The sequence below is a fragment of the Mirounga angustirostris genome, unplaced genomic scaffold (assembly GCF_029215605.1).
Source record: "Mirounga angustirostris isolate CCGP_5_RB_7025 unplaced genomic scaffold, mMirAng1.0.hap1 SCAF_1, whole genome shotgun sequence".
Taxonomy (NCBI): Eukaryota; Metazoa; Chordata; class Mammalia; order Carnivora; family Phocidae; genus Mirounga; species Mirounga angustirostris.
The window spans coordinates 162,184,164-162,294,491 of NW_026991709.1; the positions used below are offsets into that span (position 1 = coordinate 162,184,164).

Below are 110,328 nucleotides of genomic sequence, written 5' to 3' on the forward strand. Positions count from 1 at the left end.
AATATCTGTGCGCAATATGGGGCTTGAACCCATGACCCTGAGATCAAGAGTCATCTGCTCTACTGACCGAGCCAGCCCTAGGGGTAGTAATTTTTCTTTTTATTTATTTTTTATTTTTAGTTTTTTAAAGATTTTATTTATTTATTTGAGAGAGAGAGAATGAGAGACAGAGAGCATGAGAGGGAGGAGGGTCAGAGGGAGAAGCAGACTCCCTGCCAAGCAGGGAGCCCAATGCGGAACTCGATCCCGGGACTTCAGGATCATGACCCGAGCCGAAGGCAGTTGCCTAACCAACTGAGCCACACAGGCACCCCGGGGTAGTAATTGTTAATACGGTTTCTCCTTGATAATCTCTGGGAAGCCTCTGGAAATGCAGAAGCTCTCATCTTGCCTTTCTTTGAGAGAATACCAAGAGGGACCTGATGACTTGGTTTTTCATAGCCGCAATTTGAATGTCAAGATATTTGGGCCCACACTTCTGGCTTACTAGCTCTGCCTCCTACCCCATCTGTACTTAGAGATATCATTCCCACCTTGATCCTACCTAGTGGGTGTTGTGAAAATAAAGAGAGCCTCTGTGAAAGCCTTTTAAATTGTAGTGAGAAGGCCTTAAATTTCTTAAACTGTGGACCAGGCTGCCATGTACTGATGTGCAGGTTGTACATTGCCCAGCCCCATAGTAGGCTACACTGTGAACAATATATCCAAGTGTTGTGCAGTGCATAATAGGTACAAAGAGCAGGTCTGATTATAATAATTACATAATATAATCTTAAAGCCTGCTTTATTTTCATTCATTAAGAACTTGGGAGAGTGGACGGCTGGTAACCGATCTGAGAAGCTGTTGTGAAAACAGATTGGGGAGACAGGTGAGGGTATGGCCAACTAGAAAATGTATGTCTCATCTAAAGGATTCAAATGTATTACTTTTAAACACTATGGGCAAAGCTAAATCTAGCCAGCTTGTGACCTCGAGTCTAGGTAGTAAAGAGTGGCTAACATTGAGTACTTCTTGAATGCCAGGCATAATGCTTGCATGCAGTTCTCACTTCTCCCCTCAGTCTCACACAGGCAGTGTCCTCATTGTCTAGGTAAGGAAACAGCCCTGGGTTCAGTGGCTTGCCCAAAACTGTACTGTTAGGAAATGGTAAATGAACATGTTGGAAAATAGGTCTGTGCAACATAGATAACAAAAGATGAGTGTTTACAATGTGAGTATAAGTTAATGTGAACCTAGAAGAAAACAGCTCAGTAGAGAAGTAGGCAAAGGTTATGAAGAAGTAGTTCATAGAAAAAGAAATGAATGGCCAATAAGCATTCAGAAGAAAATGTTCAGCCTCATGTGTAAATCAGTACGTTAAATGAAAAACAAACAAAAAACCCAGTTGTGGAATAGTATACTGTCTCCTGTTCATGCGAAAATATTCTTGTTTGTGTAAATGTATGTATGTAAGCCTCTAGAAATGAAACTGCACATTGAGCTGTCCCCAGGTAGTCACTGCAGGGTGTGGGGGCTTTCATGCTTGACTCCTGTAAAATACGAATCTCTCGAATGCAAAATGTATTTGTCTACTTTTTAAAGATATCAAAACTTTTTAAAAAAGAAAATGATAGGTCCATTGTGGAGAAATGAAAAGAGTTGATAATGTTTCTAATACCAGATTATAATAGACCATTTTCTGCTTTAGGATTGTCTTAGAAGGAGCTCTAGGGCGCCTGGGTAACTCAGTAGGTTAAGCAGCTCCCTTCAGCTCAGGTCATGATCCCAGGGTTCTGGGATCGAGTCCCACATTGGGCTCCTTGCTCAGCAGGGAGCCTGCTGCTCCCCCTGTTCATGCTCTCTCTCACTCTCTCTCTCTTGCCCTTTCTCTGACAAATCTGAAAGAAAAAAAAAAAGATGACTTACTTCATTTCAGCAGTTACTGAGACTATTAAAAGGTACAGCAGGGGCACCTGGCCGGCTTGGTCGGTAGAGCATGCGACTCCTGATCTCGGGGTTGTGACGAGCCCCACATTGGGCTTAGAGATTACTTTAAAAAAAAAAACTGGTGCCTGAGTGGCTCAGTTGGTTAAACGTCTGCCATCAGCTCAGGTAATGATCTCAGGGTCCTGGGATTGAGCCCCATATCTCATCAGGCTCCCAGCTCAGTAGGGAGTCTCTTTCTTCCTCTCCCCTCTGCCCTTCCCCCCTGCTTTTGTGCACTCACTCTCTCTCTCTCTCTCAAATAAATAAAATATTTTGTCTATTTTTAAAGATTTTTTATTTATTTGATAGAGACACAGAGAGAGAGGGAACACAAGCAGGGGGAGTGGGAGAGGGAGAAGCAGACTTCCCGCTGAGCAGGGAGCCTGATGCGGGGCTCCATCCCAGGACCCTGGGATCATGACCTGAGCCGAAGGCAGACACTTAATGACTGAGCCACCCAGGCACCCCTCAAATAAATAAAATATTTTTAAAAAATAAAACAAAAACCATGCCTTGAAGAGATGGTTGTGAGGATTAAATGAAATAATTGTAAAGTGTCTTGCCCAGCACCTGACCTCAAGTAAGTGCTCCACAAATGGTCTCAATATTATTAATAGACCCAAGAATTCCTTGAGGACAGGGACCTGTCTCTCTGGATCTCTTCAGAATATATCCTGTCTCCCATTCTCACCTGATGAGAGGCTCAGTAACCAGACTTTGGGCGGTCCCTGGCCAGCCTTGGCTCTGGAGTTGGTTTGGGGAATGGAAAAATCAGTTTGTGTCAAGCAAACCCAAACAAAAAAGAAAACACAGCCATAGGGATCAAAAACTTGCAAATGGATGCACATACAGTTGGCTAATGATTTTACTGGTGACTTCTTAACCAGCACAGTGGCAGGGACATTGTCCTGTTCATGACTGTGTCCTTAGTGTCAGGAATGATGCCTGATACTTAACAGGTGCTCATTAAAAAGTGGAATTTAAAAATCACTATTGAATCCCTATTCTGTGCCAGGCACAGTCCTACTTGTATTACTTTCTGTTCCCTGCTCTGAAGAGGAGCTGGTATAATTTCCATGTTGCCGACAAAAACAGAAGCTCAGATAAGCGTTTGGGTTTTTCCCTATGAACAGGTCATTTCATCAAAGGCAAAGTCAGAATTTGAACTCAGCTGAGTTTGCCTCTAAAGCCTATGCTGTTTCTACTATTCCATTTTGCTGGACAATAAATCAAGATTTGTGAATTTCAGACTTTGTGTAACCCTGAGAAGGCAAATCACTTACTTTTTCTGGACCCCAGTGCCTTACTATAAAGTTACCTTAGTTCTTTTCCAGCAATAAAATGATATTCTTAACACTTACTGCCCAGCTCACGATCTCCTTAGGAGCACTGGCCATAACCACTGAAAGGGTTAAATATTGAGACAGGATGAAGTGGAGATTTGCAGCTGAGATCTGGATATGACCATAAGAGGATTGTGCATATGGGAGGAGGGGTGGGAGCCGGAAGCCGGGGAAGGGGTTTAAAGCAAACATAACAGGATGTCTGCATGACGGTGGGCAAATGGGCATTCTGTTCTCTTTCTGTATGAAATATTTCCTGATCTAAAAGAAAAAATTAAATGTATCATGGTGTTCACATGTATAGCACCTTAATGGGAGCATTAAAAGGATGATAATTGGGCCAATTCCCAGTGTGCTCTTCATGAGATCTGCAAGTTGTGTTCAGCTGGTCAGAGTTCTTACAGAGCGCACATCAAGACATCTCTGATACTTCAAAAACCAATGTTCAAAAGAAAAAGTATCACAGTTCTATCCCATTTAATTTTTCATTTACTGTAATGATTAAAGGCTTGTACCTATAATGGGTTATCTGAGAGAAGTAGTTGCAGGCAGCTTAAAATTTTCTCATGTCCTTTAAAAAATGTATTTTTAAAAAGGATTTATTCATTTAAGAGAGAGAGCATGGTGGGGAGGGGGAGGGGGAGAGAGAGTCTTAAGCAGCCTCTGCGCTGAGCATGGGGCTTGACGCGGGGCTTGATCCCATGACCCTGAGATCACAACCTGAGCTGAAACCAAGAGTTGGATGCTTAACCAACTGCACCACCCAAGCACCCCTAAAAAATATATATATATATATATTTTAATAGTTGATATTTTGGGCACCTGGGTGGCTCAGTTGGTTAAGCGACTGCCTTCGGCTCAGGTCATGATCCTGGAGTCCTGGGATCGAGTCCCGCATCGGGCTCCCTGCTCGGCAGGGAGTCTGCTTCTCCCTCTGACCCTCCTCCCTCTCATGCTCTCTGTCTCTCCTTCTCTCTGTCTCAAATAAATAAATAAAATCTTTAAAAAAAAAAATTGATATTTTAAGCACAAAATGTAAGAATTTCAAACATCAAGTAAAGTTTTTGTCCATTTTAAATGCCCTAAAAAATAAATAATATAGTTAAATTTTTCTTCATTTGAAGACCCCTTTATTTGCTTCCCAAAATATTTATACATAAAATTTGAATTTATCAATGAACCTTTTTCTCAGACAATTAAACTAAAGAATATGTGTAATTCGTGCATGTTAAACTTGACCTCACAAGTGTTTTAACTCCCTGAAGTGTCATTCTGCCTGCCCAGGGGGTCCTTGACAACCTCCTTTTGATAGAGACCCTGACTCACACTGCTTTAAGCACTGGACACTTTTTTCCCTCTTACTCATTTTCAGTAGGCATCTTCCAAAACATATGACACATTTCCTGCTGAAATTGATCTAATAGCCAGGATCAGGTTGTTAGCCCAGAGGAGCGCACTTGGATTTTTTTCTTTCCAAAGATCCTATTTACTTGTCAGAGAGCGAGCCAGCACAAGCAGGGGGAGTGGCAGGCAGAGGGAGAAGCAGGCTCCCCACTGAGCAGGGAGCCCGATGCGGGACTCCATCCCAGGACCCTGGGATCATGACCTGAGCCGAAGGCAGACGCTTAACTGTCTGAGCCACCCAAGCGTCCCCACATTTGAATTATTATTAGTGTAACACTCTTGCCCCTGCACTAAAGCAACGCAGACTACCTTTCTTTTTTTTAATAGCAGTAAAATTTACTGAGCTAGAACTCCCACAACCATACAATTCACCCTTTTACAGTGTTCTGTTCAGTGGTTCTTAGTATATTCACAGACTTGCTCATCCAGCATCACTAATTCCAGAACATTTTCATCACCTCCAGAAGGAACCCTGCGCCCCTCAGCTATCACCCTCCTCTTCTCCCATTCTTCCCAGCACCAAGCAACCACTAATCTACTTGCTATCTGTCGCTTTGCCTACTCTGAACATTTCATACAAAGGGAATTCTATAATGTATGGTCCTTTGAGATGCTTCTTTCACTTAAACTGTTTTCAAGTTTCATCCATATGGTAGCATGTTTCAGTACTTTATTCCTTTCACTGCTGAGTAATATTGCATCATATGAATTTACCACATTCCTATTCATCATTGGATATTAGGGTTTTTTCTACTTTTTGGCTATTATGAGTAGTGCTGCTGGGAACATTCATGCCCAAGTTTTTGAATGAACGTGTTTTCATTTCCCTAGGAGTGGAATTGCTGGGTCATATAGTAACTATGTTTAACCTTTTGAGAAACTATCAGCTTGTTTCCAAAGTGGCTGAATCATTTTACATTCCTACCAGCAAGCTCCCCATGCTCCTCAGCACTTGTTATTATCTGACTTCTTAATTATACCTGTCCTATGTGTGTAAAGCAGTTATCTCACTGTGGTTTTGATTTGCATTTCCTTGTTATTCTAATGTGTCTTCTCATTAGCTTTCCTATCTATAGCCTCCCAACCCAGGCTGTGGTCATCACATTTCATTATTGCCCAAGTGCTTGCCTTACTTAAAAGGCTTCCATTTCCCCTCTAAAAACTGCTTTTCATCTTCCATGGGGTGGGATCCCATATATCCTGACTCAGAGTTATGTCCAAAATAAGATTTCATGGCTTCTGAATGTGGCCCCTCCAATAAGTTAGATATGTGTTGGACGTTGTGATTGCTGACATAGCAGCTTTAAGACTCCTTCTGCTTAAAACCAAGATTTTTATTCTTAAAAAGGAAAAAGAAGGAGAAAGGAAGAAAGGGCGAGAAAGGAAGAAAAGAAAGAAGGCAAGAAGGCAGCTCTGCCTCCCACTAGTTGTGTGACCTAGAACTCGGGGTGTCCCAGCTCCTTGGGCCCTGCCTGGTGCCCCTTCACTCCTCGGCACCTTTGCGTGCGCTTTTCCTTCTTCTTGCAATGACCCCACCACCACCACCACCACCACCACCTCACTTGTCTGCCTAGCAAGTTCTTATTCTTTTACTTAACTTTACTAAAGAATTTTTCAAAGGTAGGCAAAAAACGAATAGTAATAATGAACCCAAATCCACAGTTACCAACTTGTAGTCAATCTTGCTTCATCTGCACTTGCCCTCCACTCCCCACTCCCCTCAACCTGGATCCATTTGAGGTAAATACCAGATAGCAGACAGTATTTGTCTGTTTTGATTTTTTTTTTTTTTAATTTCTGGTCAAATGCTCCTTTTTTTTTTAATTAAAATGACATTCACATAATAAAATTAACCAAAATTTTAAAGTGAACAGTGACATTTAGTACACTTGCAATATTGTGGAACAACTGTCTATCTGGTCTTGAAAAGTTTCACCACCCCAAAAAGAAACCCCATAGCCATTCAGCAGTTGCTCCCCCTTCCCCCTCCCCCCTCCCCCTAATCAGCATTTTGGATTCTGTCTCTGTGGATTTACCTATTCTGGATGTTTCATTTAAATGGAATCATCAAAGTGATAATTAAAGGATTGGGGTGGGGGGGGGATGAAATGGAATTGTCCCGTATGTGACATTTTTGTGTTTGGCTACTTTGATTTAGCATAATGTTTAAAAAGTTCATTCATGTTGTGGCATCACTTCATTCCTTTTTATGTCTGAGTAATATTCTGTTGTATGAACAGACCACATTTTGTGGAGCAATTCATCAGTCAGTGGCCACTTGGGTTGTTTCCACCTTTTGGCTGTTCCGAATCAGCTGCTCTAAACGTGTGTACGTGGACTTGTTTGAGTATCTGTTCTCAGTTCTTTGGGGGTGTCACCTGGGAGTGGAATTGCTGGGTCATATGGTAATTCAGCGTGTCATTTCTGAAGGCTTAAGCTGCCACTCCTCTGTGAAGCCTGTCCTGACTTCGCCTCATACACTCAGATGTCCCTGCCTTTTGCTGCTGTCTGGGTTACAGCACCCACCTCCCTGATGGTGTTCATTGGTTTATGTGTGGTTTTACCATATTACATCCCTTCCTCTGGTGACTGAGTCTGCTTTCAGGAAACACTCTCCCCCATTCTCGCTCCCCCTGGTTAAAGTCGAACCAACCCCATATGACCCCTGGCTCAAGGGATGGACAAGTAATCTAGTCAGGCCAGTGAGAGTCAGTCCTGAGGCTCTTGTGGCCTGCGCTGGGAAAGAAGGACTCGACACCTAGGTTTGCTATCTACGAGAGTCCTGTGTGCCCAGAGCTGTCCCAGCCTCAGCCTGCCTAAGCATGAACTCAAGAGGGACGGAGGCAAAGCTAAGACATGGAGACAAGAGATAAGTTCCTCATGAAACCAGCCTGACTCCTGGTTGCAGCCATGCTTAAAGCCATTTCATCTTCTGAAACTCACGATGGCATGAGCCACTAAATTTCCTTTACTGCTAAAATTCTTTGAGTTGGGTTTTGTTACTTACACCCAGGAGACACATGCGATGGTTGACCCCTAAGGAATTGTCTGCCCATACCCTTATGGAACCACACCTTCCCTAGCTTCAGCCATGCTGTCTGCATGAACGTGACCATTATTCTCAGTCTGGGACTGGCAGGCTTGGGACCCAAGAGAGGGTCAGTCCTAGTTTTTGGGTCATAGGAGCAGGTAAGTGTGAAGTTCGTGAGGGAGAGCTGTTGGCAGGGAGACCCCGCGTCAACAAGGAGAGGGGAGACAACACACACCACAGCACCAAGGGCACTGGCCCCAGCTGCTCCCACATTCAGCACACTCTATCCTTGCCATGGATTAACATGTAAGATATGCCAGCATAATTCAAACTAATCCCCCCCTCCTTGGGGCCTGATCGAACCATCTATTCATGTGTCTCCCGTAAACTCCTTAAGACACAAACCACTTCTTACTCACTTCTGTGCCCTTAACACCAGCCCGGCACTCTGACAGGACACCTACATGGACACATAGCTGACTTTGTCCAGTGCTTATCCATTCTAGGAGCTAAGTTATTATGTGAATCATCTTTTCTAATCCTCCCAGTATTCCTATTAGATGCAAGTAGATAGAACTATGTGAAATTTCCAGTACTCAATAACTGTGTTTAGCTCAACAAAACTCAGCAATTTCATGTGGCCCAATCAATAAATATGGTATCTTGCTAAGGAAGCCAGGGAGACTTGGGGTCTTGCCCAAGGTAAGCCAGGTAGAAAATGGTGGCACTGATGGGCAAGGTGAGGCCTTGATTTTTAGATGGCATGACTGAGTGAGAAGAAGAGAAAGCCACAAAACCGAGCCCCAGTCCCTGCCTGTCTGCCCTCTGCTCAGTGGGCAGCTGAGAGCAGAGGGGGCCAAGGGCCCCAAGGTTCAACGAACACACCAGGGTCGAGCAGAGTTGCTTCAGGTTCACCATGGAGCCCATCCCACTACTTTCCACAGGGCTCAGCCCAGACTGGCCACAGCTGGGCGACGGCACCTCTGCCACCCTGGGAACCCAGCATGTGTACCCAGAACAACAGAGCACAGTCGGGGCATGGTTCATCCTGCAAAGACTGATGGTCAGCAGAGAGAACAGGAATGGGGCCTCTGGGAAGAAGTCTCTGTGAAGGCACCCAGTGCGGGCAGAGCAGGCAGCCTGCCTTCTGCCCAAGTTTGATTCCCCGTGACCTCAGGCAGACTGTTCCCCTCTCCTTGCCTCTCTAACTCAGCTGGAAAATGGAGGTAATAATAGGCCAGGCTCATCAGGTTATGAGGGTTTCATGAATTAATCCATCCAAGTCCCTAGAAGACCATCTGACACATAGTACAGGCTCAGTGACTGTGAACTAGTGTTGCTATTATTTGGAAGCCCTGCTCCCATGGGCATCCTTTGCCCCAGCCGTGACAGAATGCTGCCACTTGCTGGCCCCTCCACACCTGTGCACGTGTTACTCTGCTTCTCCATCCCTCTGTCCACTTGGGAAATTTCTATTCTTCCTTCGAAGAGCACCTCTTCTCAGAAGACTTCCGTGACCAGCCCTTTTCCCCCTGCCACGTCCCCCAGACAGACCAGCAAATTGGTCTGCACTTCCTTTTCTGAGTATCCATGCTAGGACCAGCTAGGCTGGGCCTTTGCAACAACTACCCAGTGAGTGTGGTTGTGCATCTGCACATCTGTCAGCCCCCCACCCCAGACTATGAGGGGAACACAGGGAGGGGCTGGGTTCCTCTCCTCAGGAACCCCACCACACCTCAATGGGTAGGTGATGGCTGGGGCCCTGGGAGCCTTCGACACATATCCCATGAGGGCACTTTAGGATGCTCCCAGCTTTGGAAAGGGAGGTATCTAGTATGAAATGGCCAGCGATTGAACCAGAAATCTCCCAGTTACGGCACAAGTACCAGAGGAACTTGAGTCTGGAGGGAGGCTGGGATGCCATGGGTTCCCACACTTCAGACCCAGCTCCCTGGTGCCACCCATCAGAGAGCAGCAAACTAAGTTACAGGTGGGCCCCCCAAAGGAATTGGAAACCCCGTGCGCCTTCCCACACAATTTTAAATTGACATCTACAATATTTTAAAGTTTAATCAGATGTAAAGAATGTACTTTCCAGGATATTTTAAATATTGACATTGTGTTTCATCACTATTGGTAATACTTCCAGTGAATCCAAAGAACGTAGTGATTGGATACCCACCATCACCCACATAAAAAAGTACACGAATAAGCTCTTTATTAATGCAGTTTTACTTCATTGTTTATTTTTTTTTTAAAGTAATTTCTACACTCAATGTAGGGCTCAAACTCACAACCCCAAGATCAAGAGTGGTGTATTCTTCTGACTGAGCCAGCCAGGCTTCCCTTACCTCATTATTTTTGAATATGTTGAGTATTAATGAATATTTTGAAACTTGAATTCAATTCCACAGTCCCCACAAAGTTTCAGCCTAGGGTAATATATTCTTGTGCCTGGTCACATGCTCCTCCTTCTCTGTAGCAAAAACTATGGATGTAAAGTAAAGTTTCAAAAATTTAAAATTTTCTGTGACTATAAGTCACTTGTTTAAAAACTGTTATTCCAGAAAGTTCATTCAAACATTCATTACAAACTATAGAAATGATCCCTGAAAGTATAGTCTTCAAACATTCATTACAAATGTTATTAGATGGAGAGGGTGGGGAAATGGAGGCATGCGCAAGAGAAAAAGGGAGCAAAGGAATAAATCCAAACAAAAGAGAAAACAAAAACAAGGGCGCCTGGGTGGCTCAGTTGGTTGCGCGACTGCCTTCGGCTCAGGTCATGATCCTGGAGTCCCTGGATAGAGTCCCGCATTGGGCTTCCTGCTCGGTGGGGAGTCTGCTTCTCCCTCTGACCCTCCCCCCTCTCATGCTCTCTTTCTCTTCATTCTCTCTCTCTCAAATAAATAAATAAAAATCTTTAAAAACAAAAACAAATGTTATTAGAATACAACTGATCAAAACAATATAAATATATTACAATATTGATGCTTATTAAACAAAATGTTATTTGAATGCATTTTTAATGAGTTGATTAAATTTCCCTAGTTTTGTGTACCAGTGGTTAAATATTCCTTATATCTATGATGAGACAGTGTTCGGCTTCATCTCTTCCTAGTTCTCATTTTTAAAGATATAAGCACTCAGAGGTCTTGTCACATAAATAGGCAACAGAAAAGAAAGGGAGTAGTATTGGAGCAATGTAACTCTAAAATTACTTTAACTTCCTTTTGAGTTTTATGCCAAATCAATAGTAATCCATCATCAGGAGGATTGGGCCCTCCTGCAATCTTGTTGCAGGCAAAACATGGGAACTACTGGACTGGCAAAAGGATTTCTCTCCAAATCTCTGGAACACTTTAGAGCCCTTTTTCTTCTCCAGACCCAGAGCAGGACTTCCAACTGGCCTTTTGTTGGCCTCAGGTTGGGGGCATTTGCCTTTCTTTCCCAAAACAAGAAGCTACTTTTTCAAAGAGTCAATGCCCCATTTGAAGACGTGGTGGGTGAGGATGAGGCACCCCTTGACCAAGGGCCTGGGGAAACGGGTGGGGCCAAGAAGGATGAAAGAAAGTTTCCATCTTAGGATGCAAGTGCATTTTTTGCCCCCACCAGCCTCTTGCCCATAACTTGGCACTGTCAGTGGAGAGGACCTCAGACCTGCCCAGGGTCATTCAGTTAAAAACGGTGATTACTTCAGGCCAGGAAAGCTTAGTGAATAAATTTCAATTAATTAGAATAAAAGTGAACAACTAAATGTCCCGGACTGAATCCTGGGGTGGGGGGCTGGTTGGGGAAGGGGAGCATGCTATAAAAGACCTCCTTGGGACAACTGGCAATATGTGAATAAGGTTTTGCAGGTTAAACAATAGTATTGCATCATGATCAAATCACCTGATCTTGAAAATTCTGCTGTGGTTGTGTACGAATGCCCTTGTTCTTGGTTAAGTACCCACTTAAGGGTTTAGGGTTCAAGGGCGTCACGTCTGCAACTTACTCTCCGGTGTTTGAAAGGGGTCTTGAATACGCAGAGAATAGGTAAGAATGCTAAAACTTGGTGAATCAGGGTTATGAAGGGGGTCCAAGTAATCTCTATACTATTCTCCACTTTTCTGTAACTGAAACGATTTCGAAACAGACGCGGCAAGCCTGGTCTATGTCGCCCCCTGGTGGTTGGCATGGGGAAGCGCACCCTTCGTGTCGGAAACCTTTAAACTCCCCGCCTCGGGCTGTGGGTCCCAACCTCCCAGGGTCCAGCCACCCGTCCTGCAACAGCCTCCCGCCTAGGGCGTCCCCGGCGATGCCGGTTTGATTTCCCTGCTTGCTTAAATCCGTCTGTCTCTGTGAACAGCTGCAGGCATATTTCTGGTGCGAAATAATATGAAGTCACATTAATCTTGGTTTGAAAGAAGTCGGAATTTCAGAGCTTCCAACCCAGATCACATGCTTTCTACAACTTAGGAAACAGGCCCGGAGAGGGCAAGAGATAGAGCGTGACTAGAACCAAAGTCTTCCTGCCTCCTTTTCTCAGCAAGCAGGGGGTCCAAGCCCCTCCGTCCACTCACTAGATTTGACCCTCAAAGCTGGCCACGCCCCTAAAGCCTGGGCTCCCAGGAGGCGCCGTCTGACCTCGCCTCCCGCTCCCGACGCACCTGGGCCCTCTGGTCTCAAACCCACCCGGCACCTTCTCTCGCCTTACGGCCTTTGCATCCGCGACGCTCCGCACCGACTCCCCGAACTACAGGTGCCCTTCCGCACGAGTCTCCCCAGGTGTGCATTCATCCATTTGTCGTTGACCTGTTGCTGCGCACCCCTCTTCCTCCACTGGAATGGGGATTCCTGTGGACAGGACCCTGTCCGTCTGGTTTCCCGGTGTGTCCACCCTCCTGGCCCAGAGCGGGAACTTTGGCGAGGGCAGGAATGTTTGTCCCTGGTTCCTTTTCCTCCCGCCCCGGCCTTGCCCCCAGGTGACCGTCCGCAAGGGAGTGTCCCTTCCCGGAGCGTCTGTGGTTTCTGAGGCGCTCAAGGCCAGGAAGGGGTAAATGGGTGCAGGCGGGGGGCGGGCCGCTACTGGGGGACCCGCCCTCTGGGGGGGGCAGCGTGCCGCAGGAAGCGTGCGCCGCTGTAGCCGCGGAGGGGCGCAGTGGGGTTTGGGACCACTGGCCTGGGTGCCCTCCCAGGCGAGGACGGTCGGCGCGGGCTGGAGGAGTCCTCGCCGCGCCAGCCAGACACCCCTCCCCCAGCCCGCTTCCTGGCCGCGCCCACCGGCCCGACCCCGGCTCGCGCCGAAGGTCCCACCCCGGGGACAATGGCAGGGGCGGAGCTGGAGCGGACGTGCGGACAATGGACCCCCGCCCACCCTGGCCGGTCCGCATCCGGCTTTTCTCGGCCTGGGAGGGCGAGCGGGACGCGGAGGTGGCGCTGCTTCAAGGCCGCCACACACCCGGGCTCGGTCGGGCCGCGAGCCAGAGCCCCCGAGCGCTCCCCAACACACACACCCCGGGGCCCTCCCCCTCCCCCCGACACACACCCCGGGACCCTCCCCCTCCCGCCGACACACACCCCGGGACCCTCCCCCTCCCCCCGACACACACCCCGGGACCCTCCCCCTCCCGCCGACACACACCCCGGGACCCTCCCCCTCCCCCCGACACACACCCCGGGACCCTCCCCCTCCCGCCGACACACACCCCGGGACCCTCCCCCTCCCCCCGACACACACCCCGGGACCCTCCCACGGCGGCCGTCCTGGAGGCCCGGGGTCCACCCCCGACCCAACCCCGCCCCCAGCACTGCCCACCTGGAGACCTGGGGAGGGCAGCGGTGGTTTTCAACACCCCTCCCCTTTTTTAAATTAAGGTAAAATTTACATAGAGGGAAATGGACTGATCTCAAATGTGAAGTTTGATGAATTTTACACGTGTATATATCCTGTAACCAACTCTCAGAACAGGATAGAACATTCTCAGCTTCCCAGAAAATTCCCTGGTGCCCCTTCCCCAGTCCCTGACCCCAAACCCAGCCCCTGGTACTTTTTTTTTTTTTTTTTTTTGGGTCTCTACAGCTTTGCTTTCTCTAAAATGTCCTATAATTGGAATCATACATTGTGGAGACTTGAAACTGACTTTGAGATTCATCCCATGTTTTTGTGTCCATCAATAGGAGGGTTCTTTTTATTCCACTGTACGGCTGTATTTCCATTCGTTTATCTGTTCGCTGGTTGTGGGCCATCTGGATTGCTTCCAGTTTAGGGCAACTATTAATAGAGCTGCTATAAACATTTGTGTACAGGTTTTTGTGTGGATGTGTGTTTTCATACTTCCGATAAACTACTATGTGGGTTTTTAGAGGGCCTGCCCCATTTCACACACAAACACACTTCAGCCGTGTGGGAGAGTCCCCATCGTTCCACATCCTTGTCATCTCTTGTTGTCAGTTGTAAATTTCAGCCCCTCCCGTGGGTGTAATTGTCTCAAGAGTGTTTATCACCTAAACAAATGAGCAAACACCTAGAGCACCCCTCACCTTTAGCAAGTGAAAGAAGTCCTAATGGTTTCCCAGCCTTCCCCTGCCTTCCAAGTAGTGTTTAGGGGCAGGCATGGGTTCTGGGGCCAGGGTCAGCCCATATGCAGATCCTGGTGGACTGATGCCTGTCTCCATCAGTCCCCGAACTTCCTGTGCTTGAGTCCTTCCCAGGCTCCCAGCCCTTGGCGAAGGAGCTGGCCCTGAGCCCCCAGGTCAAAAGTGAGGGGGCTGGGGTTCAACCTGAGTCCTACCTGCTTGGCCATCCAGTCTCCCTTCCAGACAAAGAGCCTGTCTTTGTCCACTCAGGCTGCTATAACAGGATACCAGGGGCTGAGTGGCTTGTAAACAACAGACATTTATTTCTCACAGTTCTGGAGGCTGGGAAATCCAAGAACAAGGCACCAGCAGATTTGGTGTCTGGTGGGAGAGGCTGCTTCCTGGCTCATCCGTGGCTGCCTTCTCAATATGCCTTCACATGGTGGAAGGGACAAGGGAGTTTTCGGGTGCCTGTTTTTATAAGGGTACTAATCCTATTCATGAGTGCTCCACCTCCATGACCTAATCACCTCTCAAAGGCCCCATCTCCTACATCACACTGGGAGTTACGATTTGACATATGAATTTGCAGGGGACACATTCAGTCTACAGTCCAGCCTCTGGAAGAATCACTGATGGACAGATGGGGAGAGAGGCGAGTGAATGCACGTGCTGGGTTTGGAAGCCGAGGGTGTGGGAGGCAGCAGCCGAGGCACCTGGCAGGTAGGTAGGCCTCATGGCTGGACCCCTGAGGACCATCCCCTGAATCCACCCCACATCCGGAGGCCCGGCTCTGCCTCTGAAGCTCCTCATGACCTGAGTTTTGGAAGATGGGGCAGTGTTGCTAGGAGAGGCCTGCTTGCCTTCAACAGATCTTCCTGGCACACCTACTGTGTGCGGGGCACTGTCTGGCCCAGGGCACACAAGTCCTGCTGTGGTGAGAGTCACAGTCTAGCAGGAAGGATGGATGACAACCCCAGGGAGCCCTCCGGCTGGGGAGGGCCTCTTCGAAGGGACTCGAGTGATAAGAAGGGGGCAGCCCCGGGGAGGTCTGGAGGAAAGGCGTCCGGGCAGAGGGAACAGCAAAGGCTAAGGCCTGGAGGTGGGAACATGCTTAGGGCACACAAACACCAGTGAGCAGGCTAGTGTTGCTGGAGCAGAGAGCAAAGGCGAGAGCAGAAGGGGCTGAAATTCGTGAGGTCGAGGGGGTCAGCCGGTGTTTTAGTCCGCTCCAGCTGCCCTAACAAAGTACCACGGCTTTAACCACGGATATTACTCTTCTCACAGTTCTGGAGGCCGGAAGTCCAAATGCCAGGTGTTAGCACGTTTGGTTTCTTCGGCGGCCTCTCTCCTTGGCCTGCAGATGGCCACCTTCTCACTGTGTCCTCACCCGGTCTTTCCTGTGTGTTCCTGTCTGTATCCTAATCTCTTCTTCTAAGGACACTAGTCTTGTTCGATTAGAGCCCAATTACGGTCCTACTCTGAGGTACTGGGGGTTAGGGCTTCAACATATGAATTTGGGGGGGCATAATTGAGCGCATAACACATGGCTTTTGCTCCCAGGGAAGTGGGGGCCTGGGTGAGCCATGTTGAGCCAGAACAGACAAGATCTGATTTGCATGTTAATAGGATCTCTCTGGTGCCAAGGGGGCGGGGTGCGAAGACTAGACTCTAGGGGAGAAGGGGGACACCAGTGAGGAAGCTAGGGCAGTGGTCCAGGCTGGGCGCTGGTGGCCGGGCCTCGGTGGTAGGGCAAGTGGGACGCAGGGGTCAGACACTTGCTGTGTTTCAGAGGTGGAGCCCGCAGGTGTCTTGAAGGATAGATTGGGGGGGGGGGTGGAAGAGGAGTGGAGGGGGACTGGGGTCGGGGCCTTGAGCCCCTGGCGGGGAGCGGGGAGACCCCAGCTCCTTCAGGCATGATTGCTTATCCACTGTGTGCCTACTGTGTGCAGCTCAGCCCCTGCGGGTGAGGAAGGCAAAGCCCGGAGGCAAGAAGCCGGCCACATGGCATGCTGACTTGGCCCTTCTGCTCCTCTGGCCCTTCCTCCTTCCTCCTGGCAACACAGCCTGAGCCCCCACTTGGACAAACATCTTGCGGCCATTTCCGCCTCGCCTGCCCGGAGCCCCAGCCTGGCCTGAACAAACACTCGGGACCTGTGCTTCCGGCTTCAGCTCTGGGAAAAGCCCAACCAGGGGCTGTTGAGGTCAACCCTGGAGAGAAGTGGGAAGGAGGAGGCACCCAGCCCCTGCACGGAGGTCTGTCCGGCCTGCCCTGGGGGCCCCCCCTGCCTCTTCTGGAGCCATCAGAACAGTGCTTGGGTTGCAGGGTCCCCATCTGTCAAACGGGCCTAAGTACACCCACCTCAGAGGGCTCTAGGGGATGGGAAGCACTGAGCCCAGCCCTGGGGAGGGTGGCGCTGCCCACGGGGCCATGAGCGGGTAAGGTTCTAGGGGATCCCCCGGGGCCGTAGGGCAGGGGAGGGGGGCAGATTACACCTTCCCTCCTGTGGCCTCCCCATTCTTGTTCCCATTTTCTGAAATGCCCCATGGTGTGCACCTCTAGGCCTGTTCTGTCCTTTCAGAGCCTCCTGGAGTCCCTGTCTGAGACTGGGAACCAGGCTGGGGTTGGGGCCGGGGTGGACATTCTCGGCAACGTAAAATATATGACAATGGTTGGCTGTGAGAAGTGAGCTCCCCTTCCCCAGGAGCATGAGCAGAGGCAGCAGGATGTGTGGGAGGCGGCCTTGCCACGATTCCTCCTCAACTGCTTCTAGAGCGCCGTGGACTGTGGCGCGAAGTGGACAAGCTAGCAGGTTCTGGGATCAGAAAGACCCAGGTACAAAGGCCAGCTCTGCAGCATGACCAGTGCCTCAGTTTACTGAATGTGGAGGGGGGCTGCTTGGGGGCCTCTCTGGTCTGCGCCCTGAGGGGCACGCGGGGACTCCCCCCTCCGTGGCAAAGGGGGACGGGGTCTCCTTTCTCCACCTAATGGGGTGGGGGTGGCTCCGGGAGGACCCACCACTCAACACCCCCTAGTTGAAAGCTTTCCCAGATAAGGTCTCCCCAGCTGGGGTTTGATTTTGGTTCTGTTTTTGTTTTTCAGGCAGGATCTGGAAGCGGAAACAATGGAACTAATGTGTTGGTTTTCTTTTTTTTTTTCTTCTTTTGGAGCAGTTTCTCCTCATCTGAGAGCTGTGGGATTAGATTCCTACCTCGCCTTCCGGTCTTTGGAGGAGCCACCAGGAGAGGATGGGTGTGGGCGGAGGAGGTCAGAGAGGGGAGGGGAAGGAGGAGGTTTGGCAGGACAAGGAGTAGGGAAAGATGGGATGTGCTTCTTCCTGCCTCTGGATCTTTGCCCACTGTCCCTACCTCAGTGCCTGTCCAGGTTGGTAGCCCCTATGTTTCCTTGAGATCAGACATCCTCCTCCAGGAAGCCCTCCCTGACCTCCCCCACCAGGGCTAAAGTGGTATCAGCACCTTCTTGCCGTCATTAACCTAATTCCCTCTTACACTGTAGGCTGCTCATATTGATTTACAGACCTCTCCTCCACAGGAGACTCTTAGCTCAGCACAGGGCCTAAAGATGGCCCTCGGGGGATACAGGGAAAGGGGGGCCCAGTCCCTACCCTGTGGTCCTCACTGTCTGCTCAGGCATTTTGGTCTGGGAGGGGGAAGGCGGTAGGGGAGAAAGGAGAGGGAGAGTCAGACTCAAATGGGAGGGCCAGGGCCGGGGGCGGGGGTGAGGGGTGCAGGCACAGAGGGGATGTGGATGGGGAGAGTGCAAGGGCTGGACTTTGAGTGTGGAAACTTTGTGCTGTGACTTTGGGCACTGAGATCTCCCCGAGCCTTAGTTTCCTTCTCTGTAAAATGGGGATAACAGCACCACCTGGTGGGACTAACTTGACTGGTACCAGCCTAAGGCAGTGGGGGCGTCCTGCAGGTGCTTTAACCAGCTTGGTGAGGGCAGGAGCTGGGGTTGGTGCCCAGGTGGTGGGGTCTTTGGCGGGAGGATCTGGGGCCTGAAGGTGAAAGCAGAGCCCCAGACAGATAAATCACAGTGGACCACTCAGCTACTGGTGCTAAGAATAACGTGACCACCCCCTCCTGCCTTCTCCCAGCATCCTCCAAGAGAGGGGCAAGGGTCCTGCAAATAGAAGTGAATTATGGGCAGAGGGGGCACTCAAACCTGCTGTAAATCATGCCGGGACGGCAGCATTTACGAGCCTCTTCTCAGGCTCCTCACTTAACCTCTTGTCCTCTCCCTGGTCACGCAGGGGGTAGCACTGGGTGGACACGAGGGGGTCCAGAGGGTTGGGGCTCCAGCTTGGGCTTCCTGTGACTAAGAGCCACTGGTGGCCTTGAGGTCTGGTGAGGAGAGAAGGACTGGAATAGGGGGAGAGGAGGCAGAGAGAGGTAGCTCCTGGAAAAACACCTGCACCTTTCCAGCTGGATCATCGATGGGGGCTTGTCTGTGGACACTAACCCCCAGATGCTGGGCCCCAACGCGGAGTATCCTGCCCCCCCGCCCTTGTGCATGCACATGGCGCTGTGATCAATATCTGTCAGATGGCAGCCCACTCTTATGCATCGCTCACCGCGGGCGTGGCTCTGCCCCGAGTTAACGCTCCATGACATCCAAGAGAAACTGAGGCACAGATAAGGGCGGTTACTTGCCAGGAAGTTGCAGAGTTGGGCTTCCACCAATGCTGCCTCTCAAAGGGGGTCCTGAGGACCCCCCAAGTGAGTGCAGCCCTGGAAGTTGTATGGGAGGGGAGGGTGTGGGGTGCACGACCCCAGAGAGGTGACCATCGGCTCTGCGCCTCTGTGTCCCCACTGCAGGATGGAGCTGAGTCTGTCCCTCTGGGCTGTGGGGAGGTGACAGTTCCTGGGCTGGGCTGGGGCCATCTGAGTGCCTCCCTTCACAGCCCCCCCACCCCATTACCCTTCTCTTTGCAGGTGCAGCTGTGCTTTTGGCCTGTGATTCCCTGTAAAAATCCACTGGAATCCACATCCCCCTGCTTGTGGCTTTTGCCCCACGTTTATATTTAACACAAATAAGATACATTCTTTGAGGAGACTTAGAAAATTCAGACATGAAAGTCTTCAACCCCCACCCCCTCCGCCCCTAGCCAGGCATTGGATCCATCCTGCCTGACTCTGCCTCTCCTTGACCCCATGACCTGGGGGTGCACAGCCTCAGGGGCTGGGCCTCAGGTCGCCCATCAGGAGCTCTACTGCTTGTCCAAACCCATGTCCTGGGGCTGGAGCCCAGGCTATGGAAGCCCTCAGTTCCTTTTCCAGCAGGAGATGCCCAATTCTGCCCACGGGCGCTGACAGGGAAGTGAGAACGCAGAGGCAGGGATGGGGGTGACACGGGTCCACTGAGGAAGTGAAAGTGTCCCTGAATCCTCCCATCTCTGACAAGGCTGCCCACAGAGGGCCAGTGCCAGTGCCCTTGTCTGGAGCGTCCCAGAGTGGTGCCCCCAGCCAAAACCATCCTTGGGGTCCCCAGCTATAACTCAGGGAGGAAGGGGTCCCCTGGCCCCCTGCCCAGGGAGCCCCAGCGCTGGAGGACCTTCCCAGCCTCACACCCCTGACTTTGACGCCGGCCTGGGCAGCCAAACCTTTTTTTTTTTTTTTTTTTTTTAAGATTTTATTTATTTATTTGACAGAGAGAGAGACAGCGAGAGCAGGAACACAAGCAGGGGGAGTGGGAGAGGGAGAAGCAGGCCTCCTGCCAAGCAGGGAGCCCGATGCGGGACTCGACCCCAGGACCCTGGGATCATGACCTGAGCCGAAGGCAGACGCTTAACGACTGAGCCACCCAGGCGCCCCGGGCAGCCAAACCTCTTGAGTGAGGACCAGGAAATTGAGGCCAGGGGAAGGAGCACCCGATTGGCTCCGTTTTTAGGCAGAGATGGAGCCAGGCCTAGAACCCTGGCCTGCTCCAGCTTGGGCCTCAGACAGCTGCCCCAGAATTTCTTGATGGCTGCCTCCAGACCGGTTCTGGTGTCTCAAATTCCTTCTACCCCCTGTAACTCCATGCAAATCTCCGCGGCCACATAGACCTGGGTTCAGATCTCATGCTGATGTGGTCCTGGCAAGCCCCTGCCTCTATAAAATGGGGCCAGTGAGACCTTGTGCTCAGACGGGGAGTAAGTGCAAGAAGTTCACACCCACCCTGGAGGGACCCAGAATGGGTGTCAGTTGGGTTGGAGGGTTGGGACTCGTAGCCACTCCTGCCACACCAGTCCACCCCAGGTGTGATGGGACAAAGGACAGGGGAGCTGCATCAGCAATGACCTCATCCACTTCCGCTGGGGCCCCACAGGGCCCTGTTCTGCTGGGGAGAGGGTCTCCCCTCCTATCCTCTTCCTCTGGGCTCCTTCCTGCTTCCCTAGGTGCGGCCGGCCCTTCCGTCCAGGCGCTCATCAATCGCACCCAAAGTACCCAGTGTCCGGCAGGCCTTCTCAGGCCCTGACTCACTTCCTGTTTCCCGGAGCTGGAAATCAGTCTCCCTCCCCAGGCAGCAGCTCCAAGTCCCCACCAGCGTGTGCCCCCACCCAGGCCTGGGCATCCACCACTCATCATCCACGTCTGGGTTCTGCTGGACGTGAAACCAGCCCAAAGATGCTCCCGTTGGTCATTTAGGGATGTAGCAGCACCCACTTGGAGGGTCTGGCCATGGGGCAGCAGCAGGGGACAGGACAAATGAGGACGTGCCCTTGAGACGTCTGCTAACGTTCAATAATCCTGTCACTCGTGTGCCATGAGCTCTGCGCAGTGTCCAACCACCCTCAAGCTGAGTGGGGAGGCAGGAGGGGAACCAACCTGTGGCGGGACCAGCAGAAGCATGTGTGGGCTTGGAGTGAGGCCGGACGGCCACACAGAGACTGTGGACAAGGAAAGGGGGACGGGACTTTACCGCAAGAGCTTTCGCAGAATTTCAAGTTAGAGGAAAACAACACGAACAGATTTATAATTTGAAAACATCCCTCGGGCTGCTGTGTGGGGAAGTGATTTGGAGAGAGGAAGAGGAAGGAGTGGGAGGAGGCATCCAGGCAGGAGGAGGTGGGGCTTGGATGGATGCAGTAGTCTTGGGGGTGGAGGAGACCTGAACTGATGGTGGGTGATTAGCTGGTGACCTCTGGAGGTGTGTGAGGAAGGGACAGAGCACTCAGCATCTCCTAGGCTCCCCGTTGTGTGCACGGCAGTGGGGGCCTGGGGTTGGGTCCGGCCTGTGCCACTCCCGTGCTCCAGGACTTTGGACGAGTCACTTAACTTTGCCATGCCTCATCTCCCCCTTCTGTAAAATGAGTAGAAGAAAGAATGAAAGTGCCTTCCTCTAAGGTGGTAAATACAGTCATCCCTGTGATGCTCTTGGAACAGTGTCTGCTCCTGGGGGAGCCTCAATAAACATTAGCTGCTTTTATTCCAGAGCTGTTTTTCTACCTCAGGCCTTGTTGGTCTTGACCTTCTGCTGTGTGCCAGGGACTGTGCAAGGGGTGACAAGACCCCCGTGAGTCCAAGAAGCACAGCCTCACCCCACTTTTGCAGATGGGGAAACGGAGGCTCAGAGAGAGAAGGGCTCTGACCACGGTCCCCCAGTTGAAAGTGGTGAAGCAGGATGTGAACTGGGATCCCTCTGGCCCCACAGCCTCCCACGCTGTTCTGCTCAGGGACCCAAGTGGCCCTCCCCTGCCTGTGGCCCTGAGCTGAGGGAATGGAGGTGAGGCTGGAACCATTGCCCTATCAATTTTAACCCAGTCAAGTCTCATCCTCACTGGAAAACCTTCATTTTAGACACACAAACTCTCCCTAGGACCAAGTGGTATTGACCTTCCCTGGCAGATGGGTGAGTGCAGGTGAGGACATCTGCAAGAGGCCAGGGGGTGGGGGGAAGAGAGGGTCAAGGCTGCCGCAAGCTCTATGGAGTGGGCACTGGCCCAGGAACTGATAAAAGAGCATTTGTTCATTTCCTCTCTCATTCATTCACCCATTCATTCATTCATCCTTGTGAGCCTGCTTTTAAGTCTAACATTCTGCCAAGTGATATATGCCCCCAGTAAGATCCCGCTCCTGAGACCCCCCCCCCTCCAGTTGCTGGGGAACCGAGCAACAGGTACTGTCACCGGTGTGGGGGCTCTGATGGCGGAAGCACAGGTCACCGCGGGAGTCCAGAGGAGGAGGTTAACCCAGCCTGGGAGGTCTGGGAAGGCTGCCTGGAAGAAGCCAGAGCCAAGGCTTGGGGACACCCTGGAGATTTAGACAGGGCGACAGAGCAAGGGGGACTCAGGGGCTGCCGGGCCTTTGGGACTCAGATTCTGACTAAGGGTAAGAGACTCTGGGGGATGGGGAGAAGAACAAAGGATGGTGGCTCATGCTGAGACACGCAGCTGTGGTCAGTGGAGGTTGTTCTTGAGTAAGATGAGGAATGGCGTCACCCAAAAGTCCCTAAAGAACCAATTCCAAGTTCCTCAATAGAGGGGACTCTGGCTGGGCTGAGTAATTATTCACAGGCTGGGCTGCCCAAGGTTAAGGGCTGGACCGCCCAAGGCCAGAGGCAGGACCAGCCAAGGCCAGAAGCTGGCCACCCATGGTCAGAAGCTAGACCATCCAAGGTCAGAGGCTGGCCAGCCAAGGTCAGCCTGAACTCTGCAAAGCACAGATTGGGCTATTGAACGTTGGTCATAACAATCATGGAGTTTTATGAGGAAACCCTCCTCTGTCCCTGGGAGCAGCAGGACCAGGACCTGAGAAGGTCGTGATGGCCTCCAAGGCCCTGAATCCCCACTGTGCGCCATAGATCATGGGCCCACAGCAGCTCCCAGGGACATCCCTCCGCATCGGAAATCACACACAAAGGGACAAGTAGACCTTTGCTGTACACTCATCCCCCGCATGTTCCTGAATCCCCATTTGTGTACATACAACCCCAATGTGCACCCCAGGCACGCAGGAGCGCGAGCACACCCCCCACACACACACACCCACACACTCCCACCCCTGCTTATGTACATGTCCCCATCTCCCTACCCACTGGGCATGCACACACAACCCAGGAACCCCCACACAGGGGCGCCTACAGGCTGCTGCCGGCTGTGGGGAAGCTCATTAACAGGGCAGCCCCGTGGGGCCCCTGGTGCCTCTCTCCTGGTGGCAGGGAGCTGGGCCAGCGGGCTCGGTCCCCAGCCTCTCGGGCAGCTGTCTGTGACCCTTCCCCTGCAGACCAGCAGCCTGGGGTGGTACACGCCCAGCTCTGGGAGTGTGCAGACAGGGTAGAGTCTGTGTGCAGGCTGCAGGGCACTGACCGAGCAGTTCCCTGTGACCGAGAGGGGTCCCTCGGACTTACCCCCCAAAATGAGCTGTGGATCACCCACCCACTAGCTCCGGACTCAGAAAGAGGCACCCAGGGTGCGAAAGCCCAAGACCCAGGAACTCCCCGGCTGCAGCCTCCCTCTCCTCACCCCCGACCCACACCAGCTACCCCAGGCCTAGCAAGCCCACCTCCTACCGAGCCCTCAGGCCATCTTTTTGTTCTCTGCCTCTGCCAGCTCCTGTTCAGGCCCCTGGCATCACCTGGCTGGCCATCTGCAGAAGCCCCATCCCTGGCCTCCCTCAGCCCATTCTGATCCTGCCCCTTTCCCTCTGAAAGGCATCCTTAAACCATCTATGGCTTCCCAAACTTGTGTCATGGACAGAGGGCTCTCCTAGGCCTTGCCGGCCCTCCAGCCTCAGGTGGAGCCTCTTCTCCCCAACCCCCCGAACCTCTGCTCCATCCACATGAGCCTGTGGCCTCCACTCCGTTCCTGCAGGCCTCAGGCTGCCGCTCACCTGTAGGTCTCTGCCCTTGTCCCCTTGCCGGGAAAGCTCTCTCTTCACCTCCCTCACTCCTCATCATCCTGCAGATCTCAGCTCTCAAGAGCCTCTGCCTCGGGGAAGCCCTCACTGACCCCCAAGGTGGGCTCATCTGTCTATGAGAAACTCTCCTAGAACCACCTGGTGTCACTTCTTCTTAGGACGGGTGGCCCTTTGCGGTGACATAATTATTTGAGTTATTTGATTAAAGATCGGCTCCCCCATGAGGCTGCGCTGAGGATAGGGACCATGCCTGTGGTTCCCCATAATATTCCCAATTCCTGGTACATAGTAGGTGCTTAGTCAGTGATTGCTGAAGGGAGGGAGAGAGGGAGGGAGAAAGGAAGGAAGGGCTCCGGTCCTGTGTTTTATTCCACCCAGGGCTTTGCCTGGGTGTGCAGGTGGAATGGAGGGGGCAGACCTGCCCTGGGAATCGGGTGTGAGGAGTCACTTTGAGGGCCAGCGGGTCTTCCATGCCGAAGTGGGGAGAGCAGGATGGCCTGGACTTGTGAAGGTGGATGGTCCGTTTGGCCACAGGGACAAAACAGGAGTCAGGAGGCAGCTTTGGCAGAGTCTGTCTGGCAATGCCCAGGGAGGGGGGCCTCCAGCAAAAAACAGGACTATTCTGTCTGCTTGGCAGATGTCCTAGGGTGGTGATACAGCCATCTGTCCATCCCAGCGTAGTGACCATGTGTCTCACGCTGGAAGATCCAGGGCATCACTCAGTCCACTGGGGAAGACAATGCCTTCATACTGTGTGGTAACTGATTTGATAGGAGGGGCTTCTAATATTGCTTCAGGGCTCGTGGAAGTCTACTCAGAAGGGTCATTTAGAGTAGGCCTTGAGGGATGCCTAGGAGTTCATTAGGGAAGACTTTTCAGAAGAGGTGACCTTTGGGCCGGGTCTTGAGGGAAGCATAAAAGTTCACCAAGAAAACAAGACCGGAAACACATCTTCCCTGGACACTGGTTTCTCTTTACAGACTTGTGTAGGCCATGGGGCCAGTAAGACCTGGGCCCTGCTCATCCATACCAGCCTTTCCCATACACCCTGTGTTACTAAGAATAAGGACTCTGGAATCCAGGCTCCATACACCAGCGGTTGACCTCAGGCAAGTCACTGCATGTCCTGGTGCCTCAGTTTCCCCACCACTAAATGGGTATGATAATGGCAGCTTCATTGAAGGGCTGTTGTAAGGTTTCAATAAAGGAATAGAGGCAAGGGCCCAGCTGGAATCCAGCCATGGAAGTGGCAGTTATTGTTATTTTGTTACCTGCCCTGCACTTGCTCAGTAAGAGGAGAGGTGGGGGGCCCTGGGGGAGCGGTGAGGTGTCTGGAGGAGCACAGATTCCAGGGAGCCACTGAGGAAAGACCCAGCTCCCACCCTGAGCAGCGACCAAACATCACTGGCCAACTCTGTTGAGGGGGGCAGATGTATCATCCCGTTTCACAGAAGGGAAAACTGAGGCCCAGAGGAGGGTGTAGTCTGAGAGGGAGCAAAAGGGTCTCGAGATGAGGCCCTGGCTGCAGGTGGGAGGAGGCAGGACAGGGAGAAATCTGACAGAAACCCAAGCCAGCTCTGAGCTCCATCTGGCCCTAGGGCAGGGGAAGGGCAGGACTTTCCAAAAGTCAGAGCTGGGGGGATTGTGGGAGCAACACCTCCTTACCGTCAATGTCTTTAATAATAAATGTCATTGATTTATTTACCAAGGGCCAGGTGCTGGCTACACACTCTCTAGGGATTATCCCATTTGATCCCCACAGCCGGGAGAGGTAAGGGACTCTTCTACCCATTTCACAGGCATGAAAACTGAGACCCGGAGAGGTGAAGGGACTCACCCTGGGTCATATAAATAGGAAGCAGAGAGTTGAGATCTGAACCCAGGTCCCAGGACCACAGGGTAACAACTCCATAGCTTTGCCTGGGGTTCCCCTGCATTCTCACTGGGCCCCACTCTTGGAGAAGAGGGAACAGCCAAACGTGGGTGAAAGTTCCAGCTCTAACTTGAGCAGCTTGGTGGCCCAAAGTAAGTCACTTCCCCTCTCTGAGCCTCAGTCTCCCCCTCTGTACATGGGCTCACAGTCTCTGCAGCATGAAGAGAGGAGATGAAGTTCATGTTGGATACTCAATAATCGTGTGAGTGCTCCATAAACCTGGCTCAGGTGCCACTTCCCCTGGGAAGCCTGCCTTGCTTGCTCCCATGGGCCTGGTTGTCCAAATGTCCTCTACGTATCCCCTCAGCCCTGCTGTCGGAGGGCATAGTCACTGCTGTGTCCCCCAGGCACGCAGTAGGTGCTTACTCAACATCTGCTGGAATGAGCATGGTCACATGGACCTGGGTTCAAATCCAGAGCTATTGCCTTGCTTCTCCAAGCCTGTTTACTCATCCATCAGATGGGATCAACAGCACAGGCCATCGGGGATTTGGCAAGGATTGGCTGGGCAATGTCTAGTGTATGGCAGGTGCCCGGTAGGTGCCCGGCCCACAAGACTCCCCATCCTCCTCAGCTCTGGGCTTTCCCTGCCTCCCTGTGGCTCCTGGCCTCAGGGCCACATTCACGGAGCACCTGCTGTGTGCTCGGGGATCACCTGCCCCCAGCCGACCCCACCCCGGGTGGCCATCCCCTGGAGATGGCTGGAGCCTGAGAATGTGGGTGGGGCCCCCTGGGGCAGCCTGCCCCTCCCTGGCAGCTGCTTGACAGAGGCCTCAGTGTGGAGCTGCCGGGTCCTTTCACAGGCCCAGACCCATGACTGGACGTCTGAGAATGCCGCCCATTATCCGACTCACAGAGCACAAAGGGGCCACGCGGCGGCTTGGCAGGCCAGGCGCCCGGGATGGGTGCATGGGGGCCCCGGGTCCCCACCCCAGCCTGCCGCGGCCGCTCCACAGAGGGCAAGCATGTGCCTGGAGTTGGGAGAGGGCATCTCTCACGCGCAGGAATGAGAACCATTTCCTCCAGCTCCACGGGGAGACAAAGACAGAAAGCAATGGCCAGGGGCTCGTCCTCACAGGCAAGGGCAGGCCACCCCTCCTGAGCCCCTCCCCATCCCATTCCCAGGGTGGCATCCAATGGAGGCAGGGGGCTACATTCCAGAACTCCAAAGGGGGGTAAAACCCCTTAGTTTTCCATGGCATCTGCAGTGGGGAAGCATCCACAGGGCCGCACGAGCAGCACCAACTGTCCATAATTTAAACACATTAGTGTGATGGGTACTGTGTCTCCTGTCAGCGAGACCACTCTGGGGTCACCCTGGTCCCTCCTGGGCCACTGCAGTAGGACGTGGTAGCCATGACAGGAGATCCAGTGTGGAGGGGCAAGGCTGGCTAGAGACGGGGCAGGAGTCACTTTAGGCCACCGATTTGCTGTGTGACCTCAGGCAGGCCTCTAGACCTCTCTGAGCCTTGGCTTCCATGTTAATGAGCAGGGGGAGACCGGTGGAGGGTTAATTAAACAAGGTGATCTCGCGCGTCTGAGCCCTTAATGGCGCCCGCAAGACACAGCTCTGTGGTAGCTGCTATAGGGATGGTATCATTGTCTGGGGCTGGCGGGGCTTTCCTGAGTCGGGTACAGATGATCGGTTCGAGGAGTCTGAGGGAGAGGATCCCATGTTCCAGAGCTGGAAAGGCAACCGATACTTTCTGACATGCTGGACAAAGGACATGCCTATGTTTTTTTATCCTCACAGCAGTCTTGTGAGGTGGATTATATTCACCTTTTCCAGATAAGGAAACTGAGGCTCTAAGAGAGGTGGCACCACCAAGGTCACACAGTGGTTAGGGGCTGAAGTGGGTCTGGGCCTCAGGTCTCTCAGCTCTACGGCAAGGAGCAGAGGGACGGAGTGGCCAAGAGCAGGGTTTGGAGGCCAGTAAGCTGTGTAGCTGTAGGCAAGTGATGGCGGGGTGCCTGGCGGGCTCAGTCGTTAAGCGTCTGCCTTCGGCCCAGGTCATGGTCCCAGGGTCCTGGGATCGAGCCCCACATCGGGCTCCCTGCTCGGCGGGAAGCCTGCTTCCCCCTCTCCCACTCCCCCTGCTTGTGTTCCCTCTCTTGCTGTGTCTCTCTCTCTGTCAAATAAATAAATAAGAATCTTTAAAAAAAAAAAAATAGGCAAGTGATGGCACCTTCCTGACCCTCAGTGTCCCCATCTGTGAAACGGGCATGATAAAACCTACCTCTTCCTTTCAAGAAGAGAGCAGATGGGTAAAGGCCCCTAGAAGCTGCAGTCATAGCTCCTGGCAGTATCTAGGCCCATGCTGGGGGTGCTTGCTATCCCAGAGGCTTCAGCTTCCAGCACCTTCCTGCCACCAGAACACATTCAGGGCAGTCAGCGTGTCAGGAGCATTTCCTGCAGGGAAAGCATTCTCTTAGGCCAGGCCCGAGGGACAGAGAGTCAGGAGGCTCCCCTCCCAGCACAGCCCTGGCCCCACTGTTATTTTTTCCAATTGAAGAAGAAAAACATTTCCTCCTCCTCCTCATGGCTCTGCTGAGGACGGACAGGGCAGGATGGGGAAGCCCCCAGCCGGGTGGTGGTGGGAGCCCAGACCTGCTATCTGTGGGCCAGCCTGGTCAGCAAGCATGGGGTGTCCAGGCAAGGACCTGCCCCACCTGCCCCACCGTGTCCTCATCCAAAAAAGGTACTGGATGAAATCTGTGTTGCCCATCTTTCCGGTGTGTTGCACCACATGGATTACAACCTACTCCGTATTTGTCTTTAATGCACATCATTTTTAAAAACTTCAATACATGCATTTATCAAGCAAGCTTTTACATCCTGATTGTACTTGGAAACCAGTATCACTTGCCAAAACCAGAACATAATTGCAAATTAAAGAAAATACAGAGCTCTAAGTAAATTCTAGAATCCTGATGTCAACAGGACCGAGCTTAAGACCTTTTCTCTATTAAAAATGGACAATGGTGAATGTTAGAGAGGCATTAAAGGCACATTAACCCCAAACGGAGACCTTCTCCTTGATATGATCACAAGTCGTGAACAAAAACTGGAAAGGACCCGAGTCACGGTGTGATTCAGGATTAGCTGGTCGTCGGTCTAGAGTTGGTTAGTCGGGGCTAGTTAATTCTGAGTTAGTTAATGCTGGGTGTCACCTAAGCCACCCTCCCGGGTTCCATCCATCTCCCCTTGGTTTCCTCTAAAATCTCTTCTGGGAGGACATACCTCCCGCATCTTAGCAAGGCCAGGGAAGATGTGGGTTCTTTTGCTTGTTCCTTCCTTCCTTCTGCCAAGAGTTATCAGCCCCTCTTCTCTTCTGCCCAGCCAGAGAGGGGTACAGGGTGGCTGCCCTGTGACCCATGCTGATCTGAAGGAGCTCCCAGCTAATGGGCGAAGGGGAGTAAATCCACTCTCTGGAGACAGATCTGGGCTCAAGTTCTCACCTTACTAATGCCCTCAGTTTCTCCATCTATGAAATGGGCTCGATGACCCCAGCCTTGTCCGCTGGTGGTCAGGGTGGCACGAGATCATGCAGGGCAGTGGTGGGTATAACACTTAGCCCTCAGTGGGCAGTGGCTCCACCAGCTGCCGTAGGAACCAAGGCCGGAAGTGGGGCCCTGTGAGCCATTGCTCAATGCGGGGGGAGAAGCTGCCATTTGCCCGGTGCCTGCCGTCTACCTGGCCCTGTACTTGCTGGTAGTTCTGTTGTTTGCATCTTACAACCTCCCGGGGGCCTGGGTGCTATTATGATTGCTTTTGTTTTACAGACAAGGAAACTGAGGCTCAGAGAGGCCAAGTGCCTTGCCCTAGTCAACACAGCACTTTGAGAGGACACTTGGACCCAGCCTGGGCCCTCTGCAGTCTAACCTCGCCCTGCATATCCCCAGCCCAGGGTGGCTCCTGAGCCCCCAGCGCTCAGCTTTGCAGGTAGTTTGTGTCCAAAGTGCCAGGAATCACGAGCGCCAGCCTGAGCTGTGACAAGCCTGAGCATTTTCCTCAAGGCTCAGTGGGGGGAGCTGCAGGATGCGGCAAGATGAGCCCGGAGACAGGAAGGAAGCTAGGAGGGGCCAGAGAGGGAGAGAGGGGTGGGAGATAGGGAGGGAGACAGGCAGAGAGACACAGAGAGACAGAGAGATATGCACACAAAGAGACAGAGTGGAAAGAGAAGGGGGTGGGAAGAGACTGGGGGAGAGAGAGACAAAGAGAGAGAGTAACCGGGAGGAGCAAGAAGACAAAAACAGAGATGGGGTGGGGAAGGCTAGAGAAAGATAAGAGCGGGAGGGAGGCAGACGGACTGATGGGGAGGGCTCTGGGGGGGGGGCGAGCACCCTGGTACCCCTATGGGGCTCCCCAGTCCCCTGGCACAGGTGGCACAGCAGGAGCCCTCCCCATCCAGAGATTGGGGGGGCATCCTATTGAGCTGTTCCTTGAGTGGCCTGGAGCCGAGGAGGGGACAGGACACCAGAAACAGAGCCTCTGATTTCCTACAGTTGAACACTCCCGGCTGTCAAAGCAGGGCTAGAGGGGGTGACCGAGGGGGCCAGAAAAAAGCAGGCGTGAGGGGCAGCAGGAAGACAAGGGTGCTGGAATGAGGGAAGTGGAGGACAGCTGTAGGCCTGGCCTTTCCCGCCTACCCTTTGGGGCACAGAGAAACCCTCTGTCTTTCCTTCCTGGCCAGGTGGAAACAAAGGAGCTGAGGCCAGACCACCCTGAAAGCAGGGGCCTCGGGGTGTAGTGCGGCCCCTGATGGGAGCCCCCTGATTCTGAGCAGCCAGAGCGGGCGTGGGGCTGGGAGAGATCTGGGTGAGGCTCAGAGCCAACAGACTTTGGCTTTCAAGCCTGGTAGTTCTGCTCCGGGTGAGCTGGGCATGTTGGGCCAGTCCCTTCACTTCTGGGGCCTCGGGTTCCAAATCTGTAAGGTGGGATAATAAGGGCACCAGCCTCAGAAGGCGTCTGTGAGGACTCAGTGAGTCAGTACAAGTAAAGTACTTGGCATAGTGCCTGGCAGGGCACTGTTCGGGCACCACCGTGGCCAGAGGCTGTGGATGCTTCTCACAGTGGCTCTGTGACCTCGGAACCATGGCGGCCTGCCTCTGACCTCAGTGCCTACCTGTTCCAGGTGGAAGAAGAAAGGCCCAAGGAAAGGAGAAGCAGGCCTGACTGCCCGCGCACTTGTGGCTGATCTTCCACTGAGTCTGGGAGGATTTTAGGTCCTTCCAGAGTCCTGAATAAGGGGATGTGCCTGGCGAGATGCGTTGGGTGGGACAGCAGCAGCCCCCTAGGGCCAGGTCTCCACAGAGGCCACAGTGGGCCTCCCGGGGCCACTCCCCTCTCCCCCAGGGCCAAAGCCTCACTCTCGGTGTCACGCTCCCAGCCCAGCCTGCACCATGGCTTGGCACATGCCTGCAATAGTTCCTCTCTCCATGTTTCCCTGATTTATATGTCGGACCCTTGAGCTTTGTCCCTCTGTCCCTGACACTCGTAAAACCTCCTTTATGGGCCTGAGGTTTTGGGGGCAGATCGTGGAGTCTGAGGAGGAGGTGCCCTGTGCCCAACTGGCCCAGCGAAGGCCCGGAAGGTGTTGGGTGAGAGCGAGTGTTAGGGGAGAGCCTCTGAGTGTGAGATGGGGAAAGCTAGCGAGGGCTAGGAAGGCAGAGACAGAGAGAATGGGGGCAGACAGAGATGGAGGAGAGAGGGACGCGGGAGACAGAGGGAGCCATGGAGAGAGGGGGAGCACCAGGGACACAAAAACAGAAGGGAGAGAGGGGAGAAACGGATGGTGTTAACAGAGCCCATAGAGCAAAAGCGAGTCTGAGAGAGGGAAGAAGAGCCAGAGGCTGAGAAAAAGGGGGAGACAACACACACGGAGTTGGGGCGCCATGAAGGGTTAGCCAGAGACACGGACAGGGAGCCACTGAGACAGAGACCCGGGAGAAAGAGAGGAAGGAAAAAGGATACAAGCGCGAGCCAGAAAGGCCAAGCGGCCAAAAGGGAGGAACGAGCGAGAGGAACGAGCGACGGAGGCGGACGCAGCGCCGGGCAAGGGAGCCTCGGGCCTCGGGCCACGGGCGCCGCGCGGCAGATTCCTGGAGGGCGCGGGGCGGCGGGACCCGTCGACAGCCCTGCGACGGCCGGGCGGCGGGAGGGCCGGGCGGGGCCGGCGGGCTGCCAGGGGAGGGGGCCCGGGCCGCTTGGGGAGGTGGGCCCGGGGCGGGAGGGGGGCCCGGGAGGCGGGGCGCGGCCGGGGCGGGGCGCGAGGGCGTGTCCGCAGCGGAGCCGCCCCCGCCCCGCCCCCGTGTTGCGCGGCGCGGCTGAGCCGGGCCGGGGCGCCGGGGCCGGGGGCCGCTGGCTCGGGCAGGAAGCGCCTCGCGGCCCGGGCCCGCCCCCCGCCTCCTGCCGCCTCCGGGCTCCCGGCTCCCGGCCGCGCCGCGCCCCATGCACTCGCCGCGCCGCGCAGCCCGCGCACGCCCGGATGGCTCGTCGCGCCGCGGGCGGCGCACCCCTTAGCGCTCGGGCCGCCGCGGCCAGCCCCCCGCCGCGGCGCCCGCCATTCCGGGCCCCGCCACCGTGCCCGCTGCTGCCGCTGCTGCTGCTCCTGGGGGCGGCGCGGGTCGGCGCCCTGGAGATCCAGCGCCGGTTCCCCTCGCCCACGCCCACCAACAACTTCGCCCTGGACGGCGCAGCGGGGACGGTGTACTTGGCGGCCGTCAACCGCCTCTATCAGCTGTCGGGCGCCAACCTGAGCCTGGAGGCCGAGGCGGCCGTGGGCCCGGTGGCCGACAGCCCGCTGTGTCACGCCCCGCAGCTGCCTCAGGCCTCGTGCGAGCACCCGCGGCGCCTCACCGACAACTACAACAAGATCCTGCAGCTGGACCCCGGCCAGGGCCTGGTGGTCGTGTGCGGGTCCATCTACCAGGGCTTCTGCCAGCTGCGGCGGCGGGGCAACATCTCCGCGGTGGCCGTGCGCTTCCCGCCCGCCGCGCCGCCCGCCGAGCCCGTCACGGTGTTCCCCAGCATGCTCAACGTGGCGGCCAACCACCCGAACGCGTCCACCGTGGGGCTGGTGCTGCCGCCGGCCGCCGGCACGGGGGGCAGCCGCCTGCTCGTGGGCGCCACGTACACCGGCTACGGCAGCGCCTTCTTCCCGCGCAACCGCAGCCTGGAGGACCACCGCTTCGAGAACACGCCCGAGATCGCCATCCGCTCCCTGGATGCGCGCGGCGACCTGGCCAAGCTCTTCACCTTCGACCTCAACCCCTCCGACGACAACATTCTCAAGATCAAGCAGGGCGCCAAGGAGCAGCACAAGCTGGGCTTCGTGCGCGCCTTCCTGCACCCGCCCGACCCGCCGCCGGGCGCCCCGTCCTACGCGTACCTGGCGCTCAACAGCGAGGCGCGCGCGGGCGACAAGGAGAGCCAGGCGCGGAGCCTGCTGGCGCGCATCTGCCTGCCCCGCGGCGCCGGCGGCGACGCCAAGAAGCTCACCGAGTCCTACATCCAGCTGGGCTTGCAGTGCGCGGGCGGCGCGGGCCGCGGCGACCTCTACAGCCGCCTGGTGTCCGTCTTCCCCGCGCGCGAGCTGCTCTTCGCCGTCTTCGAGCGGCCGCAGGGGTCCCCCGCGTCCCGCGCCACTCCGGCCGCGCTGTGCGCCTTCCGCTTCGCCGACGTGCAAGCCGCCATCCGCGCCGCGCGCAACGCCTGTTTCGTGGAGCCCGCACCGGACGTGGTGGCGGTGCTCGACAGCGTGGTGCAGGGCACCGGGCCGGCCTGCGAGCGCAAGCGCAACATCCAGGTACGCCGAGGGAGCCGGACAGCCGCCCGGGGGCAGGAGGGAGAGCGTGCGGCTAACGGGGCGGGCTGTGCGCTGAGCGGGACACAGGTGTGAATGTGGGGGGCCCAGACGCGCGTGTGGAGACCCAGGAACGTACTCTGGGCCACAGGTGCATTTGCCGGGCCCCAGGTGTCCGCCATGGTGGGGGCACGGGTGCGAATACGGTATAGGTGTGCGCCTGCGGGCACTCAGGGGCGTGCTGGGTTCCAGGTGAGCGTAACTAAGTGTGTGGGAGGGGTCAGGGTTGCAGCTGTGCGCTGGAGAGAGCCAAAGGGGCGTCTATAGCCCAGGTGTGCAGGTGGTGGTCCTAGGGGTGTGCTGAGTGCAGAGCAAGCGAGTGCATGTCTGCCCAAAGGTGGGGCCCGGGCTGGCTGTGTGAGCCTATCAGGGCTGCCCTGGGAGTTGGCAGATGTGTGCTTGGGTGTGGCCGGTGTGCAGGGAGGCATGCAGGTGTGCACCAGGGCCCTGCAGATGTGTGTGAGGGGCAGCAAGGAGGGAGTGACAGGGGCGTATGTGCCAGATTTGTGTGTCCCTGAGCTGGTCATGCAGGAGTGTAGGGCAGGTAGAAGTGTCCCAGAGGGACATGGGCAGCAGGGTGGGCCTGGGTGTGCAGTGGGAGGTGTGTGGCAGGGAACACAGATGTTTGGGAACCAGCAGGTACTCTGGGGAGACCACTGGTTGGCAAACAGGTGTGTTCCTGAGGCCAACTTTTACTCACTCATTCTATATATATATATATATATATATATATATATATATATACTGAGCACTTAGCAAGTACCAGTCATGGGGGCTGTGGGCTGGCCGACCACATTTGTGGAATGCCCACTAAGTGCCTCAAATGGCATAACTGGCTTGGTTCTCACAGCCACCCTCTGAGGTAGGCTCTACTCTCATCCCCATTTTACATTTGAAGAAACTGAGGAACAGAGAGGTTAAATAACTCGCTCAAGATCACACAGCTGGAAACCAGCAGAGACAGGGTTTGAATCCAGGCTGCCTGGCCTCATCTGTGTTCTTACCACCACCGATCCTTTGCTGCCTAATGGATACGGAGCTCAGAGAGTGTGTGTGTGTGTGTGTGTGTGTGTGTGTGTGTGTGTGCGCGCGCAAGTGTGTTGGAGAAGTCTCAGGTGGCTGGTGTGGGGAGGTGTGGGAGCCAGGGGAGTAGAGGGAGGTGAACAGGACTGTGTGCAGCCCTGGGGTATGCAGGGGGGGACAGGAGAGGGCCAGGGGCTCAGGAGGGAGTGAGGAGGGGCCAGGTGCGGCAGCAAATTGGCTGGGTGGGAATGGGGCCCAGGCCGCTGGGGCTGGGTTAGACCGAGGTGGGGGATCGCTGTGGTGTGTTGACCTTGCGGGGGACATGACACGGGTGTAGAAGGGAACTTTGTGCAGGTCCCCTCAAGAAAGCTCACTAGAAAGGAGCCACTTCTTCGGGGGGCCGTGAGAGGTGGGACCCTGTGCATTTTCCACACTCTGCATCCTCGTGTGAGGTGGGGGAGTCCATTTCAACACCTAGGAAGCCTCAGTTTCTCCCTCAGCAAGATGCTGAACTCAGCCTTTTCCTGGTGAGCCCTCCTTGGGGCCAGGCCCCCCGTGGCCCTGCCCCGTCCCTTCTCCATGGTCTTCAGGCTGCAGGCAAGAATCTCATGAGATTAATTATTCCCCTGTGGGTGTGCCCAACACTGGGGCTTTGAGAAAACACGGATTCCTTCTCCTGCTTTCGGGCTCCCACGGCTGCCCACCACCAGCTGGCTGGCCGCCCTGAAAATAAAGGTCACGGTGGGTGAGTGGGGCAGACTGCCACCCACAGGGGCTAGCCAGGTCAGGGCTGGCTGCCTAGCCCTGTGATTGGGACATCTACCATTCCCCTCCGCAGAGCCACATCCTCCAAAGGGGTGTGTTTGAGGGTACAAGCTTTGTTTGGGGGTCTCAGGGCCAGAGGAGGTGAGTGGGAAGTCAATCCCTGTTCTACGGAGGGAAGACCCTACTGTGGTGGCCCGGGCTGAGGTCAGGCCAGCCCCTGGGCCTTCCTTCGGCCTTTCCAGGGCCTGTGTGTCCATCCAGGCCCTTGGTGTGGGTTGATCCATGGGATTCCTCAGGCCGCCACTGCAGTAACCCCCTCCCCCTCTGGCAGGAACCGGCCTGGTTCCCACGGTCCCCAGCCTGGCCTGGTGCAGTGACTCACTCTGCTGAAGGGGGTTGGGGCTTCCTTCTCCTTAGAGGGGCAGGGCCTCTCCAGGGACACAGCCCCAGGGACAGAGTGGCCATGGGCCTTCTCCCCACCCCAAGGTGAGGTCGATTTCTGGCCCTCCGCAGCCACTCTCCCTGTGTCCTCCACACCCCTCTCCCCTTCCCCTTGCCTAGTTGTGGGCACGGGCGGGACAGGGCTGCTGGGCCATATCTCCCAGATGTGTCCAAGGCCCCAGGGTCTGGGCCTCTAGTTAGTGTAGCCGTGGGGCGGGGTGGGGCGGGGTGGGGCGGGGGATGGTTATTCCTGCTCCGGCTGTTGCCAGCTCCCCAGTGACAGGCCAAGAACTTGGACTTTGTACCCTGGATTCAAATCCTCCTCTGTCACTTCCCAGCTGTGTGACCTTGGCAAGTGACTTAACCTATTTGAGCCTCAGTTTCCTCCTCCGTCAAATGGGGACACTAAAAACAAATCCCTAAGGATTGCTTCAAGGACTAAATGAATGAGTTAATGTGAAGCACGTGGTGCCTGGAACATAGTAGCACCTGGTAGCTGCCTGCCGTTCTTGCCGATACCCCAAGGGCCTTATTAACACCGCTCTGGGCTCGGCCCCAGACAGCGCTGACCCCTTTTGGCTTCTACAGCAGGAAATACCCCACCATTTCCCACCTCTAGCCCAGATGAAGCCCTCAGTAGACATTTCCTAAGGCCCTACTGTGTGCCCCAGGCTGGCACAGTTTCTGCTCTCATGGCCCCTGCAGGCGAGCAGAGGGCAGACGTGTGGCCAGGCACTTAGAGCCCAGGGGGCCAGGGGGCGGGTGATAAGAGAACATGGACAGAGGGAGCCCCAGGAAGGGACATCATAGCTTCTGGGGGAGGTGCTATCAACGTGGAGGTGGATGGATGAGCAAGGGTTAGCCACGTGAAGCTGGCATAGGAAGACGAAAGGGTCCCAGCAGAGGGAACAGCCTGTGCGAAGGCCTGGAGGTAGGAAACAGCAGGGTGGGCCAGAGCAACTGAAGGTGGTCCCTGCGGTGGGGGGTGGGGGAGGAATGTGAGAGAGGGGCTGGGGGAAGGGGGCAGCGCCTGCGGGTGTAGGGAGGCTGCATCGTGGAGTTGGGACTGTATCCTGGGGGTGTGGGAGCCATGAAGGGTCTTAGCCAGAGGAGTAATGTGATCTGAATGAGCACCTCACTTTCCTCTTCTGTAGAATGGGAGCAATAAGAAGGTACTTACCTCAGGCGCCTGTGGCTCAGTTGGTTAAGCGACTACCTTCGGCTCAGGTCATGATCCTGGAGTCCCTGGATCGAGTCCCGCATCGGGCTCCCTGCTCGGCAGGGAGTCTGCTTCTCCCTCTGACCCTCCCCCCTCTCGTGTGCTCTCTCTCTCAAATAAATAAATAAAATCATAAAAAAAAAAAAAAAGAAGGTACTTACCCCCCAGGACTGTTGTGGGGATTAAAGGAGATAACACCTGTAAAGTCCTTAGTAGAGTGCCTGGCACACATGTTTGCAATTATAGTTGACTCTTGAACAACTCAGGGGTTAGGGGTGCCGACCCCCTTGCACAGTCAAAAATCTACATATAACTTCTGACTCCCCCACAACATAACTACTAATAATAGCCTCCTGTTGACTGGGAGCCTTCCCAGTAACATAAACAGTGACTGACGTATATTTTGTATGTTATGTTCGTTGTATGCTGTAACCTTACAAGAAAGAGAGCTAGAGAAAAGGAAATGTTATGAAGAAAATCGGAACAAAGGAAAAACACATACAGTGCTGTCCTGTAAAAAATCCACATGTAAGTGGGCCCACACAGTTCAAACCCACATGGTTCAAGGGTCAACTGTACTCTGATTATTTTTAATATAATTATTTTAGAAAGTCCCTAGGTGGCTAGTGAGAGGGAAGATGAGAGGCAGGAAGAGTAGTTGGAGGGCTGGTGCTATCTTCCAGGCAAGAGATTCACTCACTTACTCGAAAATATTTCTTGAGCACCTACTATGTGCCAGGCCCTGTGGTGGACCCCGGGCGCGGTGGTGGAGGTGGTGGGTTTGGCCTTGTTCCGGGGGGCTGTGTAGGGCCTGGTCTGAGGGCAGAGAGGGAAGCAGTGGGTTCCGGCCAGATTGAGGTGCCAGGATGTAGCCCCAGAGGTGGGGATGGATGGGGGGGAGCAGGAAGCTGCCCAGTCTGGTCCAGCATCGGGATGGAAGTTGGTGCTGGCAGAGTAGGGCATGCGGTGGGGTGCCTCTGGGGGAGAGGACGGATTTGGTCTGGGGGTGTTGGGGGAGTTCCAGGCGCCTGGAATCCCTTTCTCTCCCAGAGCCATCTGGCCTGACTTCTCTAGCAGCAGGTGGTCTCAGTAGGGCTGGACCTGGGGGACAGGACCCTGCCCTTCCATCTGTTCTCTAGGGACATCTGACCCTCAAGTGAGGTGGCCAGGGTGGGCCTCTGGAAGCCCAGCCTCCCACTCTTGCTTGGGAGTCTTTTGACCCCATGGGTCCAGCCCCTCGGTCAGAGTGATCTCAGACATTCCAGCTTCTCACCTGGAGGACTCTGTCCTCTGCCGCCCACCTTTATGACAATGAAGCCTTAGCCTCTGCTGCCACCTTCCATCTAGGAATCTGCTGGGGAAGGGAGAAGCTGCCGAGGTGCAAGGTCAGAAGCAGAGAAACTTGTCCACCCCGCCAGGCTTTGGAGGGCCCCAACTTTGTCCCTGATTATTTTTGGCATATTTGGGGCCGTTGCATGATTTTGAGAGAGAAAGTGAGTGCGAAAATTATCCTCCATTGTGTGTAGCTTGGATCCCTTTCCTCAATTTATGTTTGAGGTGAAAGCCAGTTGGGAAGTTGCTGTGTGCTGTCGATGAGGGAAACTGAGGCACAGGCTTATCCAGCAAGGCGAGGGCAGGCCAAGTCTAATTCCCTGCCCGGAATCTTTCCTCTCAACCTTTGAGTGACCGTGATTTTTTTTTTTTTTTTTAAGTCAAAAGGAAAACCAACAGGGAAATACCAATGCTGCATTTTCAAGGTGTCTTTTTATAGTAAAGGTGGAAAAAAAACCCTCAGGCTGTTTTAAACTGGCATGCGGTGGGTGGGTGCTCATCGTCAAGAAGGCGTTTTCTGAACCAATTTAGGGGCTGAAATGCTGGGTGGAGGTGGAGGGAGACAGAGCTTCCAAGATGGGCTTTACATTTGGAGTTGGGCTGGGGGCTGGGAGTGAGCTTCCCGTGGCCAAGGGTAAAAGCAGACACTTGGTGGGGCTCAGGGGGTTCCAGCAGCATTGGCCAAGATGACCTTCTAGCCTAGAGAGACAGACCTTGGGCCAGGCGACAGTTAATATCCCAGCCCACCCTGGGAATGTCACCAGTCCTGACTTGCACATACAAGACATTGAGTCCCATTCTCCTGCCCATATGCTGTGTGACCCAGGGTGAGTCATTTACCCTCTCTGGGCCTCATGCTTCCTTATTGTAAAAGGGTACAGTGTCTACCTCTGAGGTTGTGGGCGGATTAAAATCTCACATGCGGTACCCAGGAAATGGCAGGTGGAGGTATTAGTAACAGGAGGGAAAACTACACCTGAGAAAAATGAGCTCAGCATGTGTCAAAGGGCCAGCAGAGGAGGGGGGTCAGGCCCTTGGAGGAGACGGAATCACACCAGGTCCTAAAGGTGACTTGGCTGGGCGAGCCAGAGGGGTGAGGCAGGGGTGTGTCCAGGGCCGCCCCACTGAGTGAGCTCAGAGGCAGGAAGACAGAGGCTGACAGGGAGAGAGTGGGCATGTTTTCACTGCCGTTGATGGGGCAGGCGCCAAGCATCTGGTGGGCCTGAGGGGTATGCGGAGGGTAGGTGCCCTGTCAGCTCCCTGGGGCTGGATAATAAACATTGCTGAGCTCCCAGTTCTGAGCGGGGTCACCATGTTGGCCCTTCACGAGCACCAGTGTGTTTGATCTCATAGCCCCCCACCATGAGGCAGGAAGGTCTGTTATCCCCAGCTTACAGATAGGGAAACTGAGGCCCAGGGTCACAGGGCTGGTTCGCAGGAATGGGGATCCGCAGACTGGCTGTCTGGCACCAGAGTCCGTGGTGGGCGATGGCTAGTATTAGCTGTGAGCTCTCGGCTGGGAGTTCTGCTTACCCTGCCCCATGGAGACCTGGGCAGGACCCTTTGTACAAAACCCTCTTCTGTTACAGCACCACAGGCCCCCAATGGCAGCTGGGAGCTGATGGGGCAGTGACTCAGTTCCAGAGTAGGGGGAGGCTGGCCGGGGCATCTGTCAAGGCTGGGGCTGGCCAGGCCTTTTGAGGAAGTGGGGAAGGCAGGGAAGTACTAGTTGCATTCATGTCTAAAAATGTGATCCTCTGGATTCTGGAAGGAGTGAGCCTCCTGGCCCTTTGAGTGTGCAAGTGAAGGATGTGGTCAGTTTGTACGATGACTTGACAAATCTCTTCCAACACTGACCCCAGCCCTGGACCAGTGCTGGGTGGGTACTGGGGCTGGGAGGCTGCCTCCCCTCCAGGGCAGTACGGTGCCATCCAGGGTTTGCTAGGAGAGGGGATGGCAGATCTGTCTGGCCCTAACCATACCCACAGTTAGGACCAGCCACACCCAGGCAGGCCCAGAGGGTGCACGAGTGCTGGACCCTGGCACCGACTCCCTGGATTCAAATCCTGGCGCTGTGCCTTCCTAGCTGTGGCCTCAGGCAAGTCACTTACCTTCTCTGGTCCTCCTTTTCCCCGTCTGTAAAATGGATTCAGCATCGGGAAGAACGGGGCAGCCTGGTGTTCAGCAGAGGCTGTGTGAGTCAGCATGAGCCCCTGCAAAAACAGTCTACGAGAGCCAGATTTGCTGGCCCATGGCTGCTGGTTCTCCTGGACATGCAGGAGACAGGCCGGGTTCTGTGCTCGGGTTGCTGGAGGAAGAACAGACACGGTGTGTATGGAAGAGGAGCATGAGGGCCTGAGCCCTGGGCCTCGTGGGGGCCCGCACCCTTCCCGGACTTCGGTTTCCCGATCTGAGTTGGGCTGTGGGGTGGCAAGGGGGCGCCCGCCGTCCCGGAATGGCTTCTCTCAGCGCCAGTGGGGCCTCTGGTAATGCCGTTGTTGCTCAGGGGTTTGCGTCAGGTGTATGGCAAAGCTCTTTATATAGAGTCTATCTTTTCATCGCCCCAGAAATGGAATGAGATGAGTATTATCCCTAATCTACAAAAAGGGGAAATCGAGGCCCAGAGAGGTTAGGTGACTTGCCTGAGGTCACACAGTGGGTAAAAGGTGGAGCGGGTGTCTCGCTGCAGAACCTGTGCTCATCCCCTTTACTCCGTGGTTCCTCCTGAAACATGGACTGAAGGGGTGTGATCCAGAGGGGCCCTCAAGGTCACAGTGGGAAGAAGTGAAAGGGTCCATCCTGAAGGGGTGGAAACAGACACCCAGAGCAGCCCTGTCCTTGCTGGGGCTGCTGTGAGGGGTGAGGGCTTCCCAGTGAGCCCAGCGCCCAGCATGGTTCCAGGCGTGGGGCTCCTGTCACCCAGGACTACAGGTGCCTCTGCCTTCACCCACCAGAGCCCACACCTCCTAGGCAGCATCTCCTGCCTGTCCTTGCTCCTGGTGGAGGGTTCTCTAGAATGTGGCAGTAGAGGAGGGGGCCCAACTTTGTTACATGGCAGCCCCCAAAAAGGAATGAGTCAGACTCTGCCCCTACCCTCCAGGGGCTCCCAGACAGTCAGGGAGGAGATCATGACAGAACATATGCCACAACCAGGGCGGCACACTGCCTAGCCTCTTCTGAGGGAGTCCAGGAAGGCTTCCTGGAGGAGGGGGATGTTGGAGCTGGACTTGGGCAGATGGAGCTGGGGAAGGCATTCCAGCCAGAGGCAAAGGCCCAGAGATGTGGTAGAACGTGGCTTGGGTAGCAGGCAGAGATGAAGCTGAGAGTGTGTGGGGTCTGGGGTGCAGGCCAAGGATTTCAATGCTGTCCTGTGGGCTGTGGGGAGCCAGCAAGGCTTCTGGGGAGGAGTGAGACATAGTCGATCTGGTTCTAGAAGGGACTGCATAGCTGCTGGCCCCTCATCCGCCCTGCTAGGTGCTGGCAGAAGCAGGAGGCTCTCTCCCAGAGCCCCCACTGTGGCTGGACCAGGTGACTCCCGTGGGCCTCTCCAGCTCTGACAGTGGTGTGGTGATTGCCATGGAAACCAGCCGGTGCCGCGTGGGGACAGGCCTGGAAAGTCTCCTGGCGCCAGCCACGTGCATTTGGATCCTGGCTACCCCCGGAGTGTGGCCGTTCTCTTCTTTTCAAAGCCCGTGTTTGGGCCAGAGCTGAACCCAACAGGCTGCCTGGATGGGCCCCTGCACCACCCACTCTCCCGCTGACACTCGATGCCACCGAGATCTGAGATCCGCTGGGCCAGCGGGGCTGGCCCCTCCCCGTCCGCCATCCTTTACCCTGAAACATGATAAATCACACACTAGAGGAGGGAGGAAGCTCGAAGCTCCATTATGAGGCCCAGCAAGGCCCCAGTGGGGCGTTAATCACGTAGTGCTTTCTGCTCTGATCGGTAAATAATGGGGGGGCAGTGGGCAGAGGCCTTGAAGTGGAGGCCAGGCCCGGGAAAGAAGCTAAATGGGGATCTGTGGTCACCTCCGCCCCCATGTCCCTCTCAGGGCCCGTCCAACATCTGTGTTTGAAGTGAACGAGCCCTCCAGAAGTGGCCATCTCTTTGATGGGCCTCAGTTTCCCTAGCTTGCCACCCAGGGCCTTTCTGGCTCCAGGCAGCCAGGCCCCCAGCAGCTGTTGGCCCGGCCCAAGCAGAGCATTGGGCGGACAGGCTGTGGTTAAGGGCAAGGACTCCGGAGCCAGCCTGCCTAGGTTTCAGGCTCGCATCTGGCCATTCTGGCTGTGTGACCCTGGACAAGTCGCTGCTCTGTGCCTCAGTTTCCCTTGCTGTAAAGTAGCACCGACTTATTAGGGTTAAATTAGGCTATACAGGCCGGGGCACAAAGCCAACTTATTATTGTGTTGTTGCTACTACTGTATTGTTGTTATTTTAAAGCTGTCCTTTCCCAACTTGGGGGTGATCTCTGAACTGAGATGTGGGCAGCTGGAGAGAGGGACCCTGTGTCACCTCCATGTCCCCAGTACTTGGGACCCAGCCCAGACATGTTTGCTGGGGCCTCCAAGCCAGCCCTGTCCCCTCCGCTGTGCCCACAGTCAGTTATATGATGACTCCGGGACGGAGGCCAGCACCCAGGGGACAGGGAGGAGGGTGTGAGTTCCAGTCCCTAGGGCTCCTTGGCCCCAGGAGGAGGAAGGCCAAATGTGCCCGAGAGAGGCAGCTCAGCTCTCAGCTTCTCCTGGCCCACATCCCCTCTAGGGGAAGAGGCTGGGACAGAAACCGTTCCAGGGAAAGGAGGGGCTGGAGCTGCAGTGCTCTGCCGCCCCGCCCCCCATTAGAGCTGGTGTGGGGGGAGTGACTACCCCGGGCAGGGAAGAGTCGCTGGCTGCCCATCCCACACTGGGCTCCTCTGGGACCCCAGGGGGAAGGGCTGGAAATGGGGCCAGGCTGGGCCAGAATGAGAAACAGCTTCAAGAAGGGGGAGCTGGGTGTCTGGGGGGGGGGCCGTGTCCAGCTAACAAAACAATGGCTGCTTGAGTCAGCGGCTGCGGTAGGAGTTCCCAGGCAGGCCTGAGCAGAGCGGGCCTCGGCCGGGCCCCCAACACGCGTGTCGTGGGTGAGGGTGGATGTGGTGGAGCAGCTTGTCCTGGGCGGCTCCCATGTGACCTGCCCAGCTAATGGGGAACGTTGACTGAGAATCTGCAGGGGTCAGTACCGAGGGCTGCTGTGAGCTGAGCTCTTTCCGGCAGCCCTCGATGGAGGGTGCAGTTATTGTCCCCATTTTACAGATGCGGAGACTGAGGCTCAGACAGGAAGCAGCGTCCCATGATGAGTAATGAGCAACGAGACTTGCTACGTCAGGAGCCTCAGTTTCTCTGTCTGTAACATGGGGACACAAGTGTGCGGCTGTGAGATAGCTCTGCTCGGGGCCTACACGTAGCAGGTCTTCCGTCCAGCCGGACCTCTGACCTCAGCCTGGGGGCTGTCCTTCCAGCCTGCAGCCAGCGTGGCGGCTGGGCCTGGGGTGCCAGTTGTGGCTAGACAGACATACCGTGCTCAGGATGGCCTGGCTGTCTGGTTCACACAACCCTTCCAGACGGTGCTCAGCTGGCCTGGGTGACCCACCTCGTGCAGAGAGGGGATCAGGGAAACAGAGCAGGCTTCTCTGAAACGCTGGAAGGGTCTACCCAAGCTGCCGCGTCCATTGCTACTTCTCGGGGTCTCCCCCCGCACCTGATTCAGGCAGCCTGGGGTCAGGTAGGGGATTGTGGCGCTGTGTGGCCTGAGGAAGCCTCTGCCCCTCTCTGTACCTTGGTTTCACCTGGGCTCAGAGCCAGGCCTCTTGGCTGTTGTTCCGTGGCCCAGTTGCGCGCACTCTCCCCGCCTACCCCTCCAGGAAGTCAGCATCTTGATCACCCACTGGGAGGTGCTGGTATTTCCTTCCCCGGCAGCGGGCGGCTTCCTCCGCGGTGTGGGGGCCTTTGCCATGTGCCCCTTAGAGCCAGCTCCATCCTGTTTCCTCCCTGGGCCGGCGCACAGTAGGCCCACGGCTCTTTCCATGACTCAGTTTACCGTCAGTGGAGGTGTCCGCTCAGGGGAGCCATAGCCCATTAGCTGCGGTTTCTGAGAAGCTGCACCGGCTAACGTGGGAGGGAGGAGTTTGGGTTTGGAGTCACAGGCTGACTGACCTGACTGAGTACCCGTGCGGTCAGCCACGAGGGTGACTTTGAGAATGCTTCCCCCTTTAACGTCAGGGCTTCTGAAGAAGGGTGGGGGAAAGACTGCTCACCTGGGCCCTGTGTGAGGCAACAATCCCGCAGAGTTTAGTGGTTCCTTTGTGTAGGCCTCCTGCAGACTGCCTGTCAGACCCCCGTGACCACCCTACCCGATCCTTGCTTGTTCCCTCTCCTCTAGTCCTTGTCTCTGGGGCATTCTCCTGAGGGAGACTTCCTTGTCCTTGGCTGTCCAAGCTGAGGGAAGAGTTGGCAGGGGAGCGCATTGAGGGGAGCCCCAGAGGGGGCAGGCCAGGTAGAGCAGGGCCTTGGGGCCCAGGAGCAAAGTTTGGGTTTATGTTGAGGGCACTAGGGATCCATTGATGGCTGTTGAGCTGCAGAGGGGACACACTGGTTTCTGGTTGCTTTTTTTTTTTAATAAACTTTTTATTTTGGAAAACTTTTAGATTTACAGGAAAGTTACGACAATAGTACAGATAGTTCCTGCATATCCTTCCCTCCATTTTCCCCATTGCTAAGGTTTTACACTCCCATGGTACATTTGTCAAAACTAAGAAACCAACGTTAGTACTTTCTCTCAACTGAACTCGAGACTTTACTCCACAAGTGTTCTTTTTATTTTCCAGGATCCCATGTTGTACTTAGTGCCTTACAGTTTTGTTTTGTTTTTTTTTTTAAGATTTTATTTATTTATTTGACAGAGAGAGACACAGCGAGAGAGGGAACACAAGCAGGGGGAGTGGGAGAGGGAGAAGCAGGCTTCCCGCCAAGTGGGGAGCGCGATGCGGGGCTCAATCCCAGGACCCTGGGATCATGACCTGAGCTGAAGGCAGACGCTTAACTGACTGAGCCCCCCAGGCGCCACCCAGTGCCTTACAGTTTTAAAAAGCCTCCTTTGGCCACTGTGGAGGGAGAGGAGGGGGTTTGGTCCAGTCCCAGCCCAGGTGTATTTTTTAACACCCAAAAGGGATGGTGCTTCCAGCTCCTCACGGTGAAACTTCGCTTTCCTGGGATCTTGGGTCAATAACAGTCAAACACTTGAGGTGGGAAAGTGCCCTCAATTCCTGAGCACAAAGCCCCAACAGCTGATGTCTTCTATCCCTGACAGAACTCCTGGGCCTTGCAGCCTGCCACCCGGCCTACCATTGCTGCCTGACCCTCCTCAGAGTGCCACCTACAGTGGGGCTGAGGTTTGGTGGGGTCTGCAGGCAGGATGCAGAGGCCTGAGAAACTGGGCTCTTGAAGCTCTTGCTTCAGCCGGCTTCCTGGGGAGAGAAAGTCAACACAATTACAGTTGGTAGTGAAATCAATATGTCAAGAGTTTTAATGGGAAAGTGGGCAGAGCTGAGCTTTGGCCCCAGGAGGCAGCTAGCTGAAGAGAGAGGGTGTGTCCTGCTCTCAGAAAAACAGCTGAGACCCGCAGCAGCTATTGCTCGTCCCATTTAGAGAGGGATACACTGAGGTTCTTAGAGGAACCAAAAGTAGCAGCCCAGTGCTGCCTGGGCCTGAACACCTGACTCCCCTATGTTGCCATACACACAGTAGGCATACAGTTGGCCCATATGTTGCTCTAGTTCTCCAGCACCCAGCATGGCAGTGTTGTTCTCAATCTCTGTTTGGAAAAGAAGCAGCTGAATATAGTCAATCACACTTTAGTCAAAATTAGTCTCCTCTCTTTAGTAAACAGTCATCCTAGAGCACAGTCTCTACCCTGGAGAAGCTCATGTTTATGCTACCATGATAAATGAAAGTGGTAACCAGCACAGTGCCGTCCAGAAGAGGGGAGATTTTTTCTGAGTCACATCTTGAAAGCTGGTGAAAAACTTGCTGCCTGGACATGTCTGGCAAAGGGACTAGCATGGGTCAAGACAAGGGAGACTGATGGGCCAGGGGAAGTATGAGGGCTCAGAGGTGTGGGAAGGGCATTGGCTGCTAAGGGAGTAACGGTTATGAAGGATCAGGAGCCTGGGTGGGAAGGTGTGGCCACACTGGAGGAATTGCAGAGGTTGGTGTGGTCAGAGCAGAGGGTGGGACAGAGGAAAAAAGCGAGACTTGAAGCCTGAGCAGCTGGAACCAGACCACAAAGGCCTTGAATGCCAGGCCTGATCCTGAGGAGAGCTGGGCGCTGGAGATGGGTTTGACGCCAGGGAGGATTTAACCAGTTTTGTGCTTAGAAAGGTGGCTCTACTGGATTGGAGGGGGCTGCTGGGAGAGGCCAGCCCTCCTCTGCTCCCAGGGGAATTTGTGTTTTGAAAGACCTACCGAAAGTGAGACTTGAGGGAAGGCTGGTGCTGAGGGAGGAATTTCAGGCAGCGTCAGCCGGTCAGGGTGATATTTTGGGCCCCTGGAGCTAACTGCCCCCAGAGACCAAGTTCGGTGGAGGCCACACTTGGGAGGGCTGCTACGTCCCCAAGGGCACTGTCCCCCTTTCCCAGGCCTGCAGCCCCCTCCCCCAGCAGGGGAAGCATTTCCCGCCTGCTCCGTGGACATGGGTCCCAGCTTCCACTTTTGAGCCGGTTCGAAGCCTTGTGATTTCCCCTGGCAGTCCAGAGTCAGCTTCCCCTCAGAGCACAGATCATCCAGAGCAGCTGATGGGGGGTTACTTCTCCTTTAAAAATTTTTTTTTAGATTTTATTTTTAGGATAAGAGGAAAAAAAAAAGTTGGAGGAAAGGCTTTTTAGAAAATTCCTTCGGTACAGAATTAATGGCTTGTGAACGTCAGGGCGGGCAGGCGAGAGCTGGATTCCCGGCGTGTTCCTGCCTCTGCCGCGACCAGCCCACAAATCACCCTCATCTGGGTGCCCCATCTGGCTTTTCCTGGCTGGCTGGGGTCTCCCATTGTGGGGCCCAGGGCAGAAAACCCTAAGGGTGTCATCCAGGGCCTCCTAGGTCTTCCCTTCCCTCCCCGCCCCGTCCCAGAGCTCAGGGAGGAAAATCATGTTCTCCAGGCAAGGGTTTACAATTTTAATTTTAAAACAGCTTATTATTTCATGACGCAAGTAATCCATATTCAGTGAAGAGAAGTTATGTAACCCCTAGGAGAAGCTTCCCTCATGGCAGGCCTCAGGCCCAAGTGCCCGCTCTCCCGCCTACTTGCTGACAGAGCTCCCCTCACCTCTTCCCTGCAGCTGCAGGATGGCTGAGGGGTGGGCCTGGGACCAGGAGAGGCCACTGGGGGAAATGGTCCAGCATCCCCTTTCCACAGCTGTCCCCCACCTCGGGCACACACAGAATGAAGTCAGGCAGGGTAGGTCTGAAGCTGCAGGACAAGAGGGAGCCAATTATGTGACAGTCTGGGGAATGACACTCTGGGCAGAGGGAACAGCATGAGCAAAGGCCCTGAGGTAAGGCCCAGTGTTTGAGGAACAGAAACGAGCCTCCCCCTCCCGTGGCTGGAGTGGAGGAGTGTGGGTGAGGAGGGTATGGGATGGGTTTAGAAGGGCTGGGGCCCCTGATGGGAGGATTTAGGATTCAGTGTTTATTCTGAGTGTTGTGTAAACCATCAGAGGGTATCAAGCTGGGGAGGCCTCTTTGCATTTTTAAAGGGCTCACTTGGCGGCTTTGTTCAAGGGGACATGTCGAGGTCAGAGCAGGCTCAGAAAAGAGGGGCTGGGAGAGCCTCCCGGGGGAGAGGCTGCCTTAGGGGCTCCTGGGCAGTCCAGCTGGAAAGCTTTAGAAGTAGGCATGATTTGTCCCAAATTCCAGTTTATAATATTTGAGTGACAGTCCTATCTGAAACGGCAGCAGCATCAGCTAACACTTCTGGAGCATTTAGGCATAGTGCAGGCGCTTCCCAACCAATGAGCTCATCCCACTTCTTGTGAGGGGAGTGCGAGAGATGCGCCTACTTAATAGTTAAAGAAATGGAGGCTCAGAGAAGCGAGGTCACTTGCCCAGTCACCCCTGGCCATCCTGTGGAAGACCACCTACTCTTGGGTTCTGGCCCAGGGGCGGCCTCAGCCCCACCCCACCTCTGGGCTCAGGGCCTGGCCCCCCAGGGACGCTCTGGGATACAGGTCTCACCTAGAAGCCCGTGGGGCCTGAAACTGTGTTTATTCGCCCAAGGACAGGTGGGCCTGGTATTTATTGTTTGTTTTTGAAAACTAGCTGGGCTTTTGAGCAAACCGCACACGGGCACATCAACAGTGGCTTAGGCTTGCAAAAAGCACAAATGAGAAATTTAAAAAGAAAACAACAAAAAGACTCTAAGGCTGCTCCCTAAAGCTGGTTCCATGCTACATTCTAGTGACCTTCTGAGTCCCTGCTCAGAGCTTCCGCTGCCCATGTTCCAGCATCCAGGGGGCTGAGGGGGGCTCAAGACTGCTGCTAGTTTCAGTCATAGAGGCATGACACTGCAACTGGTGATCTAGAGTGGGCTCCTTCCCCTCTGAACCTCAGTCTCCCCATCTGTGACATGGGACCTCATAGGGTGGCCAGGATATAGGGAGTTGATGCCCAGGCCTGGTACAGTGTCAGTTCTCAGTAAACGCAGCCTGTTATTTTTTTTTTTTTAAGATTTTATTTATTTATTTATTTGAGAGAGAGAGAGAGCACACAGAGGGAGAGGGAGAAGCAGACTCCCCGAGTAGCAGGGAGCCAGATGCGGTACTCGATCCCAGGACCCTGAGATCATGACCTGAGCTGAATGCAGACGCTTCACCGACTGAGCCACCCAGGCGCCCCAAACACAGCCTGTTATGTTCACCATCATGACTATTACCTTATTGTGGATGCACCAGCTTTACCAAAACGGCCCTATGACGCCCTGTGACTTTTCTCAGCCGGGTTTCTTTGTGCCTCGATCCATACGGATTTGTGGTGTCACTCAGTGGTGGGGGCAGCTCTCCTGGACGATGCGCCATTATCTTCCTGCTCAATCCTGCAGGACCCTGAGGTTGTGTCCCCCTGTCCACTCTTCTGAACCATCCTTGTGTCTGCATCCTTGTGGATTTGCACGATTATCTTCCCAAAGGTGTTTTCCTGGAGACCTGTTTGGTATTTTTGTGCAAATTGCAGAAGGAACCTTCAGAAGGAGCAACAAGACCCAGGGAGGGGGTGGGAACAAGTCCAGGGCATGGCTGGGGGCTGGGGTCCCTAACTCCATTTGTCTCACTCCAGCATGTGCTGGGACTGATTCGCCACTTGGAGTGGCGCTGAGCCGATGCGGACGGCAGGGCTATGCACTTGGAGGCGCCTTGCCTTGGTCTGCCCGTCTGTAATGTGGGCAGATGAGGGGGATGCATGGTCGTGGGAGAAAGGGAGGGCCTCGGTGTGGGGAGGCCTCAGTCTGGGGTCTGGTGAGCTGCTGGGAATTTGGATGGTGGTGCTGGGGTCAGAGCAGGGGCCCCGGGAGAAGGAAACCCCCTGGTTGCTGTGGAGGCCCAGCCAAGGCAGGAGGGACGTCTCTTGGGTAGCAGCAGGTAAGCTGAAGCGGAGGATGGCCTCAGGAGGTCTGGTGTGGGCTTCTCTGCTCTGCCGGCCGTGGCCAGCCACGAGGGGCAGCTCTAAGTCCATGAGGGTGTGTGGGCCTCACCCTGTCCTTACCTCACTGGCCTCCTGACCTTGTCCCGCTGCCAGCTCTTCCTGCCTCCATCACAGAACTTTTCCTGTACAGTTCCTACCTACCTGAAACGTCGTCCCCTTGGGGCAGCTCTGTGACAAACGCTGAGGTCAGGGGTCAGTCTACGGGGGATAGGGCCCTGCTTGTGTTTGGGCCTCAGCCCGGACCTGGGCCTGTAAAGCCACAGCCGGACTTTAAAGCTCTGATGCTGAGGCCTGACATACAGTGTGGGCAGGGAGCCAAAGAAGGTTCTAGAGCCAAGGTCTGACATCCTGCTTCTTTTGCAGCTGCAGCCAGAGCAACTGGACTGTGGGGCTGCCCACCTGCAGCACCCGCTGTCCATCCTGCAGCCCCTGAAGGCCACGCCTGTGTTCCGAGCCCCGGGCCTCTCCTCTGTGGCCGTGGCCATGGTCAGCAACTACACCGTGGTCTTCCTGGGCACAGTCAGTGGGCGGCTGCTCAAGGTAGGGCTGGGGGGGCCAGGGCTGGGGAGGCTGAGGGGAGGCTGAGTCTGAGGAGGCTGTACGCGTGGCCTCTGCAGGCCCGGTATTAGCCCTCGTTCCCTCCGGTTTGCCCTAATACCATACAGTTTACAAAGCATCTTTCACATCCATTTCTTCTACTCTTGCTCATAACAAGAAGGGCCGTGTCCTGCAGAGGAGGGAAACCAGGCCTGAGAGAGGCCCTTCTCTTGGGTCTCTAGGACTCGGGCTTTGAAGCAGAGGGATCTCTGTTCAGGTCTCTGGGCTCTGCCACTGCTAGCTACTTGACCTTGGACAGTGCATTTTCTCTCTCTGAGCCTCAGTTTCCCCATCTGTGGAGGGTTGTAAGCCCTGCCTCTTGAGACAGTTGTTGGGCTTTGACAGGGGAAGACCACAGCCTGGCAAGTGGGGGCTCTCTTGCCATTTCCTCCCCGTACCCCGCTGGCCTCCCTCTGAAGATTCCCCCTCCCCCACCCGCCCCAACCAAGATGACTGCTTTCTGGAGGTAATGATTCCTGGAGCTGGGAAAGGTGAGAGGACTCTTACCACCATGGGGTAGGAAGGGCTTTCCAGGGCCTGGGCCAGCTTCCTCCCAGCCACCTCCCATCCCCTGCCTGTCAGGAAAGTCGGCTGCCTGGCACAGCTCCAGTGCGTACCAGGCCCTGGCCTAATTGACTCAGATCCGATAACTCAATTCCCTCAGCTGCCCAGGCGGACGCCACGGGCTGGTGGGGCGGGGGGCGCGGCTGGGGATCAGTGCCCTGGCTGCCTGGCCCCGGGACCCTCGCTGGCCCACTAGCAGTGGTGGGGGAGGGGCCAGGTGTGGGAGCGGGGAGGGGGCGGGGGGCCCCCTTCTCAGCCTCTGAAGCCCCACTGAGGGTCCTTAGGACAGTGGGACTCATGTTTTGGGGTCAGATTCTTGGGTTTAGATCCTGGCTCTGCTGGCCCCAGCTGTGCGACCTGGGGGTGGTTGCTTCTCACCCTGAGCCTCAGTTTCCTCATCTATCATGGGGAAAATGAGCTGGACCATCGCAGACTGTGGTCAGAGTCTACTGTCCCTGTGAGGGAGGTAGCACCAGGATTCCCATTTCACAGATGAGAACACTAAGCCGCCGAGAGGGGAGGTGACTGCCCCAAAGTCACACAGTGAGAGCTGGGGTTGAATTCAAGGCCAGCTGACCAGGAGCCCACATGACCCCTCAACCCAGACCTCTTTACCCACCACCCTGCGCTGTGCACTGTCTTCTCCCACCAGCCCTTCCCTGTTCAGGGCTTAGATTACAGCACCTGGCCTGGGCTCTCGAGCACAGTAGGTGCTCAATAGATGTTTGAAGGAGTGGAAGTAAGCTGAGTATCGGTGGGTGCCTGGGGGGAAGGCTGGAGACTGAGCAGGGGCCAGGCTGCCTGGGCAGACTCCACCAAGAGGCCAGCTGGGATGGATGATATCTCAGGGGTTGGAACAGAGCCTGTGGGAGGCTGGGAAGAGAGTAATTTCAATTTGGTGTGTGGAGAGCACTTGAGAAGCTCTTCTAGAGGAGGTGCCGGGAGGACAGATCTTCGCTGAAGGGAGAGGAAGAGAAATACTCCAGCGGGGAACAGAGCGTGCGCGAAGGCCTAGAGGCTAGAATGCCGGAGTTGGGTTGAGGGGGTGGGAATGAGCCTGGAGGAGTAAGCTGGGGTCTGTTGTTGGGGCCTTGAATGCCAGAACAAGTTCATTCCATAAGCGGGAGGGAGCTACCACAAGTTTGGAGCCTATAGAGGAGGGCCGGGCAGCAGGAGGCCCCTGGCAGCTGGCCCAGGGAGGCATCTAGACCACTTGTCCCAACTCAGGGCCTGGCGGGGCCTCCACCAAGGCAGCATGCTAGCAATGTGAGGGGACAGCCAAAAAAGAAAGTCTGGTGGAGCTCTGGTGGGCACTATCTGTTCTCAGGAGGACATGCAGAGGGGCTCTCAGAGCTAGGGGAGCTTCTAGGCCTCAGGTAGTTCTGGTCGGCCTCTTGCCGGGACCCTGGACCTCACCCCCTCCCCTCATCCTTGGACTGTGGGGTCACACAGGCCTGGGCTTGCACTGTGACCCTGAAGTGTCTTCCTTTTATGACTCACCAAGTCTGTAGCCTCTCTGGGCCTCAGTCTCCTCATCTGTGAAATGGGCACAAGAGGGGAGGAATGAGAAGTGTGGCCCCATCAGCGCTTTGCAGGCATCTTCTCCATGTGTGCTCACCACAGTCCTGAGGGGCGGGAGCCATCGTGAGTCCCATTAGGTCAGGAAGCTGAGGCTCTGGCGGGGGGAGGGACAACTTGTACGTTTGTACAGCTTGTAAATGTCAAAGTCAGAATTCAAACCCACGTCCCTGCTCTGAGGCATGATGCTAGACAGCCTCCCAGAGAATCTTTTGTAAACTGTAAAGTCTGTATGTATTCACACAGTGGGATGTGCTGGGGAAGATCAGCGAGGGAAGGAGCTCCTGGTGGGGGGACCCAGCAAGGCACAAGTGTAGAGACTGGACCCCCTGCCCTCCCTTACATGTCCATGATTTCCCACTGGCCCCGGAAGGCCGGAAAGAGGATGAGGCTGAGACCCCAAGCCTCGGTCGGGTCCCCAGCTGCCGTGGGCACCATCCTGGCGCCCCGTCACCCTGATGCCCCCACCCCCACCCCCCACAGATCAACCTGAATGAGAGCATGCAGGTGGTGAGCAGGCGGGTGGTGACGGTGGCCTACGGGGAGGCTGTGCACCATGTCATGCAGTTTGACCCGGCAGACCCTGGTTACCTTTATCTGATGACGTCCCACCAGGTAAGGCCAGAGCCCCAGCCTGACAGGGCCCCCAGACATGCGAGCTTTCTCCCTCTCTTCCTCCCTGCAGGAGCACCTTTCCTCCCCATCCCCTTGGTCGGCTAGCCCTTCGCCTCCCAGAGTAGACACCACCTCTGCAGGGGAAGCCCTGTTTCCCCATGTGCCCCCTGTTATAGCCCCGAGCCTCAGTTTCCCCAGTGTCTCAGGGCCCTGGCCATGGCTGATTCCCCACGGAGCTGGGCCCTCACCTCTGCCTCCAGATGGCCCGGGTGAAAGTCGCTGCCTGTGCCGTGCATGCCACCTGCGGGGACTGCGTGGGGGCCGCCGACGCCTACTGCGGCTGGTGTGCCCTGGAGACACGGTGAGGCTCCCTGGGGAGAGGCTGGGCACGGCGGGGCGGGGGGGAGCCCACCGGGGCCTGACCAGCGCCCCACCGCTCTAGGTGCACCCTGCAGCGGGACTGTGCCAACTCCGACCAGCGGCATTTCTGGACCAGTGCCAGTGAGGGCCCTGGCCGCTGTCCCGCCATGACGGTCCTGCCTGCAGAGATCGACGTGCACCAGGAGTACCCAGTGAGTCACGGGGGAGCCAGCACTCAGCTCGGGGGCGACACGGGGTGGGAAGCCGCCCTTCATCTGGCCCCCAAGCCCTGAGAGGTGGAGACTCCTGCGCATGGTGCCCCAGGGACCCGGAGGCGAATGATGAGAATGACTGGGCTTTGCTGAGCTCTCACTGAGTGCTCAGCACTCACTCTGCCCGAGACGGTCACCTCTGTTAGGCCTCACACAACTCTGTGAAGTGGATGCTCTTAACATCCCCATTTTACAGATGAGGAAATTGAGGCACAGAGAGGGAAAGTGACTTGCTCAGGGGTCGTACAGCTAGGGATTAGGGGAGCTGGGATTTGAACTCAAGTGGGCAGGCTTTCGAGTCTCAGGAGGGAGGGCGCAAGTTGGAGGGTAGAAGGAGAGTGAGTCCCCAGCCCCCACCTCTTTCCGGCCCCAGTACAGGGAAGGGGCAGAGGGGCCACCAAGTGCCAGGCCACTATTGCTTGTTCTCAGATGAATCTGCAGTGTGGAGGCCTGGAGCTGCTATAGCGGGCGGTATGGGGGCAGGGGCTGAGGGACAGACAGCCCTGCCCTCAGTGACTTCTCTGAGGCTGGGTACCCTCATCCATCAACAGGGAGAGATGGTGGTTCTAAAGGGCCAGATGGGGCCTGGGGCTCCTCTGCACCCCTCTCCCCATTATCATGTATCACAGAGTCCTTCACATGCTTTATCTCATCAGGCAGACTGGGCATAGGTTTGTCCATCTATCCATTCATTCCATGCATGTATTCATTCATCAAATGTATTCTTGAGCACCTACTATGTGTTAAGTGCAGTTCTGGACTCTGGGGACACAGCATTGAACAAGACAGACAAAGCCTTGGCCCTTGAGAAGCTGCTTGTGGGGGCTGAGGGAATAGGCAAGGTAGGCTGTCAAGACGGGGGGAAAAGTATGATTGTGAAAAGGGAAGCAGAAGAGGGGTGGAGAACGGAGCGGGGTGGGGATCACTGATGTTTTAGACCAGGTCGGAGCTGGCCTTGTGCTGCAAATGTTGTCTTTGAGCAACGCTATGAAGTAGGGGAGTCAGCTGGGCCTCTGGGAAGAGCGTTCTAGGCAAAGGGAATTGCCCTGCGGTGAGAAAAGATTGGTAGATTTGAGAGACTCTCAGGGGAGGGGGTCAGAGAAGTCACGGGGACCAGATCATGTAAAGCCTCCTCGACTGCTGTCAGGTGGGCCGTTTCTTTGGGCAGCTGGGGAAACTGAGGCCTAGAGAGCCCCAGGTAGGATATGGCCCCCTGGCCTGGAGTCCCGGCCACCAGTCCCCCCCCTTCTCCCAGGGTTGCTAGGGTGGGGGTGGGGCCGTGAGGGGAAAGGCCTGCTCCCCACTCCCCCAGCTGAGGGGCCCTGGCCCCTAGGGCATGATCCTGCAGATCTCGGGCAGCCTGCCCAGCCTCAGTGGCCTGGACATGACCTGTGACTATGGGAACAACATCCGCACCGTGGCCCGGGTCCCAGGCCCGGCCTTTGGCCACCAAATCGCCTACTGCAACCTCCTGCCGAGGGACCGCTTCCCGCCGTTCCCGCCCCACCAGGGTAAGTGCCTCACTCACTGGGCATCCCACACCGTGGAATGTCAGGCATGGGGGTCCTGCTATCACAGCCTCCAAGTGGAGACCCCCGACCCCTTTGTCCTTCTCTCCCTGGTTCCCCGGGTCCATTCTAGATCACGTGATTGTTGCGATGTCTGTGAGGGTCAACGGGCGGAATATCGTCAGGGCCAATTTCACCATCTACAATTGCAGCCGCATTGGACAAGTGTATCCGCACACGGCGTGAGTGGGTCAGGGCGCTTGCCTCCAGGTGGTGGGCGGGCGGGCGGGGAAGGGTCTCTGCTCCCAGGAAGGCCCTTGGAAGACAAATGGTGGTGTCCTAGAGGCAGATAGGACCCTCACTTGTTCACTTGCCAGCTCGTTTACCGTGCTGCAAACCCTCACCGGGCTTCCGGGAGCACTCAGGCCGCAGGGGCAGAGAGAAGTGCTTTCATCACACTTCATTTCGTCTCCTAAAGGTCCTGCTTGTCTCTTTCCTCCTTGCATACCTATTGTAGGGAGCTCACTATCTTAAGAGTGCCCAAGCCCCTGATGATGCAGAAGACCTTTTCCCCCCGCGTTGGGATCTGCTTCTTGGGTCCCAGTTCCCGGGGGCAGGGGGGAAGTGAGGGTGGGGAGCTGAGTGTCTGAGGGGCCCCTTGTCTTCCAGCTGCACCAGCTGCCTGTCGGCACAGTGGCCTTGTTTCTGGTGCCCCCAGCAGCATGCCTGTGTCTCCAACCAGTCGCGGTGTGAGGCCTCCCCCAATCCCGCGGTAAGTTAGGCCTGGGGGGATGCCCTCTGTCTCTTTCATTACCATTTTTTTTTTAGTATGTTGAGAACATTTCCACGTCATTAAATTTTCTTCCTGGCACCAGATCTAACAGCTGCGCTGGGCTCATCACATAACAGCACATTTAACCAATCCCCTATTGTTGGATATACTGATCACTTCCCATTTCTTTCTTGTGTTCTGATATAGCCAGGGCATGGTGTGTGTGTCCTTGATTATTCCCTGGAGACCAGTTATAGAAATGGTACTTTGGGGGTGAAAACGGGGCCATATTTTTACACCTTTAACTCAACTGCCTCCAGAAAGCCTGAGCCAGTTTAAACTCCCACCTGCAGTAGGAGAGCCCCTTTCTGCACATTTTGCTGATACCAGCTAGTTTGTTGTTGTTTTGTTTTTTTTTTAAGATTTTATTTATTTGAGAGGAGAGAGCGAGCGAGAAAGAGCATGAGTGGGGGGTGGGGGGCAGAGGGAGAGGGACAAGCAGACTCCTTGCTGAGCAGGGAGCCCAACATGGGGCTCAATCTCAGGACCCTAAGATCATGACCTGAGCTGAAGGCAGATGCTTAACTGACTGAGCCACCCAGGTGCCCCAATTCTGGCCAGTTTTAAATCTTACCTGTAACATTTTCAACAACCACGTGGGATCAGGGCAGTTGTCCCTGAGGCCAGGAAGTACCAGGCTGGGACCTTGAATCCAAGCCCCTCTGGCTTGGGCGCATGTTCTCCTGCCTTACCCAGATCAGGAATTGGGCTGAAAGGCCCTCACCTTGGTCTCCATGGGCGCTGGGGACCCCGGGGCAGGTGATTCCTTGGGCAGAGAAGGTGAGCTGGCCTCAGGAACCACATGCGTCCAGGTCCTATTGCTTCTGTGGTCCCTTGAGCTCTACAGCTGGCCAGGATCCAGGCCCTTCTGGGTACTCTGGAATGGCTGGATTGAATCAATTACACTGGGGTGGGCGTGGTGGGGAGACTTGGGGGATGGGGGAAATACAAATGAAAATGCTACATACCTTGTGGCTGGTTGGTTTCTGCGGTGCGTTCACTCGCAGGGTGGCCTTCTGCCTTTGCCCAAAAAGCTTCTAAGGCCACCCAGCCTCGGTCCAGTGATGACCAAATGGGATTCCTGAGGCTTTGGCTGGGGCTGTCATGCTCAGCCAGGTGGTATGGCTAGATTGGGGCAGGGGTGGGGGGGGCCAGGGTTTTGAGACCACAGCTCATCACCTCCTAGACCTCTGACTTGTGTTAGAGCTGTGAGGGGTCAGGATAAGGCACTGAGTCGCTGCCTGAGGCTCCTCCCTCCAGGAAGGGGATGTTCCTGCCCATTTTCCAGATGGTACAACCGAGGTAGCCAATATCGTTCTGGGGGCGCTGGTTCCTAATAGGAGGAGGTCACCCTGGGCATGTGTTCCAGGAAAGCAGCCCCAGTCCCCAGAGCATCTGAAGCCCCCGCCTCTTGGCTCTGGGCTCAGAGAATCTCATCAGGAATCCTCCAAGCAGGTGTAGAGGTAAGTGTGCAGGTGCTAAGAGGGGGGGCCCCATGGCCCACACCTGGAATCCTCTGGTCTCTGCACCTCTTGCCTGAGCCTCAGAACTGCTTTGAAAAAGAGTCATCCAGGAGCTTAACTCAAAGGACCGACACAGTAACATGGGGCTTCTGGCACTGGGGGAGAGGCCCAGGGGAGTCTGTGTGGCCAAACCGTAGGGGAGGCCCCCAGGCCTCTGCATTGGACCCCAGGTTTCCAGTCCGGGCCAACCAGGACTCCTGTTCTCATGTGGGGTCCACATCCTCCAGCCCCAAGCCCAGGGCTTGGTACATAGTAGGGAGTCAGGGAATGTGAACGTAAAGCATTTGTGTTGGCAGCCTGAGTCCTGTGCTCTAATCTACAGGTATGATGGGGTAAGGAGGACCCAGCCTCAACACGGTTCATTCAGCATTGATTGGGCATCCTTTGTATGCCTGAGTCTGCACAAGGCACTGGGAAAGAACCCAGTTAGGCATAGTTCTGCCCTCTCCATCATGAGTCAAGAGCCCGAGGTGTGAGTTGTGGCTGTGTGATCCTGGGCAAGCTCCCGAACCTCTCTGTGCCTGTTTCCGCATTGCCTATTTTACTTACTATCAAATTACCCATCTTACTACTTTAAAATGGCCTTCCTTCGCTGTGCAGGGAATCTGGAGCTGCAACTATGAAACGGTAGCCCCATAGTGGCCCGTAGGAGGTACTCACTAAAAGGCCACTATGCTCCTCCGGAGCTGGTGGCCGCTTTGCCGGACGGGCCAGGGAGCCCTTCTCTGGGAAGGGGACCTTTGTGCAGGGTCCTGACAGATGTGTAGGAGCTCACCAGTCTGCAGGTGTTTCTGTGGCAGCATCCCATAAACCATCCCCTCCAGGTCTGCAGCTCTAGGGGCCAGGAGCTGGGGTGGGGAGCACAGAGAGGGCCTGTCTTAGAGGATTATTGTAATCTAGCAAGAGAAGAGGCAGCCCCCTCCCCAGGCCTGCAGAAGGCCCTGACTGATACTTAAGTTGGCACTTAATTACATCTCAGTTAGCCATGCGGGCGCCATGCTCCTGGTCAGGTGGTGGGCGGGGGAGGTTTGCACATCTGTCTGTGCCCCTTGAGCACTGGGAGGAGAGAGTAGGGCTTGGGCTAGGCCGGGGAGGTGTCCCAGGGGAGGTGCTGGGGACCAAGTCTCCTGTTACTTTCCCATTCCCTAGTGGGCCCCAGAAGGAGAAAGTGGAGGAGGGGAGAAGAGATGGGAGGGCAGGCCCCCTCGAAGGCGTGGATGCATCTGTGAAACTGAACTGCATTAGGAGCCAGTGGGGAGAGTGGTTTGGTAGGAACAGGGGGCAGCTTAGGGGGCTGTTACGGTACAAGAAAGGTAGGAAGGGACCCGGTGTGGTGGATTCAGGGTCCCTGGGCCAGCCATGTATTGGAACATCAGTTCTTGACCCTTGAACATGGGAGAGACTGCAAGAGAGTCTGTGAGTCCCAGTGTGGGGACAGGTGAGGCCCTCTGTGAACCAGCACACGCTGGGCTCCCATCGGGGTTGATGGTGGCTCCCGGCACTGTTGACCCAGCATCTGTCCTCATTCCTGGTGTCCCACCTTCTCAGCTCTGCTGGAGTGTGGGAAATTGGCCGTGGTTTCCTGAACCTGCAGGCTGTGCCCCATGTGGCACTCCAGCAAAGGGCAGAAACCACTCAGCCTCTTTCTGAGGTGTCCATGGCTTGCCTTGGGATGGGACAGGGAGGCCCCTGTCCTTTGGTTGCATGTGGGGAAACCCTCGTTCAAACTGGACTTGCCCCAACAGAATTAATTGACTTGTGAGTGTGAAGTCTGGGGGGTGCATCACTTTTAGGTACAGCTGGATCCAGGGGTTCCCGCCATGTTTTCGGGACTCCCCACCCCTCTGGGTGGGCTTCATGCTCATGTGGCCCTCTCCTCTTGGTAGCCAAGTCAGCCTCAGCAGCTCCAGGCAGGCTCCTGATTTCCTGGCAGCCCCAGAAAACAAAAAGAGCTCTCTCTCTTATTGGTTCTACAGAAGTCCCGTAGCTGACTTTCACTGGCTGAACTAGGGTCACTTATGCTCCCTGAACCAATTGCTGAGGCCAGGGCAGGCCTGGGATACCCGCCTATCCCTGGGGCTAGGGAGTAGAGTCAGTCTTCCCAAACCACAAGCCTGTGGGGGAAGTTCCCCAAAGGCCAAGCCAGACTTGAAGGCAGATGGTGGGGGCTGGAGGCTAACAGCAGACGTTCCAGCTGGCCCCATGGAGGGTTAGCCACCTCTGGGGGGGAGGTACCGAAGGAGGGCAAAGGGGTGCCAGGACCCTTAGCCTTGGTCCCACTCCGTAGAATGGGTACAAGCCTCCAAGTGGCCATGGGATCGTAGATAGGGATCAAGGAGAATGGGAGGCCCTCAGGGGTGGTCCCATGTCATTCCCTCTGGGGGGCCTCCTGTAGAAGCTCCCCCTGCTCCGACCTCACCCCCCCAGCCCTTCCTGTCTGCCGCCGACCCACTGGTGGGGTGGAGCTGGGAGGACAGAGCTCAGAGCCCCCCCCGCCAGTCGCAAGGCAGAACTGGCAGGAGCCATGAAGACTGATTGCAAACATGTGGGTTCCATTCTCTGAAATTCCATGGGGTTTACACATGAGACTGCGGCAGACAGCAGCTCGGAGGGACAGAGATTTGTGTGTGCTCACACTGGGCTGGACACGAGCTCCTCCCGCCCGGCCCCGCAGAACGGTCGGCTCGGGAGGCCTCGCCCGGGCCTGGCTGTGCTGTTGTTTCAGCCAAGGCCTCTGCGGCCCGCACCAGGCGCTGCTCCCGGGTACACGGGCCGGCCTGGGCGACGTTTCTGGCCTGGTGGTCAGCACACGGTCGCGACAACTCGGAGGCCTCTGGTGCTGCCCCTTCCATCTTGGGCAAACGGCTCTGCTTCTCTGTGCCCCGATTTCCTAGTCTGTAAAATGGGTGTGATGATTGTACGTACCTCACAGGGCCGTTGGGGAGTTGGCATGTGGTGAATTAACACAGTGCAGAGTGCTCAGAACTGTCCAGGAGCACAGTGAGGGCTGTGCGAGCTAGTGACTACCACTGGTGTGGGCCTGGTGATCATTCGTTGGCATCCCCTCAAGGTCCAGTGTTGTGCTGGGTCCCTGAGGTACCGCTTGAGGAGCTCCCTGTCCGATTAACAGTAAGGAGAAAAGACTCCAGGGAGGCCTCCGAATTCTATCCCCAGAGGCCATTGCCCTGGTTGCGTGACCTCAAGGTGGACACACAGGGATCGTTGTGTTTCCAAATCTGTCCCCAGCCAGACTTGGGCAGGAAGAGGGCAGAGCAGGAAGCCCTCTGGGCTGGAGGGTGGTCAGGCCTTGGTATGGTGTGACTGCTGCAGGGTCCCCAGTCTCCCTCCCTCTCAGGCTCTCGGAGGTTGGGCTTGGAGTGTGAGGAGGCAGGACATGGCCCACCGGGGCCCTCAGGTCAGAAGAACCTAGTGCAGGGTGGGGGCTCCAGACGTAAAGCTCAGAGAGGTCACTAAGGCGGCAGGGTGGGCATAGCCCTGCCCCCTGGTCTCTGCCCCTCGCCCTAGGCCTCAGGTTCAGGCCTGTTTCTGGCCTGGGAGGCAGACAATAGGAGTTCAAAGACCAGCTCTGCCCTCTGACCTCAGGTGTATCACCACCTGCCCTCCCTCACTTCCTTCCTTTTTTGAAGTAACCCCCCGCTCCATCAGGCCTCAGTGGCTGCACCTCCAACATGGGAATGCTGATGCCCAGGCCAGCCCCGGGACTCTCTGGGGGACTGGCGCCTCTGCCCGGGGGCTGGGACTCTCGCCTGCGGAAGTGGGGAAGGGTGTGGAGCCCGGTGGCACCAAGGTCCTCAGGGCCCGTTTCCCTCGGGCCATCCAGAAGTCTGGAGTTTCTTTTTTCTGCATCATTTAACGTGTGTCAGTCTGGAAGCCGAGTCTCAGAGAGTGGGTGCAGCCCCACATTTTATAGTTGGGAAAGATGAGGCCCAGAGATGGGGAAGGGGGCCAGTCCCGGAGCAGCCACGGGGGCACTGGTTCCATCACTGGGCTGCTTATTTCATTGCTCTGTGCCTCAGTTTCCTCATCTGTAAAATGGGGCCAATAAAGCCTCCTGCCCAGAGGCTTGTCTTGAGGGTCAAATGAGATGGTGTGTGGGAGGGGAGGTAGGCTGCAGCCGTAGGCTGGGGTGGCCGTGAGTCCTGTCCCTTCTGAAATTCTCCCGCATCACCCTCACCTCCTTGTGTTCTGACTGCAGAGCCCTCAGGACTGCCCTCAGATTTTGCCCTCACCCCTGGCACCCATGCCCACAGGCAGCTCACAGAGCATCCCAGTGCATCTGGCCAACGCTGCCTTCCAGGTAGGTGGGGGCCCGGCCCAGGCGGGGCAGAAGGCTGGGGAGAATGCCGTCCCAGATGGGGACCCACGCTCTGGGCCCTCCACCCACACTTTGGTTTTGTGTCTCTGAGTTTCCAGGTTCTGTTCGAGAAAGCCCCAGTGTGGTTGCAGGGGGTTGGAGGAAAGAGAAGTGGGTGGTGAGGGCCCAGCCCAAGGGACAGCAGGTTGCTAACAGCTCCTGAGGGCAACTCTGGTCAGGACCCACTGTGTATGGAAATGCTTTGGCCGGGACCCCCAGACTCCCCTCCCCTCCCCTCCGAAGCTCTCCTGGCAGAGCTGGGCTGCAGGCCATGGACCTGGTCCGTGTCCTGCCCGCCCCGCCCCTAGGCTGAACTGTGATTCTGGACACACTTCTTCAGTTCATGGCTGACCTGTCTTACTTGAAGAAGGGCCCTGTGCTGCCCCATTCCCCATTGTCCCGATGGGGAAAAGGAGACCCAGAAAGGAGAAGTAGGTGTACATGACATAGGCCTGGACTTGCACCCTAGCCCTGGACTCCTAAGACAGTGCTCTTCCCTGTAATCTGCCTTCACTTCCCCACCCCCGCATGGGGAGGAGGAGCAGCAGCTCCTTTCTGGGTCCCTCCTGGAAGAGTGTCTTGGGTGGGAAGTGTTGACAAGTTCTGGAAGTGTGCCAGCCGTCCCCCTCCCCCCTCCCCAGCTCCTGGGGAGTCACCATCTGTTGCTTCCAAGGGGGAGCGGAGGCCTGTGCTAGCTGTCACACATGGGGGGGCCACGTGCCAGGCACCTGGGGTGTGTCGGGCAGCCTCGTGGCTGGGGCTGGGGCTCTGTGAGCGGCGGGGGCCCGCGCCCTCTGACTGCACCCTGCCCGCCGTTGGGACAGAGCCTCCGGAGCATGAAGGTGCCTGGGCTGGCATGGACGGAGGTGCTGCTCCCTGGGGCTGCGGGAGCCTGGCAGGGGGAGGCCCAGGCCCTGGGTTTGGGTGCTGGCTGCTGCTTCCTGGGGGACATGTGTCTGCCCTCAGTGTGTCTGAGCGATCCCGGCCCTCTTGGCGCTGGGCCTGCTTCTAGAACATGAAGGGTGGGGGAGGTACAGAGCTTCCCAGGGGGACATGTGTCTGCCCTCAGTGTGCCTGAGCGATCCCGGCCCTCCTGGCCCTGGGCCTGCTTCTAGAACACGAAGGGTGGGGGGCGGGGGGTGGGGCACGGGCATAGCCCCCTGCCTGGGCTCTGCAGCAGCCCTTTTTGCTGGGCCTAACCCCCTGGGGAGCCCCAAGATAGCTTGGGCCTGCTGTCCCGAGTGGCTGAGGCCTGAGCCTCGGAGACTCAAGAGGACAGACCCCCCTCCTGGCTCAGCATGGGCAAATGAGCTCAACAGCCACCTTCCTGTGCTAGCTTCAGAGGGAAGGGGGAGACAGGGCAGGCCAGTGGGGGAGGGGAGTGCTGACCTGTGTTCTCCCCGGGGTGTCACATCTGCTAACAACAGGGACATAAACAGGAAGTCCTGCCACGAGGCTGGCCTAACACACATGGAACCTGAATTTGTTCAGTCAGCGAATATTTATGGATACTGTTCCCCAGAGGCCTGTGCTGGGCAAGATGAGGCTGGGGAGTCGGGGCCTGTTTATTTAGCCAACAAACATGTATCGAGCACCTCCTGCATACTAACAGCCAGCATATATTAGTTACTCACAGTGTGCAACCTGCTGAAGATACATGATCTCCCGTTTCCCCAGCAACCCTACAGAGTAGGGAAGCCCGTTTCTGCTGCTCAGTCGAGGGGACCAAGGCTCAGAGAGCAGAGCCCCTAGCAAAGGGTTGCACAGCCAGGAAGCAGCAGAGCTTGGGATTCAAACCGGTGGCACCTGAGCTCGTTCACTGCCACCCACTGCCCTTGGAGGCGTCGCAGGGGCTGAGACCCAACCCCAACCCTTCCCAGGGGGTGGGGAGGCCAGTGTGAACAAGGCCTGGGCAGGGGGATAAGGGTGGCCCTTAACATACAGGGTGAGGGCAGGCTTTAGGAACTTTCCAGAGCCCCTAACATGCACCCAACCCCCTGCTAAATGAGTGAGTGATCAAATGAGGGGTGCCCACCTGATTTAAGGGGAGGGTCTGGGAAGTCTTTGGAACATGGGGCATTTGAACTGGATTCTGAAGGCTGTGTTGAGTTTTGCTGGGTGGTAAAAGTGGAGACAAGTTGTTTGGGTAGGAGGAATGGATGGGGCAAAGGCCCAGGGGCAGGGCAGCCCATGCCATGTCAAAGAATGTCCTGCAATGGCTTGGGCGTCAGTCTATGGGACAGAGGTGGGGGGCTGTAAGGTTCAAAGAACAGGTGGAGTCTCACTGGGATGAACCTTGAATGCCAGACATGCTAAAGAGTCAGGACTTTATGAGCTGAATAAACAACCATTGGTTTAGGCCACTGGGGGATGTTGGTGAGGCTTTTAGTGGCACGGAGAGCACAAGGCCAAAGTTCTAGGTGTTCCTGTACTCTTCGTCTCCCTCAAACATTGGACATGAAGGCCAGGAAGGACATTTGGGGGGGGGTAGGGGCCTGGGAGTAGAAGGACTCAGCCCACTCCTCAGGGCAGTAGGCCGTGATGTACTGCTGATGGAGCTAGAGGGTAATGAGTGCTGATCCGACTTTCCTTAGCGCCCCCATGTCTCCCAGGGTGCAGCCCTAGAATGTAGCTTTGGGCCAGAGGAGATCTTTGAAGCCATATGGGTGAATGAATCCACCGTACACTGCAACCAAGTGGTGGTGAGTGGTGTGGCTCCAGTGTGGGGGGCGGGGGGCGGGGGGGACAGCCTGCCCAAGTCCAGATGCTGTACTCCTTCCTTCCCACCTTATTCCCTTCCTCCCTCTGATCCCCCGATCCTCAACAGCCCTGCCCTCTCCTCTCTCCAGGACATCCATCCCCTCCCCCAGCAGAGACCTAGACACCACCCATGCCTCCCATGCTTTCTTGTCCTTTTGCAGCTGCACACGACCCAGAAGAGCCAGGTGTTTCCACTCAGCCTCCAACTAAAGGGGCAGCCAGCCCGATTCTTGGACAGCCCTGACCCCATGACAGGTGGGGGCCCCCATCTACCCCATATGGCCACAGGGGACTCAGCCTTAATGGGCGGGGCTCTACCTTGGGAGACTCAGCCAGTGCTCACTACACAGTCACAGATGTCCCATGGTGTTGTTCCCTAACACACAGGTTCTCAGATCCGAGCCTTGCCATTCTGTACTTGGTCACTTGCTTGGTACTTATTTATTCACTGAGCAGCTACTCTGGGGCAGACTTCTCTATGCGAACGGCTGTGCAGCGGCAGGCCCTTGCTTAGCCTTCCCCCTCTGAGCCTCATCCTCCCCAGGTGACATGAGGCACGGGCCCTTTCCTGGAAGGCTTGGTGAGGATTTGCTGAGATGATGCACACAAATCTTACAGCTGTGTCTGGGATGTAGTTAGCAACCCCAAATGGTAGCTGGTGTCCTTACTGTTCCTGCATGTATTGAATCAGTCCCCCAAGAGCCTGTCCATGGGGAGCCTCAGATATCCCTGGTGGACATGGGGGCCCCCCCACATCCCCACCATGAAGGCCCCAGAGAGACCGCAGAACCAGCCTGCATACCCAGGGCCCTGAAGAACCCTCCCTGCACTCCCTTTGGGCCACTCCGAGGGTCTGAGGCCCTGGTGCCCGCAGAGCCCACATTGCTCAGTGATTCCCCAGCATCCCAGAGCCCCAGTGGGGAGTAAACAGACCCACTCAGGCCTGGGTGTGAATCCTGGCCTGGCACTCACAGGCTGTGGGACCTTGGGCAAGTCGTTCCTCCCCTCTGAGCCTCAGTCTCTTACCTGTCCAATGGGGTTAGTAAAGCGTGCCCCCTGATTGAATCATGGTGAGGACGGATGATTTTAATGAGGCTGTCACTGTGCTGTGCTGAGCGCAGGCCCTGGAGGGCTTGGAGAACCAGGACTCACCTCTTGGGGGGGATGCCACCGCGAGAGGGAGGGTGCCGAGGGTACCTCGGTCATGGGGGGGCTGCTGACTCATGCTGCCTCCGTCTCTCTCCCAGTGGAGGTCTATAACTGTGCCATGGGCAGCCCCGACTGTTCTCAGTGCCTGGGTCGGGAGGACCTGGGACACCTGTGCGTGTGGAGTGACGGCTGCCGCCTGCGGGGGCCCCTGCAGCCCCTGCCTGGCACCTGCCCCGCCCCCGAGATCCGTGCGGTAAGCACCCCCACCATGGAGGCCCATCGTACCCACGTGCCTACCTGTGCAACACACACAGCAGCCCGCACAGGCCCTCAGACCCGTGGCCCCTGTGCTTCACATGACGGAGCGTGTGCGTGCAGGGTGACCACCTGAGCACCTGCCGGGGGCCAGGCCCCCTCCGTGCCCGACACACAGCCGTGAACACAACACATAGCCACCCTCAACACGGAGCTAATGAGGTCGTGGGGGAGGAGGGTGGGCAGTAATAAGTACGGAAATAAATAATTTACATATAGAAGATAAGTGCGACAGAGAAAAATAGAGTAAAGGGGGGAGGCTGGAGTGGGAGAAATGCTGGGGCTCGGGGCTAGTTTTTATAGTGAGGTCAGGGAAACCTTGCTGATAGGGTGGTAACTGAGGTTGGCAGTAAGGAAGCCAAGCCTCAGATTTAAGGAAGAAAGTCCTAGGGAGGGATTGTCGTTACCTTAGCCTGGGTCACGTGCCCCTCCCTGGCCCAGTTAGCTCTGGCCGGGATGCAGGATCATGTGGTCAGACGTGGCCACTGGGAGCGGACCTCATTATCCCCAGGAGACCCCACCTACCCAAGTTTCATTGATTTTGTGCGTGCACACTCACATCCCCACACCCATGTGGGCTCAGTAACCCACATGCACACCCTCACTGGCAGCCCCAGGGACCCGTCCAGTGAGCAGTGGCCCAACCCTCTCAGAGCCAGAACCTTCTCCTGAGTAGCAGGTGGACGTGGTCCTACCTCCTCCTGGATGTGTGCAGTAGTGGGGGGGGGGGGGGGAAGCTGCTGAAGTCCTAGCCTCAGAACTTCATTCATCCTCTGTCACCTGGCAGATCGAGCCCCTGAGTGGCCCCTTGGACGGCGGGACCTTGCTGACCATCCGAGGCAGGAACCTAGGCCGGCGGCTTAGCGACGTGGCCCATGGCGTGTGGATTGGCAGCGTGGCCTGTGAGCCCCTGGCTGACAGATACACGGTGTCAGAGCAGTGAGTAGTGGGCAGGGCCCGGGGTGGTTCTGAATGACCTCTAGCGACCCGCCCCCAACAGTGCCAGCCACAGTTCTGCCCTCTCCCCTCGGCCATCCCACCCCCCTCGGCAGCCTGCTGCTCCCCAGAAATGGCCCACTGCCGGGTCTCCTGGACCTTGTCAAGCCATTCCCCCCTTCCCTGTGCATCCTGCCCTTTTCTGCTGTGGCCACTCATATTTACCCTTCAAATTCCCATTTCATTGTCTCCTGCTCCGGGAAGCCCTCCCATGTGCCCCTAGACCACTGCACTTCCACAGAAGCCTTGCGCTGATAAAAAATAAAACAAACAACAAAAACCTTGCGGTTAACAAAGCATGGGGCTGCCTGTGTGGTACAAGGGTCCGGGCCTACAGCTGTGGGGCCTGGCCCAGAGAGGCCCTAGAGAAGCAGGGAGTGAGCTGGAGTTCCTTCTGGGCGGGCTGTAAGGCAAGCTTGCAGAAAGGCCATCAGTCTACCCCCTGGGCCAACGTTCTCATGGTTGGAGAACGTTCAGGTCCAAAGAGACGGTCTTATCCAGCCCCTTTTTCATATAGTTGCAGAACTGTGGGAAAGTCCTGGGGAAGAGCCTGGCATCAGGGTGGCAGTTTTCTAACTGATAGGGAATGGTTTCGGTATTTTGATGTGGGTGACGCCGTTGGGTGTCCTGGCCGCGTGGCCGCCCCAGCTGTGAGCGGGCGGGGCAGGTAGCTGAGCGCAGGTGTGGGGAGCTCACACACCCTCAGGGTGTACTGGGGGGCGTCATTCAAGGGAGAACACCCAGCCCCTGAGCTCCTTGGGCTGCTCCGCTGACCAGAGCTGCCTCCCCCCCAGGATTGTGTGTGCCACAGGGCCAGCGCCAGGGGCGTTCTCAGACGTGGTGACGGTGAACGCCTCTAAGGAGGGCAAGTCACGGGAGCGCTTCTCCTATGTGGTAAGGGAGGCCGCGCCCACCTTCCTGCCCCCCCCACCAGGTCCACACCTGGGGGATAGCCTGAAGCCTGACCACCTGTCTTCCTCCCCACAGCTGCCCCTGGTCCAATTCCTGGAGCCTGACAAGGGCCCCAAGGCCGGGGGCACCAGGATCACAATCCACGGGAGCGACCTCCATGTGGGCTCCGAGCTCCAAGTCCTGGTGAACGACACAGAGCCCTGCACAGAGCTCGTGTAAGCCCCGGGGCCTGGGCCACCCTTCCCAGCCCAGGGTAACTGGACGGCTGGGGGCTAGAGGGGTGGAGGGACATCCTTGCACCAGGCATTACTCGGGTCTTCACTGGCTGTGTCCTCTTGGCCAAACCCCTCTCCCTCTCTGAGCCTCCGTTTCCTCATCTGGTAAGAACAGCAGTTACGAGTAGTACTCTGTGCCTGGTATACAGTAGGTGCTTCATAAGTGATAGCTGCAGTGAAAATGGTGATGGTTGTGCACATTCCGAGATCCTCCGGCTGGCCCAGAGGTGTGTCTGCTGGCAGGGGTGGGGTCCACAGCCTCTTGGTGAAATGCCTCTGTCTTTATTATTCACTTACTGTGTACCAGGCCCCAAGGATGGGCATTGCTGTGGAAACCGGGAAGAGCCCAGCACAGTCTCAGCCCTCAGGGGACAGCAGACACTCCCACGGGAAATAGAAACATCTGAGATTGGGGGGAAGGTCCGTGCTTTCAGAGCCACCCCTCAGCAGGGGTGGCCATTGAGAGAGGAGCTCTGGGAAGGCTTCCTGCATGATGCGGAATGGGGCAGAAAACTGGGAAGTAGGGGCAGGGTCTGAGAAGGGAGGGTTGAAGGTGGGGAGCACGGCCTGAGCAAAGGTGTGGCGGCGGGAATATGGAAACAACAGGTTTCTGTGCAAGGGGCCAGAAGCCCAGGCTGGGGCCCATCGAGGAGGCCTGGAAGCCAGGCCAAGTGCACGGGTTTATGCCCTGGGCGATGGGGCAGGCAGGGGCAACCAGGGGGAGGTGGGGGCCGTGCTGACGATGCCACTGCCCTTCTGCAGGCGCACGGACACCAGCATCGCCTGCACGGTGCCTGAGGGCGCCCTGCCGGCCCCCGTGTCTGTGTGCGTGCGCTTCGAGCGCCGGGGCTGTGTGCGCGGAAACCTCACCTTCCAGTACATGCAGAACCCGGTCATCACGGCCATCAGTCCCCGCCGCAGCCCCGTCAGGTGAGACCCCGCACCCTGCCCCGCAGGCTGAGCTGGCTCTCCGGGGCTGCGGGTGGCCTGACGCGGCTTGCCGTCTCCTGCAGTGGCGGCAGGACCATCATGGTGGCTGGCGAGCGTTTCCACATGGTGCAGAATGTGTCCATGGCCGTGCACCACATCGGCCGGGAGCCCACGGTGAGGGGGCAAGGGGCAAAGGCAGGTGGGGAGCAGCCCGTGGCCCTGATTGACCAAGCCTCACTCTGCTGCATCTCCCCTATCTCTGCCTCTCTCTCTGTCTCCTGAAACCTCAATCGTCTCTTCCCCATTTCTCCATGTCTGTCTGCCTGTCCCTAACCTTGGCCTTGGCCCTGGCCCTCCCCTCCCAGCTCTGCAAGGTTCTCAACTCCACCCTCATCACCTGCCCATCCCCGGGGGCTCTGAGCAATGCATCGGCACCAGTGGACTTCTTCATCAACGGGCGGGCCTACGCTGACGAGGTGGCGGTGGCCGAGGAGCTGCTGGACCCCGAGGAGGCGCGGCGGGGCGGCAGGTTCCGCCTGGACTACCTCCCTGACCCACAGTTCTCCACGGCCAAGAGGGAGAAGTGGATCAAGCACCACCCCGGGGAGCCGCTCACCCTGGTCATCCATGTGAGTGCCAGCAGGTGCCGGGGCGGGGGCGTGAGTGGGGCCGGGCTCTGCCATGGACCTCAGTGAGCACCCCGACTCTGCTCCCGCAGAAGGAGCAGGACAGCCTGGGGCTCCAGAGCCATGAGTACCGGATCAAGATAGGCCAAGTGGCTTGTGACATCCAGATTGTCTCGGATAGAGTCATCCACTGCTCAGTCAATGAGTCCCTGGGCACAGCCGAGGGGCAGTTGCCCATCACGGTGAGTGAGCGGGGCGCCCCAGGTGGAGGCGGCCCCGGCCGCCAGCCCTGCCCCATCTGCTTGAGTGTCTACCCCTTCCCCGCATGTCAGAGCTAAGCATTTTGGTGCTCAGTAGGTGAGGCAAGGGGAGCAAAGCAGAGCTTTACATCCCCACTTGACAGATGAGGCCCAAGAACTTAGTGACCTGCTTCAGGTCAATGATCGGCCTGGATAGGCCTGATGGGGCTGGACTTTTCAGAGGCCATAAGAAGTTGCCCCTGCTCCACTTAATGCTCCCCCCAGAGGCTGGGCTGCCAGTCACCATGCAGAGTCACAGAGGGGAGGGAAACTGGGGGAGGGCAGAGAGGGCCCAGAAGTGGGACCTTTTCTATGCTGTACCTGCTTGCATGCCTCCTGGGGTGGGGAGCTCCCTCCCTCCCAGGCAGCTCATGCTGCCCAGGACTGCTCTGACCGGGAAAACTCCCTTTCACCCACACCCCGGTCCCAGCTGTGCCCTCTGAATCCTCAGACTCTGCCTGCTCCCTGGCTCCTTGAACAGCCCTCCAGGTGCTTGGCGACAGCAGCTAGGTCCTCTGGCTCCTCCACTGCTCCTCCCAGGCTGTAATAGTAAACAGCGCCCCCTGTACTGAGTGTCCCCTCTCAGGCCGGCCTTGCCCAGCATCCTCTCATTTAGCCCTCATGGCATCCGCAGGAGGTGGGCATGGTTATCTGTGTTATGGACATGGCATCTGAGGTTCAAAGAGGTTAGGGGGCTTGCCCAGGACCCCGCAGCCAGTGAGGAGAGGAGCCAGTGCACAAGGCCAGGGAAGCTACAGCTCCCTCTACCCACCTCCGCACAGATCCAGGTAGGGAACTTCAACCAGACCATCGCCACGCTGCAGCTGGGGGGCAGTGAGACGGCCATCATTGTGTCCATCGTCATCTGCAGTGTCCTACTTCTGCTCTCTGTGGTTGGTAAGGACCCCTTCCCTCCTGACGCCTGGGAGGGTGGCCCTGCCCCGCCTTGTCCCAGCCCCTCTGCACAGCGGCAGAGAGAAGAAAAGGCACGATGGGCTTGGGACACAAGCTTGAGCAAAGGCCTGGTGGCGGGTCACTCACTGACAGCTGTGCCCTGGCTCCAGCTCACGCGGGCCGAGGGGGATAGAGGCTGGGGGGCGCACCGAGTCTGGGCTGTGGGCCCTGGGCGCTTGGCAGAGGAACTTGGAACCTTGTCCTCTAGGTAATAAAGAGCTACTGAGGGAACTTAAAAGAGGGTTGTTCAGGGAAGATTAACCTACATATTTGGTAGGCTACCCCACTCTTAAAATAGTGGTTATGAAAGTGATACAGTTGATTCTTGAACAACGTGGGGGTTAGGGGCACTGACCCCCGCACAGTCAGAAGTCCACAGATAAGTTTTGATTCCCCCAAAACTTAAGTACTGATAACTAAACACTCAAACACATATTTTGTATGTTATATGTATTACATACTGCATTCTTACAACAAAGTAAGCTAGAGAAAAGAAAGTGTCATTAAAGAAATCATAAGGAAGAGGGGACCTGGGTGGCTCAGTCATTAAGCGTCTGCCTTCAGCTCAAGTCATGGTCTCAGGGTCCTGGGATCGAGCCCCGCATCGGGCCCCCTCCTCAGTGGGGAGCCTGCTTCTCCCTCTGCCTGCCGCTCTTCCCCCCTGCTCCTGCACACGTGCTCTCTCTCCCTCTCTCAAATAAATAAAATAATCTTAAAAAAAAAAAAAAAGAAAATCAGAAGGAAGAAAAAATACATTTACAGTTCTTACTGTATTTATTTTTTAAAAATCTGCATCCAAATGGACCCACACAGTTTAAACCCAGTTGTTCAAAGGTCGGCTGCATGCGTGTGTGTGTGTGTGTGTGTGTGTGTGAGATTTCCCCATTCCCCACCCCAGAAAGGGATTATGATGTAATACTGCTGTGTAATCTTTTTTTAAAATATATTTTTATTTTATTTTATTATGTTAGTCACCATACATTACATCATTAGTTTTTGTTGTTGTTGTTGTTGTTTTTATTTATTTGAGACAGAGAGAATGAGAGACAGAGAGCATGAGAGGGAGGAGGGTCAGAGGGAGAAGCAGACTCCCTGCAGAGCAGGGAGCCCGATGCGGGACTCGATCCCGGGACTCCAGGATCATGATCTGAGCCGAAGGCAGTCGCTTAACCAACTGAGCCACCCAGGCGCCCCTACATCATTAGTTTTTGATGTAGTGTTCCACGATTCATTGTTTGTGTATAATACCCAGTGCTCCATGCAGAACATGCCCTCCTTAATACCCATCACCAGGGTAACTCATCCCCTCACCCCCCTCCCCTCTAGAACCCTCAGTTTGTTTCTGAGAGTCCATAGTCTCTCATGGTTCGTGTCCCCCTCCGATTTCCCTCCCTTCATTTTTCCCTTCCTTCTTATGTCCTCCATGCTATTCCTTATGTTCCACAAATAAGTGAAACCATATGATAATTGACTTTCTCTGCTTGACTTATTTCACTTAGCGTGATCTCCTCCAGTCCCATCCATGTTGATGTAAAAGTTGGGTATTCATCCTTTCTGATGGCTGAGTAATATTCCATTGTATATATGGACCACATCTTCTTTATCCATTCATCTGTTGCAGGGCATCTCGGCTCTTACACAGTTTGGCTATTGCGGACATTGCTGCTATGAACACTGGGGTGCATATGGCCCTTCTTTTCACTACATCTGTGTCTTTGGGGTAAATACCCAGTAGTGCAATTGCTGGGTCATAGAGTAGCTCTATTTTTAATTTTTTGAGGAACATCCACACTGTTTTCCAAAGTGGCTGTACCAATTTGCATTCCCACTGACAGTGTAAGAGGGTTCCCCTGCTGTGTAATCTTTTAAATGTTTCATAATTTTTTGATCTTTTAAATGTTTCACAAGTTAACACCTGGTCATTGTGGAAATAATTGAAACTGATAAAAAACAGAAAGAGAACAAAAATCACCCATAATTCTCTCAACCAGGGAAAGTCACTGTTTACCCCTATTTTTGTATTGAATTATAATTGACATACAGTATTATATTAGTTTCAGGTGCGCAACATAGTGATTCAATATTTTTATACAGTTACCTTCTGTTACCTTACAAAGATATTACAATGTTATTGACTATATTCCCTATGTTGTACATTAGGTCCCTGAGGCTTATTTATTTTATAAGTGGAAGTTTATACCTCTTAATTCCCTTTACCTATTTCATCCAATCCCCCACAGCTCCCCTCTGTCAACCACCAGATTGTTCTCTGTATCTATGAGTCTGTTTCTGTTTTGTTTTTTTAGATTTCACATGTAAGTGAAATCACATAGCATTTGTCTTTCTCTGTCTGACTTCATAGCATAATACCCTCTAGGTCCTTCCATGTTGTCACAAATGGCCAGATTTCATTCTTTTTCAAGGCTGAGTAACATTTCATCGTATCTATACACCGCATCTTCTTTATCCATTCATCTATCCGTGGACACTTGGGTTGCTTACATGTCTTGGCTATTATAAATAATGCTGCAGTGAACATATAGATGCATGTATCTTTTTGAATTAGTTATTTCATTTTCTTCAATTAAGTACCCAGAAGTGGAATTGCTGGGTCCTAGTACAGTTGCATTTTTAATCTTTGAGGAACCTCCATACTGTTTTCCACAGTATGATGGCTACATTGATTTACGTGCCCACCAACAGTTTACCAGGGTTCCTTTTTCTCCACAGCCTCAGCAACACTTGTTAATTCTTGTCATTTTGACACCAGCCATTCTGACAGGTGTGAAGTGATATCCCATTGTGGTTGTGATTTGCATTTCCCTGATGATTAGTGATGATGAGCATCTTTTCATGTGTCTGTTGTCCATCTGCCTGTCTTCTTTGGAAAAATGTCTATTTAGGTCCTCTGCCCATTTGTTAATCAGATTGATTGTTTTTTAGTTGTATGAGTCTATATATTTTGGATATCAACGTTTTATTGGCTATATTGTTTGCCAGTATTGTCTTCCATTTATTTAGTAGGTTGCCTTTTTGTTTCGTGGATGGTTTCCTTTGCCATCCAAAAGCTTTTTAGTTTGATGTATTCCATTTATTTTTGCTTCTGCTGCCCTTGCCTGAGGAGACAGATCCAAAAAAAACACTGCTAAGACCGATGTCCAAGAGCTTACTGCCTATGTTTTCTTCTAAAAGTTTTATGGTTTCAAGCCTCCCATTTAAGTCTTTAAATCATTTTGACTTTATTTTTGTATATGGTGTAAGAAAGTGGTCTAATTTCATTCTTTTGCATGTGGCTGTCCAGATTTCCCAACAAATTTATTGAAGAAACTGTCTTTTCCCCCTTGTATATTCTTGCTTCCTTTGTTGAAGATTAATTGGCCATGTAAGTATGAGTTTATTTATAGACTCTATTCTGGTCCATTGATCTCTGTGCCTGGTTTTATGCCAGTACCATACTGTTTTGATTATAATAGCTTTGTGATATAGTTTGAAATCTGGGACCATGATACCTCCTGTTTGTTCTTCTTTCTCAAGATTGCTTTGGCTATTTGGGGTCTTTTGTGGTTCCATTTACATTTTAGGATTACTTATTCTAGTTCTGTGAAAAATGCCACTGGTATTTTGATGGAGATTGCATTGAATCTATAGATTGCTTTGGGTGCTCACTTCGGCAGCACATATATATGGATTGCTTTGGGCAGTATGGGCATTTTAACAATACTTCTAATGTAGGAGCAGGGTATAACTTCCCATTTTTTTGTTTCATCTTCAATTTTTCTCATCAATGTCTTTTAGTTTTCAGAGTACACGTTTTTTACCTCCTTGATTAAATTTATTCCTAGGTATTTTATTCTCTTTGATGCAATTGTAAATGATATTGTTTTATTTCTCTTTCTGAATAGTTATTTATTAGTGTATAGAAACAATAGATTTCTGTGTATTAATATTGTACCCTGTGACTTGACTGAATTTGTTTAGTAGTTGTAATAGTTTTTTGGTGGAGTCTTTAGGGTTTTCTGCATATATTATATCACCTGCAAACAGTGACAGTTTTACTTCTTCTTTTCCAATTTGGGTGCCTTTTATTTCTTTTTCTTGCCTAATTGCTGTGGCTACGACTTCTAAATGCTACGTTGATCAAGATTGGTGAGAATGGGCATCCTTCCTGATCTTAGAGGAAACACTTTCAGTTTTACATCATTGAGTTTGATATTAGCTGCGATCCATCCTATATGGCCTTTATTGTGTTGAGGTACATTCCCTCTATATACCTACTTTGTTGAGAGTTTTTATCATAGATAGATATTGAATTTTGTCAAATTCTTTTTCTGCATCTATTTAGATGATCATATGATTTTTAGCCTTCAATTTTATGTTAATGTGGTGTATCACGTTGTGTGATTTGTGGATGTTAAACCATCCTTTTGTCCCTGCAATGAATCCTACTTGGTCATGGTGTATGATCCTTCTAATGTATTGTTGAATTTGGTTTGGTAATATTTTTTTGCAGATTTTTGCACCTTTGTTCATCAGTGATATTTTTCTCTTTTTTTTTTGTAGTGTCTCTGCCTGGTTTTAGTATGAGAGTAATGCTGGCTTCAAAAATGAGTTTGGAAATGTTCCTTCCTCTTTAATTTTTGGGGTTATGTCAAGAGGATAGGTATTAACTCTTCTTTCTTTCTTTTTTTTTTTTTAAGATTTTATTTATGGGGCACCTGGGTGGCTCAGTTGGTTAAGTGACTGCCTTCGGCTCAGGTCATGATCCTGGAGTCCCGGGATTGAATCCCGCATCAGGCTCCCTGCTCGGCAGGGAGTCTGCTTATCCCTCTGACCCTCCTCCCTCTCATGCTCTCTCTATCTCATTCTCTCTCTCAAATAAATAAATAAAATCTTAAAAAAAAAAGATTTTATTTATTTATTTGACAGAGAGAGAGACACACAGCGAGAGAGGGAACACAAGCAGGGGAGAGGGAGAGGGAGAAGCAGGCTTCCCGCTGAGCAGGGAGCCTGATGCGGGGCTCGATCCCAGGACCCTGGGACCATGACCTGAGCCGAAGGCAGTTGCTTAACGACTGAGCCACCCAGGCGCCCCTTAACTCTTCTTTAAATGTTTGATAGAATTCACCAGTGAAGCCATTTGGACCTGGACTTTTGTTTTAGGGGAGTTTTTTGATTACTGATTTAATTTCATTACTAGCAATCAGTGTATTCAGATTTCCTATTTCATGATTCAGTCTTAGAAGATTGTATATTTCTAGGAATTTGCCCATTTATTCCAAATTGTCTAATTTGTTGGTATATGACTGTATAGTATTCTTGTCTTTTGTATTTCTGTGGTATCAGTTATAATTTCTCTATTTTCATTTCTGATTTAATTTAGTCCTCTTTTTTGTCTTGATGAGCCTGGATAAAGGTTTGTCGATTTTGTTTCTTTTCAAAGAACCAGCTCTTGGTTTCGTTGACCTTTTCTATTACTTTTTAGTCTATTTCATTTATTTCCGCTCTGATCTTTATTTCCTTCCTTCTCCTAACTTTGAGTTTTGTTCTTCTTTTTCTACTTCCTGTAAAGTTAGATCATTTGAGACTTTTCTTGTTTCCTGAGGTATCACTGTAAACTTCCCTCTTAGAATGGTTTTTGCTGTGTCCCAAAGATTTTGGACTGTTTTTTTTTTTCATTTGTCTCAATGTATTTTTTTATTTCCTCTTTGACTTCTTCATTTACCCATTGGTTGTTCAGTAGCATGTTGTTTAGTCTCTACATGTTTGTGCCTTTTCCCATTTTCTTCTTGTAATTAATTTCTAGTTTCATACTGTTGCGGTCAGAAAAAATATTTGATATTACTTCGTTTTCTTAAATTTATTGAGGCTTGTTTTGTGGCCTAATGTGTGACGTATCCTGGAGAATGTTCCATGTGCACTTGAAAAGAATGTGTATTTTGCTGTTTTTGGATGGAATGTTCTGTATGTATCTGTTAAGTTCATCTGGTCCAATGTGTCATTTAAGGATGATTTTCCATATTAATTTTCTGTCTGGGTGATCTATCCATTGATGTAAGTGGGGTGTTAAAGTCCCCTACTCTTATTGTGTTGCTGTCTATTTCTTCCTTTAGGCCTGTTAATATTTGCCTTGTATGTTTAGGTATGTTCAGTGCATTGATCTTTACAAATGTTATAATTCTCTTATCAGATTGACCCCTTTATCATTATGTAGTGTCCTTCTTTGTCTTTTATTACAGTCTTTATTTTAAAGTCTATTTTGTCTGATGTAAGTATTGCTACCCCAGCTTTTTTTTCATTTCCATTTATATGAAACGTGTTTTTCCACCCTTACTTTCAGTCTGTGCGTGTCCTTAGATATGAAGTGAGTCTCTTGTAGGCAGCCTATAGATAGGTTTTTTGTTGTTGTTTTTTTTTTAATCCACTCATCCACCCTATGTCTTTTGATGGGAGAAATCAGTCCATTTATATTTAAAGTAATTATTGATAGGTGTGTACTTACTGTCTTTTCATTAATTGTTTTCTGGCTGTTTTAGTAGTTTCTCTCTGTTCCTTTCTTCTTTTCTCTCTTCCCTGTGGTTTGATAGTTTTCTTTAGTGGTATGTTTAGATTTTTTTTTCTTTTATGTATTTTATATGTTTTTTCTTTGTGGTTACCGTGAGGTTCACATATAATATCTTACGTATATAATGGTCTCTTTTAAGCTGATAGTAAGTTAATTTTGAACACATTCCAGAGCTTTATGTTTTTACTCCCCCATTTTATATATATATATAAATAAAAAATATATATATATATTTTTTAAGATTTATTTATTTATTTTAGAGAAAGAGCAGGAAAGGCAGAGGGAGAGAGAGGATCTCAAGCAGACTCCTCAATGAGCACGGAGCCCGATATGGGGCTCAGTCTCATGACCCTGAGATCACGACCTGAGCCGAAACCAAGAGTCAGACGCTTAAACCAAGACCCAGGCACATCCCCCCAGCATTTTATATTTTTGATGATCACATTTTACATGTTGATTTTATGTATCTTAACTAATTATCGTATTTTAATTAATTTTACTACTTTTGTCTTACCCTTTATACTTGCTTTATCAGTATTTGACCCACTATCTTTATTTTATAATGTTTACCACTATTTTAAAACACACGTACTTCTTTTTATAAGAATGGGACATCAGGATTATTTTCCTGGGTGTTCCCCAACCCCTTCCCCAGTAGGAGGGGAGGACTGCAGGCTGAGGGCACCCGTCCGCCTTCCACACCCCGCCCAGAGGAGGTGGAGAGGAAGCCAGCGGGACCTGTCCCTCCAGGCCCGGGCCCTGTGCACTGCATGTGTCAACCAGTGTTTCCCGAAGGGCTTTCCAGGCCTGACCTGTCTCTCCGCTGCCCGCAGCCCTGTTCGTCTTCTGTACTAAGAGCCGCCGTGCGGAGCGCTACTGGCAGAAGACTCTGCTGCAGATGGAGGAGATGGAATCTCAGATCCGAGAGGAAATCCGGAAAGGTAGCGGGGTGCGGCCCAGGCGGGGCTGTGGACCTTGGCTTTGCCGACTGGGCAATGGGTTCCAGAGCTACTCCCAGCTCCCTGCCAATCCACCAGGCTTTGCCGAGCTGCAGACGGACATGACTGATCTGACCAAGGAGCTGAACCGCAGCCAGGGCATCCCCTTCCTGGAGTATAAGCACTTTGTGACCCGCACCTTCTTCCCTAAGGTCAGCCCACACCCTTGCCAGCCACCTCAGGGGCTCCTTGATCTCTTTCTGAGCCATGCCAACCTAGAGGGCATTTTTAAGCAGATGGGAAAACGTGATGCCACGTGGTCCCCTTGAGCAGTGCATAACCTGCATGCACGCTCACAGCAGCCTTGCCCACCTGCCCTCACCTGCCAAGGGAGGGGGCCCAGTTTTTCCCCTCACTTTTCTTCTCTACTTGTTTGATGTTTGATTGTCCATACGGAAGCCAGCTACTAGCCCCACTCTCCTCCTGGGGTGTAGGGCCTGCCTGTCCTTTCACTGAGGGGGCGAGCAGGGGTGGCCCAGGCTCCCCTAGGCCCCTGGTGCCCCACCTACCTCTCTCAGCACTGGGTCCCTTCCCAGCCAGGCTTTTGGTCTCTACATTCCCTTCTCCTGCCCTCTGGGCTCTGCCTCAAGCCTCCCACCCCTCTTTGTGTTCCAGGGGCTACCTCCTTGTCCCCGCCTTCCCTGCCTGGCCAGAGCATTTATGCTGGTGGCCAGTGACCTGCCTCTTGCCCTCTCCACACTGCTCACCATGCAGCAGCCCTAACAAGGCCATACCGTGGTCCTTGCTGGCCCCTCTGCTCTTTCTCCCACTCCGTGCTCAGCTTCTTTTGCTTCCTCTTAAGCCTCATGCCCTCTTGCATTGCACACCTTGCATCATGAGGTTCTGCTCCTTCCTTTTCCCCCACGAAGCCCCTTGGGCCAGCCCTCCCTGCTTCTCTGGATTCCTAAGGCCCTTGGGCATGGCCTGTTGCCCCTTCTTCCTTTACAAGGTAACCCTTTGCATTTGTTGAGCGGCCCTTGCATGCCAGTCAGGGGAGATCACAGCCCTGCTGAGATGCTGGGGGGTGGTCTACCCCTACAGTGCTCCTCCCTCTATGAAGAACGTTATGTACTGCCCTCGCAGACCCTCAACGCCCAGGGCAGCTCCACGGTGCAGGAGACCCACCCACTGCTGGGAGAGTGGAAGGTGAGTACCCCATGCATGTGCGTGCATATACACACAGGGCTGCCTCAGAGGCACCCCACCCCTCTCTGGGCCTCACTTTCCTGTTCACGGGGAGTTGGGCCTGCCTGTCGTTGGAGTCAGTCATTGGAAGACACTGAGTCCTCCATCCCAGGAGGCATTCAAGGTATAACACCATTCAGGGTGTTAGAAGTGCTGACCCCAAGCCAGGTGGCGAGCGGTGAGGATTGGGCCTTTCTGGACATCCCACTCCACTGCTGCCTAGAGAATGGAAAGCAAGAGGGTCCTAGGCACAGGGACTCTGGGTTACCTCCAGGCACCCTTGACCTTCTCTGAGCCCCCCTTCTCAACTCAACTGAGCCATTATTCCCAATCATGGGGAGTTAAGAGACATCTGTCATGAAAAGGTGGTGAGCTTCCCATTCCAGGAGGCATTCAGAGAGCCATTCAGGGCATTATAAGTGCTGACTCCGAGGCCAGGCAGAGGCGCCAGACCCCTGTGGACAGCACCGATTGCTTCCGCAGATCCCGGAGAGCTGCCGGCCCAACATGGAAGAGGGGATCAGCCTGTTCTCCTCGTTGCTCAACAACAAGCACTTCCTCATTGTCTTCGTGCATGCGCTGGAGCAGCAGAAAGACTTTGCAGTGCGTGACAGGTCAGGCTGCGAGGCTCTGGGAGAGGGACGGGCCCGCTGGAGGCCACACAGCCTGTCCTGGCTTGGCCCGGCCAGACCCAAGCCCGGGACAGTTTGCAAATCGCCTTGCCTGCTGGGCAGTAGGCATCCACCCAGGACCGGGCCCCCACATGCCTCCCTTTCCTGGGCCTGGATGCCCAAGATAGGAGCCCGCAGGCACGGTGGTTGCCGTGGCCGTTAGAGAAGGTGGCCCTTTCTCCGGGTGGGTGTGAGCTGCGTTCACCCACACAGACATACCTGGGGCCGCCAGGTCCATGAGGCAGCGCCGGAACCCCACACCACACACGCTGCGGGTCCCGGGGCCCGGTGCTGATGCCCTGCGCCCCCCGCAGGTGCAGCCTGGCCTCCCTGCTGACCATCGCGCTCCACGGCAAGCTGGAGTACTACACGGGCATCATGAAGGAGCTGCTGGTGGACCTCATCGACGCCTCGGCCGCCAAGAACCCGAAGCTCATGCTGCGGCGCACGGAGTCCGTGGTTGAGAAGATGCTCACCAACTGGATGTCCATCTGCATGTACAGCTGCCTGCGGGTGAGGCGGGGCCGAGCCCGCCCCCTGCCAAGCCTTCGCTAGGGCGAGCGTCATGTATCTGACTTGGTTTCCTCCTCACGCCAGCTCCGTCCGGAGGGGTCCTCACGCCCTTTGTGCAGATGAGGAAAGGGGCTCAGGGAGCAGGGACAGGCCTCTAGGGTCCATTATACAGCTCAGGGAAGGCCTGGCTTCCCGCAAGGGCTCAAAGCACTCTCCAGGGGCTTTGTTCCAGATAGTTTTCTTTTTTTTTTTTATTAATTTTTTTTTTTTTTTTTTAATTTGAGAGAGACAGAGATAGTGAGATAGAGAGCACAAGTGGGGAGGAGAGGGAGAAGCAGGCTCCCCACAGAGCAGGGAGCCCGATGCGGGACTCGATCCCAGGACCCTGGGATCATGACCTGAGCCGAAGGCAGACGCTTAACCGACTGTGACACCCAGGCGCCCCCAGATAGTTTTCTTATTCATCAACCCCCCCCTCCCCTTGTGTGCCTTTGGGCCCGGCTCTGGGTTCAGATGATAGATCAGGCCCAGTCCTAGCCCTTAAGACTCCCCCGGGCTTAGAGGAGACAGATGCAGAAATAACAATTAAAATACAGAGCAATAAAGGCCACAGAGTGGCGCTCAAGCGCTGAGGCCTTGGACCCGGCTGGAGGGATCAAGGTGGCTTCCTGGAGGAGGCCCTAAGCTCAGGTCTGAGGGCTTAGTAGGAGGGCAGGGGTATGAGGCCCAGCCTGGCCCAAGATGCTCTCCGCTCACCAACCTGGGAATTGAGACCACATCCTGTGTTCTGGTTCCACCTAAACTCACCCCGGGCGGCTTAGCAGAGTCAAGGACTTTGGAGGCAGCTGATCCGGGGTTCGAGTCTAGCTCTGCTATTTCCACCCTGGGTGACCCTGGGCAGGTTGACTGTCCTCTCTGAGCCTCAGCAGTGAGGATGACATCCCATACCGGGAAGAGTTGCTGGGATGACCGAATGAATGTGCCTGCCCACAGCCAGTGGTTTTCTGCCTCAGAGTCCACGGAGACACTGAGGGTGGGGGACGGGAGGTGGGGGGAGATGGGGAGAATGGCACTAGGATCCCAAAGTGGGGGTGTTACCCAGGCAGCCATGGAGGTGTTGGTGCAGGGGGGTGGGGAAAGTGTTCCAGATGGGGGCCACAGCATGGCCAAAGGCTTGGGGGCTGGAATATGGAGGGTGGGCAGCGAGGCAGTGGGGGCTGGGCTGGGCAGGCTGGGCCTCAGCCCCTGACAGCCCCGTGCCCACCCCAGGAAACAGTTGGGGAGCCATTCTTCCTGCTCCTGTGTGCCATCAAGCAGCAGATCAACAAGGGCTCCATTGATGCCATCACAGGCAAGGCCCGCTACACGCTCAACGAGGAGTGGCTACTGCGGGAGAACATTGAGGCCAAGCCCCGGGTGAGTCGGGCGGCTGGGCGGCCAGGTGGGAACCATCTCCCAGGCCGGCTGGGAGGGGGATCCTCATGCTCGGAGCACCCTGACCCTGATCATGCCCAGCCGCCCTGGGCAGGTTGTTGCCCTGCCTGGGGCCCAGGGTAGTAATGGGAGGAGCTTGCTGACTGTCTCCTCCTCTCTCGTGCAGAACCTGAATGTGTCCTTCCAGGGCTGCGGCATGGACTCGCTGAGTGTGCGGGCCATGGATACGGACACGCTGACACAGGTGAAAGAGAAGATTCTGGAAGCCTTCTGCAAGAATGTGCCCTACTCTCAGTGGCCACGTGCGGAGGACGTTGACCTCGGTGGGCAGGGGTGGGGTGCCGGGCCTCAGCATTGGGCTACTCCAGCGGGAACTGTCCCCCGCCTTGGTTGCATACTCCTTTCACTCAGGAAATGTACATTGATTGTGTCCCTGGGGACATGGAGATGATTAGATAAGGTGCCCATCACGAAGGAGCTCCCATTCTGGCAGGGAGATGGGTACTGCAGTGTGAGCAAGCTGCAGACAACAGCAAAAAGTATTCAGGAAAAGCTTGCTCAAGGAGGGGCAATAGGAATGGGTTTTGAAGGATGCATAGGAGTTCTGGTTGGGCCAAAAAGCTGCCATTTGTTCTATGATCACAGGCCCTGTTCCAAGCACGAGGTTGTGATAATAAATGGGCACAGTGACTGTTCAGAGCAGGGAGCTCACTGGTTCTGGCCTGCAGGGGCCGGGATAGGTTATGAGATGAGGTTGGGTAGGCACTCAGTCACCCAGAGCCTGGAAGGGCAGAGTCAGTACCTAGGGATCACATACTTTCCATGACTCTCATTGTCCTTTTCACAGGTGGTACCTTTTCTTATTTCATCAGCAATAGTAAAGTAACAACCTCAAGGATGAGGACACTGCCAGACTTCCTGCTCTGTGCCCACCACCACCCTCTCCTCTGGATCTTTTTTCTCCTCCTCATTTTACTCATGGAAAAATACAGGCTCAGAGAGAGGCACAGCTTGCCCTAGGTTCCACAGAGAGAGCCAGAGGTCTCTCCCTGTGTGGGCCAGGCTGGTGCTGCCCCCTCCAGCCAGCTCCCTGTCCCTGATACCCTGTTCCCTGCCCCCCAGAGTGGTTCGCCTCAAGCACGCAGAGCTATATCCTCCGGGACCTGGATGACACCTCAGTGGTAGAAGATGGCCGCAAGAAGCTCAACACACTGGCCCACTACAAGGTGGGGTCCCCAGCCCTACCCATCCCCCCCCTTGAACCCTCCCTAACCTCTGACCTCTGACCTTGGCCTCTCCCCTCCTGTCAGATCCCTGAAGGTGCCTCCCTGGCCATGAGCCTCACAGACAAGAAGGACAACACACTGGGCCGAGGTAGCACCGGTGGACAAGGGGAGGGGGTCAGGCCAGGCTTTGGCCCCTTCTGAGCAGCCCTAATTGGGAAACTGAGGCTTTAAGAGGCAGGGCTGGGCTGGGCTATGGTCTCCTTGGTTGGGGCAAGGACCAGGCCAGGCCCCTCTGCCCCAGTACTATTTGGGCAGGGCCTGCCGCCAGGCCTCCTCCGGCTGGGATCCTGCGGGCAGCCAGAGAGAGGCCCCAGGAGGGCGGGATGTTTCAAGAGGTCTGGGAAGCTGCCAGGCTGGAGGGGGAGACTGGCATGGCCATCCGGGCTTTGGCCTGGGTCCCTGCCTCAATCCCACCCCCCATCCGCACCCTCAGGCTCCCGGGCCTTGCTGCCCAGCTGCCAGGCATGGGGTCCTAGGCTCCTTTGGTCAGAGGGTCCCCTGCTAAGGTCAGGAGCAGGATCTTGGGTCTCTCCCTGCCGTTTACGAGGTCTGGGCTGGCAGGAGCTCTGGGCTGGGCGGTGGAGGGGGTGAGGGCAGCCATCTTGCCCCCCTGTGGGGGTCTCCCCCATGTCCCTCTGTTCCTCCTTGTGTACATCTGTCTCTCATGGCCTTTTTCTCTCGGTCTCATTTTCTATGTGTCTCTCTGGATCTGTCTCTCCCCTCTTCCTCTGTTTGCATTTTTCTGTCTCTCTCACTCTCACTTTCTCCAGGTATTGCTTTGGATCTCTCGCTCTCTGCCGCTCTCCACTTTTCTGTCTCCATTTCGGTTTCTCTCTCTCCCCCCTCCTCTCTCTTGTTTATTTATTGTTTTCCCTCTCACAGTGAAAGACTTGGACACAGAGAAGTATTTCCATCTGGTAAGTGCCCGGCCTCTGGCCCTGGGGGTGCCCGCCCTCGCTGGGTGTGGACTTGGCTTCCTGCCACCCTGGGGCTCTGGGGAGAGTACTCCCAGGCTCTGGGAAAGGCCAGGGATTGGGGAGCAGGGAGGGGTCCCTCCTCCTTATGTGCCACGAAGTGTCCATGGAGCCAGGTACCTGTGGGTCGCAGGATAGGACCTCCCACAGGACGGCCCAGGATGGTGCCGGGCGCTGGACTGACCACTGCCCCGGCCTCCCAGGTGTTGCCCACGGACGAGCTGGCAGAGCCCAAGAAGTCCCACCGGCAGAGCCACCGCAAGAAGGTGCTACCGGAGATCTACCTGACTCGCCTCCTGTCCACCAAGGTGGGCCTGGCCTCTTCTCCCCATCAGCTGCGCCCATGCCAGGGTGTTGGGGGGAGCTCTTCTTCTGCGGGGCTGGATGAGCTCCCCATGCAAGAGGCTCAGGTCTTCGCGTTGCTCCTGAGGAGGGGTTTGCTCACAGCCGTGAAAGGTGCCTGACAGACAACTTCTGTACTAGCCAACGTGATAGGACAGCAGAGGCCCAGGGGGGTCAGTGCTGTCCCTGAGGTCACACAGCTCAGGTGGCAGAGTCATCACCCCGGCGCTGCCAGTTCCCCAACTCTGTGCCTCAGTGTCTGGATCAGTCCTTACAGTACCTCTGGGAGGAGGATTCCACTAACCCATTTCACAGACAAGAAAACCAGGGCCCGGAGAGGTTAGGTGACCATCCTGACGGTACATGGCTTTCCCATTCACCAGCCCAAGCACTTTGGGCTCCCTGGGGCTGCCAGAGGTGCCCACTCACCCTCCCCAAGTGGTCCTGGGCTGACGGCAGCCACCCCACTCCTCTGCAGGGCACACTGCAGAAGTTTCTGGATGACCTGTTCAAGGCCATCCTGAGCATCCGTGAGGACAAACCCCCACTGGCTGTCAAGTACTTCTTTGACTTCCTGGAGGAGCAGGCTGAGAAGAGGGGGATCTCCGATCCTGACACTCTGCACATCTGGAAGACCAACAGGTTGGTGGGCCAAGGGTGTGTGGGCAGGCAGGGAGGGATGCGTAGCTTCATCATTCCCGTGTGGGTAGCACTCGTGCAGGGCTTCAGAGCCTGGCCTCTCAGCCCACCTGCCCAGATTCAGTCCCTGTTTTGCCACTTCCTAGCTGTGTGACCGTGGGTAAGTGACTTCACCTCACTCTGCTTTAGTCTTCCCAGCTGTAAAACCAGGGGGATAAAAAGGAATCCACCTTAACTGTAAGAATTAACCAAAAGCAAGCATGGTAGAACTTTTGCCCTTAGCATCATCTCTCTCCTCCACTCCTCTTGGGTGGGTACCATCAGCTCCATTTTATAGATGAGAACAATGAGGCTCACAGAGAAGTGCCTGCCCAAGGTCAGGCGGCCCTCGCAGGGGCAGAACCAAGCTCAAACCCACGTGATCTGACTCCCATACCCAGTCCGGAGCCTTCCTTTAAGGCGTGTCTTTCTTAGCTTTCTGGGTCACAGAACCCCACAACTTATTGAGAACTTCAGCCTGAACCTCAGGAGATGTGACACAGCCTAGAAGTTTCTGTGCCGTTGCAGGGGCTTCTCAGAGCTCTGGTGGCGGGGGGTTGTCCATGCCCTTCGGGCTGCTGAGTCACTGCGTGGCCCTGGGGTGGGGGTATTACCAATCCTCTCTGGCCTCCTGAGGCCAAGGCCAAGAATCCAGACCCCGCCCTCCCCCAGCCCTTTCTGGCTGCTCCATGGCCCCGGCTAATGGTGGACTTCCTGCTGCTGGGCAAGGGCTGGAGGGAGGAGCTGTGTGCTGCCAGGCAGGGCGGGGTTGAGCGGGGGGGTTCTTCTAATGAGAACCAGGACCGGGCTTGAGGCTCCCCTGTGAGAACAGCAGGCTCTGTGGGGGCTGGGGGCAGGCGTGAAGGTAGCCGGGCCCTGCAATGCCTGCCCTGGCATCCTGTCCCGAGGCATGCAGCAACCTCAGCTCTTCGCCCCTCTGTGGCCCCACCCGGCAGGGATGGCCGTCCACCCCCTTTGTGGATGAGCACACTGAGGTTCTGTCTTGGGGGGAAGCCTCTCTGGCCTAGAGGGGTAAAGCCAGCCTGGCCTCGGCGCCTGGCTGCCTCCCTCCCGCAGCCCCCCTCAGTGACCCCTCCCTTTGCTGCCCGACCCTCTGGGCGGGCTCACGGTGCCTCCATCACCCCCATCCCACAGCCTTCCTCTCCGGTTCTGGGTGAACATCCTGAAAAACCCCCAGTTTGTCTTCGACATCGACAAGACGGACCACATCGACGCCTGCCTCTCTGTCATTGCTCAGGCTTTCATTGATGCCTGCTCCATCTCGGACCTGCAGCTGGGCAAGGTCTGCCGCTCTGGGGCTGGCTGCCCACGGGCTGGGCGGGAAGAGGGGGCCCATGGCTCTTTCTGGGAGGGGACCCCAAGGAGCTCAGGTTTGGGGGGCATGGGATGAATGGGGACCTTCCAACTGGGGCATCTAGATGCCCAGAACCTGGCCCCGGTGGTCAGAAACTCTGCACCCGCCTCAGTTGTGCTCAGCACCACCTTCCAACATTTAGGCCCTAGAGCCAGGCCCCGGGAAGCCAGTAGCAAGGTGGGAAATCAGCGTGGTCAGGTGCAACATCATGAGAGTCAGCCAGGCTCCCAGCAGCAGGCCTGCTGGTCAAGAGCCCTCCAAGTGGGCACTGAGTGAAGGAGTGGGCAGGGGGGGAACAGGCGACCGAGACCTCTGAGCTGCACACAGGAAGGACATCCCTGAGACCTGTCTGCAGGGAGAGGACCTGGCTGGCTTTAGAGCCGGGAAGAGGAGGGAGAACGGCCTTCTAGGCAGAGGGAAGTACCTGGCCAGGGGCAGGGAGGCATGAGAGCGTGGATGCTGCGAACATTAGTGAGATGGTCTAATGAGATCCGGCAGTGCAGGGTGGTGGGTGCCCGGCCCTGCCGTCAGCCCCAGACTTTCAGAGGCCATGAGAGAGAGAATGCCATCACTTCTCACATACAGCCTCCGCAGGCAGGATGCCTGTGACAAAGCCCTGTGAGCGTACTTGGCACGTTTTGCTTTCGGGCGTTGGAAACATACAGTGGGAAATGTTCCACTGAGCCAGCGATCAGGCTTCCAGCAACCCTCGCCACCAAGACCCACAACCCTAAGCAAGGATCTTAAACGAAACAGCCCGCAGGCAACGAAGAGCTGGCCCACAGCCCGTGCACCTTTCCCCCTAAAGGAAGCAGGTCCCCCTTCAGGTCATCCCCTGACAGTGCCCTAGAAAGTAGGGCGGGGGTTCTGTGCCAAAGGGCAGCACAGGGAGGGGTGAAGAGCCCCCGCCTGGTCCAAAGCCTGCTGCGATGGGGCCGGTTGTCTGGCAGTGGGGACGTGCACTGGTCCAGAAACAGGTCTGGTCTCCAGCCGCCGCCTTATCCCCGCCCCTCCTCTCTGCCCAGGATTCGCCGACCAACAAGCTCCTGTACGCCAAGGAGATCCCCGAGTACCGGAAGATCGTGCAGCGCTACTACAAACAGATCCACGACCTGACGCCACTCAGCGAGCAGGAGATGAACGCGCACCTGGCCGAGGAGTCGCGGGTGCGGCTGGCTCCAGAGGGGCCTTGTGGGCGCAGGGGTGGGAGCTGACTTCCCGGGAGGGGCTGTGGGAAGCTGGGGCTTTGTGTGTAACACCCCCACCCCCCGGGCTGGGCTGGAGGGTGGGGTAACCCCCTCCCCCCTCCCGCCTTCTCCCTTGTAGAAATACCAGAACGAGTTCAACACCAACGTGGCCATGGCTGAGATTTATAAATACGCCAAGAGGTATCGCACACAGGTGGGTACCCTGATGTGAGGCACCCACCCTGGGGCCCGCGGTGCCCCCCTCTCAGCCCCGTCCACCTCCTCTCTGCTCAGGAAAGCCCCAGGAGAGGCTCAGGCTCACGTAGTCACATCTTGGAACATTTGCGCGTTAGGGGCCGGTTGCCAGCCGTAGAAATCCAGGCAGTGTTGTCTCCCCGCCCCCCGGCCCCTTGCTCCCCCCTCAGATCATGACCGCGCTGGAGGCGAACCCCACTGCCCGGAGGACCCAGCTGCAACACAAGTTCGAGCAGGTGGTGGCTCTGATGGAGGACAACATCTATGAGTGCTACAGCGAGGCCTGAGCCTGGGGGAGACGCACCGCCCTTGACTTCACTTTGTGCCCCGTGCCTCGGGCTCCAGCTGGGAAAGGACTGAGCAGGGTCGGCTTCGGGGGGCGGTGGGGGGGAATGGAGGGGCTTCTCTGAGCCAGGCAGAGGAGCTCCCAGTCCCGGGCCCCTCGGGCCCCTCTGTCCCCTCCCACCTGTCCCTCAGATCTGATCTCTGGACTGGGGACTTGGAAGCCACAGCCAGCCCCTGGTGAGGCTCCCGCCACCCCCCGAGCGCAGCCTGGACGGAGCCCCCAGCTCTGCCGCTGAGAGGCCTGCCCCCCCAGGGCCCAGCGCCCTCCGGCAGAGACGAGCCCCCGGCCCACGGGCCGCAGCCAGAAACACTACCTCATCCAATGTGGCGGAGGGGAGGCCTCCTTGAACCAGCCCTCGAGTGGTTTCTGCTTCAACCACCAAAATGTTCTCTCCGGCTTCGGTCACCCAGAGAGGACCGTGGCGACACACGGTTTCGAGCGGCTGCCGGTGGAGGCTCTGTGTGCTCTCCCACAAGCCGGGGGTGGGCAGAGGACCAGGGCCCAGGTGCTGAGCGCTGCTGGGCTGGGGGGAGGGACAGGGGCTAAGTCGTACCAAGGCTGTAGCTGGGCTACTTGATCTTGCTGGAAGTGTTTCTAAAGATAGCACCACCTTTTTTTTTTTTTTTTAAAGCTTTTATATATTAAAAAACTTATCACGCGCCAACTGTGAATAGCTGCCGCTTGTGCAGAGGACCTGGGGAGGGGTCCCCAGGGGCTCCCACCACAACACTGGAAAGAACTGTTCCAGAGGACAGGCAGACCTGGCAGAGACACCCCCCCACCGCCGGCCGCCAAACCCAAGGCCCTGAAAAAATCACCCATTCTGTTCCTGTCAGAAGCCACCCTCCGTGGCTGAGCCGGCTCCCCCCGCAGCAGACCCAGCCAGCACTGGGACTGGCTCCGAGCCCACGGGGGCTGGGCTGGAGGGGGTGGCTGGGAAGCTCTGGAACCTTCTTTGTAATAAAAGCCTGATGGGAAAAGCTGCTGTGGGCTCCAGCCTTTATCCTGAGATGGCCAAGGAGGGAAACGTGTGCTCGTAGTAGAAAGGAGAGGGGCAGCTGGGTGTAGAGCCCCGCCTCGGCCATGCTCCTGCGTGCGGTTTGGGCAGATACCGGACTTAGCCCCGGGGAGGCAGTGGCACGGTTCAGTGGGACCAGGTCTGCTTGCCTGGGCTTAGAGGGCACCCATGGGACCTCCAGGAAGATGTCATTGTGGCTATGTGCCACCTACCCCTAGGTAGGCCCTGCTCCTATTACCTTTATAACAGGCCTGTGAGGAATGGAACATTATGCCCATTTTACAGATGTAGAAATGGACCCTCAGCACAGTGGGAGAATCCCCACAGGTCATAGAGCCAGGCAGCAGCAAAGTGGGGACCCAAACCAGGTTGCGGGGGCCCCTCATTCCTCCATTTTGTGCTTCCTCCATGCAGTCTCCACAGTGGCACCCAAAGGTGTGGGGAGGTCAAGGTGACAGCCCTAGGAAGAGAACGGATGTTCACACATGCCCCCTGAATTTCTCATCAATCTTGAAAACCCCATTTTTTCATGTGAGGAAATACGCAGTTTCCCCAAGGCCAGTGTAGCCCTGGACTGTTCCCAGCTGGGCAGTCCACTCCTCAGGATGGTTAACCTTAGTTGGGGTCAGCACTACCACAGAACCCCCAGCCCAGCCAGCGGGCTCTGGGCCCGAGCTGGGGGTGAGGTTCATCGCCGTCCCCCCAAAGAAAAGGTCACTAGAGAACTGGCTCCAAAGTAGAAGCAACTCAATCATTTTTCCATCATAAATGGGTGCTTCATTTTTTCCCCATTATCAAGAATACAAGCTAGGACAGAAAAATTCATGCAATTTAAAACAAAATCCCACAAATACCAGTTCTAGAATTAATGAGAACAGAGGTGAGAAAAGAAAAATAAACAATTTTTAGCTTTAAAAATAGCCTTTTCCTGTAGGGGCTCCTGGGTGGAGACAGATTCTTTATCTTTTCAAATTTTCTATTCTGAGCACTGATTCCTTTTCATTAAGCAGATTTTCTAATTTAAGTTATTAACACATTTGATAGGGATTTTTTTTTTTTGGTGTGATTTTAGAATGAATACACATTTCCTGCAGAAATGTCAGGAAATCAAAGCCACCCTAACCCACCCGTGGTTCGTGTCCCGGAGAATGCCGGGCCAGATCGTGTGCCCGCCTGGGTCGGGGGCTGAGTAAATACGGGACCAGGGTGTACTCACCATTCTGTAACCTGCCTTTTCCCCGTGTGACAATATGTCAGTGACATCTTTCTGTGGCATTAAATATTCTGCAGCCTGTTGTGATGCCTGCTGAACATGCAGTTCCTTCTTGAGGTTTAGTAACACATTGGCATATGGTGGAAAACTAGTTTCTGGGGTCATTTCTCAACACAGAAGGTGGGAGACTTCTGTGAGTCACCCACAGTTGTTATCTGGGGCCCTGAAGACTCGCCTTGCAGCGACAGGCGTCCCTTCGCTGTCTGAAGGTCATGGGAGGTCATGGACACTTTGGCGCAATGTCCTCAAGCGGGGAGGAGACTCGGCTGTGTCTCATGAGTGCTGGATGCTGTCTGGCCTCTGCTAGGCCAGGGGTACTCACCTGCCCCTAACTTGTGGGGGTGCGAGGCCCAGGGGTGCCGTCCCAGAGCCTGGCCGGGCGCCTCCCACAACCCCCTGCCCAACCGTGAAAGGAGAGGCATAGCCAGACCCTCTCCACGGGAAGCGCCAGCCCAGCCCCTCCCGTCTGCTCACAGTACCCTTGGGGGCCTGCTGGCAGCCATACCACAGATGCCCCAGGGAAGACGGCAACAGAGCTAGAAGCAGCCTCATGCGGGATTCGAGGAAGTGCGGGCAGGGCTGAAGGAGCAGGGGCAGGAAGGAACGGTTTGATGCTCCACGCTGGCCTGTGTCGGTTTCCCTTTGTGCCCCTTCTGCCCCCTTTCCCAAGTCCCTTGCAGTTTCCCTCCACCTCCCTTGTAGTTCACCCCGTCCTTCTCCACCCCTCCCTGGCTCAGCTGTCCCGCCTCAACAGGACTTCCTCTCAGCAGCCTTCTGCCCAGGCTGAGTCCTCACCCCAGGAAATTGTCACCGTGGAGTCACCAGGCTGCGTCCACCCCAAACTATAGGCTCATCCTTGACCCCTTTCTTCCACCCAGTACTTCAACAAATCCCATGCACCCTGCTTAAACTTCTATCCAGAACCCACTGCTTATAAGCCCTCCCTCCACGCACAGCTCTCCTCACCTGGACCACGGCAGGGCCTCCCCGCTGCCCGTGCCCCCTGCAGTCGCTCTGCTGCTCACTGTCTTCTAACGGCCCCTCCTCACGATTACAATGAAACCCCAAGTTCTTCCCCTGGCTTACAAGGCCCTCCCCGATCTGCCCTGGCCTGCCCCACGGTCCTTGTTCTAGGTTATCTACTGCTGCGTAACAAACCACCCCAATCCTCAAGGGATTAAAACAACAGCATTCATTTACAGGAGACCCCCCCTTCTCCATGGGGGATACGTTCCAAGACCCCCAGTGGAAGCCTGAAACTGCAAACAGTATGAACCCTATATATACTATGTCTTTTCTTAGACCTACATACCCACGGTAAAGTTTAATTTATAAATTAGGCAGAGTAAGAGATCAACAATATTATAATCAGAATTATGTGACTGTGGTCTCTCTCTCTCAGAATAACTTATTGTATGGTACTCACCCTTCTTGGGATGTGAGCTGATAAAAGGTCTACGTGAGGAGGTGCGAGGGGTAGGACAGAGACACTGTGACGTAGTGTTAGGCTACCAGCGACCTTCGGATGATCCATCAGAAGGAAGGTCACCGGCTTCCGGAGCATGGCTGCCCACAGGTAACTGAAACCATGCAAAGCGAAACCGTGGGAAAGTGGGGGCACTACTGTACGGTCCTCGTGCATCTGCCACTGGGACAGGGTTCGGCAGAGAAGGCTCATCCCTGTTCCACGTGGTGTCAGCCAAGGCAGCTCAACTACAGCTAGAAGTTCCGATTCCAAGGTGGCGCACTCCTCTGGCTGGCAAACTGGTCAGGGATGGCAGCTGGGGCTGACAGTCGGGGTGCCTCTGTTTCTTTCCACCGGCTGCTTGGGCTTTCCCACAGCATGGTGGTGGAGTTCTAAGAGCAAGTGTCAAAGCAAAAACAAAAACAAACAGGACACACGGGGAGTAGAAGCAGCCAGTCTCCTAAGGTCTGGGCCCAGAAACTGTCATAATGTCCTTTCCACTGTATTCTACTGTTCAAGCAATCATGGAGCCCGAGGTAAGGGGCAGGGACACAGACTCCACCTCCCCATGGAAAGAGGGTCACAGATGTGTTTAAAGCAACCCTGGACCTCATCTCCCATTACTGTCCCTCCTCATTGGACTTAAGCCCCATGGAACTCCCAGAGGCTCTTTGAGCCTTTCAAGCATCTTTCCACCACAGGGCCTTTGCACACTCTCCTCCTGTTGATTAGAGCAGGGCCCTGCTCAGTAACTTGTCGAATGGTCCTCTCCTTAGCCAGAGGGCTCTTTCTAAACACACACTAACCACATTAGTCTCTCCCCTGCCTATAACCCTTCCTGCCTAGCCCCCACTGTCTACCTTCCCTTGTCTGTCACATCCCCCACCCTCCTCCCTACCCCATGCTCCTCTCAGAGCCACAAACCCTCTCCTTCCACCACACTGTCCAGCCCCACCTCACATGCTGGGCCCTCTGCCTGCAGTGCCCTTCCCCGCCTCAGCTGTCTCCTGCCCGTCCTTTAAGACCAAAAGCCACCTCCTCCAGGAAGCAGTCCCAGATCTCAGGCTGGGTTTAACACCCCTCCTGTGCCTCCACAGACCCCTACAAGTCTTGGACCCCTAAACCAGCCCTTTACGTTGTACAACCTGTCTTCCCCAGGGAGGGAACTCCTATCTGGGCAGGAGCCGTAGACGGCCAAAATCCTTGGACCTCAGCCTCCACCCACACCGATTTGTGAGGGGAAAAAAAGCCTTTATTGATAAATAGGTTACAATGAAATAAATAGAGTGACGGTTTGTTGGGGAATAAAAACTCGGGCAGGATCTCCGTGTCTCCACCCCAGCTCTAGCTTTCAGCCTCCACCTTCCTACTGGCCAGTTTGGACGATGAGGCCTTGGTGGGCATGCCCGGCCTCCTTGGGCCCTTGGGGGCCTCTGTCTTCCTGGCCAGGGGTTCAGGCACTGTCTTAGACCCACCACCCCTGGGAAGAGCAGCGGCCTTGGCTTTGGGCCCCGCCTTGGCCGCATGGGCAACAACCTCTTTAGGGACGTGATTTTCCTTCTTTTTGGCTGGAGAAGCAGTACCATTCTTGCCCTATAAGAAAGCAAACCAGGAGCAAGAGGACGGAGTGGGGCAGGGTTGGACACGTAGCTTGGGGCCCACAGGAATGGAGCTGAAATCCCAGTAGGCTCCAAGGGTGGGGGGGGGATTCTGGGTGGCTTTGGACAAGGGACCTCACCCCTCTAAGCCTGGGTCTTACATGTGAAATGGGGGTGAGGATCCTCAGAGCACTGGAGGGCCAGACAGAAGTGAACTGTGCTTTGTACTAAAGCAAATTACCCCCTTCTCCAGGGACCCTCCCAGGGGCTGGGTGTAGGAAGCCCGAGCTCTAGCCTGCTCAGCGTGGAGATCCAGACCAGGGAAGCCACGCAGGACCTACCTTGGGGACCGTGGGTTTTGCGCTCCGACTCCCAGCTTTTGTTTTCCTGTGGGCCTCACCACCTGTCAGAGGGTGGGGGAGAGCATGTGGGAAGGACCCCTTTCGGGAGGAGCTTCTGGTGGGCAGGAAGGTTCAGGGGCCCCAGTCCTCACTCTGACACTTACAGGCTATGTGACCTGGGGCAAGTTGGTTGGCCACTCTGAGCCTGGGTGTCCTTGTCTGCCAATTGGGGATAACAGCATCTCTCTCATGGGATGGTTGGGGGATTAACTGGATGGTGGAAGACCATCTCTCACCCTGAGCAAGGCACCAGGCAGAGCCCCCCTTGCTCCGTGTTCACCCACACCAAAGACCCCTCACTGGTTTATTAGTCTCTAGTCTTTCGGCCATCTTCCACGTGGCAGCCATGATACATTTTTAAAAAATACCTTGTACCCTAGCTGTTCCCTGTTCAAAGTCCCTCCATGGCTCTTCATTGTCTTCCAGATCGAGGCCAGACTCCCAGCTGCCCTTCACAGGCTCCCACTTCTACTTCCCACACTGCACACACAACTATTTGCACTTCCTCAAAACCTTTACCTTCTTCATGCCTCTGGCCTTTGCACAGGCTGTTGTCCTCCCTGGGACACCTCCTCCAGGAAGCTTCCCCTGACTCGTCTCAGATGAGTCAGGCTCCCCTTCTCTCTGTATCTCCCCTTTTCTAAACCTACCCCCTACCCCCACCCCCCAGCTACCATGAGTTCTCCAACTTTCCAGCGCAAGCCAAGTACTCAGGCACATTTACTAGATAAGGAACCCCTCCCCAGAACAGGCCTCTCCTCCCTCTCGCCTCATATCCAGTGGCTGCCACAAATCCCTATCCCTATCTCTCACCCCACTCACACACCTACCCTGGCTCTTCCTTCTGCCTTTGACCTTTGACTTCCCACTGGGCCCGGTGGCACTGGGAGGGGCCCGTGTGGCCTTGTCTGGCTGTTGGGAGGCCTTTCTGGCCTCACTTGCTCTTGCCTCTTGGTCTTTGGTCTGGCCGCCTTTCTTGGGAGCCTTCTCCTTGGCTGCACCTGGTTTGGGAGGAGACGTCCTCACCTCTCGCAGCTTCCTGGGTCCCCTTTTCACCTCGCCTGGGTTGGGAGGGTCCTTCTTTGCCTCCCTTGGTTTCTTGGGGACCTTCTCCTTGGCCTCACTGGGTTTCCTGGGGGCTGTCATGATGGGGGTCTTCCTGGGTTGGACTTTCCTCTTATGCTTGGGAACCAACTGGTGGAGGAGAGAATGGGGTGGAATTGAGAGCAGAAGTTCTCAGTGTCTCATACCCCTACACCCTACACGAGGCTCAGAGAGGAAAGCCTTGTTCCAAAAGAGGGGGCGAAGAAGGTGGTCAGGGGCACGGGGAGCAGATGCATGACCACCTCCTAAATGCCTGATGCCAAAGACACATTCTATCCCCGTATTGCTCTTCGAGGGAGGGGTGTTGCCATTGAGGAGCTGGGGGACCTGAGTCTCCTAGACACACCCGAGGTTCTCTTACCTCCTGTGCAGGTGGCTGTCAGGAGGGCACAGGCACCCCCCCTCCTGCCCCCCAAGTCTGGAAGTCTCAAAGCCAGGCTCCTGGGAGTAAAGTGCACAGCACACACTGAGTCCTGACCCCAGTCCTCTGAGATGCTAATCTACAAATCTCCTTCGACCTCCCACTCCACACACCTTCGCATGCACTCTGACTCCCCCTCTGCCTCCCACCTCAGGCCTCACACCCCCATGTCTCCCCAGGTCTCCCTTTTCCCCTTTTGCCTCTCGGATGGACCTTCCAAGTCACAACTTCCTGTGCAACTCAGCCAAGTCTTTCTCTTCTCCCACTGGCCTGTCTTCCCATCTTTACAGCAGGGCCATCATGAAATGGGTGAGAGGCAGGGGGATGTGAGGGCCCCTGGCAAACAGGTGGTCTCGTCCTCGAGCCCGCCTCTAATGATGTTGCTCTGTCCCCCAAATCTCATGGCTCCCCATTACCGTCAAGACCAGAAACAACCCCCCTCCTAGCACACACACATTTCTAACTCCATGACACTCCAGGCTCCCTTCCCCGCCTCCCCTCCCCTCCCCTCCCCTCAGCCCACTTTCCTGACAGGCTCTCAGGTCCTGCAGCCTAATCCAGCCATGCACACCCTCAGTGCCCCCCACCTTGCTCTCCTTCGCCCCACCCTATGCACCTGGACTTGCCATAGCTTGTGTCCAAACTGTGACCCTTGCCTGGGAGTTCTACGAGGAACTTGTTGTCCTCAGCCACCTGGTTACCACAGGGACTGGAACACGGTAGGTTGAGAAAGTTCCAGTGTTCTATGGTTACGGTCAGAGCAACTGCCACGTGCTGGGGCCCAGCAATGACCAGAAAGACCCCATGTCCCGGTCCCTGAGATTTCCCTGGTGGCAGCCGACAGTCACAATGCTGGGGTTGGATTTTGTGCCAAATCTGCCCTCAGCTCTAGGTGTCCCTGGACGGCTCCCCTCCAGGACCCTCCCGTTTGAAAGATGAGGATGGGGTGGCTCAGGGAGGTGCCAGCCCTGGTCTGGAGACCTGGGGTTTAGAGCCGGAGAGCATGGGCAGCAAACCCAACTGTGACCTTCTAGACCCCATGGTTGGGTGTGCCTTGTCCATGATGGAGAATTCCAGGCAGGTGCTGTGGGCACTAAGGACTCAGCGTGAACATAGCAGAGAGAGTCCCTGGTCGCCGGACACGGTGACAGGGATGAAGGCAGACACAGCCAGGGAACCGGGGCCCTGCAGGCTCTCCAAGGAGGCACACCAGTACCCTTCCTGGAGGAGAAGGTATCTCCAAGAAGACACAAGGAAGACAAGGAGAGAAGACAGGGAACAGCCCCCCCCCGGGGTGGGGGAGGTGCGGGGAGGAGGAGCTGGGGCTGAAGCTCCAGTCTGGGGCCCAGGCCCTCCCGCCCTGTGGCCTCCCCGCGCCCCACCCTCCAGCCCAAGCAGGCTCACTTTGAAGCTGCCAGTGGCCCCCCTGGCCTTGGAGTTGGTGGGCCTGACAAGCAGGCCGCGGTGCATGCCCGTGGCCAGGGCCTGCTTCAGCAGGTACTTGAGCCGGAGGACATCCACCGTAGGGTACTTCTGCAGGATGTAAACCTTGATGGCCGCCACGGAGGTGCCCCGGCGCCGCTCTCCCGCCTGCAGCGCCTCCAGGACCATGCGCAGCACGGGAGGGTGGCGGCGCGGCCCTCGGGTGGTGCTGCAGCTCGGGCCTGCGGGGGGGGGGGGGGGGGGACAGCGGGGCGTCACCCAGCGCCCAGACCACCCTCGGGCCCGATCGACCACAAACCTGCCTGGCAGAGCACACGCCGGGCCCCAGCCAGGCCCCACGGTGGGTGGGCCAGGGGCCTGGGGGATCACCCCCCCCCCAGGTCGGTAGCACCGCCTGCCGACTGGCCCACAAGCAACGCAACGGGAGGGGGCAGGGCAGGTGGCTTGTCTGGCCACCGTCTCCCAGTGACCCGAGCACAGCTGGGTCCACACCGGGCGCTCCATAGAGCTTCCCTGAAAGAATTAAATAGTTCTTTTAGAAAACTAAATACGTCAGGTCAGTTGTCTAACTACCAGTTTACAGGAAATCCAGGGGCTTGGCGAGAGGGCCACAGGGAGGAAATCAGCAAAATCCAGCCTGTGAGGAGCACAGCCAGGCTTCTACAAATAAACAAGGAGGAAAATAAAAAGTGGGAAGGGGCCCTAGGGATGAAAGAGACTGCTGAGCCCGTTCAACCACATGCAACGTGGGATCCTTTGCTCAAACTAAGAACGGGGACTTAAATGAGCCAACTTGGTGGTGGTGGTTGGGGGGGGGCGGCACGGAGAAGACAACCAGATAAATGTGAACATTGGAAATATTTGGGGATATTAAGGATGATGGTATTGCAGTTATAGTGTAAGGGGCTCTTTTCTTTTAAAGGTAAATACCGAGGGCAGCATAAGCAAAGATAAACTGTTGGAATCACATCAAACTAAAAAGCTTTGCACAGTGAAGGAAATCATCACAAAATGAAAAGGCAATCCTACTGGGTAGGAGAAGATACTTGCAAATGATATACCCCATAAGGGGTTAATATTCAAAGTATATAAAGAACTCAATAACAAAAAAACCAATCTGATTAAAAAATGGGCAGAGAATTTGAATAGACATTCCTCCAATGACATATAGATGGCCAACAGGCACATGAAAAGATGCTCAACATCACTAATCAGCAAGGAAATGCAAATCACAATACAACAAGACAGCACCTCACAATTGTCAGAATGGCTAACATTAAAAAGACAAGAAACAGGGGCACCTGCGTGGCTCAGTTAAGGTCTTAATCTCAGGGTTGTGAGTTCAAGCCCTGTGTTGGGCTCCACGCTGGGAGTGGAGCCTACTTAAAAAAAAAAAAAAAGGGTGGGGGGAGGTGCGCCTGGGTGGCTCAGTTGGTTAAGCGACTGCCTTCAGCTCAGGTCATGATCCTGGGGTCCTGGGATCGAGCCCCATATCAGGCTCCCCCTGCTCTACGAGGAGCCTGCTTCTCCCTCTCCCTCTGCCTGCCATTCCCCCTGCTTGTGCTCTCTCTGTCAAATAAATAAAATCTTAAAAAAAATAAAAAGACAATAACAAGTGTTGGTAAGGCTGTGGAGAAAAGGGAAGCCTTGTGTACTATTGGTGGGAATGTAAATTGATGCAACCACTCAGGAAAACAGTACGGAGTTTCCTCAAAATTGAAAAATAGAACTACCCTCCCATCTAGCAATTCCACTTCTGCATATTTATCTGAGGAAAACAAAAGCACTAGTTCAAAAAGATATATACATCCCTCTGTTCATTGCAACATTTGCATTAGTCAAGATATGGAAGCAACTCATGTCCATGAATAGATGGATGGATAAAGAAGACATGGTGTGTGGATCCACTGGAATATTATTCAGCCCTAATCTTGTCATTTGCAACAACATGGGATAGACCTACAAGGTATTATGTTAAGTGAAATAAGTCAGATAGGAAGACAGTTTGATTTCACTTACAGAAAGGGTAACTACACTTAATTATGGTAAGCATTTCATAATGTATACAAATAACAAAGCACTATGTTATATACCTAAAACTAATATAATATTATGTATCAATTAAAAACAGTTTTAAAAAATAAAGATGGGGCGCCTGGGTGGCTCAGTCGGTTAAGCATCTGACTCTTGATTTCAGCTCAGGTCATGATCTCAGGGTCATGAGATCAAGCCCTGCGTTGGGCTCTGCACTGAGCTCAGAGCCTGCTTATGATTCTCTCTCTCACTCTCCCTCTGCCCGCACCCCGCCACCATCCCAACCTGCTCCTCTCTCTCAAAAATAAAAATTAAAATATAATAAAATTAAAATAAAAAACAAAGATAAATGCTAGACTACTTATAGGTGAAATGATAAGCCTGGCATTTGCTTTGAAATAACACAGTAGGTGAAATAAGAGTAGCCAGGAGCTGATAAGTGTTGAAGCTGTATGAAGGGTGCACAGGAAGGGAGTGGGGGGTGGGGGTGGTTTGCATTGCCTATTGTATGCATTTGGAAGTTTTCATACATAAGTTACAAAAGAATCCCGCTCCTAGGTATGTATACTCAAGAGAAATGAAAACACATGCTCAAATGAAGATTTGTACACAAATGTTCATAGCGGCATTATTTATAATAGCCAAAATAGAAACCCAAATGTCCATAAACTAATGAATTGGGTAAACAGAACATGACATTAACCATAAAATGGAATATCATCCAGCAAAAAGAAGGAATGAAGTCCTTCCTTGAAAACATGCTGGGTGCAAGAAGCCAGTCACGAAAAGTCCCATACTGTAGGATGCCATTTATATTGAAATGTCCTGAATGGGATAATCATAGACAGAAAGTAGATTAGTGGTTGCCAGGGGCTGGGGATCGTGGGTGGGGAGGGGCAGTGACTGTAGGGGGTAAAGGTTTTCTTTTTAAGGGGATGAAAATATTCTAAAGTTGCCTGTGGAAATGGATACACAGCTGTGAATATACTAACAGCCACTGTACCCTTTAAATGGGTGAATTGTAGGGTATGTGAATTACTGAGATATCACAATTACTGAAATACTGTTATTACTATTTTTTTTTAAGTTGCAAAAGAAAATAGGATCAAGGGGAGAAAAGCTTTTAGTCATTATAAGGTGCATACAAGTGGTTTAAATATGAAACCTGATTTCAATGTGGTGATTAAAAATGTTGGCTTCTGGGGCGCCTGGGTGGCTCAGTCATTAAGCGTCTGCCTTCAGCTCAGGTCATAATCCGGGGTCCTTGGATCAAGCCCCACATCGGGCTCCCTGCTCAGCGGGAAGCCTGCCTCTCCCACTCCCCCTGCTTGTGTTCCCTCTCTCGCTGTGTCTCTCTCTGTCAAATAAATAAATAAAATCTTTAAAAAAAAATGTTGGCTTCTGATCAGTTTGCAAAAATTAAAGACTTTTAAAAAGGAATTGATTGATTATATATATATATAATTTTAAAAACACATTTTAAAGTAGAAAAAAAAAGTTAAAAAATTGTAGAGACCTAATCCAATTCATCTACTGCTGCCTCTTGGCCAGGAAGAGCCTAGTGTCTGGGAATATTCATTTTGGTCCAAAGCTTGTGAATGAGTGGAATCCCAGACACACCCAGGACCTTGGGAGTTTCACTCTCCTCTCTGGGCCTTAGTCTTCCCACCTGTACAGTGGGGATGGGGTCTTTAAGGAAGTCTGCACCCTCCCAGCTGGGGTGTCCTCCGGCCTGGCCTGCACTGACAGTTCTAACCCGTCCCCTGCCTCCCGAGAGCCAGGCCCTGTCCCAGGGAGCCACCCCAAGGCTCTTCCCTCCCCAGTCCCTGCAGCTGAATTCAGTTCCTCATTCTGCATTGTTCAATGCCTGCTATATCCCGGGATGACCAGAACAGAACTCACAGCTCCCCCAAACTTGTCCTCCATCCTCTCTCTCCCAGGAATGGCACCTACCATACTTATCCGGCCACCCAAGCAAGAAACTGGAGGACATCCTGGACCTCCCATCCCCACCCCTTCTTCATGGACTTCTCCCCCCTCCATCCCGAGGACCCCAGCCTTCTTCCTACTGCACCTCCCCTCTCTCCCCTCCCCACTGCTGTCAGTGCAAAGGGCCCAAGGCCCTGGCTGAAGCCTTGGAGGCTCAGTGTGGCAGGTCCTGCCCCTTCCCTCCTCCCACCCCGCCACTCTGCCCCTGGCCAGAGGAGGGCCTGTGACTCCCTGGAAGCTTCCCCTAACCCCCTCACCTCTGGGCCTCTGCCCATGCTCTTACCTTGCCTGGGTGGCCTTTGTCCCCCGTGGTCACTCAGGTAGCTCTCACTCATCCTTCAAGGCCCACACAGCACCATGATTTGGACACCTGCCCTGACTTCTCAAGCCAGGGTGAGCATCTCTGCCCCAGGCTCCAAAGCACCTGGAACCCACCCTCCAACTTTTCCTCTGAAGGAGGCTTTACTCACACTCAGAACACTTCCCCTGCCTCACCCTCTTTCTCCTGGGTGAGGCTTAACCCTCCTGCAGGGGTCACCGCCTCCAGAAAGCCTTCCTTGACCTCCCAGAGTAGGTTAGTGACTCCCATGGGCTCCTACAGCCCTCTGCATTCCCAACGTCAAAGCACATGCCACATTATGAAATGGCATCTATTAATGAGGCAGTCTTCCCCCTCAGACTGGGAGCTCCTGGAGGGAATGAAACTATCTATATCCAGAGAAACCCTGAGGCATTGTTTGTTGATTGCAAATTGGGATGCAGCCCTCAATTCAAGGCCCAGCCTCGCAGCACATGCTTGCTCTCGCCCCTGCTCCGCCAGCTAGCCGCCCCGCAGCTGCAGTGGGTCCGCCAGCCCGCCCCGACAGGAAATGGGCTCCAGCTGGGGAGGCCTGCTCTGCCCTCTTCCCCCTGAGCTGGGCCAGCCTCAGCCCCAGGCAGGACCTGGCCCCTGCTACCTCGGGCATCAGCTCTTCTGCCAAATGAGCATGTGAACTCCACAGCCTCTAAAATGGGTGCTGGGGCCGGGCTGGGAGAGGAGGCTGGGTAGCACTAGGAGGGTCCAGGACACCCAGGGAATGGGCTCGCAAGGAGCTGCCTCCCCTTACCTACCTGGCTCTTCAGACTCAGACACCCCGGACGACCCTACTGTGGAGGGCAAGGAGGTTGAGGACGCTGAGGAGGTTGAGACGTCACTGGAGGCAATGCTCCCAGGAGCCATTGCATGGGCAGACGCAGGCGTGGACGTGGACGGTCAGACCCCCTCCCAAGGCGTGAGACTTCCAGGCCGGCTCGTTCCTCCTATATATCAGCAGCCCAGCCCCACCACTCCAATTAGCCCCTGATTGGGCTGGGAGGCTCTGGGCTGCTGATTGGGGCAGGAGGGCTGGGATGGGGCACTGCAACCCTGCCTTGTGTGCTGACGCCCAGCTTGGCCACCCACGCCTGTGTGACCTTGGGTGAGTCAATTGACTTCTCTGGGTCTCAGGCTCACGGCAAAATGATGGGCCCTGAGATGATGGTCCCTCCTGCGCCCTCTGCCCCCACAGGGGCTGGAGATGCTGATGGGGAACAGGGCACACCTGGAGTGTGGAAGTGGTCACTGAGGCCTCCAGTCCCACTTGCCCCATGCCACTCCTGTTCCCAGGCCACTGCCGACCTGGTTTCTCAAGAAGTGGCAGTTGAAGCCCGACTGGTGGGGTTTGCCTGGAGCAGACACCCCCAGATCAACCTGTGGCCTCCTTTTTTCTGTTTTATATGAAAGAATTTTTAAGGGATGAATGAATAATTATTTATTTATTTATTTATTTATTTATTTATTTATTTATTTATTTTAAGATTTTATTTATTTATTTGACAGAGAGAGACACAGAGAGAGAGCGAACGCAAGCAGGGGGAGTGGGAGAGGGAGAAGCAGGCTCCCGGCAGAGCAGAGAGCCCAATGCGGGGCTCGATCCCAGGACCCTGGGACCATGACCTGAGCCGAAGGCAGACGCTTAACGACTGAGCCACCCAGGCGCCCCTAATTTTTATTTATTATTATTATTTTAAGATTTTATTTATTTGAGAGAGAAGGCAATGGGGGGGGCAGAGGGAGAGGGAGAAGCGGACTCCCCACTGAGCAGGGAGCCCAACATGGGGCTCGATCCCAGGACCCTGAGATCATGACCTGAGCTGAAGTCAGGTGCTTAAGGACTGAGTCACCCAGTCACCCTGAATGAGCAAGTTTCAAATAAAATTGTCTAGCACAAGTGCCCATAAACTAGTAAAAAAGGACAGAGAATATGAATAGGCAATTCACCAGAAAGCCTGATAAACACAAGAAAATATTATCGGCCTCCTTGGCATTCAGGAAAATTCACACTGAAACAGTGATAAGATAGTATTTTCCCATCAAACTGACTAAAATTGAAGGCAGTGTAGGCATGGATGCAGGGACCCGGGCCCTCAGTGCCTCCACCTACGGTGTAAATTGGGGTGCAGCCTGGTTTGGAAAGGTATTCCCTTGAACTCAGCAACTCCACTTCTCTATCCTAGAAGCGCTTTAGTCAGAAAAGAAACAACTGATGCATTATCTGGAAAAGAAAAAAAAAAAAGAGAGAGAGAGAGAACTAACTTCCAGAGGAATCCCTCGAGGCTTGGCTGAACTAGTCCCTAAGTACCGAATACTGTGCAGCCGTTTGAAATGAGGCAGTGAATTAATACAAGCATGAGGTGTTTTTCCACACCTGCTAGAATGACAGGACTTTAGATATCTATCAATGCTGGGGGACCAGCACGTCAAGAAATACATAGCTGCTGGGAGGGAAAGCTCGAAGCCACTCTAGAAGGCAGTGCAGTGACATCTAATACAACTAAAGCTAGATTCATGCCACATCCCACCCGTGGCACTCCAGGGATAAGTCTGAGAGGAACTCTTACACTGAGAGATAAGGATGCTCACTGCCGTCTCAGCAAAAGTTCAAGACAAACGAAATACCCACCAGGAGAAAAATGAACAAATAAACCATGGTCTATTCACACGGTAGAATAGTATACAGCAGTGAAAATGAGTGAACCAGAGGGCGCCTGGCTGGCTCGGTCAGGGGAACATGCGGCTCTTGATCTTGGGGTCATGAGTTCGAGCCCCATGTTGGGTGCAGAGCCTACTTTAAATAAATAAATAAATAATTTTTAAAAAATGAAAATGAATGAACTGGGATGTGTCTGTGGAATATGCTCTGCTCTTCTGAGAAGAGAGAACGTGTGTGTGAGTGTATGAGCACGTGTGTGGGCATTTGTTTGTGTAAGTGAAGGCACAGAAGAAGGTCTGAAAGGATTCACACCAAAGTAATAGCAGTGGTTACCTCTAAGGAGAGTGTAGGATTTGGAGGGGACAGGTTTAAAACAGACTTGCATTCTTCTCCCTGTAGTCTCTTTATTGTTGGGATTTTTCCAGGGGACTCTCCATGACCAGATGTCTGGATTGAGGGAGGCGGAGGCCATCAAAGTGTTCTAAAGTGAAATTAGATATCACTCTCTGGCCTAGCACCCTTCATAGCTCCCCACTGCCCATAAGTGGAAGCTTGACCTCTTGAGTCTGGCTAATGGAGCCCCTTTCCCCCTGGAACCCCGCAGTCCAACTGCTGTGGCTCTTGGAATGGGCTAGATGTTAAGAGCTGGCCTTTCTCCTTTGTGTTTCTTTTGTGTGTGTGTTCAGTGGATGCGGAAATGGCCCCAATTTCTCACCCCTGCCCGTATCCATGTGCATTTGCATATAACTCTGCAACTCCTCTCACACTCCTTAAATCTGAGCCTTGTGACTTGCTTTGACGAACAGAATATGGTGGAAGTGATAGCTTGCCAGTCCCAACCCCATGAGAACAAGCCCTGGCTAGCCTGCTGGATGCTCAGAGGCCCGTGGCTTAGTCACCCCCGTCACCCAGCCCACAGCTGGCCCACCAGCCAAACCTCCAGCTGACCACAGATGCTTTAATGAGCCCAGCAGAAATTAACCAAGCTGAGTCCAGATCAGCAGAAGCACGTGGCTGACCCACAGAGTCACAAGCAACAATACCTGGTGTGTTGTTTTAAGCCATGAGGTTTGGGGGTTGTTTGTCATGCAGCATAAGCTAACTGATACGGTCTGCCTAGAAGGCCTTTCTTCACCCCCACCTACCTTCTCTGGATTGTTTCCCATTCATCCTTTTGGCCTCAGTGTAGCTCAGAAAAGCCCTCCCTGACCCCTGAGGAGGTTAGAATCCCCTCCTCTGGTTCCAACAGCCCCTGGGACCTCCAGCACCCCGAGGTACAACTCTCCCACACTAGCCCCTGAGCTCTGGAGGGCACGGGGGCGTTGGGCAGGGCCGTGTCTGTCTTGTTCCTGGTGGTATCTCAGGCGCCTAGCACAGCACCTGGCACACAGTAGGCACTCAGCACCCACTGCTGTGGAACCCCCGTGCCAGAGCCCAGCCTGGCTGAGTGGAGAGAGGACTGAGGACCATCTGCAGGAACCACGTTAGAGCGGGAGGAGAGATGAGGCAAAGAGGCACATGGTGCTGGCACGAACAGGGGCAGCAATTTTGATCACATTGTGGGGAATTTCCAAGAATTGAGAAATAGAGAAAGACTCAGAGATACAAACATTCCCACAAGCTTCAGATGAAACCCTGCTCCTGGGCTGTGCCAGGATAGAGTTTTGCATTTGGAGGGAAGAAGTTCTAAAATGCGCTGCAGATCTAAAAATTCTTCTAGAGGATTGCCTTTTTACAGGAAAATGATAACTGTGAGGCCCAGACTGCTTGAGAGAGGAAGGGCTGCTCTGTGTACTTATGTGACTCCTACTGAGGCCGGTATGGGATTTAAGTCCTGCTGACAACTGTTTTACCATCTTCGAACACTGAGTGGGGGCCTCCTACATGTGAACTCTCTCATAGTTCTTTTTTCTTTCTTTAAAAAAGATTTTATTTATTTATTTGACAGAGAGAGACACAGCGAGAGAGGGAACACAAGCAGGGGGAGTGGGAGAGGGAGAAGCAGGCTTCCCGCCGAGCAGGGAGCCCGATGCGGGGCTCGATCCCAGGACCCCGGGACCATGACCTGAGCCGAAGGCAGACGCTTAATGACTGAGCCACCCAGGCGCCCCTCTTTCATAGTTCTGAAGATTACAGTTCTAGATATTTAGAAGCAACAATAGAGTGTTTGTTTTGTGTAACTCTAGTCCCTGTAGCATCAGGGCATTTGTGACTTTAGTCAATAAATGCATAGAAGGCAGGGTAGAAATAGCAATAGCTATCATGTTCTATGTCCATGTACATTTTTATATTCACTGTTTTATTTATACATGAAGAAGTTAAAGTTCAGAGAGGACCTGCACTAGATCTTCCTGAGTCTAGACCCTGGGCTGGAACCTGGAAGCCCTCTGTGTTAGTGAAGAAACCAGCTGTATCTCTAAAATAACAGTAGTTTAAACAAAAAACCATGAAATCATTCTCTCATGAGACTCTTTAAGAGTAAGTTGTGCAGGGCTGGAAGGTAGCATGGGAGCCCCAGCCAGGCTCCTTCTGCTGTTCTCTGACCACAGATTCCCCATCATGATACAAGAAAGCTCTGGTTGCAGCTCTGGTCATCATGACCACATTCCAGCCATCAGACAGGAAACAAGAGAAGGGGAGGATGCCTCCATTCTCTGAAATGTGCAACCCAGAACTGCACATACCACTTCCAGTAACACTCCATTGGCCAGACCTTAATGTCATGCACCACAGGTGCAAGGGAAGCTGGGAGATGCTGTCCTGTGCTGGGTGGCTAGGTGCTCAGCTAGAACTTGGAGTGATATTACTAAAAGAAAGAAAGGGAATGAGTATCGGGGGCAGCTAGCACTTGCTTCCACCTTTCCTGAGTCCCCTCCATTATTTTAATCTCTTGACCACCACTCCAGCGGCTCAATCTCCCACCACACCAGGGGCTGCTCTTTTGAACTTGGTTCACATCTCTGGGAAGGAAATCGCATTTATCGAGTGTCTACCATGCACTGCAGTTTTTATAACAATAATCTCATTAGTCTCTATAGATAATTCTACCAACTGAGATGAGTCTCCTCTTTAAAGCTGAGGAGCCTGAGACCTAGTGAGGTTCGGGGACATTGTCTGAGGTCGCATGGCTGGGAAGGGCACCCACTGTCACTCTGGGGGCACTCTGGGGTGTCAGGAGTGCATGTCTCTACTGGGGGGCATGGGGTAGGCTGCCATCAGGCTTTGCCGACTTGGTGGTGGTGCGGGGGTGGGAGGGTTGATTCACGCTCTGTCCTTCCAGAGGCAAGATCGGGGGTGAGAGAGCTCTGTGTCCTTGAGGATGGCCAGGTCACAGCCCAGAGACTAGCTCCCTCCAATCCATCTCTGAGTCCCCAGAACATCCTGGCCCAGGGTCAGCTTCCTTAGACCAGGTTGAGTGGAGATATGATCATAAAAAACACGGGTTCCATAAACCTGTCTGCTACCTGGAGCCTGGAAGTGAGGTGGGTAACACCCTCAACCCAACCCAAGTCAGCAGCTGTTTGCCTTTATATACGGCAAGTGCCCCTAAGTGGCTGTCAAATCAATGATAAATTAAAGAGGGAAAAGAGGAGTTCCTCTCTACCAGGAAAAAACAGAGACTTTTCTGGTTTGAGAGTCAATTTTTTTCTCTGGATGTGGGGCTGAAACAAGCATACCACTCCTCAGAATAAGTGGACAGAGGTGGGGCAGTGAGGAAACAGGGCTGCCTGCAAGGCAGGGCAGCTGAAATGCCACTGTCCTTCCCACTGCCCAGCACATTTGAAATGGAGCGTGAGACCCGCGGGACCAGCCATGGAAATCTTCCCTCTCGTGTCCACGGTGTGGGAGAGAGGCCTGCTACAGCCGGACATCACCCACTTCAACGGAGGCCAACCCCTCTGGGCCACTGTTAGTTCTGCCCACCCTGTCTCTGGCCCTCCTCCTCCTGCTAACGATACCCCCCAAGTACCCTTTGGGCTCCTTCCCGTCCCCACCCTCACCCAGATCATTTGGTTTATGTAGGGCTGCTGGGGTGATCAGGTGACTCAGGCCTGGCCAATCAGTGGATGAATCCCCATTCTAGTCTGGTGGTGGCCTTAGGGATGATCAGGTGACCGAAGCCAGGCCAATCAAAGGATGAATCCCCATTCTAGCCTGGTTTGGGGTTTAGGGGTGATCAGGTGACCCTGGCCTGGCCAATGAGATCCCTACCCAGGACCTTTGCTGGAACTGTCAGGAAAAAGCAGCTCACTTTCTGCAGGGCTTGCTGAGCCTGGGACTGCTGGTAGGCGTTTGTGCCCCTCTTGGGAACAGTGAGCGTGTGCGTGGAGCCAACACAGAGAAAAGTGTAGCCAGAAAGGGAGATACAGAAGTCAGATGACATCTGAGGAGCGGCATCCAGCTGTGCCGGAAGCCCTGGGCTTTTTGTTTATGCGAGCCAGTAATTTCTTCCTCTGGCTTCAGCCCTATTCAGTTAGATTCCCTGCGACTTGCAGCTGAAGAAATTCTGTCTGACATCACTTAGGGAGGCAGAGTAAAGAGAGGCCACAGTAGAGATCCCAGCTATTACCTGCTCCAGCCCCACCACCATGGAAGGCACTGAGGACCTTCCATCTCAGGCTCCAGCCACCCTTTCCCACCTTGGAGGTTGAGGGTAACTCTTGGGACTATATCCGTCCTTGTTCCCCTTGTAGTTGATGTTCTTGGTAAGGCCAGCTCTGAACTGAGGCCCAGTAATGTCAAAAGTCTCCCACCAGCTGCAGTGTGCCAGGAAGTAGGCTGGCCACAGGAAGTTTTCAGTCCTCTTAAGCTCAGTTTAAGATTCCCTTTTGCAGATAAGGAGACGCAGAGAGATGACAA

At 54.6% G+C, this 110,328-nt stretch overlaps 2 protein-coding genes and 1 long non-coding RNA gene across 8 annotated transcripts; 2 read left to right on the top strand and 1 right to left on the bottom strand.

Moving 5' to 3' along the window:
* Positions 1-14,675: 14,675 nt before the first annotated feature.
* Positions 14,676-21,727, top strand: LOC135364475 (uncharacterized). 2 transcript variants are annotated; one of them, XR_010411655.1, is made up of 4 exons: positions 14,676-15,028; positions 16,258-17,141; positions 17,480-17,573; positions 19,262-21,727. It is a non-coding gene; the product is annotated as an uncharacterized LOC135364475 (long non-coding RNA). The 2 variants fall into 2 exon arrangements; XR_010411653.1 differs by lacking the exon at positions 19,262-21,727 and having other exon boundaries at positions 17,480-17,986.
* A 10,802-nt stretch (positions 21,728-32,529) lies between these two features.
* Positions 32,530-90,694, top strand: PLXND1 (plexin D1). 5 transcript variants are annotated; one of them, XR_010411659.1, is made up of 37 exons: positions 32,531-33,907; positions 50,829-51,005; positions 53,688-53,819; positions 54,080-54,180; positions 54,262-54,391; positions 55,785-55,962; positions 56,093-56,201; positions 56,629-56,731; positions 62,531-62,632; positions 65,284-65,391; positions 65,611-65,704; positions 66,697-66,851; positions 67,701-67,852; positions 68,704-68,803; positions 68,897-69,036; positions 69,859-70,026; positions 70,110-70,200; positions 70,392-70,655; positions 70,745-70,894; positions 71,734-71,848; positions 79,301-79,408; positions 79,505-79,617; positions 80,507-80,611; positions 81,134-81,264; positions 81,636-81,834; positions 83,104-83,250; positions 83,435-83,591; positions 84,391-84,494; positions 84,579-84,642; positions 85,437-85,471; positions 85,732-85,836; positions 86,349-86,512; positions 87,704-87,851; positions 88,949-89,089; positions 89,250-89,324; positions 89,536-90,216; positions 90,343-90,694. XR_010411659.1 is itself a non-coding variant. In XM_064591885.1 (36 exons), the coding sequence occupies exons 1-36, from the start codon at positions 32,588-32,590 to the stop codon at positions 90,379-90,381; spliced, it is 5,724 nt and encodes a 1,907-aa protein (XP_064447955.1). In that variant the 5' UTR covers positions 32,530-32,587; the 3' UTR covers positions 90,382-90,694. The 5 variants fall into 5 exon arrangements, 4 of the variants coding, with proteins under 4 accessions (XP_064447955.1, XP_045760255.2, XP_045760258.2 ...); XM_064591885.1 differs by lacking the exon at positions 89,536-90,216 and having other exon boundaries at positions 32,530-33,907; XM_045904299.3 differs by having other exon boundaries at positions 89,536-90,694.
* Positions 90,695-94,811: 4,117 nt separating this feature from the next.
* LOC123834730 (histone H1.8) lies at positions 94,812-103,676 on the bottom strand. Its single transcript, XM_045863772.1, has 5 exons — positions 103,568-103,676; positions 98,396-98,655; positions 96,293-96,660; positions 95,407-95,452; positions 94,812-95,060 (listed from the first exon to the last, which is right to left on the bottom strand). Exons 1-5 carry the CDS (start codon positions 103,674-103,676, stop codon positions 94,812-94,814), a joined length of 1,032 nt encoding a protein of 343 aa, XP_045719728.1.
* Positions 103,677-110,328: the final 6,652 nt, after the last annotated feature.

Coding starts and splice junctions, on each gene's coding strand:
- LOC123834730 (XM_045863772.1), bottom strand. CDS start 103,676: ATGGCTCCTGGGAGCATTGCCTCCAGTGACGTCTCAACCTCCTCAGCG. Junction 95,453..96,292: donor AGAAGGAAGAGCCAGGGTAG/GTGTGTGAGTGG, acceptor TGAGGCCCACAG/GAAAACAAAAGCTGGGAGTC. Junction 95,061..95,406: donor CAAAACCCACGGTCCCCAAG/GTAGGTCCTGCG, acceptor GCTTTCTTATAG/GGCAAGAATGGTACTGCTTC.
- PLXND1 (XM_045904299.3), top strand. CDS start 32,588: ATGGCTCGTCGCGCCGCGGGCGGCGCACCCCTTAGCGCTCGGGCCGCC. Junction 55,963..56,092: donor GCCGTTCCCGCCCCACCAGG/GTAAGTGCCTCA, acceptor GGTCCATTCTAG/ATCACGTGATTGTTGCGATG. Junction 89,090..89,249: donor ACCTGGCCGAGGAGTCGCGG/GTGCGGCTGGCT, acceptor TCTCCCTTGTAG/AAATACCAGAACGAGTTCAA.